Source organism: Borostomias antarcticus (assembly GCF_949987555.1).
Source record: "Borostomias antarcticus genome assembly, chromosome: 5".
NCBI lineage: Eukaryota > Metazoa > Chordata > Actinopteri > Stomiiformes > Stomiidae > Borostomias > Borostomias antarcticus.
The window spans coordinates 23488104-23605314 of NC_140238.1; the positions used below are offsets into that span (position 1 = coordinate 23488104).

Below are 117211 nucleotides of genomic sequence, written 5' to 3' on the forward strand. Positions count from 1 at the left end.
AGGTTTACCTAACGATTCTCTGTTAAAATGTATGTAGCAGGTAGGCCATAATGGTGGTGTACTTTCAGTTTAGGTTATCTTTAGTTAAGACACTTGAATAACAGACGTATTATTCATAGCAGTCAATACTCACATTTTCTAGGCCCAGTTTTGATCCTGAACTCTCCACCATGATCCACACTGTAGGGATAAGCAGAGGAATGACGAAGAAGATGCAATGAGACATCAAAAGTTCTCATCTCATCAACGATCTTATTTGAAACTACAAGTAATGCTTGCCGACCCCAGACCTCCGCCCATTAATGCATTTTGTGGCTCTGTGCGAGCAGGACATGTTTGGTATTGCTGCATTCGCTGTTTATTATTATTATTATTATTATTATTATTATTGATGTATTCCATATTACTGTACCAACATTGTGTGTACATAGGAGTGGGTGAAATGGGCGTTAATACAGCCCCTCTCCAAGATTCCAAACTGCAACACTATCGTCAAAATTAGTAACCGAGTTTAACCAGTTACTAACACCATCACAACACCATTACATTTGAAAACCGGAACTGTTTAGAGGACATTTTGAGCTACAAAGTAAGGTGGTGTCATTTGGTGTCATCACCAAACGTTGTCTGGTTGTCTGGTCGAATGAAAACAAAACTTAGGAGAATGAAGCCAGCTCCCTGTGTGGGAGGGCTAGAGACACGGGGGTTTGGACTGGGGTGTGCGGGGGGAGAGCCCGGAGTGCACCGCATTGCCCCCCACTGGCTGTGACCCAAGGGGGTTGCCACAGAGACGGCTACCTATTCACCTCCAGTCATTTTTACCTTCACCCCAGCGAATCATGGGGCGGGTCCACAAGCCGGCCAAATACAGGCCGGACAGCTATTCACCTCCATTCATTCTTTGGACTAGGATTAGGCAAAAAAACGATCACACTGCTTTTCATGAAACTCGGTGGAAGGGTGTAGCATGTACCAATTTAGACCCCATTCAATTTTGGAGTACACAGAGCCACGAAATGCATTCAGGGACGGAGGTCTGTGCTCTCTGAGCGCCATTTCTAGTTATGATTATATTTAGTGTTGGACTGCAATACATTATTACAGACAGAATTGTATTGTGTTTCTTCCGCCAACTTTTTTGCTGTCTATGAAAGCTGAGACCAATTGGTTCAGAAGGGGGATGGAGAGAGGGGTTACAGTATTAAAAAAGTTAATATTTATAGAGGTTGAATTATAGCCACATGATTTTAAAAACTCTCTCCTTACTTGAGTTTCTCCAATCTACAGTGTGGATCCTTCAGTAAAGCAGCAAGCAGTTCCACTCCTGAGACTCCTGGGTGATTGTAGCTCAGGTCCAGCTCTCTCAGGTGGGAGGGGTTTGACCTTATTGCTGAAGCTAGAGAGACACAGCCTTCCTCTGTGACCATACAGCCTGACAGCCTGTAGAAAGATGATCAATATAGACACACTACTACCTTCTGGTGGTGAACACAGGGAATGGCAGATTTATAATCCATACTTTATTAACCATGTTATCTGGACTGTCACGTCAAATGTCTTTTAAATGTAATTTACCCTGGTGCACTTGAAATGTTACAATATAAAAACATAACTGATTGCATGTTATGTCTCCCCATCCATTTGATTTTAATCAGTGACCATTTTGGTCCCATTTTAGTACTCTCTCCCCTTGTTGAGCTGTTTATAGTCTGAACATTCAGCTGATCATAGGCTGATTATAGGAAAGTCATATCATAAAAAGGAGTGATGTCAGCTGTATTCTCTTCCTCTCTCAGACACCAGGGAGATTTGATCAACCAGATGACAGTCTGCCCTGCAGAGAGTTAATCATAATGTTATAAACAGACTGACTCATTCTGGAGGTAAGAGGGGAGAATGCAGCTGCATTTAGACATTTACTGTAGACCTTTTAAGTTTTTTGCATGCTTTATTCTTCTAATAACAAGTCAATCAGTATCCTTAAAAGGTAGAGATTAACAGATGTAACAAACATGCTCTTGTGTGTTTTGGGAGTGATTTAGGCACAGTACTGCTGCCAAATTATACAAGACTCCTTGTGGGATTCAGGTTGCATCATTCATACCATTTAGTACATACAGCACTCAGATCTCTTTCTGGTGCGCTTCAGCTCTGATGGTTCTTAGTCCACATTTCATTCACATTTGTTCTTTTCTATAACCTACCCTCCACCCGTTGTGATCATTTGAGTGAGAAGCCAAGGCTACACCTCAGCCTAATTCTAAATTGTTTTCATGAATAAAAATCACAAATTAATAACAAATGATGAGATAATTTTTTAGATTTAGTCGTCAAATACAAGGCTCTCTCACTCTGTCCCATGATCAAGGCACACAGACCATCATTCTCAGATGTCTTGAACATGTTTTGTGCCATACTGCACAAAATGATTCTGAAAAGGAGTGCAGTAACCATATCACCTTTACAGACCATAAAACTGACTTCAGATTTGTTTTGGGAGTGCATGTGAGCTGTGCTTAATAAGTCTTGAGGGATAAAAACATAATGGTCACTTGTTGAATAGGAATACAGACCTCAGTGTCTCCAGTTTACAGTGTGGATTCCTCAGTCCAGCAGAGAGCAGCTTCACCCCTGAATCCTGCAGGTCATTGTCACTCAGGTCCAGCTCTCTCAGATCTGAGGAGATGAGAGCTGAGGCCAGGGCTTCACAGCATTGTTGTGAGAGATTACAGTGATTCAGCCTAAATGACACCAGGAGAAAACAAGACATAACCAGCTTCTGGGTTTCATATCACTGCATAATGGAATCTTTAAATTAGGAAAATTGTTTCTACTCTTCTCAAATAGTACAAAAAACAAGTATTTTTTTAATTAGTTGCTTAAGCCAAAATCTATATATAGAAGATGAAATATAGATGCAAAGATATAAGGATGGCCAGTTGACAGAGAACCAGTGCAGTGGTGTTTTGTAAGGGGTATTTATAGCAAACGGCAGAGCAGAGAGACAAAACAAAGGGAATGTCCACACTGAGATTTAGGAATGCAAAAAATATTCCCTTACACTTTTTGGTAGCACGTTTTGTATAGCACTATGGATTAGAATGTAGGATTGAGAATGGAATTTTAGAAATGGCAGAAAGAGTGAATATTTTGTTGGAAATACAAGAGGTACACTTATATCCTGCTACTTACATGGCAGATTTGGAGGCTTTAACCACTGGCAGCAGCCTCACAAGACCTTTCTCTGATCGGGAGTATTTCTTCAGGTCAAACACATCTAAGTCCTCTTCTGAAGTCAGCAACACAACGACCAGAGCTGACAACTGTGCAGGTGAGAGATCTCCTCTGAAATGACTTCCTGGGCTAAGGTAGTGTTGTATCTCCTTCACTAGAGAATGGTCATTCAGTTCATTCAGACAGTGGAACAGATTGACGCATCTCTCTGGAGAGCGGTTTTTCTTGAGGTTCTCCTTGATGTACTGGACTGTTTCCTCATGGCTCTGTGCGTTGCTTCTTGTCTGTTTCAGTAGACCTCGCAATCGAGTCTGGTTGCGCTCCAGTGAGAGGCCCAGGAGGAAGCGGAGGAACAGGTCCAGGTGTCCATTTTCACTCTGTAAGGCTTTGTCCACAGCATTCTTGTAGAATGTGATGGCAGGTTGAGATTTGAAGATGTTTGCAATTTTTCCCATGGTGGAGGGTGGTGTTGCCATGCAATTCTTTCCGTTATTGTTGAATGACAGAAACACATGCAGAGCAGCGAAAAGCTCCTGGACGGTCAGGTGGACAAAGCAGTACACCTTGTCCTCACACACCCCTTCATCCTCTGAGAACATTTCAGTGCACACTCCTGAGTAGTTAACGGCTCTACTGACATCAATGCCACACTTTCTCAGGTCTTCCTCATAGAAAATCAGGTTGCCTTTTACCAGCTGTTGAAAGGCCAGTTTTCCCAGCGATTTAATCATCTTAATGTTCTCTTTATCCCAGGCTGGATCTGTCTCTTGTTTCCCATGATACTTCACATTCTTCTGTTTCAGTTGGACAACCAGGAAGTGGGTGTACATTTGAGTCAGAGTATTGGGCATCTCTTCTTCACTAATCTTCTCAAGAACTGATGCAATGATCCAACAGAATACTGGAACATGACACATGATGAAGAGGCTCCTTGATGCCTTGATGTGAGAGATGATTCTGTTGGCTTGGTTCTCATCGCATCTCTTCCTGAAGTACTGCTCCTTCTGTTCGTCATTGAACCCTTGTACCTCTGTCACCAAATCAAGAAGATCGTCAGGGATCTGATTGGCAGGTACAGGTCTGGAGGTTATCCAGAGCAGGACATTGGGAAACAGGTTCCTGGTGATGAGGTTTGTGAGTAGCACATCTATTGAGGTTGGCTCTGTGACATCCTTACACTTCTTGTACTCCATGTAGTTCAGGGGCATCCGGAACTCATCCAGACCATCCAAGATAAACAAAACTCTCTTGTCAGGTTTTTGCATGCTTGTGAAAAGCTGACTTAGAAATTCTGTTTCAACTTCTTTGCAGCATTCATGAACTACATTGATCAAGTTGTGCTTCTCCTGGTTCACATTCTGTTTCAACAACAAATTCAGTTGTCGAAACGGGAGTGGGAAAATGAAGTCGATGTCTTCATTGCTCCTTCCTTCAGCCCAATCTAGAATGAACTTCCACACAGAGACTGTTTTACCAATCCCGGCTATTCCCTTTGTCAACACAGTTCTGATAGTTATGCCTTCTCCGGGTGCAAGTCTAAAGATGTCATTGCATTTGATTGGTTCCTCTGGTCTTGCTAATCTCCTGGCTGCTTTCTCAATCTGTCTCACCTCATGTTCTATATTGACGTCTCCACTCCCACCCTCTGTGATGTAGAGCTCTGTGTATATGTTGTTCAGGGGGGTTTTCTTGCCATGCTTTGTCATCCCATCAAATATTTTCTGGTACTTTAATTTCAGTCGTGATCGATGTATGCGTTTGTACACTGCATATTCCCCTGATGGACATACAACAATTGATAATTAAATTCATGATTAAACACAGTTGTTTAATCAAGCTCAAGGGAATCATTAGAATCAAATTGTGTCCTTGATATACGTGTATAACCAAGGTAAATTAGAAGTTATCTTAAAGCAATACATCGCAATATTTGGACCTTTACAAACATGTCTGGTGCTAATTCTCCAATTAGATTTACTAAAAGTAAGCTGAATCGTCCAGTCTACTCAGAAAGATAATACATTGACATTTATTACCTTTTAAAACTCGCGCCCCCAGGACGCAGCATTCAGTCGAAGTGCGCATGCGCAACGTTGTTCTTAAACAACACAGTAGTAGTTAACTATTCCGGCGTCTATGGATATCATGCGTTTTTTAGCTCAATGATATCATGGCGGAGGTGAGAAAACCGAAGCGAAACATCACGGAGGAAGCCAGAAAAAGAAAAAGAGAATCTGATAACGTTACGACAGTACGACAGTACGACAGTGCACTTAGTCACAGAGGCTGTGGGGGCACAGTTCCGAGAAAACGCGATGTATTGCTTTAACCTCTTCTATATAATTGTCATACTGTCAAAAAAAAAAGATTTGATTAATTTTTTTTTTTATCTGGTTCAGCCTTTACCTTCCATACAAAGTTAAAACTCTTTTATAGTATTTCTTAACATATAGTACATAAACATAATATATAATAAACATTGTCAGAAGTACAGAGTCACTTTCTAAGTCTCTCCCTCAAATTTCTACACTAGTAGATGTCAGTTAGATTATTTACCATCCTCTGTGGTGTTTCCACCTAGCTGTGGACTGTGTGTCGCTGGTGAGCCTGCTGCTGAGGGTTGGCATGAGGGCGGTTGGCGATCACTAACAGATACTGGACCTGAGCAAAGTGAGACAAAGAAAACCGCCTGTTCAGTGTATCTTTCACATTAGCATTGCAATATAAATATCATGATCATAGTCTTAAACATTTGTGTTGGAGCATGGAATATGATTATTATGTAACTGTTGCATGCCATGTAAGAAAAACATGCAGATACCTGTCTGACACCTTTTCTCCAGCTGTTCAAGATTCTTCAGCTGTTCAGCAAGATCCTTCCGGTTTATCTTCCCCAGGATCTTCAGTGAGATCTTCAGAGCACCATCGGGGCCATAGTTCTGCACCATCTTGTCCACTGTGTCATGTCTGTCAGCATTCTGCAACTCACACCTAGTGATGGGAGTGAAGCCATCCAGAACTTTCTTATTCAGATACCACTGAAAGTCCTTAAGTTCCTTGTCTACTAGATGCCGCAGAGTGGTCAGCAGATGTTCATCAAATGTGTCCATTGTAGATCACTGGAGAAAACAGAAAATGGAGAATCTCAACTCACTGAATCATCAACATGGGTTACTCTGATTTGGTGCATCAGTCTGGAAGAACTCCTATATTGGATGGTTTGGGCAGTCTAGATACTAGTTTTAGGGTTACCTCACACTGATGTGTTTATATTTACATAAAACTGATTAATAATATACAAAACATCTTTATTCATCATACGGTGAACACACAGCATACGGTGTAGGGAGGCAGCGACACCAAACACACACACACACACACGAGTGATAGGAGCATCCTCTGATGAAATTCTTCTCTTGGCACATCTCGACCTTGATGACATAAATTCAACGCACCCTGTTTCAACAGTCAGTTCAGCTACGACTACAGAAACCGCATGCACATATCAACCAAATGAAAGGGATTACTGTAAATAATAATAATAATAAATATACCTGCAAGCAGGAATGTGGGTGGCAGTTTAACTGCAAGCAGAAAAGGAATCAGCTAGACTGACGTGGTGACATGTTTGACAAGGGTCAAAACTCCAACTTTGACACATTGGTGGCGCTAGAGTGCTCAACTTGTCAACATGTGACTTGGTTACAGAGGTCACGGGAGGGTCCCTAACCAGTCTGCTAAATGTGCTTTTGATACATTAAAGCATTTATGCGATATGTCTTAAATTCCTGTTTGGAGGCTTTGTCGCCAAATTCAATTGGCTGTCACAAGCAAACGCATTGGAATATCAACAATTCAAATCAATCCTTTGTAGACATTGGTCTCCAGATTATGTGTATACATTTTTTTGCAGATTGGTGAAAATCTATAGGAGTAGCATTTTAAGTGTTTTTCACTAAATCCAAAATGGCAGACAATCCAATATAGTATGCATGACGTAATAGGGTTCGTTTAACTCGGCTTGAGCCAAGGAATCATATGGCACCTTGATTTTGAAAATTGGACTTACGGGTCAAAATTGGCGTGCATAAATGCATTGCCAACTTTGACATGTTGGTGGCGCTAGAGTGTAGGAGCTGAGGACATGGGTCTTGGTGAGAGGGGTCATGGGACTGTCCCGAATCAGTGTGCCAAATTTCATAACTTTCTACCATACAGTTCTATGGGCTGCCATAGACTCCAATGGCAGAAGAGTATAATAAAGAAAGAAAGAAAAAAAAAGGATAATAAGAAAAGGTAGAAACATAATGGTGCAAGGCTAGACTGACGTGGCGACATGTTTGACAAGGGTCAAGGATAGTTCAGAGAATTTCAAAAGTCAGACATATGGTGGAACGGGATTCGACCTCTGTACCTGCTGCTTGCAAGGCCGACATGCTAACCACTGTGCTACGCCGGATGTTGCGAAGGTAAATCACCCTAGACCACAAGGCATGTTAGCCTTTGCTAACCCTATTAGCTGAATCCCAATCTGAGTCTGAGTCCTGAGCACTCAATTAATGTCAGCTGGAAGGGTCGCTTCCTCTCGGTTGAGTGAGAGGGGGGGTGTCGTCGTTTAAATTGGCACAATTTACCGGATGAGTGTGCTAAATGTGGTTCTGATAGATTAAAACATTACTGAGATATGACCCCAGTTCCTGTTTTGCAGCTTTTCTGCCAATTTTGATTGGCTGTCACGAGCGAACGCAATGGACAATCAGAAATCCCTGTAAGTTTTTTGTGGACATCGGTCTATAGATTGTGCATACTGCGTTTTGTGCAGATTGGTGAAAAAACCTAGGAGGAGATACATTTTAAGTGTTTTACACAAAGTACAAAATGGCGGGAAATCCAATATGGCAGACAATGACGTCATGAGGTGCGTTGAACTCGGCTTGAACCAAGGATTCCAAAGGTACCTCGTTTTTCAAAATCAGACTTACAGGTCAAAAGTTGCATGCATAAAAGCATTGCCAACTTTGACACGTTGGTGGCGCTAGAGGGTTCGAGCTGTGGACATGGGTCTTGGTGAGGAGACTCAGGGGACTGTCCTGAATGAGTGTGCCAATTTTCATAACTTTCTACCATATGCTTCTATGGGCTGCCATAGACTCCAATGGCAGAAGAATAATATGAAAAGGTAGAAACTTAATGGTGGCCTACGCAGCTGCGCTGCTTGGCCCCCAATAATAATAAATATAGCGGCAATGATTGGGGCCCAAGCACTTTGCGAAGAGGTGTCGAAAATATGATTTGGAGAAGGAGCAGAAGACCAGTGAAGCAAAGGTGCAGATGACTTGATTGAAATGAAGGAATTTGTCTAGCCAAAGAACCATCAACATGTTGCTCAATACTTGTGTGTGTGTGTTGAAATAAAGGCCAGGTTTTCTTAGTGTCATAAATTAACAACCTAATGATTGTTCAACTGAAATGAATCATCAACTGAATGAATTATTCGTTCATTTGGAATGGAATCACTTGAACAGGTCACCCTACACTTTGCAATAAAGGCAACTACCTTATCACTCAACAACTGAGCAAATCAGATCACCATTATGTATGTACAAGCATGAAAAATATAGACATGGCTAAAAGGTTTTGACGGGATGAATTATGAATTGAATTAAATTCTGTTTACTTAAGTTGAATATATAGCCTTCTTTTGTATTTATTTTGCACATATTGGATATTTGAGATTTGTCACAGGAGATTGAGAAATTGAGCATGAAAATGAACAAAGTAGCACAGGATATGGCATGTCAACTTTTAAAGCACAATCACAACAGATGGGCAGAAACAGGAGGGTCCATCTACCCAAGGGGCCATAGCAACCTGGGGATTTGAACCATTAACCTCTGAATCTCCAGAGTAGGCAAATTACCACGGCGCCACAGGGAACACAGGCTTTTCACATAGCACAACTTGCGGCAATTATATTGCATGTGCAAAACCTTTAATATACTAATGTAATATTACATGTGCAAAACTGGGTTCTTTCTCTTTTTAAGATTTAAATCATTATAACAGTCAAACTGTTGGATATAAAATTTAGGAAAAAATCACATCATTATCTTGGTTTCGGGTTTGTTGTCAAATATTTTGGTGAAATTTGTTAAAAGATTAGATGAAATAGAAAATGTTGTGCATACAGTAGAAATTACAGCAAGATACTGAACATTGCTGAGTATTCACTGTTTGACCGATCTGAACGCCTTTTTAAATACTTGATATGTAGTATCCAAAGAATGTTTTTGTGGTTCGTGGTAACATATGAATGAAGACTTTTGGAGATACGACGTTGACTGATTTTGCATATTCTGAAAAATGTAGAGTGACAGACTTCTGAATTGATATTGAATTGAATTGACCATAGGTGTGAATCCATGTAGCAGATTCCGAGATATAAACTTTTTGTATTTGTGGGGCCACCTAGTGGTGGAATATCCCAAAACTGCGTACCAAAGCTCGGACCTAGCATCGGAAGACATGCACCAAGTTTGGTTACCATCGCTTTAGCCATTTTTGATTTATGAAAATTTATGTAAAATTGAACTTAACGACACATGTTTAAAGATGCGTCATTTCAAGATGGATCAAATTATCAAAATTTCTTTGGTAACTTTAGATCAGCGAAGTCTGTAGATGAACCAAATTTTTGGGGACAAATTGGCCCAACGGTCTCCGACGAGTTCGTCGAAATAGGTTTTTGAGAAAATTAAAGAAAAGTCCCAAAATGTTACATTTTCAGTGCAGAAGACTTCCTGTAACTACGTAAAATAAGGGATTATATTATTATTATTTTTAGGGGTCCAAGAAGTGGCTGCTTGGACCCCTAAAAATAATAATAATATAATCCCTTATTTTACGTAGTTACAGGAAAAGGTATGTAATTCATTAATAAAGGTGGACATATATTTTGCGCCTTCAGAACTAGATACTACAGAGGGACTTGAAAGTATTAAATCCCCTCCCCACATTGACCTTTTACCATCCAAAAGGGGCTCAAACTATCACAGTTATTTGACTAGAAGTGTTACGTGTTCCATAATATCAAAATGGTTGCATGAGTTTTCTTCCTCTTAGTTATTACAAGGCTTAACTGTTTATGTAGCACATATTTCCTAATGTTAGATTAGCACAGTAGACTCCACAGAATCCAAACGTTACTGTGATTTAGACAACATAAAACAAAACATGTTATCGTATGTAATTTGTACTTACTTTATTTGTTCTTGTTTTTCATTGTGTTCTGTCTTGGTTGTCTCTGTGTGTTTCCTGTACTGAAATGGTGGATCTTTCTACCACGGCTTCCTCATAAGAGAAATCAACATCTATCAGGAAGTGAATCTCTCAGTCTGAAATATTCTTGTTTTTAAGAACAGTACCGTGGACAACATACACTCACACACCACACCACACTCCAGTCTCTGGTCATGTAGAGGCATCAGTATTCAAATGAGACTATTTTATAACCAGTCAAATGAGGCTGTTTTACATTCATAAAATAAGGAGGAGACTGGCAGCAAGGGGACTGACAGCTGGCCTCTTTCTCAAGACACTGCGAATCTGACAGCAATAAAAGATACTATGGCTGTAACTTTCTGAAATATCTGAAATATCCAGCTCATAAAATATCAAGAAGCATTTTATTGACAGGTGAAATGCTTCTAATAGGCTACTGTACTTTATGAGTACAATTGATTTGGTCACAATTATAATTAAACACTACTTTTGTACTCAATGTTAGAGAAGGCCTGTTGCAAGACCTCATTAAGGTTTGTCTGTAGAGCTAAATTGGCACTTCTGCATTTTGCCAGCTCCTTCTAGCTTACTCTTTTGTAGTTCCATTTGTAGAAAACATAGTAAAGCAATATAATAACTGAAATGTACCACTTCACACCATTTAACTCACACCATATCACAAATTAGCATAATATATGGTGGCTATGGAAGTGATGTATCATACAATGTATGTGTTTCAGTAATCCTATACATGTGATTTCATACTTTTGTCATCTTACTTTTTGGGGGAAAGATCCAAATCTTTTCAGAGGGCCTGTCTCTCTTTTTTGTTGTTGCTATATTTTGTCTTTAATTCTTCAAAGACCTTTTCAGGATGGTTGCTCCATCAGTCTCTGAATCATCTTCCTCTCTCCTCTTTTCTGGGTTGATCTGAGAGATCTGGGAGACCAAGCCCCCAACGTTAGTTACCAGCTCCCAACTATCTCACTTGAGAAGACGTGTTAGTATAGGCATCAGATAGCATCCTGTTTTTGATGAAGCACAGCCCTTTGACAGAGCATTATGGCCCCAAGAGTGAGGCTCTGTGAAATGCATGTTGTGGTCTGCTGTGTCGAGTTGAACACTTCCTGTTTGGTGGGTGGTAGTGATTGTCACAATGAGTTGCCTGACAGGAAATGACAGGAAACGGAGGAAGAGAGGGCTGTGCAGAAAGAGAAAGCACCCCCGGCAAGTTATTGAGCGGGGGGGGGGGGTGTCAGCGGCCAATTCCGATTGTCAGGAGACTTGTTGAGCGGGGCTAGCGGACAATTGTAAGTGTCAGGATGGTCCACGCGCCCCTAGTGGCACGCCGCCCTAGGCAATTGCCTTGTATGCCAAGCGCAGTGGATCCAATCACCGCTATATTAGGAAGCTCCCTAGTGATCCAGTGAATAATCACCACTATATTAGGAAGCTCCCTAGTGATCCAGTGAATAATCACCACTATATTAGGAAGCTCCCTAGTGATCCAGTGAATAATCACCACTATATTAGGAAGCTCCCTAGTGATCCAGTGAATAATCACCACTATATTAGGAAGCTCCCTGATGATCCAGTGAATAATCACCACTATATTAGGAAGCTCCCTGATGATCCAGTGAATAATCACCACTATATTAGGAAGCTCCCTGATGATCCAGTGAATAATCACCACTATATTAGGAAGCTCCTTAATGGATCTAGTGTATAATCACCACTATATTAGGAAGCTCCCTAGTGATCCAGTGAATAATCACCACTATATTAGGAAGCTCCCTAGTGATCCAGTGAATAATCACCACTATATTAGGAAGCTCCCTGATGATCCAGTGAATAATCACCACTATATTAGGAAGCTCCCTGATGATCCAGTGAATAATCACCACTATATTAGGAAGCTCCCTGATGATCCAGTGAATAATCACCACTATATTAGGAAGCTCCTTAATGGATCTAGTGTATAATCACCACTATATTAGGAAGCTCCCTAGTGATCCAGTGTATAATCACCACTATATTATGAAGCTCCTTAATGGATCTAGTGTATAATCACCACAATATTATGAAGCTCCTTGATAATCTAGTGAATAATCACCACTATGAGGACGCTCCCTGATGGAGCTCTGAGGAAGCACACTGAAGAACTCTCCAAAAAGGGACGGCTGTCCTTCCCTTTTACTGACTATAGGTCACATATCACATGTTTACACATAGTCTACAAGGTTTCTGATCTTTAACGATTTTGACTTTCGTTGTCTTTTATTATTGTCATTGTTCAGCTCTGCGTTGTGTTTTGATTTCAATAAAAGACCCCCAATCTCTCACAATACCACACAGTCCAGTGTCCCCCCCCCCCCCTTCCCCGATCAGACTGGTCTGGACTGGTCTGGTCTCTCCCGTGGTTTATGGCCTTGTCGAGATAACCGGCCAATGGTTCGGCGCCCAGGTCTCTATCTCTAACCACAACAATTGCTGTTGTTATTATCTTTTTATATAAGAGCCACTGTCGACTCCAGACTTGACCTTTGGAAGGTTCGTTCTAAACTGCCTACGGTCCTAGCACCCATTCTCTCTAGCCCTTTAGCAGCGCTACAGTCATCCGAACAGTGGGAACAAATTGGAACATTACCGTGTAATTCCCCAAGTTTGCTTTCTTCACCCTCGAGTAGGCCCCCATACCTAAATCGTATGGATCTTTAGCTCAAGGGCTCTGCTCGAACAACAGCTGCCACGGCTGTCCCAGATTTTGGGGAGCTAGGCCTGACGCTATCCTACTATGATGTTGTTAGTCTGGAGTCTTTGGCTCTACAAGTTATCCAATCTATGAGGGTACGTTTACTTTGAGACATACTCATCTTAATCTATCAGGTAGCACGACCACCTTGCGTCATGTCGATGACTGAAAACCGCTGGTGTTCAGGTTTCAGGGCACTGAAAATGGTGGACGGGTCTGCCACTAGGGGCGCTATCTTATCCACATACTCATTGGCCACTCTGTAGTTCACACAGAGGCGCCATTCACCTGAAGATTTCAACACAGGCCATGCTGGGCTGTTGGAGGCCCTGTGAGTTCTCTTCAGAAAACCCTTAATCATTTTTGTCTTTTGCCCAGATTGGCAACTCTCCAAGGTCAGGTTTGTTTACCCGACTCAGACTCCATTTGACTTTCCCTTGTTGGAAATGAAGGGATGAATTGATTTGTCAACACATTATCCTACCGGTCCCACCTACACAGAGGTCGTGAAAGACACAAGTCCCAATTCCAGCAGGAATGGGCTGTTTTTTTCTCACCCAAATAGGCCCCCCCCCCCTTTTCCATGCATGCCTTGCTTTCGCTCTCTCACTTTGATGTCTGTTCCCTCTAGACAGCGATGAGGAGTGACTGTAGCCACCCCCCGCTCGCATCAAGGAAGAGCTATGTTTTGGCGTCCGTTCAAGGTGGTTGCTACTTACAGGCCTTCTGGCTTTCTGTAACATGGCGGCCTAGGATGCGGAGCCGTGGCATCTACTGATGATGGGGAGCCGTGTATGAAGTTGGAACAGCTGTTCTCTACTCTTTACAGTTCTTTCTCCAATGGCCTCTGCTCCCACAAAAATGACAACGCTCTCATTTGTCATCCCTAGCTCTGAATGGGATCTGTGAAGCTCTGGCTTTCTCCTCTACTCTCCTGACCTTGGTGGTGATTGCTTTAGTTAGAGTGTCACCGATCAACAGGTGTCTGGCCTGAGCCATGTTCACATCATCTACATCGCGTGGATGTTTTACTAGCCAACCAGCATTCAAGATTGCCAACTGCACCGACAGTAACAACCCCCGATCGTAGGGGGCGCAAGTTCGAAGCAGCTGGTGGCAGTGCTTTACATTTACGATCCCTCCTCTCCCTCCTGAGCTTGTCAGGGGGCGGAGGGGGCGGAAACTCAGGCTCTCAGGGGCATTGTCAGCCCCGCCCCAGGCAGTGGGACAGGCTCTCTTTGGTAAGATGAGACATCTTTGACGGTGTTCTATCTCCTCCTCCGACTCCCCTCCCTAAGCCTACTCTGCTCTCGCTGATAGTCAAGCGACTGGTTTACTGTAGTTTGTCTCTGGTGTGGCTGAGTCGGGAGCTCCAGCACTCTGCTGAAGCAGATAAGGTTTTGGGTCACACACAGTATGGTTTTATCACAGTGACCTAACAATTACGCTTCCCTAGACTGTATATATATGAATGTACATAGGCCTATGCATACATACATACACATCTAGCTTCCATATGCAACAATAAACATAAATCACAAAATAATCCCAACCCCACGGGTCTTGGTTTTCAAAGGCAATTCGGTTCCGTGTCCCACACAGGTTTACCTTAAAAACTAACACAACCATCCACCCTATTTCACGTGGACGGAACCCCCCAGGTCTTTCACAGGCCCTCTTGAAGGAATACTCTGTCCTTCGAGGCTAAACACCCCCCAATCTCTCACAGGCCTTCTTAAGGCCTTCTTAAGGATCCTCTGGTCCCTAGAAGCTAGCACCCCCCGATCTCTCACAGGCCTTCTCAGGGATATTCTGATCCCTAGAAGCTAACCTCCATGTCTCACCTGGGTCTATTCTAGGGAATACTATGGTCCCCAGATTCCAACCTCCTGGTCTCACCCAGGTCTACTCTAGGGAATACTAGATGTCCCTAGATGTCACCCTCCCGGTCTCACCCGGGTCTACTCTAGGGAATACTATGGTCCCCAGATGTCACAAAACATACATATAGAGAAGTGGCCTACTTCAAAAGACAAAATAATGCACGTGCCTTGGCATTACAAACATAAAACATGTAGCTACATACATTTACAGTACATCCAGCACTGGTTCATTTTACGTGTTGAGAGACTATGTGTGGTATACTGAGATTTACTGTTTTATTCATTTTTATGATCGGGATACCGAACCCACTCACCCAGTTGGGTCTGATTGTCTGTCCGGGGTCGTTCAGGTCACAGCTGCACTGCCAGGCGTCTCCCGTGGCTGTAGCTGTTTGCTTTGGCTGACGACCAGTCTTGGACTTGTTAGGGTTCGATGTCCGATCCGGGTCACAGCACCAATTGTTGACTTTTGTTGTCTTTTATTATCTAGTCTAATCTGCGCTACGATCGTTGTTGGTGCCGAGAATATTGTCGTCGTCATTCGTCAGCAACAATCCGATCGTAGCGCAGAGAATGTGAGCCGGAGAATAGCCAGTCTGCGCGCTGGCCTGTGCGCATGCGTGCTGGAGCAAGTGGGGGAGAGGCGTGTAAAGATCATATTACAGAGGCTAAAGACCTCGTATTTGAAAACCAAAACAACAATGGCTCGCGTTGAGGAATCTCAACTGTCGATTCATCCAATCTGATTGATGAAAACAACCGTTTAGCGGCCGAAAATGGATTTTGAGAAACTGCATTCCCGTTGCCCCGTCCGACGCCATTACATGGATATACTGGCTCGCGCTGGATTTTAAATTTCTTCTACAGGCCTCCGAACAACACAAAAGTGATCTCGGTGAGTCAAACTTCTTATAATATGTCGTAAATAAGGTCCAGGTTGTCAAAAACGAGCATTTTCCTTTAATTGGTCACCCAGTTTCTGCAATCAGTTTGACACAGTTAATTCATCTGCAAAACAGACTGTACGTTTCCTTAAAAATAAAAAATAAAATGTTTTGTATCCATGGGATCTCTCCTGTCCGTCTGAAAAAAGGGGGCAGAGAGGAGAGGAAAAAAGGTTGTGGCTAAAGTTAAAAATCAAACATGTTTGTCCTCAACCAGGGATCAAACCCCATATCTCCCACATTGGAGTTGGACACTTGATCCACTACACTTCTGAGAAACTTGAAAGTGTGGGATGTCATAGTGTATATATTTTGGTGTGCTGGGACCACTGCCTCTTGTGGTGGCAACATAGAAATGCAGGTCAACAACAGGACGGTTTACAGCCACGCACAAAAACACATGTGCATGCATAGAGTACGCATACTGTACTGTGCAGTCTCACTCTATTTAGTACAGCCAACCAATAATAATAAACCAACTAATAATAATAAACCAATTACCAGTTATTACAATCTGTTATTGTTGTTTCTTGTGTAGTAACACATTTCAGCTTGTGGTTTTCATTCACCTGGTTCATGGGTCTATTTTAAATCAACACTTTTAGGGTTGTCATCTCCCCACTGTGCCAGACTCCAACCATTCACTGTCGCCAGTAGATGGCGTTCTAGAGATTATGAGCAAAGGAGGGAGGGAGAGAGGAGGAGGGAGGTGAATTTGAGACAGTGGAGGTTAGAGGAGGAGAAAATAGAGAGAGGAAGAATACACAACAAATCAAAAAGGCTCAGTAGGCACTAAAGGACACAAAAGGGCAGCACAACATGGCACAAAAAGGTACAGTATACTGTATACAAGATGTACAAAAGGTTAAAAAAATAATAATAATAATCCGGTTGGACAACAAAAGGGACTAATCACAGTATGTGCACCAAGTATACAAGATATGAAAATTATGCAACAAAGTCAACAATCTCAAGTTGTACCATGTGAGTCAATTCAAGTCAAATCAGGAGTGTGCCATCTTAATGAATAATAAGTCATAACCAATTGAGTGGTACATTTCAAAGTGCATAAGTCCTAGTTGTTTGCCATGTCTCCATCTGTTTCTTGAGTCTTCTGGACTCGGAGTATCTGTTGACACATGGCCAAGAGGTGTTGTCTTTGGCAGGCACTGCACCCTCTGCAAGTTCCTGTAGGTGGTTTAAATATGGATTGTTTGTGGTAGGCGTTCATAGATTCTCAGTGAGAGCCCTGAGCCCTTGTATTATGCAATACCAGGCCAAACCGTACAGACATGTGATGCCTCCTGCAACGGCCTCAAGCATCTGTTCCTCTAGGTCCAATTACAATCGCTGGTTAGGTAGTATCTGTTTGTAGGTGTTCCGTAACCAGGGTGACCAAATATCATGCTGAACTCCTTCTAAAGACATACAGTAGGTGTAACCACACGTAAGGGTGGGCTGCCCTTAATGCCTGTGTATATAGTCAAACGTGTCAGTTGGTGTAAGTATGCTGTTCTCTTAGATTTAGAACCATTTGTTGATAACTTGTTGGCTAAACATGTCAGCAGTCTAGCAAGCTATCAACTAAAACCAAACAAATGTTACCTTAACTAATTGTGTGCGTTGTTCAGAATGTAAACGCCACCAGCAAGATTACCTGGGTTTTATATAGATACTCTATCTCTCATTAAGAGAAGGTGTTCCTTTGCAGCTGGAGATATGTAAATGGATCACTCTGATATAGCATTATTACATCTAGAGAAACTACATAGATGACAATGTAGAACATTATTATGTCTAGAGAAACTATATAGATTATAATGTAGTAGCCTACACTATTATGTCTGTAGAAACTATGAACAGTGGGGACAATCTGAATTATATGAATGGATTTGCATACAGTGTGTGTGTGTGTGTGTGTGTGTGTGTGTGTGTGTGTGTGTTCTTTCTCACGCATGTGTGATCACCATGGAGATAGAATGTATACTTAACCCATTGTGTGCTTTTGCCAGACTAGAAGGAACCAGACAGCAGCTGTACTCTCCAGGGACTGTATATTTGCTGGAGCAGAATGGATACGGATCACTCCAAATCCACTCAGCGAGAAAGCCGGCCCAGAGGAAACACAAGTGTAGCATGCTGCCATGGTTAATAGGACTATGGAAGTGTTTACATTGAAGTCCTATGGGCAGGCAAGATATTGATTGGTTTAGTCTCTCAAATTGATAATTACATTGAAATGAGAGGGACTGGGCTAACGGTACAATGACAGCACTTTGTCACTAGCCAGGGCTTATTGGGGCAGGCTTTTGTGGAGATTAGAGCTATATTGGGAGGGAACATGTGGCCACACATACAGTAGAGGTATATGATTTATGGGTTGGCTATGGAAAAACATGCCAGTCAGTCATTTTGTGTTTATGTACTGTATGATAGACATGGTTTTGCAAATCATTGATAGTCATCGAAGGGTTTGTTAATGAATAGGATGTCAGATCAAAGGATCTTGGTAGTGCTTGGTAATTTTCCCATGCCCCTCCTGTTACCACACACACGTGCGCGCACACATATACACACGCACACAGGCACAAACACACACACACCTGCACACACACACATACACACATCCAATTTGTTCAGGACACACCGACTGAAAAAATATCACTTGTGCCATGAGTCACAATATCCAATCCTTCTTCATGCCTGACTTGGTGTGTGATGTCATACTTGATGATGATGGAATTTTGGAATTCCAACTGTTGGTGGTTTGAGAGTTATTGTCCATTTCAGGGTCATTTCGGGTTGATGAATCATCCTACCGCTTCCCGTGAACAACAACTTCACCACAACATGCCCTGACTGGTCTCTCTTGCTGTGGAGAATGAGATGTCGTAACAAAAAAAGATTGAATTACTGACGTCTGAAAGGTTTGGTGAGATGAGAGGGATTGGTCATACCCAACCCCAAATCAACTTCAGACTTGATAGCATGCTACTGTAGGTGTGAATGAATCAGATAGAAGCGATAAAGGAACAGCTCCACCCATCCCCCAGATGAGCTATTGTAAATGGTAATGGTAAATAGACTGCACTTACATAGTGCTTTCATCTAAAGCGCTTTACAACAGCCTCTCATTCAATCATACATGCACATACCAATGGCGGAAGCTGCCTGCATGGGCTAGCCTGCTCATTGGGAGCAATTTGGGGTTTGGTGCCTTGCCCAAGGACACTTCGACATGTGGACAGGAGGAGCCAGGATTCGAACCGTCAACCCTACAATCACTGGATGACCTGCTCTACCACCTGAGCCACAGCCGGCCCATTGCTCCCTTGACTGGCTATGACACCAATCCAGTCCTCTTAGATCTTCAGGGGCAATCAATGAGTGTCTCCATGTAGAGCTCAGAGGCTGTTCTCAGGTCTGTTCATGTAGAGCTCAGAGGCTGTTCTCAGGTCTGTTCATGTAGAGCTCAGAGGCTGTTCTCAGGTCTGTTCATGTAGAGCTCAGAGGCTGTTCTCAGGTCTGTTCATGTAGAGCTCAGAGGCTGTTCTCAGGTCTGTTCATGTAGAGCTCAGAGGCTGTTCTCAGGTCTGTTCATGTAGAGCTCAGAGGCTGTTCTCAGGTCTGTTCATGTAGAGCTCAGAGGCTGTTCTCAGGTCTGTTCATGTAGAGCTCAGGGGCAGTTCTCAGGTCTGTTCATGTAGAGCTCAGGGGCTGTTGTCTGCATAAAAACTGTTGATCATTCCAAAGCCAGCTCAGCAGCTGTGAATATTGACAGAGAGGGTTGGGCCTTTAAACAAATGGTTCCAAATAACTAGAAAGAGAACAATAAGTAGTGTAAAAACTTGTTATATAAAATAAAGTTTCAAAACACATATGCCTCTTTTATACTTTGTCAACATATTTTCTATCATGGCATCAGGGGGTATTGCTGAGCATGTGCAGGCTTTGAGGCAGAGTAGGGTGGAGAAGCTCTTTCAGAGGGCAGCTCCTGCCTGTGGCTTCTCTGTTTGACTAGGTATGACCTGGGGTCACAAGGCATCTCCCAAAACCAATTTCACCTGCTTTCACAGCAGAGCCCAAGGGGCCCCTGTCGGTGAACCTTCACCAAGACACACCCGATACCGTGATTGATCATATAGGGGTCCTTCTCAGTGTTTACAAAGAAGACAAAAGTTCAAAGAGGCTTTCTTTCTCTAGTTTCATTTGTTTTGTGTGTGCAAGGTGAGACAATATTGCTTACCATTTTTATTATTCTTGGGAGTTAAAATAGCTATTGTAATTTGTATATTGCACTGTATTTTGTTTGCACTGTATTTTGTATTTGCACTGTTTTTGTACTGCATTTGCACTGTCATGTCCTGTCCTGCACCTGTCCTATGTCATCTGCAACAGTACACCTTAACCCTTGTTAAATTCCTAGTATGTGCATACCATATACATATAAAACGGTATTGAATCTTATTGACTTGACAGTTAGACATGCAAAGATAGAATAGGCTATATGACAGTGCACACAGAAGACTGGACAAAGGAAATTGATTCAATCCACTGCTTTTGTTGTTATACTGGCAGCCTTGCCCTAATCCCGCCCCCTCGCGCCTCGCCCCGCCTCCTCTGCTGTGGCCTGCCGTTGCTAGGGGAAGTGACGTCGCCACCTCAGCTCCTTGCCGACCAGCCTCATATGGAGAGAAGCGACGCAACTGGAAACTGGACAGAAAATAGATCAGCAACGTCCTCAAAATCCATCTTCATCCTCGGGCAAACTTTTGGAATTGGCATCGCGAGTAGCAAGAGCAGAAAGTACACACGCTGACCTTCAAAATAAGCCAAGTATTGAGATTTTAAGATATCAGGAGTGATTTAAAACGAGTGGTGAAAGACAGATTGTTGGACTTTAACGTTAAACTGTCTCTGACTGAAGGAACTGGCTGAGAGACACCTCGGGTGACAGAAAGCATCGAAAAAACATTATCTTGAGGGAATTGTATTTAGCTAGCTTATTTCTGTTTGTAGTAACACCCCCTTGGACTTTTTATCAGATATTTTAAGTGCTGGCGAGCTCGCTTGCTAGCCATAAATTTAAGCTACAGTCATGGAATTGAGAGTGGGAAACCGATACAGACTGGGCAGAAAAATTGGAAGTGGCTCATTTGGAGATATTTATCTGGGTAAGTAACCATTGCTAACGTTATCAAAACCATACCTTGTGTTGGGGATATTTTTAACACTAGACCAGGAAGAACCCTGCTTGCTAGCTATCTAGCTAACGTCGCCAGGACTAGATTTGGTGGTTGGCTGCTCACTCAATCGTCAGCTGTTCAGTGTTTGTAGTCTAGCTAAACTGATAGTCTAGATTGTAACGTGAAATTGATAATTTTGTACATTTAGGCTTGATGATATGCAACTTTATGTTAGATATCTAGCTAGCTGCTAGACATTTAATGAACGTTATTTTGGGCGATAGGCAGCTAACGTTAGTCCCCATATAATATCAGGCAGAAGTGGTAGTTTTGGGTCGAGCCATTGTTAAATGACAGTGCAAGCATACGACACATACTCAGCGATACCACGGAGCAGTTAAACATTTTCTGTTTTTATTTACATTTCGTATTGTTGTTGTTATGCTATGTTATAAAATACTCTTGGAATTCCATGCCAGGTGCGAAGTGGCACCTCACAACGTGCTCATCTTAACATTTGGACGAGGACGAGTTCAGAATATTTATTGATGTGCATTGCTCTTGACCACCAAATGACCATTGTGTGTCAGGTAGCCTAAATAGTCTTAAAATGTAATACAAAATACAATTATTAATTTCCATCAACCCTTCCACTAACTTCAGCTAGGTTTGTTATTTTGTGTCCCTGCTCATGTCAAATTGAGGACCCCACAGTAAGCCTGCATGATGAGACATTTTCATTGAGAACATCCAGCTTGTCCTGCTTATTGTGACCTCTGGGAGATGGAGATCGTCAGGGAAATTAGAGGATTGGTCTGATACTTAGGTCTATTTGTCACTAGGCTTACCCATCAAGAGACAGTCAGTCATTGATCACCGTGGAGCAACATCGAAGCAGAGGGAATTTGAATGTTCTTTTGTCCAGTTAATTGATTGATTCTATTCATTCAGCCTCCATTGATTGATTTGGTTCATATTGATGAAAACACAAGGCCGTGTTGGGGACATGTTGTGGCATGAATAAGTTGACATGGACAGGGAATTCAAAGAAGGAACTTTTATTTACTACAAGTGCAGGCACATTGTAATTCTTGGCCCTGCTCCTCTCCACAGATGCTTATCAGTTCATAAGTTCCTGACTAAACAATATAAATGGGAATAATATGAACCTAAACCTAAAAATACAGACAAGTGTAAATGTATAAAAGCCATTGTACAGTGCAAGAGTAAAGTGCTGTGTGCTGGCAGTTGAGGGGAGGGGTGAGATAGTAACGGTAACCTAGCCTGGTACGACCATCCCGTTCTCGCGAGCTCACATTCTGTTTCACTAACGCAGAACGGTCTGGCCTTTGCCTCCTTGAGAGCGATTATCCCAAAATCCAGACCATACCGGGCCAATCAGGGACTGCGTTTTAACTGCTGTTCCGTACCACAGTGGAAAGCAGCCCCTGATTGGTTTGTGTCCCTGCCGCTCGCTAAACAAACATGGCGGTTCCTGAAGCAATGAGTGGTAACGTTAACGTTAGAAGAATAAACGCAACTATAAGTGCAGTTATTGCAGAAATGGACTTAATCACAACACTTAAACAAGGCAAGTACCCCCGCCTGTCTGTCAAGGCAAGTACCCCCGCTCACATAATCGCTCTCTATTGACGTTATTCACACGGCGGCCATTTCGATCTTACGTTACGCTCAAGGTGGGAGAATGCGGAAGTACCATATAGTACAAGTTCGTTATAAAAATAACACTTCAAGATTCGAAATAGTCAAAAATAACATCCAGAATAGACTACTGGAATTACAAACTCATGATTACTGGACTCTGATTGTTTTTCACCGCGGTAGTTTTCACGTTATGAAATACATAGGAGCGCATTAGTCATCAGCTCATTCCCGTCCATATATTTCATAACGTGAAAAACAATGAGTCCGGTAATCATGAGTTTGTAATTACAGTGTGTGTATCTCCTTATCAGCCTACCTCACACTACCTTGCCTTACCATGTGGAAGGACAACAGAGATGGTGAATAGTCCACACCATAAAGACTGAACAGAAATGGTGAGTTGTCTACACTACACCATAAAGGCTGAACAGGGATAGTGAGTAGTCTACACCATAAAGACTGAAGAGATGATAAGTAGTCTACTCTATCATTAACACTGAACATAGATGGTAAGTAGTCAAAACCATAAAGACTGAACACATGGTGAGTCTACATCATCAAGACTGGAAAGAGATGGTGAGTAGTCTACTCTACACCAAGAACAGCTGCGTAGGAGGCAGCAAAGAAAGGAGACGAGGCAAGGATGGAATAGCCTATAATTCAACCTGAATATAATCCAAACTGATGGTAATCTCATCCTATAGCTGAGTGGCTCACTTAGTTTTGGCTTTGTGCAACCCTGGTGGTACATGAGCTAGCTCTTGACACTAGCACAGTGGGTGCACACTGGCTGCCTGGGTCTGAGTGGAGGGCTGAGCTTCAGTCTCCCTCCATATGTTTAGACAGGCACCGTTTGGCTGAAAGCCCAAGCATCTCCAACCAGAAAAATCCAATCTCAGTTCCTTCTGACCTCTTGGTTGGGGGGTTTAGAATGGATTTCCGTTACATAAGCATTTTTCCACCCTATCCCTATCCACCAACATCCCCCTTCGTGCACGCACGCTGCATGTTTCAACAAGACTTACTACACTAAAGACACAGGACATGGATTTGATGTAATATTTACTACTCTGCTATAGACACACACGCACACATAAAGAGTGTGGCCCTTGGGCAAGAGTATTATTATGCAGCTGCTCTCAATTTTCTTTTTCTTCCAAATGGAGTACCTGTCCTGCTGTATTAAATACAAGTTTTGAATGCTGTTATGTTATCACAACCCCTGCCCTGTAGCTTTCCTGCATGTGTGGATGGACTGGTGGATGGATTCACTCCCGGCCCATCCACACTATGTGTCATAGCTGCAGTGATTCGTTATTCGTGTGGCTCGAGGTGGTGACTGTTTTGAGAGCAGCTGGGATCTTTTAAGGTTCTGTGTTCGCTAAGCAATCTGTGTTCTGGGAGGGTGTTTCTTGGTCATTGGTAACAGCCGGTGGTGAGGTCACTGCCTGGCCTGCGTGTCTGTTGGAGTGGGAATCTTCTCGGACAGCTAACAGAAGGCGCAGAGGGAGGAGTGTGCACTGCACGGTGTGAAGAGGTTGTCTGCTTTGGGATGGGCCTAAAGTCTGTTTTTTTGTGATCTGCTGGATAGGTCAATCAAAACCAAGCAGATGTCCCTCTGAGCAAGGTAGAACATGCTAAAGGCTTAATCAGGCTAAATCCACATTGTCCTGAATGTACTGCTGTATAGCAATTGTGTGTGTGTGTGTGTGTGTGTGTGTGTGTGTGTGTGTGTGTGTGTGTGTGTTGGCGTTGCTGCCTCCCTGCACCATGTGTGGTGTGTTTCACTGCGTGATAAATAAAGATGTTTGTTTGTTGTAGCCCTCATATCACTGCACACTTATTATACACTGACCGCACCTCTCTGTTCTTTTCTTTAGCTTATCCTTTTTTTGCACTAGCATTTTGTACTTGCTCTTTGCACTGTCCTGTCTCATCCCTGCACCCTGTCCAGTGTTGTCTCCATGTTATGCACCATGACCGAAAGCAAATTCCTAGTATGTTGAAAAACTACAATGGCAATAAAACTTTATTCTGAATCTGAGTCTTTGATCTGAGACCTGTTGGCTGTAGCCTACTACTATTTTGGTTCTGGCTAAATGCTGTGCTCCATGAATGGTAACCCAAGTTCTCTCCGAGAACCACATCATGCACCAAAGACAGTCCTCTGTTTTAGCGCTGAGAGGACAGTATGCCAGTGTATGATCACAGGAGGATTGTGTGGGTGTAGTGTTTAGTACTAGCCATGGGCTAGTAAAGCTTTCAGAGCTGTGGCTATGAAAATAGTAATGTGACACTGATCAGCTCAGATCTTTCAGAAATTAGTTTCAATCAACGCTAGACAGGCTACTTTGCTTTTCTTATTATCAAGAGCACCAGTGAGAAGTATGTTTTTTTTGTGATTCTGGTTGAGTTTTGTCTTGTTGACTGGTCACATCCCAGCCACGAGTCACCAGTCCAGGCAGGATGTGGAGAGAGTCAGGCCCCATCTGCATACATGTGCTGGGCTCATGTAAAACGAGCTGTAGGGTTGTCCTCAGCACGGGCTGCAGTTTTTACAGTTTGAGTGCAAATGCTCCGTTTGCCTCAGCAGTGCACCTACCTCAAACTCAAACAGTTCTCTCTCCCTCTCGCCAGCTTCCCCATGTCCTCTCTCGCTCCCTCCACCCTGACTCTGATCGCATAACATCGCTAGCAGATCTTTAAAAACATTTCCTGGTGTCGGCCCAACTCCAGTTGAGTTTTCCATGGTGACTAAACAAGAGTTATGCAACAGCCCAGCGTGGTGATTCAGCCCTGTGGGGGTGGGGGGTGGGGGGAAGTGTGGGGCTCATGTTAGGGGCTTATGTTAAGATGTCCAAGCCCGGCCTCCACACCTGGGGAGGCCGTGCCCGCCTGCCATGCACTGATATGTGTTCTGGCCCTGGACCACTCAAGGTGGGCTTTGCACTTAGGTGTGAGACGGTTATTTGTTTACTTGTGCGACGCGTGGCTTCCGCACGCTATTACCCTGCGGCCAGCCGTACCTCCCTACGCCCTGAGCTAACACATGGCCTACCATGTAAGCAACATTTCTTTAACTTTATCTTCTCTACTGATAGTCATATCTCTCCTACGCAGTATTTAGGCCATTTTTATTGCTCTTTAAATGTTCTTATCCAATAGACAAACATTTTCCAGGAGCTTGCTCAATCGTCTTGTTGAGAGAGGTCACAGAATAATTTTTACAGCTCACTTTTTCAGCCCATGGGTGAACTGTTTTTTTTGCTTCCCTCTGGGATATATAGGGTTAGGAGGACCTATGTCCCATCCCCCTATTGCTCTCTGTAAAGCGTACTGTGTTGCTTCTGTGTATGAAATGTGCTGCAGGTCAGGGTTTCCGTTAGAGAAAATCGGTACCGGTCAATGTGTCCGGGAAGATTATACTTTTCCGGACAAACTGGAGAAATTCCGGCCTATTATAAGTGTTTGTCACGGTGATTGGCCGTTGTGTAGTTTATATATGCCATTTATTGTCTCATTTCGCATCTGTATGATTAAATGTGTGATAGGCTGTCATGATTCCATGCGCTAGGCCTATATGTAATTGCACAGCCACAAAAAAAGTCACCTTTGAATTGCGACTGTAGGCTAGAACATTAATGTTTATTTCAATTGCATGAGGATTTGAGGATATAGGCTAATTGGTTTGGGATTCGCGACAGTAATATGTGTTTACTAATTTCTCTTTCCAGTTTTAGCCTACAATTTTTATCAATAAAACAGCGTCATTATAACCACGGACATCGTAGTAGGCTATGAGGATGAGGAGGACATAACTGTTGAGAAACAACTGAAACAACGGGCTGGGCTAAATAAAGAAATGCCACAATGCATGTCTAGATATATAACATTTTTATTTAAAAGTGCAAGAGGTTAGGCAACATGTAGGCGTCTCGTAACATTTTAATTTAAGGCCTACGGCTGCGCTGATTGGAATTCATAGGCTAGGCCTAGACCTGGTCCAGGGCGATATCCTACGTATAACGCCCTGTTACTCTCAATGCAATTTGCCTATTAAAGCGCTTCATCGGCCCGGTCGTCCGACTCTACAGACAAAACCGTTTCGTTACTCACCAAAGTAAACACATCGTTGGAAAGATGAAAGCCTTTTCTCCTAAAGCGCTACAGTTTGTAGTCCCCCACCTTTCAAATAAAGGGCAAATTTGTACACTTAAATGTTTTATATCCACAGCGCATCGACTGTCTTCTTCTACCGGCGAATCGGCGCTCTCCGCTTTGTTTAGTCTACTCACTGCAGCCGCCAATGTCGGGGATGATGCATTACATCTTAAATGGTGTTGTGAGACTCGCGTTGAGGAAGGAGTCTGATTAGCGGGAGAACATTTACGCTGAGTTAACTATGGCAAACGATCTCTTCAGAAAACATTTCGGGAAACATTTATGTAACTGTTGCCTTATAAAATTGACAAGTACAATCATTGGCACGTTGTTAGATGTGGTTGTAGGCCATTGTATTCCCATGCAATTAAAACCAGAGCTGAATTGTATTATTGGCATATGTTTTCTCATTCCCCTGTTAAATGGTTTGATATTCTAAAGTAAGTTGTTTTTTATTTGCTCCTTCCTCAACGCGAGTCTCACAACACCATTTAAGATGTAATGCATCATCCCCGACATGGGCGGCAGCAGTGAGTAGACTAAACAAAGCGGAGAGCGCCGATTCGCCGGTAGAAGAAGACAGTCGATGCGCTGTGGATATAAAACATTTAAGTGTACAAATTTGCCCTTTATTTGAAAGGTGGGGGACTACAAACTGTAGCGCTTTAGGAGAAAAGGCTTTCATCTTTCCAACGATGTGTTTACTTTGGTGAGTAACGAAACGGTTTTGTCTGTAGAGTCGGACGACCGGGCCGATGAAGCGCTTTCATAGGCAAATTGCATTGAGAGTAACAGGGCGTTATACGTAGGATATCACCCTGGACCAGGTCTAGGCTAGGCCTATAGCCTAATTTCGGCCTTTTATCAGATAGGCTAAAATCGAACAAAACTCTTTGAAAATAAATATAGCCTACTTAAATAAAGTGTAAGAATTTACAACGTGCATAGGCTCATTTCCATTCGATATTAATAGGCCTATGCATTTTCGCCATTTTCGACTCAAGCTCCGTACCTAGATCAGGCTCCCTCGCTTGCTATGGTGGCCCACTAGCCTATAGGCTGTTTTTTCATCGCATAGGCCTACTAGCCAATAGCCTACACATAACAGAACAACATAAATAGGCCTATTCGTTTTTCTATATTCAAAAGGAATCATGATATATGGACATTTAATTTTAGCCTATTGTAGGCCTAATACAATTAGGGGGAATTATTTTGTCTGGACATTATGACCGGAGAGATTTTAATATATCGGACTTCAACAGATTTTTCCGGACAAAAAACGGTTATTACCGGCTAACGGAAGCCCTGCTACAGGTATACAAATAAAGTTTGATTTGATCTGATCACATGCTCCGACCCCGGCCTCTTACCCGCACCACAGCTCTGGCTGGTGGGATAGAGGGGACGGCAGATTACTGGTCTGCGTGTCCCCCCACGTAGCCAGCAGGACGATGCTCTGACCATCTGGACACCCAGCCGGGATGCTGTTACTGCTGCTACAACTTTGACATTTATGAATGTAATAATGTAATGCATCTGTTCGTCGGCCCACCAAGTCCTTCCGGACGGTGACGGTGTTGGCGAGGTTTAGGGGGAAGGGTTACCCAGAATCATGCCTCCACTCAGCAATGGAAACGGTAAACGAAACAGACAGAAACCAGCTGTTTAACAAGAAAAATAAAACCAAAAGAGGCCACTCCATACATTGTCTTAACTTATGATCAGGGCTGAAAATTAACACCTGCCCGGCCAAATGCAGGTAAAATTTCCAATTGGCGACTAGATTTCGGAAGGCTATCTGAAAAAAATATATACTTGGCCAGTCGATTTTTTCATCTACAGTCCCCTTGGCAGGTGACTCACTGTGAGCCAAAAAGTTAATTTTGACCCCTGCTTATGATCCTTCCAGTTCTGTTATCAAGTCCACTGTCATGAAATGAATACTGGCATATTCTGTCATCTGACAAAACACTCCACAACAGCTTTCAACACCCCCCTCTGTTTACTTACAAGCCGGTGACCAATTTAAGAGACCGCCCGCTGATTCATACTCAAGACCTAGGACATTCATTTGGTCATTTCCCCTGCAGATCTTGCACCTCATGCAATAATATGGTAAAACAGATAAATTCAATGACACACACAGGCAAGGAATACAAGATTAGATCCCTCATCACTTGTAATACAACCTATGTCATCTAACCGAAGACTTGGTACCCATGAGACTGTTACTGTTAAATGTGAATGCTTTTGGATCAATCAGTTAAAGACCATATTCCTGACTGGTTTGAATGAGGAATTCAATATGACCCCGTTTTTTTAAGTGATCTATCACAATTTCAATTTTTTTTGTCAACTATTCAGCCTGATCTGATTTATGAACGGTGTTAACATGCTTACAGTGACAGCTATAGCTGTTTTGACATGTACTTTTTAATTGTATTTTTTTTAATTATTTTTTTATAATTGTTACTAATTGTGTGATCTTGTACTTCACGACTGTGGACATTGAATGTACTTGAGAGGGCGCTGCTGGCCTCTTCCTGTTATTGTGTGTGCCTGTGCTGTTCCAGCCCGCAGACTGCAATCAGATACACCTGTGAGGAGACCACACCCTATTTCAAGCCTAGGCAATTGTCAATCACTCATATACACTGATGAAGGCCGGATGGCCGGAAACGTTGTGTGGCCTAATAATGTAGTCAAGATCTTCTTTTCTTGGTGTTAGCGCCATTAGCATTCGGGTGGTTTGGCTCAGGCTTAGGGGTGTACTTCATGTTCTAACTTCCTTCAGTGGAGGAGATTTGGTTCTCCTTTCACAGTGTAAACAGCCTTGTGGATCCTCTTTCTGGCCTGTAAATGTCATCATGTTGTAGCTCGAAATGAGAAGTGGTTTTTCAAACTTTAGGAAAGTATACAGTAGGTGGGGTTTTTGCTGGTGTAACTTGCCTGTTGGCTGTTGACTGTATTATTTGGTCAGAGCATTCTTCACATCGAAGTAGCCCAGCCTCAGCTGTCGTTAGGCTTCCTTTCTGCAGTAAGATAATCCGACCTAGTGGGGAAAATTAATTCTAGCTTCTCCATGACATTCGCAGATGGGCAAAAACTTTATTAAAGCACCAAAATCCTGAGAATCTTTGGCATGTTTAATAGGTTAGGCCTAGTCCTATGAGCGTGTGGCATGCTTGCTTGTGGGAATGTGTGGTGGAGTGTTTTTCTAAACCAGGCCTTAGAGTGATCCCACCGCCCTCAGATTGCGTAACCTTCCGTGCTATGGGGCTGCAGAGTTTGTGTTCCCGTGTGCGTGGATGAGATGATTGCAAACAGTCTGTCCTCCAGACAGCCAGGACCCTGAGGCCCAGGGTAGGGAGAGATAAGGGGTGGGCTAGATCCAGCTGCCTGCAGGATGTGTGGAGGAAGAAAGGGTAGATTATTGATCTAGACGACAAAAGCTTGTGTTACCTCTGCACTTTGAATTCCAAAGTGGGGTTGCTGAGCTCATAGTGGCTGGCTGGCAGCCTAGATAACAGACAAGGTTTCTGAGACAGCGAGAGAGTAGTAGCACCTATTACTCCACTCTCACATCAGCAATAATAATATTGACTTTTGTCACGCGGTCTGCACTTCAGTATCTATAGCACACAGATAATATTATTTTGTTACTCACCGAAGTAAAGACAGTTTTCGAACGGTAAAAGCCTTTTTCTCAGGTGGCTTCACTTGCAGACCCCCCCTCACACGCACACACACCTCTTATAAAAAGCACTTTGAGTGGCATGAGTCGATGGTGCGGTGAATGGTTCCTAACAGGGCGGTATACCAGGACTTAGGTTAAGGTAAGCCTGTCTATTTTGGTGGGTTAGGGTTAATCTGTCTATTTGAGTTGGGCGGATATGAAGAGGAGGTGTTGTTGATAGAAAATCAATCCAAATGGAGCATGCTGTCAGCACCCTGGCTGGGCTCCCTGGCCCGGGGCTGTTCTGTGGGTGAGGCAGCCGGGGACTCTGGGTTTTCTTGCCTGCACTGTTGAATCCAGCATTACCCGACTAGGGAGGTATAACACTGAATTGATTGAAGGCCTGTGATTGTGTGTTGGTGTGAATTTGTATATTGGCCAGGGTGTACTGTGGTTCTTTCTTGGTTAGGTTTCTGTGCCGTCTGTCTTCAATGAGGAGGGATGTGCCTGGGCATGACTAGCCAGGCATACAACAGCATGCAGGCTCACACGCAAACACACACTCACTCACATACTCTCTCACGCACACACAGGGAACATTCCCTCTTTGAATGTGTCCAGACAAATCAAATTCCTGTAAGGATACCTGCAGACGCTGTGGTTCACCAAACAGTGTTTTGTTTTTCTTATCTGCTGCATGTTTCATTTTTTATTTATTGGTTTATTTATCAGGGACAACGCACACAAATCAACAGTCAAGCTGCATATGAGCCAGAGTTAGCTTTAAAGCTTGTTTTCATCTGTTGTCCCTAGCCAGGTGTTTAAAAGGCAACCTACAATTAAAAGTAATACATAAATAAAAACCTGTAAGGCTGAATGTGTGTAATGTGTTAAGCTTGTTTGTCTAGAATACCAAAAGGTTCAAGTCAGGTGTGTGTGTGAGTGATGCAGAGGCATGACTGTTTCATGAGCATCATCTCTTCCTCCAGCAGAACAATAGAACAGCTCCCTTTCCATGGAAATTAGCTGGCGTGTGACACCATGACAGACACACCCTCACCCCCTCCCCCGGCGCCCCTCCCCTGACCTCAACAGCAGCCTCCTCTGTCAACCCGTACGAGGGTGTGGAGGGAGGCTGGCTTGGGGAGATTAGAGACTGGTTACGTTCAGTGGGACCCAGTTCTGTCGGCAGGCTTAGCCACTGAGCGGTGCTGGATGTGTGTTAAAGCTCCTTCTAGAATCACCCATCAAGCACATGTGCAACACAGATCCACAGCTCCAGGGTGGCCCTGCTTCTGGCCTGTTTTCTGATAAAGAAGACACAAAGATGCTAATGTCAGGATGCAGTGGGTTAGGGTCAGTATTAGATCAGGCTAGCCTTGGTGGGTCAAGTCTCAGTTGCACTCCCAAACAGACGCGTTTGTGGACAGCTGCAGACACCACGGACGCGTAGGGGTTCTGTTTATACTACGTCTACATTTACTACTACTGTCCGCTTGGAGGACGCGGCGGTTGGTGCTCCGGATAGAGTAGAGGAGGCGCGGTCACAAAAAATGTGATGCACACGGATGTCCGCGGATACAGATAGCTTTATTTAACCCCGAAGGGCAATTCAGTTTCTACAGTCCACCAACTACATTTACACATTCATACTGCACAATCATCATCAGTGACAGAGGAAACACGATAAATGGCATGGTAAAGTTAGGCAGAGAGCAGAAGAAAATATTCAATAAAGTTCATATTAGATCAGGCTATAGTGGGTTAGGGCCAGTGTTGGGCTCGTTACTCAAAAAATGTAATATATTACTTATTACTCATTACCCTTTTTAAAAGTAATATCGTTACTTTACTTATTACTCCCAGCCAAAAGTAACTAGTTACTTATGTAATATATTACTTTCCATATTGACTACCTTTTGCAGCGTGCTCATCACGGTCCGGTTCTCTTTCCACCAACTTCATGTTGCTGTGTTGGCGTAGCAAATGTTTCAGGAGATTTGAGGTGGTGTTTCTGGCACAAGAAAGAGTCTTAGTAGAACTTACACACAGTTTACACTTGACAACATTCTTGTTGTCTTTCAGTTCCAGGAAATCGAAATAGTGTGCCTATTTCCAGCCATGGAATGTTAACGTCGTCATGTTCAAATAGCTCCGCTCGCTCGCTGCTTGCCTGGTTATAATGTGACGGGACGTGATATGAGCGGAACGTTCTTCAATCTGAAATCAAAACTTTATTTCACCCTTTGTAAAACGAAAATAAATAAACAGAGCAGGCCTATGACAAAAGTAATGCAGTAGCGAGCTTTCTGGGGGCAAGTAACTGTAATATTATTACTGAAATGTGATTAGTAACTCGCTACACCCCTCGTTACTGGAAAAAGTAATACTATTACTGTAGCGCGTTACTAGTAACGCGTTACTGCCCAACACTGGTTAGGGCTAGTATTAAATGCTAATGTCAGGTTACACTGGGTTAGGGTTAGCTTCATTGGTGATAATGGGGAGCTGAACTGTGCTGTCGCTAGCATTTGTCTGTGTCTGTCTATACCAGCCTCAGGCAATCGGGCCCTCTGCCTAGATCAGCCACGGATGTGTTGGATTAATTCCTCTTGGGAATGATTTGTCAACTACACACACAGGAATTGATGTTTTCCAGCCAGCTGGAGGGGAGTGATTTAAAGGCGACACATGGGAATCAATGATGTGTAGTTAGTCGTGCTGCCATGAAAGGTTCCTTCGGGCCTTTTAAACACCGCATGTTACTTTCTGGAGGAGGCGTGCGCGACGCGCTAGCCAGGAAAGGCGCTTGCGTAACGTGCTATTGAGTTTCCGTGTTTACGTTACGCCCCTACGAGAGGAACAGAGCCCAGAGCAAAAGCCCAGGAGGGTCCAGCTCAGGGGGCCAATCTCCTGGACGATAGTGCCGTTGTTTTGGAGATGTGGACACGCTCTTGGGTGTGGGGGGGTTAAGGGCTCTCACTACACACAGTTTAGACGAATAGTACATACACACACACAGCTGTCCCTCAAATGGTAGGGGCTGAATTGTGTGCTCATGCATTTATTTCAGTTTTAGACGCTAATTTTTATACGCGGGGGGGGGGGGGGTAGTAGTGGGAGGAGTCGAGTAATTAGTCAGGTGTGTTTATTTGTGGGATGCCTTTGATAGAGAATGTTGGGTTGGAGTGGTACGAGTTCACGAGCCGAGAAAAGTCGTGAGGGGTGTTCCAGTTAAAACTGTGAGTAGTATCACGTGAATCACGACTTCCCGAGCCAAATGGATTGCAGCACGACTCTTCTGGGAGAGAGAGGGGGAGGTGGGGTGAGAGTCCCATTTGGTGTGTGTGATTTAGACGCCTTTCAGAAGTAAGAGAGATGGCTTGATCACACAGGTAGTGTTTCCGTAGGGGGCGGTATTTGATAGTGACACACTGACTGACTCATAATACTCGAGGTTCATGCTTATTCAGATGCTGCAAAGCTGCTCAAATTGAGTGGATTACGTTCAATTTGATGAGGCGTGTGTACACTAGGTATGCAGGCTAATCCTATCCCAATATCTGGTGTACTGTAGGCAATGCACCCACCGCCATGGTGAACTACATGGAAATGTTAGTTGACGAACTCTCCTGTCAAGACTGAATAGATAGATCTTAACCTCTCTCCCTCCCTCCCTCTCTCTCTCTTTCTTCCAGGCACTGATATCTCAGTAGGGGAGGAGGTGGCCATTAAGCTGGAATGTGTGAAGACAAAGCACCCACAGCTCCACATCGAGAGCAAGATCTACAAGATGATGCAGGGAGGAGGTGCGCTACTCAACACCGCTACTCAACACCACTACCACCACTCCTATTCCATTTTCACCATATGTCTGACATCACACACACTTCTAACTCCTTCACAATACATCTGACATCACACGCACTGCTACTTTCTTCATCCACACTGAAGGTCTACACTTGACATCACTTCCCTACAGAGTGTTCTGTACACCCCCTCTCATAGTACTGCACACCACACGCTGCTCACTCTACCACTATACACACAGACACCCTGCTCACCCTACCACACACGCACGCACACACCCTGCTCACCCTACCACACACACACACACCCTGCTCACCCTACCACACACACAGACACCCTGCTCACCCTACCACACACGCACGCACACACCCTGCTCACCCTACCACACACACACACACCCTGCTCACCCTACCACACACACAGACACCCTGCTCACCCTACCACACACACACACACACCCTGCTCACCCTACCACACACACGCACACACACACCCTGCTCACCCTACCACACACACACACACCCTGCTCACCCTACCACACACACGCACACACACACCCTGCTCACCCTACCACACACACACACACACCCTGCTCACCCTACCACACACACACACCCTGCTCACCCTACCACACACACACACACCCTGCTCACCCTACCACACACACACACACCCTGCTCACCCTACCACACACACACACACACACACCCTGCTCACCCTACCCCACACACACACACCCTGCTCACCCTACCACACACACACACCCTGCTCACCCTACCACACACACTGCTCACCCTACCACACACACAGACACCCTGCTCACCCTACCACACACACACACCCTGCTCACCCTACCACACACACACACCCTGCTCACCCTACCACACACACACACACCCTGCTCACCCTACCATTAGGGATGCGCATCGAAAACCAGTTCTGGTTGAGAACCGGTTCCCAGTGAATTGATTCCTTGGAATCGTTGGGCAAAATCCTTAACGATTCCGCTATCGATTCCTGCCGTTGCTGCGCATGCGCGATGACGTCGCACGCACGCTGCATTGTTTTGTTTTATTAGACCGCGGTAGATGGAGGCCAGCAACATGTCGTCTAGTCATAAACGTTCGAAAGTGTGGTTACATTTCACGCGACAAGATAACAACACGGACACTTAAAATGCTTGCAAAAAACGTATATCATCAAAGGGGGAAAATACTACAAATATGCAAAAACATTTGGCCACACAGCATGCGATAACTTTGCAGGAATGTCCCGTTTTTGATGCGCTCCGGAGTGACGACAGCAGCGCAGCTAACGTTAGTGTAGTCGAAAGTAAACTCCTCCAGAGTCCCTGTCTATTGTGTTAGTGCCATTTGTTTAATTGTGTAAACCAGCTTTCACTATATGAATAATCTCCATTTCCATCCATGTAATTTAGATGATGCCATTCAGAGTCAGGCTGGTGGCAGTCAGTCTGGGTCAGAGGCTACTTCTTGTAGAAGTAGTAGAATTGTTAATTCTCCATACAGTTTGATGGTTACAGACCTACTCAGTTACATTTGGACTTCACTTGATTGTATTTGTTGCCGGTTGCCGCTACTAGTTTTATTTTTGTCAGCTCAGCTCATATACCCACACACACGCTACGCTCTGCGACCTCAGGGCGACTGGTTGCCCCGTCACTCCGAGGCTCCTGCGGTCGATCGACACCGTCACGGCTCTTCTCTGTCCTGGTCCCGCAGTGGTGGAATGAACTGCCCACTGATGTCAGGACAGCAGAGTCGCTGCCCATCTTTCGTCGCAGGCTCAAAACTCATCTCTTCAAGAAGCACTACAACAATCCTCCCGCCTAAGCACTTATTGTATGTTATTGTATTATATTATATTGACTGTACTTTAGATTGCTATTCTTGCACTTTGCCTTCAGCACTAGATTATGATCTTAGTCACTTGTTTTAGAGAGAAAATGCACTTGTGAGTTCTGGCAAGTAGTAGTACATTGGCTCTTCCTACGTTAAATGCAATTATTGTTAGTCGCTTTGGATAAAAGCGTCTGCTAAATGACTGTAATGTAAATACCCTTTTTAAATGGAAGGAGCATTGTAATTTCTACTAGTAACATGTTAGACTGTTATTGGATTTAAAATTCAACAGAATGATTCATGTTTAATTTATGTTTTTCTATAGAAAAAAATTATTTATTTTTAATTCAAGGTGAATACACCTTAAAAAAAACACAAAAAAAGCAACAGCTGCCACCACTCTAATCCCAACTGACACTCCTAGACATGGTCCGCTTCAGACAGCTCTATCGCGAATACTATAAATGTTACAGCTTATATATTAACACCATAGGAATCCTGATAACTCTATGTATATGTCTGTGTAGCTTAAACTGTAGCCATGGCGACAAGTTAGAAAAAGGGTAAAAATGCAAAATTAGCAGCTCAAAAGTTAGTGCGGCACCATATGTTTCAATTGGGAGCGCAGTTGCCGAACAAATCGTCATACCTCAAAAATGGTAAGTCACACAGCTTAGATACTTACATTGTACGAATCAGCACAGTTGTGTGAATGTTTTGATGTATAATATGTGTGTGAGCTTTCAAAACTGTAGGAGTGCCAGCAGTTTACAAAATGTGTGAATATTTTCAAAGAAACAGCTGCCACCACTCTAAAAATATGATACTGAACATTCCACCAGCAGTTTCAATGGCACAATAATTACTATTAAAAGTTAAATTACAAAAAAACGATTAAAAATATCAAAAATCTGAATACATCCGGGAAACGGCTAAAGACGATGAACATTTGAAAGTTCTAGCACAAAGTATGAAGTAGTAGTTAAGGGCCAAAAAACTGTGGAGAACAATAAGTAAGAAAGAAAGAAATAGTGGGAATATTACAAGTTGGGCTAGCTTCTACAAGCTAGCCCACCTAATAAACCTGTTTGTACTGTTTTGCCCAATGAGAATCGATAAGAGAATCGATAAGGAATCAGATCGATAAGCAGAATCGGAAATGGAATCGGAATCGCTAAAATCTTATCAATATCCCTACCTACCATACACACACACACACACACCTTGCTCATCCTACCACTATACATGCACACCCTGCTCACCCTACCATACACACACACACACATCTTGCTCACCCTACCACTATACACACACACCCTGCTCACCCTACCACACACACACTGCTCACCCTACCATAAACATACCATCCCCATACAAGGGCTCGAGCTTAAAGTCCCAGTTAACCAAAATCCGAGATTTGCTTGAAAACACATTCTATGTGTTAGTGATGCATTGCTGATAACATGTAAAAATGGGATGAACCATGTGTAGTACTGAATTGTGAAGTTAGACCAGTTTTGTGTTTTTGACCAGTTTTGATTTCTGGATTTTCTGGGCGGGCTTAAAACGGTACCGGATGACGTAGAGCGGTGTTCTTAGCATATCCCTGCCCTAACACTATATAAAGCTAGAACGGATTTGAATCTTCGGTTCTCCTGCTCAATCTTGAGTCTAGAATTAGCTAGTTTTATCCAACAGTCTAGAATTAGCTAGTTTTTCTTAGTTAGCAATGCCTATGCATAAAACTAAACGAAAATGCATCCTTCCTGGATGCCAGCAGGAATGGGATGATAAGGTCTGCTTCTTTCACTCCCGAGTAAAGCTGAAATGAGAAGCAAATGGTTAGCATTTTTGAAGAGCCATGGTGTTACAGAGTCTGTCACCGCTAGCGCCCGCCTCTGCAGCAAACATTTCACTCCCGAAAGCTTCTGCAATTATAATATGAGGCTTTTGGGTTTCACGGACTCACGACTGGTCCTGGTGAATTCGGCGGAGCCAACCATCTCCCTCCACGGCCTCCATTCTCCTCCTGTCGCATCAACCTTTGGTGCCGACACCGCTGCCTTGTGTGCTTATAGCTTATTAACGTTATAACGTTAGCTAGGTAACGTAAGCAATAGGAAAATACACTGCTACGTTAATATAAAAAATATGTCTTGACATGTATGTGGTAATGTCAGCTATGATGAATTATGTAATCTTAGGAGGAATTATAGCTAACATTAGCTATGTAGCTTGTTTCAGATGGGAGTGTGTATATCACCTTAGTCTAGCTAACAGCTAGCAGCACCGACCAGGCGACCACCCACCAAATAACGTTACGGATGATATATTATGACTATAAGCGTTAACTATACAGAAACTGCCTGCCATATTTGTGGCACCTGATGTGCGTATGGGTTCACCGGTAATGGCAACAATATATTTGTCCAGCGGGAGACCGGGAGGCGGGAGCGAGGGGGATGGTTAGGTAGACCAGCTGCAGCTGGAGAAAGACGCACCCTCTCCCAGTGAAGCGGTGCTCGGCGGCTACTGGCTGAACATTCCAGTTCTGTTGGATATGTTGCGGGAAAGTTGAAGCCGAGTGCTCGTCGGGACAGACTCATCCACTCTCGTTGGCAATGTTATGTGTGAGAATAATTATTCTCACACATAACATAACATTGCCAACGAGAGTGGATGAGTCTGTCCCGATTATCAACTCTGGTAGTGTACGCTTCTTCGCGCTATCAGCGCTGTTCAAGCCAGTGACTAAAAGGTACATTTTAAACAACTTTTTCCATTGATCCCAAGGGACGACAGGATCGCCTGGGAGGGATAGGAATGGGTCCGGAGGTGGCAGGGAGAAAATAGGGACAGACTCATACATTCCTCGTTGCCTGTTTTTGTATTTTGCATCTAAGGGCAGTAACACTGGCGCGTTGGTATAGAGTAGCTACAGTTTTACCTGTGTTTGTCAGGAGCTAGGTTAGGAGGAAGCAGCTGTGCGTTTGATTCATTAGACAAGTGTAATTTCAACTCCTCTCTCCTGTTTTCACAAAGCTGTGCCTTCCTACCACAAAAGAGACGGCGTGCCAGTGTGACTATGCAGACCAGAGAACGGTACTATTTGACAGGTTCTTCCCTCCACACCCCCTCCCCGCGCAATTGGGTGTGGCTTCGGTGCCTTCAGCAGACACGCCCCCACGGTCTCAGACCAGAGAATGCTGCTGATTTTTAACCGATTTTGAAGCCTTATTTTATATACTTAGCGACATTTTTAATCACTCAGATTTGGCTGGGTGGTTAATGACATGTTTTCCTGTGGTGTGTGAAGCTCATAACAAAAAATTGAACTGGGTTAACCTGGACTTTAAGGACGTCTCGTCGTCCCTGGGCCAATAAAAATAGGATCGGGGATGATATAAAATAATTTCTGGACGAATTTTGGGACGAGTTGAAAAAAAGTTTTTGCATGTCGGTTAAAAATAGTTGGCTACACAATTCATGATTGATTCTTTGGGTCTTAAGTTGAACTGTGTATTTGAAATGGTTTCGATGCTGCGCTTTCTCACTCCAACTCTCCGACAGCCAGTTGAAACAAACGCGCACTGCAGTGCCCACATAGCTCCTCCTCTCCTCTCTCTCTCAATTCACTCACGTCAGTCGTCTTGTCGCTCCGCTTGTCTCATTCATATACGGAGCAGTGCAGCATTTCATAGAGGTTGCAATTCCAAACTATACATCCATGTTCCAGACTGTTGTACGATAGCTTCTACAAGCAACCAAGCTAACTAACGTACCAGCTTGCTTACTAGTTTATCTCCTAGCCAACCTAGCGTAACTAGCTAGCTTCTGTGATCGCAGCAATGTAACTATAACCCCTCAATAGCCGTGATTTTCAACTCGGCTATTTTTTTTTTGTTTTGTTCCAGTATTTTGTTTTTTTCTTCTGCGCCTCGTATACTGATTTCGCGAGCTCATGCTTCACTCCGTGGCACACGTCAGAGTACTTCTGCACAGCGGCACAGCTAAAGAGAAAATTGAGGATAGATTTCATATCCAACCAAAATACTAGGCTTGTGTATCAAATGAAAAAGACAAACTGAGGACACAATACTGTTTAGTTCTAGTTTTTTTGTAAAGCCTAGTTTTTATTTTTATTTCAGTTAACTAAAATGTTTTTCACACCTAGTTTTAGTTTTTTAGTTAGTTTTCGTTAACTATATAATAACCTTGAGGTCCGGGCAACACTGGTTTAAACTGCATAGGAAATGCCATCCACACCTCCCTTTGTGATAGTTTGCTTTACTCAAGTTCATTCCTCACTATGCTGAAAAGGCAATATGATGCCCCAGTGCCATAGAGCCCTCACACAATAAGTATTATTGTTTACTCAGTCACTTTCTCATCTTTTATTTAGGCTATATCATATGACTATCGTAATGTGAACCCTGTATCGACAAGTACATGGTATCGTGCACTGAGTGTATCATCCCATCCCTAGTTTGATTCTCAAGATCTTGTGGGTGAGGAATAGCCTACTACTGTATGCATGGGATGACCCCCAGACCCCCACTTGGGTGGTACTCCAAGACTTTCTTCAAGGTTCGTAGTTCTGTGATAATGTAGAAAAACAATGATTTTAAATTCGAGACAGTCCACATCCATTTCGGTACAGCTTAGATTGTATTTCAGGACGGTTCTGAGAGGATGGTGAAAAAAGTTAGATAAGAGCCCTACCCACACATCCATTGTTTATTAAGCATGGCTTTGGCTGCTGCCATCTGAAACGTACTGCTGTTTGTGTGTACAAGTCATAGGAGAGTGCTAGGGTCTTAATTAGCTGAGTCGTAGTGCTAGTCTTAATTAGCTGAGTCATATCATAGGAGAGTGCTTGGGTCTTGTTATGTTATGTTATGTTATTTTTATTTATAATGCGCCCCCTGGTCCAGGAGATCTTTGATGTAAGCTGGGGCGAGACCATTGAGGGCTTTGAAGACATACGTGAGGATCTTGAATTTCACTCTGCGCTTCACTAGGAGCCAGTGAAGGGAGGAGAGGACAGGAGAAATGTGTTCCCTCATCTTAGTGCCTGTCACCAGCCTGGCAGCGGCATTTTGGACTAGCTGCATGCTGTGGATGGTCTTGTCGGTGACCCCGGCATAGAGGGCATTACAATAGTCCAGTCTGTAGAAGATGAGCATTAGTACGACACTCCGTAGGTCGCTGGAGGAGAGGAAGGACTTGATTTTGGATACTGCGCAGTTGGAAAAAACAGGATTGCACCACAGATCTCACTTGCTTGTCAAACTTGAGGTCTGTGTCAAATATGACCCCAAGGTTTCTGACGTGGGATTTTTCAAGGGTGGACACACTTCCTAGATTATTTCTGATCTGACTGATCGAGGTGGAGTTGCCGATCAGAAGGATTTCACTCTTGGTGTCATTGAGCTGCAGGAAGTTTTGTGACATCCACTCCTTTATGTCCCGCAAGCAGTCCTTCAGACGGTCCAGCCCAGAGGGATCGTCTGCCCTGAGTGGAAGATAGATTTGAGTATCGTCTGCGTAGCAATGGAAGGAAATCTTATGGCGATGAATGACTTGGCTGAGGGACAGCATGTAGATGGAGAAAAGGATGGGACCCAGTATTGAGCCCTGAGGGACCCCGCAGGTGAGGTTGACACGGCAGGATGAATGGTTGGCTATATTCACTGAAAAGGTCCTGTTGTTGAGGTAGGACTTGAACCAGGACAGGGCTGTGTTGGTGGTGCCAACCCCCTGTTGGAGGCGGTCGAGGAGGATGGTGTGATCTATAGTATCAAAAGCTGCACTGAGGTCCAGGAGAACCAGTGCAGCACATTTCCCTGAGTCAACGATGAGGAGTAGGTCGTTTAACACCTTCAAGAGGGCAGACTCGGTGCTGTGGCCGGCCCTAAATCCGGACTGAAATTTCTCCAGTATGTTGTTGTGTTGGAGATACGGCTGCAGCTGACTGAGGACAGCCTTTTCTAACAGCTTTGACAGAAATGGTAATTTTGAGATGGGTCTGTAGTTGCTGGGGATAGTGGGATCTAGGCTGGCTTTCTTAAGAAGGGGCTGGACCACCGCTTCTTTTAGGCATGATGGAACGATACCTGTGGCCAGGGAGCAGTTGATGATGGACAGGATGTGAGGACCAACTGCCTCAAAAACCTCCTTAAGGAGGGGGGCAGGGACGGGGTCCTGAGGGGACGTGGCTGGTCTCAAAGCGGCGGCCATCCTGGAGAGGGATGAGAGGGAGATGGAGCTGAACACGGAGAAGGTGGATGAGCATCTCAGAGTAACAGCTAGGTCCCGGGTGGAGGGTGGGATGTTTTTTCTGATGTTGTCGACCTTTTCTGAGAAAAAGGACAGAAACTCATCACACTTTGTAGGGGATGCATCCTGGATAGCAGTAGTAGGAGGGCAAACAACAGAATTGATGGTTCTGAATACAATTCTGGTGTTTGGAGCATTTGCAATTAGACTAGCAAAGTACTTGGCTCTCTCTGCTTTAACCACCCTGTGGTAGCTCTTCTGTCTGTCCCTCAGTATTTCAAGAGAGACCTGCAGGCCATCTTTCTTCCACCTCTGCTCAGCCTGTCTCCATGCTCTCCTCTGCTCTGGTGGTCTCATTTAGCCAGGCCACAGTCTTGGGTTTGGGCTTTTTCATCTTGAGAGGGGCAATAGAGTCCAGAACAGAACGGCAGGTGGAGTTGAACACGGACATAAGCTCCTCTGGGTCTGATGACAGCACCTCACCTGCCCTGGTGTTTTGGGCGGCAGCAAAAGCAGAGGAAAACTTAGCAGGTGTCTGGGCGCTGATAAACCGTGAGAGGCGTGCAGGACATTGGATGTTAGTGGAGGGCTGAGACAGAGAGGATTGAAAGACCACAGCATAATGGTCACAGTCAGTATGGGCTGGCATGGTTTCCACATTGCTGACAGGGAGATTGACAGAGAGGACAAGATCTAAGGTGTGACCTTTTTTATGGGTTGAGACGGAAACATGTTGGGTGAGACCAAAAGAGTATCAGGTCCATAAATTCTCCCTCAAAGCTCCTTGTGGGATTATCAACGTGGATGTTGAAGTCTCCCAAGATCAGCACTCTGTCATGGCTGGGAATGATTTCACTGAGGAAGTCTGAGAATTGAGTTGTAAAATTCTTACTCTCTTTGAAAGACTTGCTGTCCGTTGGGCGGAAGTTGGTCAGAACCAGGAGGGGGTCAGACATGCCCACTTTTACCAGAAGAGCTTCAAAACTGGAGTATGTGAGGCAGTTCAACACAGAACAGCTGTATTTGACCTTGTGCATGAAGGCCACGCCCCCTCCAGTCTTTCCGCGTCTTGGGTTGCTGTGGTAACTCCAGCCAGCTGGGCACAGTTCATTGAGAGAAGAATAATCCCCAGGGACTTGCCGTGATTGCGAAGAATTCCAGTTGTTGTTTGGAAATTAACTCAGACAGAACGGATGTTTTCTCCTTAACCGATCTGGCATTGAGAAGCCCGACTTTCACCGTAACTTCACTCGCAGACGAGGTAGGTGTTCTTGCCGGCAAACGCTGGGTTCGGGGCTGGATGGGAACGGGCGGTGACAGATGGATTGTCTTTCGAGAAAGTTTCACCGCTCTACCCGCACGGTGTCCTCGGCGTCTACCTCCACCTCTCCGGTGAATCCGTCGGTCAGTTAAGTTAACGTTACTCCAGGGCCCGAAAGGAATAACAAAGGTAGGCAATAGGTGGTTATTCGCCTGTGTTTGTTGATCCTCGCACCAAACAAGGTTTTCCTCCATTGAGGCACGGATGTCAAAAAGCGCTCTCCGATCATAACTGTAAATGATCAGGTTTGATTGCAAGATACTTTGACACAGTAAAACGAACAGATTAACATGAAACGCCAGGAATTGGAGTGAGTGGCTTGCTGCTGTCGGGCATAGCGCCGCCATCATCATCACAGTCTTAATTAACTGAGTCATATTGCTAGGGTCTTAATTAGCTGAGTCATAGGAGAGTGCTAAGGTTTTAATTAGCCGAGTCAAAGGAGAATGCTAGGGTCTTAATTGGCTGAGTCGCTTGCCCTGCCCTGCTCTCTGCTCATGGGGTCACACACGTACAGACACATTTCACCTCCTCCAGGTCTACACAACTGCGCGTGTGTGCGTGAGAGAGAACACGTGCCCCTCTCCCCCAGGACTCTGGCAGTCTGCCAACAGCTGTTGGCCTGTTTCATGGTCCCCTGTATGTGTGTCTTCTCCTTTGTGTGTATGTATTGTCTGTGTGTTTGTTCTTCTGGTCTCTACACAGCGCCTAGCCCTGTCCTAGACCTGGTCTCTACACAGCGCCTAGCCCTGTCCTAGACCTGGTCTCTACACAGCACCTAGCCCTGTCCTAGACCTGGTCTCTACACAGAGCCTAGCCCTGTCCTAGACCTGGTCTCTACACAGCGCCTAGCCCTGTCCTAGACCTGGGCCGTGTCCGAATTGCATACTACTTGCTATATAGTAGGCGAGATGCAGCATGCTGCATCAAAACTGTGCATACTGTATTTCGCCTACTATATAGTAGGTACTATATAGTAGGCGAAATCGGCGAAAAAATGGGCGTAAATGTAGCATAGTCCAGAGCATACTGTTCCGGAAGTCGAGAGGTGATACGTCACTGGGCTGTGAGAAAAATAAAAAAAGATGGCGAACGAAGAGATCTCCGGGACCGCAGCGGGAGTTTTCAAATGTAAGTATTGACTTAATTTGTCGATGGAAAAAATATTTTTCCGGACATATATCTTAGTTATAACGACACAGAGCTACAAATGCAGTTTTGTGTATATAGGTGGGGTAGAAATGACATTTCGAAAAAGAACGTCATGATAGCTAGCTGCTCTTATTGATCTCTGGTGGACGTTACGTTAGCTCGCTAGCCCAGCCAACGTTAATAGGCTGCTAACGTTACAGGTGTTCAGACGGCTCTTGCTCAAAACTTATTAATGTCATAGCTTAAATGTTATTATAGCTAGAATCAAGACAGAGTAACATTTCCATGTAATATGACCATGATTGCTTAAGAAATGTATAAGAAATGTCGAAATTGTGATGAGTTGTTAAATGGCTAACCTAAGCCACCGAGCCTAACGTTACTTGAAGTTGTTTAAACAATTGTCTGTTCATTCCGTGATTTAAACGAGTTCAACTGTTCATATATCATATATTAGTATTCATTGTCCCATAATACTTCTGGATGTATTACAGGGACCAACGACCACACCAGGGACGATGATCCTCTGGAGGACGGCTGCATGGGTGGCCCCCATCGCCTCTTCCAAGACCCCGTACCACTTCCACGAAGCGGCTGTGGCCTCCCCTCCCTCTGTGCTGACCCCAGTTCTGGGGCTCTTTAGGTCCTATGAGGTTAGATAACAGTTTTCTAGTGTCATACAAACTGTGAGTCCCTATCAATATATTTGCTATCATGTAGCCTGTAGATCAAAATCACCTTGTACATGACTACAAGGTTCTCTGTGTGCTTTATCCAGGCTGTCTCCGTCGTCCCCTGCAGCCCAGCTTCTAAGATGTAGGTCCTACATAAATCAATATTCAAAGTAAACAGACCGCTGGATTGCTTCTGAACAACAATGCATACGTTAGTTAACTTACTCCAAGCCTTTCAGCGTGGTGTTTCTCTTCCCCGTAAACAGGGAAGAGTTGGCCGTCCTCCAGAGGGAGGACCGGCTGATGTTGAACGGGGGAGAGAGAAGGCAGAGATGAAGGCTGAGTGGAGGGAGGAAAGGGGGTTGTTTAAGGAGAGGGAGGACCGGCTGATGTTGCTTCTAGAAGCCTCAGTCAAAAAAAACTGTTTTATCTTGTTCCATTATTGTTTTTGTTATTTTTTATTAAATGTATTTTCTTGAATTAAATTGGTGTTTGTGTGTCATTCCTTGTAATGTATTCCCAGTCAAAGAACAAATGTCACTATACCTAAAACCAGTCATTAGAGTAAAAGAACATTCCTAATGGACATTGTAGTTTGCAATTAGGCATAAAAGACGGAACACACATGTTGGTTCACAATGCTTCATTGGAATTATTCAGAGACGGTTATGAAAGCATCACTGTTTAATGTTGACTAACGACTACTTGATAAGGGAGTTACATGTCCAAAGCGCTCTGCGTGTTGTGTTAAGACCTTCCAAGTTACTGTACATGACCTGTACACATATCAAGACAATGTGTCTGATGTGTAGATATTACACTTTGTTGAAATGTTAATACATCAAGAAGTAACCTTTACATGTATAATGGAAGAAACACAACCATAAACATTTCTTGGATATTTTTATTACACAATGGTCTTCAAATATACTTTTGACTTGTTTATATTTGGTCAGATCATTAGCTTTCCTTGCAAAAGGTACTGACAGAAGAACGCTGATCTGTTGTCTCCCCCTAAAATACTTAAACTGATTACTATGTACAGTGTTACACATACATTTAAATACAAATACATTTAAACAAATGCCTCAAGGCTGCCTATAACCAACTGATCGGTGTTTAAAGCCTCAAGGCTGTCTATAAGGAACAAGGCAAAGCACACTCATGAACTGATAGACTGACTACTTATGGCAGGATGGGGTAGTCGTGCTCACCAAGAGCTGCGATCCAGGCAGCTTGTGCTGGTGCTGATGCTGCCGCTGCGAGACACTTTCTGAGGCCATCTCCAAGGTTGGGATGATCTGCAGCAGCAGGACCATGGCCACCATCAAGGTCTTCAACCTTTAAATGGTTAAATGCAATTAGGCCTACTGTAAGTCGCTTAGCAGACACACAAAAGTGTCTGCTAAATGACTGATGTAATGTTACCTCCAAAGACTAGCACCTGTGTGTGAATGACAAGACCATTGTAAAGGGTGAGTACTGAGAAAAGCTCTAAATGCAATGAATTATTATTGTTATTGCTATTATTAGCACCTCCATGGTCTTGCCCCATCCTCCTGACCATCACCAAGGTTCCTCTGTGTCGATTTTGACAATCTGAAGTCCCTCCTTGTGTCCGCGCCGTCAAAATAGGTCCTCAGCAGGGACGTGGAGGTTGACTTGGTGAGGACCTCTGTCTTCCATGTGAGCCTACAGGGGGAATATTATTAGGGCAAACTTTAACTCATTTGTGCGTATGGCATATACTTGTCTTTACAATATGATAATAGATAGATGTCATTATCTGTAGAGCTAAAATGTAACATTACAAAGCAGGCGTGTAGTGATGAGTAAACCCAGGTAAACTCAGTTTACCCACCTCTTTAAAATGAGTTGAGTTTTATTGTTTTGCTTACCTGCCTCTCAGAATCTATTTACTATAACATCCCTGGTACAAATGTAACAGTATAGCTAGCCCCAGGCCAGCACATGCGGGGCTATCAACTAACCTAGCTAACTAGCAAGCTAACGTTCAATATTTACCTCAACTACAAGCATGTCGAGAAGATCTCATGACGGCTCTTCTCCTTGCAGCGTGAACACGTCTTCTCCTGGCGGCAGCAGCAGCCGCACATCCCATGACAGGAAAAGGCTACATTTTTGTGGATAATACACAAAATGATCACAGAAAACACCGGATAATTGTACCACAGCTTCGCGGGAGTAAACAGTATCGTATCCCGTCACTTCCGCTGGATGACTCGAGTAGCATGCTGTATTTTCTCGCATACTACACGCGTTTTGTGGAACAGTAGGTACTATATAGTATGCAGTATGCATACTATATAGTGCCTACTATATAGCATGTAGCAGGTAGTATGCAATTCGGACACGGCCCTGGTCTCTACACAGCGCCTAGCCCTGTCCTATACCTGGTCTCTACACAGCGCCTAGACCTGGTCAGGTGTTAATTTAACCATCACAGCCTGGGAGCCCTATAGAGACGGCATTGAGCCTTAAATAGCCACGCTGCGGTGCGTCTTCACAAGTGGGGCAGCCTCTACGCATGAGACGACGAGGAGAGGAGCATGACCCAGACACAGCCTGGATATATTTGGGTGTGTGTGTGCCATGGCTGACTGTAGAAGGCCATGCTGGGCGGTAGGTGTGTGTGTGGTAGGTGTGGTCTCTGCTACCGCTGCGGCTGTCACTGCTACTGTAGCAGCTGTCTCTGGCAGTGTGACCCAGCGCTCTGCACTTCCTCTGTGTGGGTGTGTGTGTGTGTGTGTGTTCGCGCGCATCTGTGCATGCTCTTGTCAGGGGCCCATGAAAGAGCCATGTTGGCTGTTTTTGGGCTGACTAAAAAGAGAAGAGGTCTCTCACACTCTCACATTCACAGTCTCACTAGGCATTTTTACACAGAGCTTCTGCAAATTTGCTGCAAATGGGTCCCGCAATGGACCCACAATATCTGCGCTCTTCCGTGGCAGCTCTTTGTTTAGATAGCATTCCGCGCCTCCGCATTTAAAAGAGGCGTGAACAATCAGCAGTTCTTCAGTAGTATTCCATGTTGGCGGAACGCACCATTTATACGAAAAGGGGAGTCGGGCCGTTGTGGGAATATCACTACCTCAAAGGACGGAACTAAAGGGGGGAGAATCTGTTACACCAATCCGTGTCTGTTCAATTTAGACCAACGGCGAAACGTACGATTGGCGCAAGTACTACGTTTAAATCTGTCTGAATGACCCTACTGTTACACACACTCTCTCCCTGTTTTGCACCAGGGCAGGGAGTGTCCTCTGGTGTGGATCTGATTTGGTTATCGGCTCTCCTATGTAAATGCTGAGTATCGATGTGCACACACACACACACACACAGTGGTTCAAGTTTATAGCCCCCTCAAGCTCACACACACATGTGCGTACCTTAGTTCGTTGATTGTTGTGTTGGTTCATTCTCTCACTCGATTCAATTCAATTTCAATTCAAAGTGCTTTTTTGGCATGATGAGATGCATCCTACATTGGCAAAGCATAACAGCATAGTAATTCTCTTACTGGTTATCTCTGAACGCCCGGCTGAGAGAGGTGGGTTCATATGAGCTGACCTCCTCCCAGGTTTTATGGAATCTCTGCCCTTTCTGAATCAAATGGCCTCTCCCCCCTCTCCTCTCCTCCTCCCTCCGTCCTCTGCTGTGTCTGAAGATGGTCATCTTCAGGAGGCTCTCCAGCGGTCGGTCGTCTGTGGGGTCTGGTTCCTGGGTGATCTCTCCTGTGGTCTTCTGTGTGGTCTGGTTCCTGGGTGATCTCTCCTGTGGTCGTCTGTGGGGTCTGGTTCCTGGGTGTGGTTACCGGGGCTGGTTCCATCTTAGCCTCCTCTAACCCCTCTGATGGCGCTCTACACTATCTAAAGTGTCTCAACAATAAATAAAATGCCTCCCTCTCCCTCTCTCTCTCCAGTGGGCATCCCCACCATCAAGTGGTGTGGGGCGGAGGGCGACTACAACGTGATGGTGATGGAGCTGCTGGGGCCCAGCCTGGAGGACCTCTTCAACTTCTGCTCCCGCAAGTTCAGCCTCAAGACCGTCCTGCTCCTGGCTGACCAGATGGTGAGACGCAGAGAGGGAGAAAGAGAGAGAGAGAGAATGAGAGAGAGAGAATGAGAGAGAGAGAATGAGTGTGTGAGATGGACAGAGAGACAGAATGAGAGATAGAGAGAGGAGTGAGTGAGATGGACAGACAGAATGAGAGAGAGGGAGACAGAATGACAGAGAGAAGGAGAGAATGAGTTTGAGAGAGATGGAGAGAGACAAGAGCAAGATGGAGGTAGGGGGGTCACACAAGAAAGACCTGGATCAAACCAGGAAGCCTTTGAACAGATCACTGTACATGGTACCCCTATCTTCTCGTAGATATCACAAATAAAGATGGTTGATATAGTGAGACACAATCAAGAGACAGTGCCAGACAAGGCCTATAGGGGGCAGGATAGCTGGGTCTCATTTGAATGCCTCCCTTGGTTACATAGCTGTTTTATTAGTGTAGACTCATGGAATTCCATTGTTATATGAACACTCAGATTTCTGTGTTGGCAAGCATTGATCTAAACAGGCGCCAGCATTCAAGATATGAAGCTTCACTAGACAACCACGGCTCTTTAAGTCAATCCAACTCTAATCCACCAGAAAGCCTACCAGCTCCAGAGACGTTCTCATTCAGAAAGCCTACCAGCTCCAGAGACGTTCTCATGCAGAAAGCCTACCAGCTCCAGAGACGTTCTCATTCAGAAAGCCTACCAGCTCCAGAGACGTTCTCATTCAGAAAGCCTACCAGCTCCAGAGACGTTCTCATTCAGAAAGCCTACCAGCTCCAGAGACGTTCTCATTCAGAAAGCCTACCAGCTCCAGAGACTTTCTCATTCAGAAAGCCTACCAGCTCCAGAGACGTTCTCATTCAGAAAGCCTACCAGCTCCAGAGACGTTCTCATTCAGAAAGCCTACCAGCTCCAGACGTTCTCACTCAGTCACAACAGCCTTTCAGGAAGTCTACCAGCTAATGACATTATTCATTGAGTAAGTCACAACAGCCCCTCAGAGCGGCCTGGCTGGTTGAGAATAAAGATTAGATAAGAAAAAAACGTATTGTCTGTTAAATTTACATGTGATGGAAATGTGTCTTTGGCACTCTGGCAACGCAGTATAAAAACAGACTGATAAAAACAGACATTACTGTATCCTCTTTGTTGTGACTCCAGTATTATCTGTGTGCTAGTTTGCATGGCTGAGGGCTCACTTCCTCCTCCGCTGGCCCAGGTGCCAGAACAGCCTGTTGAACCAGTACCCTAACCCCCTCACTCTGAACGGATTTATCTACGTGAACCTTGATCCACTGAGCCAGTCCCATCACCCTCTCATGTCTGAATGTATTCATCTACGTTGAGCTTGGTTACAGTTCAAATCAAACTTTATTTGTATAGCGCATTTCATACATTGAGGCAACACAATGTGCTTTACTGAGAGCAATGGCGGGGCATAGGTCCCACCCCTACATATTCCAGAATGAAGCAAAAAAAACAGTTTCACCCAGGGGCCAGAAAGGTGAGCTGTAAAAATTATTCCCTGACCGCTCTCAACGAGACGATAGAGCAAGCTCCTGGGAAATGTTTGTCTATTGGCTAAGAACATTTACAGAGCAATAAACATGGGCTTAATAGGAGAGACATGACTATCAGTCGAGTATACAAACAGTTACAGAGATGTTGCCTACATGGTTGGCCATTATGTGTTAGCTATCCCTGTAGTCTATAATATGATATTTAAGTAAATCATATAACACAATAAGCACTTAGCAGGACAGGCTCATAGATGCCGGTTGTTTTGTTTATCGATTGGTGATGTTCCAACTTCCCAGTGACATAATGATACATTCCAACACTGTTCTGGTTCATATAGAGAGCCTGTCCCTCCCAATATTGGCAGGCGTGTGGTTACTCTGTCCTCCTTATATAATATAACATGTCTATATAATCGTCCCCAGGTGTTGTCCTGTCTGTGATGTGAGTCTGTGTGTATAGATCTCTGTGTGTATACTGTGACATGTTTTTGCGTTTTATGTCTGGATGGTCATTTTTTGTGATAATGTGTAATGTCAGTTGTTTTTTTTTGTCTTTTATTATGTGTATCCTTTTATATTAGCTACTTTTGTAAATTCTGCAATCTTTTTCAGTGTAAACTGCGATTGTGAATTAAATTCAAACTCAAACTTATATTGGCAGGGGTGGGGTTGGTCTGTCCTCCTTATATTGGCAGGTGTGGGGTTTCTCTGTACCCTCGTCTGTAATCAAGGGGAGGTACATTATAGCCAGTCAGCTCCGGTGCCTGTGAGCGGGCGGTCTTCCAATCCCCCGCGCCTGCACTCGGAATATGACACATGTATTTACCGTGAGGTACATGAGGATGTGCAAGGGTGTGTGTCCCCCAGCGAGCTGTATTTTCTGTCTGTCGGTACCCTAGCCAGTCCCAGTGAGCTCTAAGCAGCTGTGAGCAGCTGTAAGCTTGGCGCTGTTCAGTTACATACAGCTCGCCGGTGGACGCGCAGCCTAACACCACAATACATTCCTAACACGCCTCCTATCCGCCCCCCAGATCAGCAGGATTGAGTACATCCACTCCAAGAACTTCATCCACCGCGACGTGAAGCCAGACAACTTCCTGATGGGGCTCGGCAAGAAGGGCAACCTGGTCTACATCATCGACTTCGGCCTGGCCAAGAAGTACCGCGACGCGCGCACACACCAGCACATCCCCTACCGGGAGAACAAGAACCTGACCGGCACCGCCCGCTACGCCTCCATCAACACACACCTGGGGATAGGTAAGACCTCAACACACACACTGCCCACTATGCCTCCATCAACACACACCTGGGGATAGGTAAGACCTCAACACACACACTGCCCACTATGCCTCCATCAACACACACCTGGGGATAGGTAAGACCTCAACACACACACTGCCCGCTACGCCTCCATCAACACACACCTGGGGATAGGTAAGACCTCAACACACACACTGCCCACTATGCCTCCATCAACACACACCTGGGGATAGGTAAGACCTCAACACACACACTGCCCGCTACGCCTCCATCAACACACACCTGGGGATAGGTAAGACCTCAACACACACACTGCCCACTATGCCTCCATCAAAACACACCTAGGGATAGGTAAGACCTCAACACACACACTGCCCACTATGCCTCCATCAACACACACCTGGGGATAGGTAAGACCTCAACACACACACTGCCCGCTACGCCTCCATCAACACACACCTGGGGATAGGTAAGACCTCAACACAAACACTGCCCACTACGCCTCCATCAACACACACCTGGGGATAGGCAAGACCTCAACACACACACTGCCCAATACGCCTCCATCAACACACACCTGGGGATAGGCAAGAGCTCACATACATAGACACACACACACACACAAACACACACACACACCAACCTTTGGGGGTAAAAGTCACAAGTACTGACCATATACCAGCAGAACAGGAATGCCACACACACACACACACTCACACACACCTGAGGTTACCGCACTCCTGCATTGGACAGGACACATCGGCACACACACTCAGCGTTAGCTCCTGTCAGTCCACATCCGTCCTCCTGACCGTCTCTCTCCCTCTGCAGAGCAGTCGAGGCGTGATGACCTGGAGTCTCTGGGCTCCGTCCTCATGTACTTCAAACTGTCTCTCTCTCCCCTACAGAGCAGTCGAGGCGTGATGACCTGGAGTCTCTGGGCTATGTCCTCATGTACTTCAACCTGGGCTCCTTGCCCTGGCAGGGTCTCAAGGCTGCCACCAAGAGGCAGAAGTACGAACGCATCAGCGAGAAGAAGATGTCCACGCCCATCGAAGTGCTCTGCAAGGGCTACCCTTGTAAGTCTGACACGCTGCTCCATGTTCTCTCTGCTCAGAGCTTCAGATAGTCTGTGTGTTTCTGTAAAAATGGTAGTTTGGTGTTGTATTCAAATGTTTTTCCCAGACATCAAATCTCAAAGGTACGGATAGATTTATTCTCGCTACGGCAAGAACTTCTGGGAACAAGTTATGATATTCGTGGACTCCGGCCGCAGAATCCGGTCGGATTTCTCAACCGGATGCTGATTGGCCCACGCAGATAGTGATGGGTTGTGCGGAGAGGCTGATTTGGCCTCTGATTGGTCACTGACTGCAGATTTCCACTTTTCCAAGTATTGCTAACCAGTCCTGCACCCCTAGGGAGCTGTCAGTAGCATATCTGGCACACTAAACTTTCTTCCAACTTAACTAACTTCACTGAGGTTTTTGTTACACAATCGGCAAAGTGTATTACCTAAATGGGTTTCTCATTTAGTCCTGACTATACGCGATGAAGTAAAGTTCAAATGCAGCTGGATTTGAAAGGTAGGCTAACGCGCTGGCTCTGCCCCCTGCTCATGTTTTGTGGCGCGTGACTCCAGACCAGAGTAGATGTGGTGGGAAAAGAAGCACATCTCTTAACTCAGCTCTGACCCCCTAATCTCCTCCCTCCTTCCCTCCCTCCTCACAGCCGAGTTTGCCACGTACCTCAACTTCTGCCGCTCGCTGCGTTTCGACGACAAGCCCGACTACTCGTACCTTCGACAGCTCTTCAGGAACCTGTTCCACCGGCAGGGCTTCTCCTACGACTACGTGTTCGACTGGAACATGCTCAAGTTTGTGAGTCCCTCGCCTCACCTAGCTCCACTTCCTGTGTTTTAACTGAGGATTTACATGGAGAGTTCTGGGATGCGTTACGAATCGCATACTTCTACTTTTTACTACCAGTACGTACTACAGCTGCTCCTAGAAAGTACGTACTTTGCACGCAGTATACATCCAATTGGGACATACTACCTTGTCTTAACACTGCGCCTTGAAATTTGACTGCATTAACTTGCAGGAAAAAAGTTCTTACCAGCTACGGTCTCAAAACTAACTGCATCCTGCTGACTACCTAAGACAAGGACAGAGTTTGGCAAGAAAGCTTTCCAGGTGTCTCTGCCCCTTTGGCCTGGAATTAACTCCAATGTTCTCTGAATCTGCAGGAGCGAGTCCCTTTAAGAGTTTTTAAAGCCAGGGTAAAAATTATGGAGGAAAATGAAATGGTCTGCTAATGTTTTGATCCATAATAGGAAATACTTATATATAACCCTGCTGCTTTAATGTGTAATTGGTTTTCCTTTCTATTAAGTGTAGATATTTTTGTGTTTGTATTATATTTATGTTGAAATGTTGTTTGTAACTTGATGCTGCTTTCTTGGCCAAGTCTCTTGTAAAATAGATTTTCAATCTCAATGAGACTAACCTTGTAAAATAAAGGTCAAATAAAAATAAAAAATTGACCACATCCGTCGTTGTCCATGAAGCGACCTTCGTCCACAGCTGGGACTCATCAAAACGCCTCCAGCTTGACTCGCACATTAACATAATTTCTGCTGCGCACAGGATTGTGGGTCAGAAAAGCCTGCTGGCTTGCATACTGCAAAATACGACCGGATATAGTAGGACATCCTGGTATTTTTGCCATACTGCATGTGGCATACTATGTATTGGGACATACTACATACTGTTTTGGCATACTATATAGTAGGGTAGTATGCGATTCGGAAAGCAGCCCTTGTCTCAGGTACTTTGGCTGCGTTCCGAATCGCATACTACCCTACTGTATAGTATGCCAAAACAGGATGTAGTATGTCCCAATACATAGTATGCCACATGCAGTATGGCAAAAATACCAGGATGTCCTACTACATCCGGTCGTATTTTGCAGTATGCAAGCCAGCAGGCTTTTCTGGCTATTCTGACCCACAATCCTGTGCGCAGCGGAAATGTGCGTCACATGTGCGAGTCGTGACAGCTGTAGACGAATGTCGCGTTATGGACAGCGACGGATGTGGGCAAATTTCAAGGCGCAAAGTTATGACAAGGTAGTATGTCCCAATTGGATGCCTACTGCTTGCAAAGTACGTACTTTCTAAGGGCAGCTGTAGTAGGTACTGGTAGTAAGTAGTAGAAGTATGCGATTCGGAACGCAGCCTCAGTCTTAGTACAGTGATAGTGATGGGATGGTGGTGACGGCAGCCATCTTGTCCATGTGACTGTTTTGATGTCAGTATGGCCCTGTGGGAGGATTGAGGGTTAATGGTAAAGATAGATTTTTCTGTCAAAGAAATGTCCTCATCTCTGATTGACGAATGAGGTGAAGTTGGTGGAGGCCATTTTGAGAGCACAAAGTGCACCGTCATCCACAGCCGTGTGTGTGTGTGTGTGCGTCCGTGCGCGTTAATGCGCGTCTGTGTGTGTACGTGTGTGTGTGTTAATGTATACGTGTGTGTATGCAGGGTGCCAACCGGGCAGCAGAGGACGCTGAGCGCGAGCGGAGAGAGCGCGAGGATCGTCTGCGTCACGGCAGGAACCCCGCCTCCAGGGGCGTGCCCTCCGGCTCCGGGAGACCCCGCCCCACCCAGGACGCAGCCGCGCCCTCGCCCCTCACCCCCACCTCGCACACAGGTGAGCTACACAACCCTCACCCCCACCTAACAACCCGCTAATACACACGAACACCAGTCAGTGGTGTGTGTGTGTCTGTGTGTGTGAGAGAGAGAGAGGAGGGAGAGAAAAAGAGACATAGAGAGAGAGTTAGCAGGGCAGCGGTGTGTGAAATTTCAGTGTAATTCACACTAGAGCTTCAGCTCAGTTTAACCAGTACAGTCTGATCAAAGCCAGTGGTTCGATGTGCGCGTCAGACCCAGGCCTCTCTAAGTCCAGTTAAAGGTCACCAGGGGAGGAGAGGCAGCAGCTATTATCACACCTCCAGAGCTGCTCTGCACCATCCTAGACCCAGACAGACACAAGTACAGCACTCAACCATCATAGATGGCTTTATGATGCGTGGTGGGATTTGTGTCTGTGCTTGTCTGTACATATCTAAGTCTTTCTCTCTCTCCCCTCCCTCTCTCTCTGTCTCCCCCCCTTCCTCCCTCCCTCTCTGTCTCCCTCCCTCCATCCCTCTCTCTCCCTCCCTCCCTCTTGCTCTCTGTCTCCCTCCCACACTCTGTCCCTCCCTCTCTCTCTTCCTCCCTCACTCTCCCTCCCTCTCTCTCTTCCTCTCCCCCCCCCCCCCTCTCTCTCCCCCCCCCCTCTCTCTTTCACCCTCTCTCTCTCCCTCCCTCCCTCTCTCTCTCTCTCCCTCCCTCCCTCTCTCTCTCTCTCTCCCTCCCTCTCTCCTCTCTCTCTCAGGTATGGAGCGGGAGAGGAAGGTGAGCATGCGACTGCACCGCGGAGCGCCAGTCAACGTCTCCTCCTCGGACTTGACAGGACGCCAGGACACATCACGCATGTCCACCTCACAGGTGAGACACACACAGACACACACACAGACACACTCACACAGACACACACACACACGTGTGCCGCGCGCTGGTGTGTGCTCATTTACCTTGTCCACATACTTTATCTTCCTGTTGGTACTAGAATTAGTAGTCAGACGTTAGCGTAGATGACCTATGACTGCATGTTTCTGGACCTGGAGGTCATGACCCGACACAAGCCACACACATCAATCTCGTTTTATTGAACTCACTGACTCTTTAACAGTCACCCAAGGAGACCAGTCACAAGTGAAACATGGCCGAGAACACAAAATCCTCGCAATGGGACACGAGGAGCAGCACCTGTCTTTCTCGGTCCAACACATTTTCTTGCTAGCTAGTTGTTTTGAACAGCTACACTCATTCTTGACCATTGTAATACAATGCCTTTTTTTAGCTCTCTATAGAGATGTTCATAACCAGAGGTCTTCTGATCGCCAACTCACTCTCTTCCTCACAACTGGTTGTGTCTCCTCCTCTTCCTCCTCCTCCCGCCCAACTCAGCATAGCGTTCCCTTCCATCCTCTGGCGCCATAACAGCTTGCCACCTGCTGGTGTGAAGGGCTGCGCCCGGTGAGTGACCAGGCCCAATCCCAAACCTGACTCCCTAACCCCTCTACCCAGCAGTGTGGACCTGAGTGGATAAGGCCCGATCCCAAACCTGACTCCCTAACCCCTCTACCCAGCAGTGTGGACCTGAGGAGATAGGATGGGCGGAAGTGACAGTGAATTAGGCCCCGGCCATCTTCTCAGGCCAATGCGGGTGTCTAGTGGTAAGGGGCGGGGCTAGAGGTTGATTTGGGACTGGGCATCAGTGTGGGTGTGAATCCCCCCTCCCTTCTCTGTCTCACCTGCAACCAATTTTGTCTGTTTAAACCCAACCATAACCAGCCATGACGCCTGGGCCACATCCTAATAGTCTAGAGCGCTCTCCTTTACTGGTCTTCTTTTACTTGACCCATAGTAGTGTGGTAGAACTGAAAGTATATCCCCTAACACTCATCCTGTGTTAACAGACCAGTGCAAAAGGAGAGGGAGCCATTTTAGACTATTGGAGTCAAGCCATCCCAAGGGCTAGCCACTTACTAGACAATGTTTCCTAACAAGCCATCAGTATAATAACACATATCCCATGGCCCTATCAGATGGCTTGGGGACTAAGTATCAAACAGGCACTGCCAGATAGATGCCCGTCCTTGTACAGCAATAATCCACCATCTAAAGTCTCTGCTCTGTTCAAGCGCATAATCCAAGGCCCGCTGTTCAGTTTGATGCTTCCAGAAGTGTCTGCGTACGACGTGCTTAATGCTCTTCACCGTCAAACTCTGAAGACCAGCCTCACCGTGGTGAAAGGCCAAAATAAATGGTTATCTTAAAGAAGGTGATCCAAGGCATTTGCCTGGGTAAAGTCTTTGAGCCAGCTCTATGACTAAAAGGCTCATGTCAGTTTATGGATGTTAAACGGCGTTTGAGGGAGTGTTAAATCAGAATAAGTGAAAGAACATCCCTGTCCCAAGCCCTAGAAATACACCCCTACGGTCAACAGTCATGCATCTGATTATTAGATTGGAATAGTGAATTTTATTAACTATAAGCTGGAATGGTGAATTGTATTAACTATAACCTTATTTCTACACACGTATCCGATTCCGTGGCGGTCATTGTTTCCAGGAAGTGATCTTTCATGATGGTCCTGACTGAGTCACGTTTGGTTCCTTTGTTCCCATCCCTGTGGTGACTCACTGCTCACACACGCCCTCTAGAGGACGCAGGCAGCTTCCTGCTCCTCGTCCCTCATATCCTCTCACCGGCTCACCGGCTCACAATGTTCAGAACACCAGAGAGAACATGTCATTTACTGAGCTACATATATTCCATATTCATTCAAGTGTTTTTCTCCCCCTGCCATATGTTCCTGTCTGAACGTCAGCACACTGCTCCCTCCTGATCAAAGCCTAGCTCATGAATAATCCAGGTCGTGAAAGATTAAATACTCATTTGCATGTTGGTAACCGTGCCAACAGAGACGGCGGACCTTGCCTGCCCTGTGGGTAACCCATGTTGTGGGCGAGCCCCTCCCCCGCCTGGCGCTGTCACATGTGTAGCGGGTTGAGAAGGTCCGGTGTGCGCGTGTGTTGTGTGTGAATTCCTCCTGTGTAACGTGCCCTTAACTTACCAGTCTCCTACTTGTGATCTCTTGAGAATCACTTGTGTGAGGAATTATTCCATGGAAAACTGAATTGTTCCTTGAAAGGAATGCTTCCTGGTCCTTCTTTTGACCACCAGGTGATTCTCAAGATCTCTGGTTCTTCAGACCAAAGAACAGAGTAGATGTGGAATGTGTGTGACTGAATACAAATTGTCCTCCTGCCCTGCCCCCCTCTCTCTCTCTCTCTCTCTCTCTCTCTCTCTCCCTCCCTCCCTCTCTCTCTCTCTCTCTCTCTCTCTCTCTCTCTCTCTCTCTCTCTCTCAAGGCTCTGTCGCGTGTCGCCCCCAGCGGCCTCCAGTCTGCGGCCCCCCGATGAGGCCCTCCACGCCCCCCAGGCGCCCAGGCCCCACCACGGAGGGGCCCCCACCACCCATGGCCGACACCATAACCCCCAGCGCACACACAGGCACAAGTACCGACACAACCAATCGAACGGCCAGGACAGGGACCTCCCAAGGCCAGTTAAGCCAATCACAGAGACCTCAGCTCTCCATCCGCCATCAACGGAGCCCCGCTGGGCATTGTATTCATGCTGTTGAAAAAGGGGGTTGAGCACGCACACACACATTCACAATCAACCACACACACTCACAATCAACCACACACAGCTGGCCTGTATGGCTTCCTGTCGGGGGATGTCTTGGTGTAGATGAGGGAGAGGAGAAAGGAATGGTGCTTCTCTGCCTTAATTACCCTGGCACACTCAGAACAGCCACCCTCACCCTCCTCTGCCCCCACCACACACACACTCACTCACTCACTCACACACAGACACACACACTTGAAACAGCTCTCCCTCCCTGACGCACAGCCAGCCAACTGTGCTGTCGTACTGATTAAGCCATTCATTCGCTTTTCTCTGCGACTTTGTCATCTTGTTTTCATGTTTTTATTTGTTTGTATTTGGCAGATTAAGGCCTGGTTTGTAGCGGCTGCGTTCTCGTGACCACACCGGCTCTCTGTCTCTGTTTCTGAGCGGTGGAGAACGTGAACGTGAATCCTGTCTTGAAAGAATGTGTGGATTCAATGTTTTAAGGACTTTTTATGGAAGGGAGGAGACGGGAATGAATAACATTGAAAGTGCTGAACTCTTAACTGTGTATAACCTCTGTCAGTATCAGGGTGCTGTTTAGACTCCATTATGAGTCTTAGAAAAACTCCAAATCCCACATTTCGATGTGTTTTTTAGGAGATTCCATTCTCCCAGGAGGTAGGGGGCGAGGTTATGGGGAAACGTTTACAGGGAGCAACCCCCTCTGTTGATATTTTAGAAGTGATAAAAAGCAACACATGTATTTACTAATGTGTGTTTGTGAGAAAGCAGGTTTGTTAGTGAAGGGGTCTTCCTTTCGTACTGTACAAGGTTGATGGAGGAGAGTGGCGCGCTCCACCTGGTGACTAAAACAAAATGGTTTCTTCAATTCTCTACCGTCGCCAGGTTCTGGGTCTGAAAGCTGTGAAACTGTTGTGACGTAGCGATGTGTGTTTGTATGTGCTTTTGTTTTCTTACCACTGACCCTTGGTGGTCAGTTTTGGGGTTGTGTGTGAATGTGAGGTTATGGGGTTTGCATCAACATGTAGAGGACCTATAGCAGTCGTTGGTGGAGGTTAAGGCTAAGGTCATTAAAGGGTTCAAGTCGCTCTTTTTCTTATGTCTCGCAATGACCCAGATATGCTTAAACTAGCATTGGCTGAGTGAGATCCAATCCATTCTTACTGTTCAATTTAACCACCTCAGCTGTCTGGCCACCATCAGTCTGTCCTAGCTAGCACCCATTTGAACCTAGAAAAGTGTCAGTCTATCTTAAAAGGTGTGTTTTAATGTTTTTAAGGTAATTGGATATTTAAGAAGTCAAACCCCTTTGAGTGACGGTTGGATCAGGACCGGTGGCGTTGGTAGATGTGCATCTCCAGATGCTCTTGGACAACAATCCGCCCTTCTATGATTGGTATCACCTTGCCTTGAATCCCCTTCATAAGTCTGTCGAAAAGAATTACATACGGTGACATAAGGCAGCCCTCACAGCTTAAAACACTTCTGACACGTTTCTTATGGTGATATAAAAGTGTTAACCGTCATGTCATATTCAGCGTAGTAGTAGTTCTGTAGTCGGGGGAGAAGGGGGATAGTGTAGTCATTCTTCAGTTCTCTCATGTATATAGGATGTGCCTACTGAATGACTAAATACCATGTCTGCATTAGCCACTGCGTGTAGTTCGATGAAGGTAGAGTACGGAGGGGGGGTTCCAATGCTTTGCTCCATTGTAGTTTTGGGTCAGGTAGTTCTGGGTAATGTAGTTTTGATCCCGGAACGGTGGTCTGGGGGAGGGAAACCTCCCAACTTGTGTCTCCCCCAGGTGTGGGTGATATAAACACACGCTTTATGTGGGATAAAGTGTTTCTTCAGAGATGTCGCGTCTGTTCACTCACGGTTTTTATTTCCTGTCGTGTCCTGGTTGTTTGGGATGGGCCCGTGGCTCTGTGGTGGAGACCGCCGCTCGCCTCCCACAGCGCAACGCGCCCCCCGGGGGAGTCATGGAATCTCTTCACCCTGGAAGATGTCCTGCTCCTCATTTGTAATGCCACTGTATTTGTGTATTTTAAAATGCTGTAAATAAATTAATAACTTGTACACTGTCAGTTTTTTTTTTTTCATACAAACATTGATGTCATTGTGACAGGAAACTAGAAGGATAACATCTAAAGGGATAGTTTGCTCATGTCTGTGTTCCACCAATCCACCATGTGTATGATGTACAAATATAATAATTTTGTGGGTATGAGTGATAGATTCAGCTGCTAATGTAACCCCAAAATGTGTGATGTACAGTATAAGCTCATTTGCAAGCATATCACACTTTTTGAGGTTGCAGAGAACGGCTATACCTATCAATTTCTTACCCACCAAATATTAATATTTCTTAATCGTATGTTGTGGGTTGATGGAAAACTTAATTTTGAATACAGTGCTTTGTACCCTCCATGAGTGACCCACCTGCCTGCTCTGTCTACCTGTGCCTGTTTTGATATCAGGGTCTCGTTGACTGGGAGACAGCAGGGGCACATACAAGACAGACTCTTCAATATCTGTCAGGACATGTATTGATTGCAAAATATCAACCATTATCTGTGAGGATATGTGTTGATATCAACCAGACATTTTGAAATGGAAATATGTGAATCTGTGTTCTCAGTTGTACTATTCACCAAATAAGTAGTTGGTGCTGTTGGACAACATAACCCACACGCCAGGACAGTTATACAACTGTCACCATCACCTTACCCTCCAGCATCAACACACGAGAAATAACAATTGAATATTCATCTATGTTTGTTGAGATCAGTGTAGATGCAGACATGCATGAAATTACTCGCGTGAGAGTTATGCAACCACACACTGAGGACCCTGGTTTCAGTAGTACACAGACGCAGACAATATTTCACCACTGGATGGCGCCAGGTCAACAGCTTTCAAGTCTCCAGTCTGATATCTATATCAATGACTGGCTGCTTACTGCATATTTACACTGTAGAGAGGAGCATCTGAGCAGTCTGGTGTGGCTTCCTCTTCCTCCACTACAACTCTGCACTGAGGTGAAACAACTGGTGTGAAAGGATCGAGTCTCCAGTCAGCACAGACACCTCTCTGCCTGGGGATCAGGATAGTCTCCAGTCAGCACAGACACCTCTCTCTGCCTGGGGAACAGGATAGTCTCCAGTCAGCACAGACACCTCTCTGCCTGGGGATCAGGATAGTCTCCAGTCAGCACAGACGCCTCTCTGCCTGGGGAACAGGATAGTCTCCAGTCAGCACAGACACCTCTCTGCCTGGGGATCAGGATAGTCTCCAGTCAGCACAGACGCCTCTCTGCCTGGGGAACAGGATAGTCTCCAGTCAGCACAGACACCTCTCTGCCTGGGGAACAGGATAGTCTCCAGTCAGCACAGACACCTCTCTGCCTGGGGATCAGGATAGTCTCCAGTCAGCACAGACGCTTCTCTCTGCCTGGGGATCCAGGTCAGTGCAGCTGAGACAGCAGGGGGGATCTCAATAGTGTTACAGAGGAGATGAGCAGGGGGGGGTCTCAATAGTCTGACAGAGGAGATGAGCAGGGAGGGTCTCGATAGTCCGACAGAGGAGATGAGCAGGGGGGGTCTCGATAGTCCGACAGAGGAGATGAGCAGGGGGGGTCTCAATAGTCTGACAGAGAAGATGAGCAGGGGGGGGGTCTCAATAGTCTGATAGAGGAGATGAGCAGGGGGGGGGTCTCAATAGTCTAATAGAGGATATGAGCAGGGGGGGTCTCAATAGTCTGATAGAGGAGGAGATGAGCAGGGGGGTGGGTCTCAATAGTCTGATAGAGGAGGAGATGAGCAGGGGGGTGGGTCTCAATAGTCTGACAGGAGATGAGCAGGGGGGGGTCTCAATAGTCTAAGCAGCCGTCCTCCCTTGCCATCAACCCCTCATCTGTACTGATATAGAACTACAGAACAGGCTGATAGTTGTCAGTGATTGGCTGATGTAAGCATCATAGAGGATAGAGGCTCTGTGTGCAAAGAGACAACCAGGTGTACAGATGACAATGTAGTCCAATTTACTCTATAAGCAAGTTATGTGTGTCTGGTTTGTACTACCACAGGAAAGAGACGACAGGCATGTGTGTTTGGGGGGTGGGCTCAGCTAAGGGAGGAGCTGTGTAAAGATAGTACTGATACTGTGTTTCTGTAGCTGACTGTTTACATGCAAAAAGTTCCCTTCTCTAGACAAGTACATAAACACACATTCTCTCACACACATACACACACACACAGCTCTGAGATACACACAGTATACACACACTCTCTCTCACACAGTACGACATACACAGGAAAATGACGTAAGCAAGACTGCTCCCCACAGCTAAAACATGGCTGTTTATTTTCTCCTTCATTCTATAATTGCCTGCCACTCAAACCAAACATCACAGAGCCACACGACTACACAGTATAGAAGCGTGATGATGTGGGGGTCACCAGAAATGGGTTAGTTAGAAATCAAATGTGTTGATTTGATTGTGAATTACACAGTGAAATACACTGACTAAAGAGTTCCTGGACTTGAGTTACAGTTTGTGGCTGTTCCTGAATAAAATCTGTCCAAATGTTAGAATGTCAGCAGACACCGCCACAGGGCAGTCTCATGTCACATTGCATCACGTTCTTAAAATAATGGCATAAGTCATTAGTCTAGTCAAGTGACTTGGGCCATTATTTTAGGAAGGTGACGATTGGGCTCCCAAGACATTGGAAATGGTGACTGCAGCTGAGTGTATGTGAATAAAAACAGCCATTACAGAGCGTAGTTACCGCCCTGTGGATGATCTATGTTTCAGTAGCAGAAATTAGCTGGCTAAACAATTATATTTGTTGTGTTTCAGAATATATATATTTTTAAAGTGAGCTAGTCAAACTAAAAATTGTTATTCCTGAAACCCCTCAAATTCAGAAGCTCATAAAAACTGTACTGATAATAACATAATTTGAATGTCATCAGGTTCCAGCTGCAGTTAGTGGTTGATTATTTGACAAGATTTATGTAATTTAAAGCTGCAGTATGTACGCATTTTAAATACTGCTATATTGCTATGATAAATCTAGAAGGATAAGTGAACTCATCTCATCTTTGTAGACAGCTGCTTGGCTCTGCTACAGCAATTCTCATAAAAATTATTATTATTATTATTATTATTTGGGGTCAGTCGACACCATAGCTTTTTTTTTTTTTTAAAGCTTGAAGCTAAAAAAGCTTTAAAAAAAAAAGCTGAGTCGTGGCCCCACCTGGTTCAAAGCATGTGTGAGCTGAGACCCAATCAGCAATGCGGGGGATCCTCCTATGGCCTTATGGGTACCCAAACCCACAAACCATGAGATTGAAGCAGAGTGAATTTATTCTTGGCAGTTCGAGAGTTCTCTCATTGCTAGTGCGTTGCCTACTGCAGCTTTGACCGAGATAGTTTACACAGTACCAACTTGTGGTTATTTGTTTTGTTCTGTTTAGCTGCCAACAGATGACCAATGGAAACGATGCAACACCACTATGTAACAGCAACTTGATCAAACATATGTAGCAGTAGGCTAGTCTCAATTCAAATGATGATTTTATATTAAAAAATATAAGTTTGCCTTAATGTAAATGTAAAATAAATACAAACTAATACAACTTATCTGAAAAAGTCAGCCCAGCAAAGGGATTTTGACATAAGTATATTACAGTCTATAGACAATAATACATGATTGGAAATCAAGAGTTTTCTCTGAAACACTGCCGTCAGCTAATTCTGCGAAAATCTGATTTGAAATTATGACCTGACATGACCTCTCTGTCCAAAAATACATTTTCAAGGAATATTGCCTATTTCTATTCTCTCTCTCTCTCTCTCTCTCATTCCCTCTCAACGATCTCATAAATTCAAACAACTTTATTTACATACACACATCATTTTTCAAGGAGTAAAACGGTGACAAATCTGCCACAAGATACAATAAGTGCTATTCAATGGTGCTTGGTGACTCAACACTAAAGCATGGAGTATGAAGACTTGAAGTTTCCCCAAAAAGTCAAGTTCCACTAGGGACCCTTTCAATTTAGAAATGTTTCATATTTCACATGGCAGTGCAGACTAATTTATTACTGAACATCTATTTCACTTGACGGTTTGAGTGTCTGGATATGGCACCACACAACACCTCGAATAAATACAGGAGGAGGGTGGAAGAACCTGTCATCCCCTCGACGCTCCTTAGCACACTTAGCACTTCATAGTGCCCTCGGCTGTCTTAAGGTAGAATGTCCGTAACGTTTCCTGGTCCCTCGTCTCCCTACCTCATTCCTTCACAGGCTGGTCTCGGGGCTGGTGACTGCCTCGCCATTTTGTTCTGATTCTTTCAGGAACTTCTCCACCTCCTCCTTGTCCACCACCATACTGTCCGGCCTAGTCTCCTCCTTCTCCTCATCTGTCATCTCCTTCGCCTCCGTCATCTCTGTTTTCTCTCTCTCCTCCTTCTCTCCCTTCTCCTCCTCCTCCTCCTCCTCCTCCTCCCCGTCCACCTCTTCCTCTGGGACCTTCTTGATTTTCTCCATCTCGGCGCCCACCGCTCCGCTCTCCAGCTCGGCGGTCGCCGTCCCGGTCGGCTCCTTCTTGACGAACAGGAAGTTACACGTGGCGAGCACCACGGCGGCGAAGACCACCTCACTTCCTGCCAGCATGAACACGTACATGTAGTTTTTGGTGGCGTCCAGCAGTCGACCTGAGGAAAGGTACAGTGAGGAACAGAGGAAGGAGAGGGGGGGGGGGGAGAGAGAGAGAGGAAGGGACAGAGGGAGGAAGGTGGGACAGGACATGAATGAAGAGATGGACACAGAAAGGAGAGGGGGGAGAAAAACGTCATTAGATCAAAATGTACTATCTTGTGGTACCGGTGCTACTGACCCATAATGCAGTTGTTTTAGTTCACTCACCAGCCCCAGGCGGCCCGACCAGTACGGCAAAGGCCTCCATGAGCAGAACCAATCCTATGGCGCTGGAGAACTTCTCTGTGCCGACGATCGCCATGAGGACCTCGAACTGCAGCGCACCCACCATCCCGTAGGAGACGCCGAAGAAGATGCAGAACACCACCAGAGATTCGTAGTCTTTGGCCTAGAGGGAGAGCAGATTAGATTAGATTTGATTAGGATCTCTTTTAGCCATCGGCTAGTCTTCCAAGAGTCCTTAATTAAAACATACAGTACAATACAATAATGCAGAAGATACTACAATTCATAAATAGAATAATTCAAGAAAAAAAAAAGAAGAAAAGAAAGAAACATGATAGTAAATACAATAATAACAGTAAAATACAATAGTTCAAAACACTACTTTCAAAAGCACACATCACACCTATATCACACAACCTTACATATTATATAACCTGATTAACCTTAAAGTCTTAAAACTTCCAATCCAGCAGAGACCCACAGGAGTAAAAAAAAAGATTCACTCTCACTTCAAGTAGAATTCTAGCGAATTCTACCCTTCAGTTCAAAGTGGCAATCTCAAACTTTTTCATATACATAAATGTCAGTTTCACCACTTTCTATCACCAATTGAGGTAACACAGTAATGATTCCTATTCCCCATTCACAAAAGCCTTTCCATTTGCAGCATTGCCATTTTTTGTGAATTAGGTGTCTGTGGCAACATTCCCACGGTTGACGTGATCGGTGGCTCATGTTTGGTTTCAAAATTAACTCTGAAAAAAAACTTGCCGCAATTACCGCTTATCACCAAAGACAATGAAACTTAAACCCTCGAGATTGACACTTTAACTCGAAGTGTAGCAAGAACAGAATGGAGGCGCCACAGCCCACCTGAGATCCGATGAGGTCCGTGGTGCCGTTGAAGATCATGGCGAAGCTGAAGAGGTAGACGCAGTACGGCCGGACGCACTTGAGGCCGGCGATCAGGCCGCAGGTGGGCCGTGCGAAGATGTCGATGAAGCCCAGGATGGTGAGCAGCAGAGCCGACTTGGTGTCCTCGTTCCCCAGCTCCTTGGCGTAGCTCACCAGGAACAGCGGTGGCACGAACAGCCCTAGCACCATGATGGTGGCCGAGACGGTGTATATAAGGAAGCCGCGGTCCTTGAACACGGAGAAGTCCAGCAGCTTGGCTTTGGGCTTGGGCTTCCTCTTCTCCGCCGCCGCCGCCGCCTCTTCCGCCTTCTCCCCGCCGTCGGACGCCTTGGCCTTGGGGGCCACCAGGGGCCGCATGAGGGCCCCGCAGACGCAGCAGTTGAGCAGCAGCCCCCCCAGGATGAGGAAGCCCCCCCGCCAACCGTACTGGTACTGCAGCCCCTGGCCCAGCGGAGAGAGGCAGCACAGCGCCACAGGGCTGCCCGCCGCCGACAGCCCGTTGGCCAGCGGACGCTTCTGGTCGAAGTAGCGGTTCAGCATGATCAGAGAAGGCTGGAAGTTCAACGCCAGGCCCAGACCTGGATCCAATAGAGATGGATAGAATAGATAAGAGATGAGAGGAGACGAAAGGAGAGGAGACGAGAAGAAAGAATAGAGGAGAAGAGAATAAATGTGAAGAGAGAGAGGAGAAGAAAAGAGAGTAGAAGAGAGAAGAGAATAGATGAGAGGAGGAGAGGAGAGGAGAGAAGAGAGTAGAAGAAAACAGAAGATGATGACAGATGAGAAGAGAGGAGAAGAGAAGATAAATTCTGACAGATGGGTCACAGATGACTAAATCCTCTCTGAATGTCAGTGCCCAGTGAACACAGAAGCTGACCTGTGATGACGCCGGTGCACAGGTAAATGTGGATGATGCTGGTGGAGAAGGAGGCCAGGATCATGCCCAGAGAGGCCAGCAGCCCGCCCACCATCATGACTGGCCGACACCCGAAACGGTTCACCAACACACTGCACACAGGACCTGAAGAGAACACACACACACACACACACAATCTGAGTCTAGTCTACTGACTAGCCTACACAAGTCTAGCCTACAGACTAGCCTACAGGAGTCTAGCATACAGACTAGCCTATACAGGTCTAGTCTACAGACTAGCCTACACTAACTTAGGAACGCATTGTCTGGCTCTTATTTATGATCAGATGGCCATACGTTACCTCTAACATATATCGAGAGGGTTTGTGATCTCACAGCACTGTCTCACGTCTGAAAGCCCGCTGGTCATGTGAGCTTGTCTGTAGATCAGGCGCTCCATTCCACAGATGTAGCCTGATATCTTTTGTCACCATGGTCAGGTATTCCTATCATGTTACACCTACTCAGAGGTAGGCGTACGATTCAAACCCAAACATAGCACTACAACTAGCAGGTATAAGTTCTACGCTGGGCTTAAAGCGCTTTCTAGGTCCGGCCTACTCTTATGTCTAGGGCTGCACCCAGTTGGTGCAACCGGCCCCAGAGCATTAAAAAAAGAAAATAGCTTTGAGTTGTGGCCATTACCGAACGGGCCTACCGATAGAAATTTAGGGTGAGATTCCTTACACGAACATAAAAAAAACATTTAGAACAGTTTATAGGGGCCCACGTCTTTTAAAATAAGAGAGAAGCTTGTGTGGGCTACATATTTTCTATAGCCTACTCGTTAATCTAATGGGTGGGAATGTACAGTAGGCTACCTTTCCATAGATAAATGAGTAGGCTATAAAACTAGTCTATAGAGGGCACTATTAAAGTTTGTGAACTCGAGACAGATCACACAGGTGCAGGTCACAAGGTAAATTGGTTCAATCTGTTTGATCTTGTCAAAGAACCGTACATGGGACCTGGTAGGGTGGGGGAGGCTGTAGGGGGGTGGGGGGGAGCTGGTAGGGTGGGGGAGGCTGTAGGGGGGTGGGGGGGAGCTGGTAGGGAGGGGGAGGCTGTAGGGGGGTGGGGGGAGCTGGTAGGGAGGGGGAGGCTGTAGGGGGGTGGGGGGGAGCTGGTAGGGAGGCGGAGGCTGTAGGGGTGTGGGGGGGAGCTGGTAGGGAGGGGGAGGCTGTAGGGGGGTGGGGGGAGCTAGTAGGGAGGTGGAGGCTGTAGGGGGGTGGGGGGGAGCTGGTAGGGAGGGGGAGGCTGTAGGGGGGGGGGGGGAGCTGGTAGGGAGGGGGAGGCTGTAGGGGGGGGGGGGGGGGCTGGTAGGGAGAGGGGCCCCTCTACACGTCCAGGCCCAGGGGCCCATTTCTTCATGGTCCGTCTCTGCATACCTGTGCCATAGAGCATGGCCAGCAGTATGGAGGAGATCCAGGCCGTGTCGCTGTAGCCCACTCCAAACTCCCTGATCAGCTCCTTGAAGAACACGCTGACTGCCTTAGGGAAGGCGTAAGAGAAGCCTGTGATGACGAAGCAGCCCAGCAGCACAGCCCAACCCCAGCCCCCGTCAGGGGCCTTCACACCCCCGGGGCCCTGGTCCACAGCTACGCCTCCCATGATCCTTTAGGGGTTGGTTCTGAGAGGACATAGAGAAAAAGAGGAATGGATTAACCTGGAGAGAGCCCTTTGACCATTATCAGGGCCACATCCACACATCACAGACTTGTTTAGGACGTCTGTGCCATAAAGTATAGACTATTCTGCTCAGGAGGCCGTCTATGTTCTACATCCACAGAGTTCAGAGCTTGAGGTGTTTAGTAGCTGCTCTTTTGGTGCCTGTTATTAAACCCTATAGAATGCATTGAGCAGATCCACTATGGCGCAGTAACACTTTATGGACAGCAGAGGGAGGGAGAGACCGTGTTTACTCCTGAAAGGAAATAAACTGTGTTGTGGACACATTTTATTTTATTGATCTAATTCATGGCCTTTTTTATTTATTTATTTTAAACATGGTCATTTTCATTACATAGCATATTTTTGTCTTACAAAAAGTTACAATTCCTTGACGTTCTTTTTAAATTGTAGTTTAGCTGAAACATTAGTCAGAGGCAGAAGAGCATTCATACGCAGGGGGACTATCCATGGAAATCAGCCTTCTGGCTGGAATAGAGTGAATTTAAATTTTTTATTAAATGTTCATGAATGTACATTGTCCCTCTTGAGCAAATAAAAATAAAAGTAAAGTATGCTGTTTATTAACAGAAAAGCACACAAAACGGAACCATGTTGCCAGACTTCCACAGTTGTGGGCTACTTTCCTGCTAGCATCTCACTCAAGACCCCAAGAGCTGCTCTGGGCTGAGTTTCCCTGAGGCATCGTAGCGCTACGTTCATCGTAAGCTATGGCGTTCATCATAGCGCTACGATGAACGTAGCGCTACGATGCCTTTGGGAAACTCTGAGCTGTCAAACATTTTGGGCGTAGTGGCCAGGCTTGTTATTGCAGGTCACGTGATATATTTGCGGTCTAAAATATGTTTTCCTATAGAAATCGACATACATGGGGAATGAACCAGCTGGGGAAAGAAACCACAAATCTTCTGGGTATCACTCACAGTTAAAAACAACTGACTCCCTGGCTGGCACACACAGGAAAGTGGAAGTAGGCCTACAACGGCACATGGTCCATTTTATACCCAAGCAGGCCCCGCCCCTCTGCTGAACACCAATCAGAACCCCTGTCTCGCTGGGCACTCCACTATAGTCCGCATCGGACTCCCACCTGGGAGATCGGGGTTCAAGGCCCCAGTGTGGACGATTTTGGTAAACCATACCCACACCCTCTGCTAGCCAGTGGGTTTATTCCTACGTTTACTTTCGGCCTTTCCATCCCTCTCCCTCCCTCCTTTCACTCCCCTTTCCCCTTTTTGTGCGTGGCTGTAAGCCAGCGCACCAATGATAGAAAATGCCCGGTTGTCACTCCCTCCCTCCCTCCCTGGCTTCCTCCGTCCTGTTGTTGACCTGCAGTTCTATGTTGCTACCACAAGTGGCAGTGGTCCCAGAACCTGCAGTTCTATGTTGCTATCACAAGAGGCAGATAGACTGCATTTACCGTTTTTGGCCAAGGGAGGGCAGCAATAGGCTTAGATAGACTGTGTTCCTTGTTGAGTGTAGTACTAGCAGTACTTATAACAAACACCTACTGCTTCTCACTGCTACTGCTTCTCACCTCAACTTCCACACAACACCTCCACAGTTACTGCTCCGCCCGGAGTGGGCTATAGACACACGGTCTCCAATGAGGGGTGCATGGGGATGGCCTGGCAATCACTGACCTGCCCCCCACCGCCTCTGACCCGAGGGGGCGGAGTCTCGCCACCACACCACTATCCACGCCACGATCCCCACATCTCAGCCCCTGAGTTGGCTAAAGACACAGTTTTCACGGTTGGGTGCATGTGGGTGACCTAGAGAGCAGTACACTGTCCTCGAGGGGACAGGGGAAACCTCCCCTGTGGGCTCGAGGAGGCGGAGTCTCGTCACCACGCCAATATCCACGCCAAAGACCCCACAACTAAGCCCCTGAGTTAGCTAGAGACACACGATCTTCACTGGTGGGTGCAGTGATTGCCCGGAGGTCAGTGACGTGTACCCGACCAACTCAGACACGAGGGGGCGGAGCCTCGCCACCACGCCACTATCCACGCCACAGACCCTACAACTAAGCCCCTGAATGAGCTAGAGACACACGGTCTTCACTGGGGGGTGCATAGAGATTGTCCGGAAGTCAATGCAGTGTCGCCGACCAACTCAGGTCCGAGGGGGCTGAGGGGGTTGGAGGTACACGGTCACTGCACTGCTCCTGACCTGCTCTGACCTTAGGGGGTGGAGTCTCACCACCACGCCACTATCCAAGCTACGGACCCCACAACTCAGCCCTTGAGTGAGCTAGAGACACATGGTCTTCACCAGTGGGTGCATGGAGATTGCTCGGAGGTCACTGTACTGTCCCCAACCAGCTCTCTGCCCCTGGTTATCTGGTTTATCCCTTACCTTTGTCCAGAAACAGAAGTTGAACCAATTGCAGCAAAATAGCTAACGTTACAGGAATCATCAGTGTAACTGCTTTAGCCACTGACCACTACCATTAATGTTATGGAAGCTGCTGCTAGTTGTTGTGAGCTCATGAGCTAACTGGCTATCCCGCTCTTATTGTGCTGGATTAGCATTACAAGTATTGGAACTGATGTGTCCAGGCGACAAGACCCATCTCAATTTATCAGACATTATTTCATGTCATTTCAATTCACAGCTATTTCAGTGGCATGACTAGCTTCCGTCCTACCAGTCCTGAACAGAAACAAGCCAGCCACGCACATAAGCCAGGCTGGACCTGGCCTGGTTTTACTTGGAGTAATGGTGCATTCGTTTGTGGTCGGAGGTGGCAAGTCGCAAGTGGCAAAATACCTACCTCCGACCTGTGTGCAATCGAGCTATATACCATTATATCACAGTTACCTAGTTATATCTAGTGCATTCGAGCAACTGGGGGCTGAGAAACATCCGAATTTGCGACAAGGAAGTGCGAGTTCATGCGGTGTTTTATTTAACCATTCCTAGTAGCAAGTCGCAATTTGCCACCTCCCAGTTATAAACGAACGCACCATAACTAGCTCTACTTGACTAGGACATTCCAGATCTTTAATACGCGCTGATTGGTCCATTCCAGACCTCATTCCCAGGCGTCTGGTCCCGCCTATCCATCCATTAGAGGAGAGGAGAGCCCATTGAGCCAATCGCGATGCTTAATATAATAATCTGCTCAATCGGCTGAGCAAACGGTTGTGATGAGGTTGTTGGCCGGGATCACTGACCGTAAAAGAGCAGAGCAGTCCACCGTTTCCTAGTAACGTGTTGATGGGACCGAAAACCCCAGATTACCACCGGTTTATCACACAAGATGCTGATGCCCACACCACGTACCTACGGCAGCCCGACAGTTAACGGCATCACTTTACATAAGACTGCGCAGGTCTGGGTCCTGTTCATTTTCTGAGCACGATTGGTTAAAGCAAGGATGCTAGGTATTAAATTAATGTTTCATAGCCTACTCAGAAATCGTTAGAATGGACTCAAGATGGAAGGCTGAAAACGCGACTATTGGGCATTTTAGAGACACATCACGGCATTTAATAAATAGTCGACAGGGCTACGTTTCGGTCGTGTTTAACACCCGACCAGCCCTGGTGAACTGAAGGACATTCTGGTCCCTTGGCCGTTCATAGGCTACGTCATTGTGGTGATGGGGAAAGTTACGAGTGAGTGAGCATCTGAGCACGGTGTAGCCTATGGCCGAGAAGGCTAGTATCAAAGCAAATATTGTGAAATTGTTCCGTTTTTACATCAGTGGAGGATAAGAAGTGGGTGGGTTATTAACCCATTGTGTGTCTGTGAATAAAGAACTGTAGCCTATAGTAGGCTAGGCTATCCTATCCTACTGCACCTGACTAATTTGAGCCACCGGTGATGTCACAGTGTTCCACGGTGTTCACAGGGTTAGGGCTATAGTATATATATAATCTCCAAGTCGCAGCAGTTGTGAAAGATGATTCTAAAACATGAGCGACACCCACTCGGGAGTGGATATGACCTGTTACATGCAGTAACCCCCGGGATGCGCGGTGATGGTGTCACAAGTCACGACGAGACTAATCTTAGCCTAATAGCCCAGAGGTTATGTCTACCTGTAGAATAATAGGCCTTTCGCTTGTAGCCAGGTAATTCTTTTACGATAGGCTATCCTAAAATAAAGAGAACTTTTGACCAAACTAATTGTATTGATTCTTAGTAGTATTATTGCTTCAATGCTATGATCATGGCATTTGACCACCCTTCATTTCAATATCACTTTTTGAAAATAAAAGAAAAAAACGCAGTTAGTATACCTAAACTTGACCTTCGGCAACCAAATATGTCTGATTATAGGCTATCGGCTAGCATTTCGACACCCAATGAAGATAGACTAGGCCATACATAAAATAATTGAATGTTATTATTAGCTTATGCCATCATTAGACATAATATCACAGCATCATTATATTGACTTGACAAAGCCATTCCATTAGGATGATAAATGTGGTAGGCTACATAGCCTACCTGAGTGATGCTGATCGGCGTGTCTCTCCCGGTCCCTCCCTCCGCCAGCCGAGCGCTCTGAGCTACAACCACGTTTGTTTCCGCACGTATCCAGAGACGTCAATTCGAAAGGAAACCCCCGCTCACCACAACAGAGCTGGCGCACTAGGTCCTAAAGACTGCCTCTTCAAAGACAGGTCCCACTTTCTTGTTACTCAACCATGACTCAAACCATCGCATCCTGCTCGTGCTATTTTTGCAGTTTGCCTTCATTGTGCGTTTAGTGAGTGCTTACCTAAATGATAGACCGCCGTGCAGATGCTGGGCCATTTCAAGATACAGTGGACAACGTTCAAAAATGATGACATTTATAAGAGGGCTGGGCTTCTCCCAATAGAGCATCTATGATCAATTCTTCTAAGCTGGTCTAGAAACGCCTACTTTAATCAAATCATTCAGTCTGGACAACATCCGTTAAGATCTTCATATCCAGGCAGTACCACATAGCTGTCTGACACCAGCAATAAATACAGTTAATCTAGATACTGTACTGTATATCTTTGTATGTCTGAGATGTTCCTCTAATGTCTGAGCCCCACATTCAAATGGCGTGACATCCCCTAATGGTTTTGGGGACAGGGGAAAGACAGCTCTGCTAAAATTTGCCTGTGTCCCTTGTAACAGCAGAGCACGCACTAGAAGGTGGAGGTAAGACTTTCTATATAAAGCCTAATCCCGGATTAGAGGCATCACTGGTGCTAAGAGGCCCGATCACAGTAGGCTATATGACAACAGAACAATGCAGCATATCATCCGCTAAAACAGTATGTGTTCTGTTCTGTACCAACCCCTCAGAATGCCCCCAGGCATGACAGCTATTGATCACAGCTGGTCCACCATCCATAAAGCTCAATTAATCACAGAAAGCTATTTCCATAGCCATTAAGGGTTTAGCTACACGAAAACACAGCATATCTTTATGTGCCGTGTGAAGGTCATAATAAAGGTCTCACGTAGAAGCTGCAGGCCAGGGGCTGCTGTGGTGGGGCTATATGTCAGACCAGGGCCTGTGGTGGGGCTATGTATGAGGTCAGGGGCCACTGTGGTGGGGCTATGTGAGGCCAGGGCCCGCTGTGGTGGGGCTATATATGAGGTCAGGGGCCACTGTGGTGGGGCTATGTGAGGCCAGGGCCCGCTGTGGTGGGGCTATATGTCAGGGGTATCTCCATGGTTTTACTGGCAACTCACACCATCTCTGTGTTACCTTTGAAAAGTGTGTGTGTCTATCTGTGTGCATCTGCGTGCGTATATGCCAGTTGATCATGAATATGGTGAAATTTACAAAACAATGTAACGTGAGCCTATATAAATGCCATATTACCATAATCTTACACAAGCCCCACGTTGAGTTTACTTAATGCAACTTGGTGAAATAGAAATAATAATAAGGAGGAAGGGGAAACAGGTCATGGCAGATGAGTCAGCTTTCTTTTTCACTGACTTGTTCTGTTTGAATTGAAAAGCCAGGGGTGTGTCCTTTCCAACAGCAGAACCATTTCCTGCGTGTGAATGTTTCTGCTTCTAGTAACTACCAAAAATACCTACCTCAGTCAAGTTATTGTTTGTGGGGGAGGGGGCTGTGTGTGTGCGTGTGTGTGTCCATTGCTGTTACATCACTTTTTCAGATAACATAAGAGATACAGTACAGCTATGTCAATCAAAAACTCACTCCTCCCTATTTAAATATCAGAGGTCATAGATAGATAGATAGATAGATAGATAGATAGATAGATAGATAGATAGATAGATAGATAGATAGACAGACAGACAGACAGACAGACCCCCCCCCCCCCCCCCCGCCTTTGGCTCTCTGCATTTTGTTTTCTCTCTTCTGCTTAGCAGCTAAAATACCTACAGTAGTGTATGTGTATGTCCACCCCCCTTTGCTCTCTGTAAAGCACATTGTTGCCTCTGTGTATGACATGTGCTATACAAATAAAGTTTGATTTGAAGATAGATAGATAGATAGATAGATATAGATAGATAGATAGATAGATAGATAGTTTCATGTTTATCTTAATGAGAGGGAGGATCAGTGTATGTGTCCATAGAAATGAAGGCCACATCAATGAGAAATCAAAGAACATGATCCTGCAGTGCTGCCAGGTCTTTCTCCACTATGGACCTTAAGTGAGCAAGAACAAGCCTCTCCAGGGTCTTCATGAGATGTTAAAGCTACACTGGCCTGTAGTCCTTTAGGTCACTGGGCTGTCTCTTCTTCGGTACTGTGACCAGGCATGTTTTCCACAGCTCTGGGACCCTTACCAGTTTCAGACTCAGGTATACATACGTATACTCTATAAGATAGACAAAATTGAACAAAGCTGAAAATAATGTGTACTCAAGCACACTACTTACTTGGCTTCTGTGCTTAGCATAACATAGCAAGACACCACAGTGATTAGGTTTGTGCCAACATTAGATTCCTGCTGGGTAAATGGGGGGCCATCCTTCTGGGTTACAGGGGACCACCATCCTTTCCGCTTGGTTTGGCCAGAAAGGGAGGTGCTCACTTAGATACAATTGGCTTCTGTCTTTTTTTTCTCAGGGGCAGTTTCAGGGTCAGCTATATAATGTGTGTGGGAATCATATACATTAGTCAAGATACACACAAGGTGAAAGGCTGGTTTATTTATGTGTGAACACATGGGTGCGCATTCACACACACACACACACACACACATATACACACACACACACACACACACACAGTTTACAGCATCAGGCCTATAGTCATAGTCATAGTATGAATCTTGGTCTTTCAGTCATGGTGACAGTGCAGTCATTCCAGTCTGTTGTGGTTACTAAGAGATCACCATGGTGAAATACTATTGGATGTAACAATCAGTCTGGCTGTCTGATCTCAAAGTAGTTAGCCTGTTTGTTGTGTGTGTGTGTGTGTGCGTGTGCATGCGTTGTTGTTGTTGTTGTTGTTGCTGCTGCTGCTTACTTTTAAAGATAGGCCTACAGCAATGGGTTGAAAAAATGCTTAAAGTATTAATTAATTAATCAAACAATTGGGGGGAAAGTCTTCAAGCATTGTCTTATCCTTATTTTCGTATATGGCCCATAATGCTGCTGTCTCCTTTGGAATAATCCCAGGTTTGTCATATGAACGATCTCTTCTGTGATCTGTTGACACAATCTCTGTAATTCTGCAAATAGCCTACAATGAAAAATAAATGCCACTTTGTTGACATAGGCTAATGACATAATAACCTATATCTGGTATAAGGTATCTCTGGATCTGTCAATTTACCAATTTCTGAATGGCCATTATTGCTCTTTTACGATGGAATTACGACATGCGCTCCCTCGTAAGAGAACTGTCGCCCCCGTGTCCTTTTTCTTTGCTTCCACAGTTTGCAATGCAATGCGATACATTCAGTTATGTCATCGGTATTTTTGTGATTTGTTTTACTCCTGTCAAATAAGGTAGGCTAACCTATTGGAAAAGAGGCACTTACTTCCTCCAAAGCCACAGTAATTCGTTTAGAAATTATGTGTAATCCTCCCAAACGGGTTATTTTATGGAACCCTTTGAATCAGTCATGTTTCCCCTCGGAAATATTTGAACGTAACACTCGATTGAAAACCTTGCAGAACGTCTGTCGTTTCCGACCTCAGGTATCATGTAGATTATTATTTAGAAAAGTTGTGTTACCGTTTTATTGTGCTTTTACATCAACGTAGATATACTTATATTTATGCATTCAGTTTATTTGTTTAATTATGCCGCAATCTCCCAAACCGGAATAAGCATTTCCAATTAGTCATGTGTAGTGAGCTTGCTGCTAGCTAGCATAAACGTGTAACGTTAGCGTGTGGCATAGCTAGTGAGTTATGCTGACTGAGGCATTGCACTGACTACAGCGCACACACATCTAGACATGCGTTCGATCACTGTTTTGGTGGTGGAGTTAGAACATTCAGTATCTTTACGATTAAATTAATGTTAACAAGCAACGGTCGTACCGAGTTTACAGTTAAACGTCCCATAGTTAGCTAAGGCATTATTACTGCAAAACCCGACCTCTCGTTCAGAGATCTATCTGACTTTGCCTGGATGTTTGCAGTGCAGCAGAGCTTCTCGGGTTTTGGTTAACCGCCCTCCATAGCGGGCTGCCGGCACCATGACCAAGCTGCAGGGCTTCGACACCATGACCAAGCTGCAGGGCTTCGACTTCTGGCGAACGACCCTGAAGGGCGCGCGCTACGTGGTGGCGCCCATGGTGGACCAGAGCGAGCTGGCCTGGCGCCTGCTGAGCCGTCGCCATGGCGCCCAGCTGTGCTACACGCCCATGCTGCACGCGCAGGTGTTCGTGCGCGACGCCAACTACCGGCGGGAAAACCTCTACAACGAGGTGTGCGCGGAGGACCGACCGCTCATCACGCAGGTGAGGACCTCGCACCTGCCTGCTCTACTCTGGATAGAATCATTAGTGTGTGTGTGTGTGTTATAAACCCCCCACACACCTCCTCCTCCTCCTCTCAGTTCTGTGCCAACGACCCGGAGGTGTTTGTTCAGGCGGCTCTGCTGGCCCAGGACTACTGCGACGCCATCGACCTCAACCTGGGCTGCCCCCAGATGATCGCTAAGAGAGGTGAGCTACACCTGCACCCCGCCCCCTGCCCAGAGAAAGACAGGTAGACCTGGGCTGCGTTCTGAATCGCATACTTCTACTTTTTACTACCAGTACGTACTAAAGCTGCCCATAAAAAGTATTTACTCTGTATGCATACAATTGGGACCAGGGGTGCTCCGATTCCAGAACCGATTCTGTCTTCTCATTGGCTGTTGTGCTAATTGAAGCAGGTTAACATGGGTGTATTTTATTGTAATTAAGCACAGTAATTGATTTTCTCTGACTCATAAGTGATCTGGAACAGTCGTTTCTGTAGATCTGTAAGAATGGTGTGTGGTTCACAGGCCGCTATGGAGTCTTCCTTCAAGACGAATGGGACCTGCTTGAAAAGATGAGTAAGTCCACCTTGAGAATAGGAGAGAGTTGTTTAAATGTTTTATCCCGTTTTTGAACCTGTCTGAAAAAACATATTGCCCCCACCTGTTCCTCTCTGCAGTTAAGCTGGCTAACGAGAAGATCTCTGTGCCCATCACGTGTAAGATCCGCGTGTTCAACGAGGTGGAGAAGACGGTGAAGTACGCTCAGATGCTGGAGAAGGCCGGCTGTCAGGTAAGGAAGACCAGGAGTGAAACTTGTAGTGCTAGAGTTTCACATGCACGTATAAACACATAACCGCACACACACACACACGTATGAACACTCACAATCGCCCAGTGAAAGCGAGGCAGGGCGGAATGGCATGTAGCCTGTGATCCAGTGGAGCCCGACGGTGCTGATCTGCTCGCTCTCCTCTGTCAGCTGCTCACGGTCCACGGTCGGACCAAAGACCAGAAGGGAGCCATGACGGGCATCGCCAGTTGGGAGCATATCAAGGCTGTCAGGTCAGATACCAGCCCTCAGATACCAGCCCCCAGATACAGCCCCCCACCCCTCCATCTACATCCTCTGGAAGGGTGTGAAGACTAGTTATTTTAGGCTGACAACTCGCCAGCTGTTTTAACTTGGGAGACCGGGGTTCGAATCCCTCCCCAATCCTAACCTAACCTGTGAGCCTCTCTCCTTCCCTCCTGTCAAAATCAGAATCAGCTTGATTTGCCAGGTAGTTTTTACACACAGTAGGAATGTGTAATTCGAAAAAGGTGTACGTTCGTTCAGTGACGAACATGGGAGGCAGATACCTGGTCAGTCCTCAGCGGTGGTCTGTCCATCACTAGCCCTCCCTACAGCACGCATGCTCTCCGATGACCGGGGCGAACTGAGAGAAATCGCAACGGACAGATACGGAGCAGACACGTTATTATTTAAGCGAAGACCCTAGAACGGATCTTCCATTTGTAACTTCGTACACGCCTACACACGGCGACTAAACGGGTGTATGTCTGGTTGCCGTAGGAACGCCGTTAGCATCCCGGTGTTCGCCAATGGCAACATACAGCACCTGAGCGACGTGGAGCGCTGCCTAGAGGAGACGGGCGTGCAGGGGGTGATGAGCGCAGGTGAGGAGAACGCCGCCGCCGCCATCGTGCATGTGTGCACTTTTCCACCACAGTGTCTCAGTAACCACCGTGTCATTAGTGGCCCATGTGGCCTGTTGGTCTCAGTGTGTGATTGTGTGTGTGTGTGTGTGTCTCAGAGGGGAACCTGCACAACCCAGCACTGTTTGCGGGCCGCAGCCCGCCGGTGTGGGAGATGGCGGAGGAGTACCTGGAGGTGGTCAGGCAGCACCCCCCAGGTACGCTGTCCTACGTACGAGCTCACCTCTTCAAGATGTGGCACCACACGTACGTCACTGTCTGTCACTGTCACACACATACACACGCCCTGGTTAGAGGAAACAGGAATTGTTTTACGCTCACATTTTAGTCGTTAAGCAGGCGGCTGTTTGTGAACTGTGTACGTGTGTGTCTGTGCAGGCTGCAGATCCACCAGGACCTGAGAGAGGACCTGGCCAAGATGAAGACCTTGGAGGCTCTGGCCGAGGTCAGCAGACAGCTCAAGCTGCGCTGTCAGGTACCAACAGATCACCAGACTGCCCTCCTCCTCCTGGCCTTTCCTCCTCCCCTCCTGACCTCCTCCTCACCTCCCCCCCACCACCTCCTCACCACCTCCTCCTCACCACCTTCTCCTCACCTCCTCCTCACCAACTCCTCCTCACCACCTCCTTCTCACCTCCCCCCCACCACCTCCTCACCTCCCCCTCACCTCCCCCCCACCACCTCCTCACCTCCCCCCCACCACCTCCTCACCTCCCCCTCACCTCCCCCCCACCACCTCCTCACCTCCCCCCCACCACCTCCTCCTCACCACCTCCTCCTCACCTCCCCCCCACCACCTCCTCCTCACCTCCCCCCCACCACCTCCTCCTCACCACCTCCTCCTCACCTCCCCCCCACCACCTCCTCACCTCCCCCCCCACCTCCCCCCCACCACCTCCTCACCTCCCCCCCACCACCTCCTCCACACCTCCCCCCCACCACCTCCTCCTCACCACCACCTCCTCCTCACCTCCCCCCCACCACCTCCTCCTCACCACTTTTATACCATCGTTTTATTAAGTCCAATTATCGTTGAACCCATTCGTTTGTTCAGACCTATATGGCTCTCTCTGTAAATATAGAAATGTAAATGGCAGAGCAATACATAAGTAGCCGGCACTATTGTCTTCAAAACAACAAGGAACAGAAGAGTAGACTATTCTCTTACTATCAACACAACAAGTTGCAATGGCCACGTTCGAAAGAGGTATGTCTGACTTTGGAGGATGAGTTTAGTTTATCTGGTAATAGGCTCTGTGCACCAGCTCCACTACTTCCTGAAAGTCACTTGGCATCTTTATTTCCTGTCCTATATGATTGGATTAAGTGATTAATCAGGTGTGAGGCAGACCCAGTGCACACCTGATTAATCACTTAATCCAATCATATTGGACAGGAAATAAAGAAGCCAAGTGGCTTTCAGGAAGTAGTGAAGCTGGTGCACAGAGCCTATCCTTACTTGTTTGGAGTGTTTAAGTGAGTTTTCTTGGAATGCTAGCCAGTTTGGTTTGATTGCACGAGCATTAAGATTCAAGATTCCTTTATTTGTCCCAAGGGAAATTTGTCTCAGACATACAGGCCGCTACATACAGTGCAAAGATGCCATAACAAGGACAAAACAAACATTAGTGCAAACATGTGCAAACAGTTTAAAGTGCATTCATACATGCATGCATGCATGCATACATACATACATACATAAACACTGCTTATGGTCAGAGTTTGAGACTAACTGATAGTGGAATGAAGGAGTTTTTGTATCTGTTGAGGTATCATTTCTTGTTTTTAACTGGAACTGGACTCTGACGGGGATTAGCATGCCATGAATGCCCGAACGACAAATAAGTAGCCTCGAGAACGAATGGTACACCCCCTAGACATGACGCTAGTATGTCGCAGGGACTTAGCCCCAATCCAACCCTTGATGCTGAGTGCCAAGCAGGGAGGCTTTGGGTACCATTTTTTTTTTATGTCTTTGATATCCCAACCTCCCAATCTCAGGGTGGACATTCTAACCACAACCTGAACGAGATTCAGCTGGAAATTATCTCCATCAGTCAACATTATGATTAAGTCAAACATGTGGCCCAATGTCCAAAATTACAAACTATCCCTTTAAAAGCCCATGCTTCGAGCCCTGCTGATGGATACACACGTTCAGGAATGTGCAAGGAAGAGAGGGGCTTGTCCTCTACCATTCTCCATGAGACCCTGTCTAGAAGACAGAACCGAATTAACGACATCACTTCCTCTCCGTGTGGCTGGTTCGTGCAGGAGGAGATGGCCAGAGGAGAGGTGGGACGGGGGGAGGGGCTGCCCTTCCCTCATTGGATCTGCCAGCCGTACGTCAGACCGCCGTGAGTGACCCGACATAGGACTCTAAATACAAACGTTTAGTTTCATTGATCCACGTACCGCTGGGTTGACTTTCATAATCGCCTCAAACGCTCCAGTCCGAAGGAGGCGGTTGCTAACGGCAACAGTGTGGAGGTAGTGAAGAAGGCAGAGAGCCACAAGAGGGCGCTGGAGGACTCTGACGGGCCGACCGACGGGGACGCCCTGTCCAAGAACAAACAGAAGAAGAAGGCTCGCAACCCCCACAAGAACTTCAGTTCCGAGCACAAACGTGAGTCCAGTGGCAGAGGCGTCACATCTCTTTAGTCACAAGTAGTTGTTGTTTTTGGCAGCGTTTCTGATACCATTTTGACCCAGAAGTATTTAACTGGTAACTGATCATTATTTACACGCCTTGGACAAATGTTTCTCCTTTTGTTTCTCTGCAGCAAAGTATATAAAGTGTGATCAGTGTGGCAACCCGAAGGTGAGCAGATTGTTCAAATCAGTCTTTACCAAGTAGTGAAATGTGTACTGCCTCCTTGTTTTAGTTGTTGTGGTGTGTTTTAGTTGTTGTGGTGTGTTGTTTTAGTTGTTGTGGTGTGTGTATTTTATGTTTCTGTGGTAGTGAAAGTGTTTACAATGGCCTGCAGGCCTCTCTGCCCCTCACCTGCCTCTCACCTGCCTCCCTGCCTCTCACCTGCCTCTCACCTGCCTCCCTGCCTCTCACCTGTCTCTCACCTGCTAGGGGCTGAAGTGTGTCTTCAGCTTGTGTCGAGCGTGCTGTAAGAAGAAAGCACATAAGGAGGTGGCAGACTGCCCTAGTGAGTACACTCATTCACTAAAGAATTATACACTTCAACAGTCAAATCCTGACCAAAGAACACTCACTCACTAAATAATTATACACTTCAACAGTCAAATCCTGACCAAAGAACAATCCACACTTTCTTCCTAGGTCACGGGCTGAGATGCAAGACCAAGGCGGAGAAACAGAAGGCAGGCGATCTAATACTGATTGTTGGGAGTGTATAGATTATGCTGGTCAAAAGTACAAACTTGAGTGATCTGGAAAGACTAGTTTATGGTCCTGGATTCTGGAACACCACTCTGTCATGGAAGCAGAGCCCAGGAACAAGGAGAACATGTCAGGTTAGAAAACCCACAGATCAGTCTGTTGAAAGCTTTGGTTGTTAACTTGGTGTTTTCTCTTGACCTATTTGGGAAGGTGTTTGGTTGTAGGTTTTACGTTTCTGAGCTTGCTGGGCCTTGGTTTTCGGGGGGTTGGGTTTACCTGCAGGGCCGTCAGAGGAGCACACAGCTACCCGTCAGATCTGAACCCGTTACAATAAGAAAGACACAGCTGCCTGTCAGATCTGAACTAGTTAGAATAAGAAAGGGGTTTGTGGCTTGACTACACATCGATTTACTCAGTACATCAGTACTGGAAGACTATCAACTATCAGATAGAAAAGCAAGGTATAGATTGGATAATATTCTCAATTGTTTGAGAAACGTCATGCCTGTACATTTCTATCTTGCACAATCTTTGTGGCAGCTTCCTGCACCCCCCCCCCCCTTAATAAAATGGGAGACTGTTCACTAATCCTCATCTCCATGGCATTTGTATGTCGCAAGAGAACCTGAGTATATGTACCTGTGCTGGCTAGTGGCTACCTCCTAATCTACAAAAGCCCAAAGTGAAACCAGACTTCTTTTTTGTATGTCTTTTTTTATTTAAAAATGTATTCTGTGATGAGGTTTTTGTCAATGTGTAACCAAGGATCCGTCAAGATGGAGGAACTGCATCTCTTACAAAGAACAAAACGGACCTGTACAGACCGACCGCTACAGACCCCTTCAGACAGACTGATAACAGCTGTTTAACCAGACTGGTACAGACAGACCGGTACAGCTGTTTAACCAGACTGGTACAGACAGACCAGTACAGCTGTTTAACTAGACTGGTACAGACAGACCGGTACAGCTGTTTAACCAGACTGGTACAGACAGACCAGTACAGCTGTTTAACCAGACTGGTACAGACAGACCAGTACAGCTGTTTAACTAGACTGGTACAGGCAGACCGGTACAGCTGTTTAACCAGACTGGTACAGACAGACCAGTACAGCTGTTTAACCAGACTGGTACAGGCAGACTGGTACATCTGTTTAACCAGACTGGTACAGACAGACCAGTACAGCTGTTTAACCAGACTGGTACAGACAGACCAGTACAGCTGTTTAACTAGACTGGTACAGGCAGACCGGTACAGCTGTTTAACCAGACTGGTACAGGCAGACCAGTACAGCTGTTTAACCAGACTGGTACAGCCGTTTCAGTGCTGCATCTCACTTTCTCTCCTTTTTCCCAAAACATCCTTTCATTTGAGCAAAAAAAGCCCCCCCCCCCCAACGTTAAATAAAGTCTTTAGTGTTATATTTGTCTTTCTTCAGCAAGGAAGTGAGGAGTTTCTTCCCTGCTCTCCTTTGGAGTCCCCCCGTAGTGGCTCCTACCAGAGGACCAGATCTGAGGGGGGGAGGGTGAAGGTCCCCCTCACATGTTGGTGCTCATCCGGGTTTGGCTGTTGGCAGGTGTGAGCTCGCCCTGACTGCCTTCTCTTGGTGGTGACTTGTGGAGAGACAGAGAGGGAGGGAGGGCACAGTCAGTCAGGAATCTCTTACAAATACTGCCCTGAAAAATGGGTCTTGTGACTGTTCTATTACACCAGTGGTTCCCAACCTTTTTGGACTCGAGGCCCACTTGAAAATCTCCAGTGTTCATGGCAAGATGCTTCCACTGCCTTTGCGTTCTCAGTGTCCATACACAACGTTTCAATTACCTTCTTGGCCTGATACTCCTTGAGTTTATCGAAAAATGAAGGTGGGGGGGGGGGGGGGGGTCTACCCTCTGGGGGGTGTGTCTCTCTAGTACCTTGACGTGGATCTGGTTGCGCAGCACAGCTGCGCGGAGGATCATGGCTTTGGCTCGTCTCTGGAACTCCTTCCCCATGTGGAACGACCTATCGAACGTGGAGTTCCTCTGGTCCACATTCCGCGCATACAGGATCTGACGCGGCATGGGAACAGGAAGTGACACTGTAAAGGCACCTGACACTAGGGTCACATTCAGAAGCTGCCCCGCCCGTATGATGAAGCTCAAAGTGTTTTTGTGTCGCAGCATCTGGTCCCCCTGTGAAGGTGACCCAGAGACACTGGGGAGTGAGACAAAGAGTGTGTCTACCTTGTTGTGGGAGTGTGTCTACCTTGTTGTGGGAGTATGTCTACCTTGTGGGAGTGTGTCTACCTTGTGGGAGTGTGTCTACCTTGTTGTGGGAGTGTGTCTACCTTGTGGGAGTGTGTCTACCTTGTTGTGGGAGTGTGTCTACCTTGTGGGAGTGTGTCTACCTTGTTGTGGGAGTGTGTACCTTGTGGGAGTGTGTCTACCTTGTGGGAGTGTGTCTACCTTGTGGGAGTGTCTACCTTGTGGGAGTGTGTCTACCTTGTGGGAGTGTGTCTACCTTGTGGGAGTGTGTCTACCTTGTGGGAGTGTGTCTACCTTGTGGGAGTGTGTCTACCTTGTGGGAGTGTGTCTACCTTGTGGGAGTGTGTCTACCTTGTGGGAGTGTGTCTACCTTGTGGGAGTGTGTCTACCTTGTTGTGGGAGTGTGTCTACCTTGTGGGAGTGTGTCTACCTTGTTGTGGGAGTGTGTCTACCTTGTGGGAGTGTGTCTACCTTGTGGGAGTGTGTCTACCTTGTTGTGGGAGTGTGTCTACCTTGTGGGAGTGTGTCTACCTTGTTGTGGGAGTGTGTCTACCTTGTGGGAGTGTGTCTACCTTGTGGGAGTGTGTCTACCTTGTTGTGGGAGTGTGTCTACCTTGTGGGAGTGTGTCTACCTTGTGGGAGTGTGTCTACCTTGTGGGAGTGTGTCTACCTTGTGGGAGTGTCTACCTTGCTGTGGGAGTCAATGCGTGCGTTGATGAGGCCCTCCAGTATGAGTTGAGTGAGCTCGTCCTCCAGAGATGGCACCGTGGTGTTGAAGGCCTGCGCCATCTTAGTCATGTCTGCCGACGCATACGGGCTGAAGTACTGAACACATACGCACGCGCGCACACACACACACACATTTAACATCTTAGTCAAACTGCATGCAATCAGTCGCTAATCAAATGGTTGAGGTCAAATTCACTGTATTTGAATCCCATCCATCATCTTATCTTCTAAATACAATAGGCTCTGTGCACCAGCTCCACTACTTCCTGAAAGTCACTTGGCATCTTTATTTCCTGTCCAATATGATTGGATTAAGTGATTAATCAGGTGTGCGCTGGGTCTGCCGCACACCTGATTAATCACTTAATCCAATCATATAGGACAGGAAATAAAGATGCCAAGTGACTTTCAGGAAGTAGTGGAGCTGGTGCACAGAGCCTATTCTAGAAACCGAAGGGCCATTTGGGTAGGATCGACTGCCACAACCAGGCCTAGCCACCAGGGGGGGCTGCGGGATATTGAAACAGTCATATCTCGACATGTGAAGGTCACCCAGACACGGAGTCTGGACTGGCAGAAAGCTATGGCTGCATTCCGAATCGCATACTACCCTACTATATAGTATGCCAAAACAGGATGTAGTATGTCCCAATACATAGTATGCCACATGCAGTATGGCAAAAATACCAGGATGTCCTACTACATCCGGTCGTATTTTGCAGTATGCAAGCCAGCAGGCTTTTCTGGCTATTCTGACACAATCCGGTGCGCAGCGGAAATGTGCATCACATGTGCGAGTTGTGACAGCTGTAGACGAATCTAAGGGCAGCTATAGTAGGTACTGGTAGTAAGAAGTAGAAGTATGCGATTCGGAACACAGCCTATCTCAATGTAACGAACACAGCAATAACAAACATGTCCTGCTCAGAGCCAAAACACTGGGGTGTGACCTGAGGGGGGTGCCACAGAGCCACCCGAACACGGCCGCCCATTCACCTAAGGAGCCAAAATGTCAGTTTTAGATCGAGAGATAGTGGAACAACAACACAGCGGGCACTGTTACAAAAGATCACGGTTTTTTATTTGTCACATGTAATATACGCTGTAGTCACAATGAAATGTTGCTGTTACTGTGCACTAGTAAATATAATGTCTATATGACAGACAAGTCGTTTGAGGTAGGTAGGTATAGGCATGTGTGTGTATGTCTGCTACCTCACCTGAATGAGGGCTCTGTTCCTGATTTGTGTGTACAGTGTTCTAACGTGAGGTGCCAGATACATGTCCAGTAGAAGGTTGTCCTGACAGAGAGAGAGAGAGAAGTACAGGTGTCAGGTACAGAAATATAACCATTCCAGAATAACCTCTAGCGTCTGAGAACCACGGTGGTTTTTCTTACCTTCATGTCGTCCAACAGTTTCAGACACGACGCGTACTTTGACTCGTAGAACTTGAAGATGATGTCACGGACCTGAGGCTCCAGCTCCAGAAATAACTTGAAGGAGCTGGAGAGAGAGAAGAGAGAGAGAGGAGAGGGTCAGATGATGGAACAAGTGAGACCAGTTGTCACGTTCCTTATAGTGATGCAAGAGAAACACCTCCTAACTAGCTGGAATCACCTCAACATACAGAATCAAGAACCAACTGTGCATATTATACGCATGACTTAGGGCCGCTTATGACAATGTTAACGCCAGGTACTAGGGTGGTGTTGTGTAGTACTAGTGTAGTGTTGTGTAGTACTAGTGTAGTGTTGTGTGGTACTAGGGTGGTGTTGTGTGGTGTTGTGTAGTACTAGAGTGGTGTTGTGTGGTACTAGTGTAGTGTTGTGTGGTACTAGGGTGGTGTTGTGTAGTACTAGTGTGGTGTTGTGTGGTACTAGGGTGTTGTGTGGTGTTGTGTAGTACTAGAGTGGTGTTGTGTAGTACTAGGGTGGTGTTGTGTAGTACTAGGGTGGTGTTGTGTGGTACTAGTGTGGTGTTGTGTAGTACTAGTGTAGTGTTGTGTAGTACTAGTGTAGTGTAGTACTAGTGTAGTGTTGTGTGGTACTAGGGTGGTGTTGTGCAGTACTAGGGTGGTGTTGTGTGGTACTAGTGTAGTGTTGTGTAGTACTAGGGTGGTGTTGTGCGGTACTAGTGTGGTGTTGTGCGGTACTAGTGTAGTGTTGTGTAGTACTAGTGTAGTGTTGTGTGGTACTAGTGTGGTGTTGTGTGGTACTAGTGTGGTGTTGTGTGGTACTAGTGTAGTGTTGTGTAGTACTAGGGTGGTGTTGTGTGGTACTAGTGTAGTGTTGTGTGGTACTAGTGTGGTGTTGTGTAGTACTAGGGTGGTGTTGTGTAGTACTAGTGTAGTGTTGTGTGGTACTAGTGTGGTGTTGTGTAGTACTAGTGTAGTGTTGTGTAGTACTAGGGTGGTGTTGTGTAGTACTAGGGTGGTGTAGTGCGGTACTAGTGTGGTGTTGTGTAGTACTAGGGTGGTGTTGTGTAGTACTAGGGTGATGTGTGGTACTAGGGTGGTGTGTGGTACTAGTGTGGTGTTGTGTAGTACTGGTGTTGTGTGGTACTAGGGTGGTGTTGTGTGGTACTAGGGTGGTGTTGTGTGGTACTAGGGTGGTGTTGTGTAGTACTAGTGTAGTGTTGTGTAGTACTAGGGTGGTGTTGTGTGGTACTAGGGTGGTGTTGTGTGGTACTAGGGTGGTGTTGTGTGGTACTAGGGTGGTGTTGTGTAGTACTAGGGTGGTGGTGTGGTACTAGGGTGGTGTTGTGTGGTACTAGTGTAGTGTTGTGTAGTACTAGGGTGGTGTGTGGTACTAGGGTGGTGTTGTGTAGTACTAGGGTGGTGTTGTGTGGTACTAGGGTGGTGTTGTGTGGTACTAGGGTGGTGTTGTACTAGTGTGGTGTTGTGTAGTACTAGGGTGATGTTGTGTTGTGTAGTACTAGGGTGATGTTGTGTGGTGTTGTGTGGTGTAGTACTAGTGTGGTGTTGTGTGGTTCAGCACCTGCTGGAGATGATGTTGCGTTGCAGCTCCTGCCTGTCGAAGGTGGCCAATGCACACATGCCCCCGTACACAGCTACATTACTGGACGACAGGAGCTGCAGGAACGAACACACACACACACACACAACATTAGTCCAGGTTACGGTCGGCTGTTGGGAGAAGGGAGGTGGGTCAGGTGAAATTGCAGTGACAGGTTTCCTAACCTCTGGGAAGTCGCAGTGGTCAAAGGAAGCTTGGAGAAAACACTTGGCGGCCGGTTTGTATTTCCTGGAGGCCAGCTCCGCCAGGCCTGGGGGGGGGGCACAGACACGTCAGCTACCCCAGCAACACTACCTCCGTCTCTGGCCAGACCAACTCACTACCCCCCCCTACCCTCCAGGGCCTGCTCTAGGCTCCACTATACACTAGCTATGTATACATGAACCCCACCAGAGTATACCAGAGGGCTTTTAGACAATGCATCATTTAACCTGGAGAGATTCTCATCTTACCTGCTGCACATTTTAGCTTGGTGAGGATGGCCTGGTTCTGACTGTCTCTCTCCCCTCTCTGCTACATTCAAACAGAAGCACATACAGTTATTATCTGTCATTCATTTCACTGGAACTAACCACAAGGGAGGGTGTGTTTGTGTGTGTTGATAACAGTGAGACAGTGCTCACCTCTGCGATCTCTGGAGTGGATTCTGCCTTGCTGACGTAGCTAAGTACATGTGACCAGTTCTGGAGGTAAACACTAACCTACAGGGTAGAAATAGACTGTATGACACACGATGCTCTCTGGGCCCATTCAGTACCGCTTTGATGACACAGAAGCATGTTGATGACACCATTCCGCCTACCTTGATGACATTAAAGGACAATGCTCGTTTTTGACAACCTGGACCTTATTTACGGCATATTATAAGACGTTTCACGCTGTGCGCATGCGTGCTGGAGCAAGTGAGGAAGCTATTTCGTTTCTAAAGACGTTTCTAAAGATCATATCACAGAGGCATGTGAAAAACCACAACAGGCCTACGCTCTATGTAAGCACAACTAGCGATTCATAAAGACAGATTGATGAAAACAACTGTTTCGGTTTCAGAAAATAGATTTTTTAGAAGCTGCATTCTCAGTGCCCCGTCCGCCGCCATTACATGGATATAGTTGGCTCGCGCTGGATTTTAAATTTCTTCTACAGGCCTCCAAATTACACCAAAGTTATCTCTGTGAGTCAAACGTCTTATAATATGCCGTAAATAAGGTCCAGATTGTCAAAAACGAGCCTTCTCCTTTAAGACACATGTTGATGATACCATTCCGCCTACCTTGATGACATTAAGACACATGTTGATGACGTGCTTGGCACTGGTGCAGTAGTCTCTGGCTCGGGAGTAGCACTTGAGGGCGTTGCTGAGGTCACCGCAGTCTAAGTAGTGATCGCCCAGGTCATCGTGCCCTCTCCTGGGTACACAGCGCAGAGGAAGATGACGGAGAGAGGGATGGATGGAGAGAGAGAGTCGGTACACAGCGCAGAGGAGGACGACAGAGGGAAGGATGGAGAGAGTGAAGAGTGGATGGTGGGCGAAGAAGCCATCAGTAAAAGAAGATGTCCTGACTCAGACAGACTCAAACAATAGAGGAGTTTAGTTTAGTAAATGTTTCTGTTAGAAATTATGCAATTTCACCTCCGGGGATCCATTAAGTACTGCTACTACTGCTAGTTCATTAATCAATAAAGTACTGCTACTACTGCTAGTTCATTAATCAATAAAGTATTGCTACTACTGCTAGTTCATTAATCAATAAAGTACTGCTAGTTCATTAATCAATAAAGTACTGCTACTACTGCTAGTTTATTAATCAATAAAGTACTGCTACTACTGCTAGTTCATTAATCAATAAAGTACTGCTGCTAGTTCATTAATCAATAAAGTACTGTTACTACTGCTAGTTCATTAATCAATAAAGTACTGCTACTAGTTCATTAATGTTGCATCCTTTTTGTATCGGAGTTCTGGATTTGGCGCTCGATGCGGCTTCACATCCCAGTTGAATGAGTTCCAGAAACAAAACTCGGAAAAACCCACTTTCGATCCTTCTTTGTTGTTCTAGCCAAGTTAGCTATTGTTAGCCATTGTTAGCTATACCAGTTAATAAGCGCTAAGAAACTGTCTTATTACAGCTTTCACTTATTGTTGATGCGCGGAGTAGCCATCTTGATTAACGTCAGCAGCTGACGTTGATGAAGTCGGGATAGATTTTTTATCCCAAGTAAAATGGTGGAAATCCCGAGTTCAGGTGACGTATTGATGACGACTTTCACGTCGAACCCACCCAGGAATCCTAATGTTTCCGATACAAATGGAACGCAGCATAATCAACAGAGTGGTGTTTGGTACCTGATGCTCTCTTTGATGGAGTTGCCCTTGTAGTTCTTCAGGTCCGTGTCCAGCTTCTCCAGCTTGAGGAGGGCCTTCTTCCTGGTGGCCTCGGCCCAGGCCGTGTCCAGGGGAGGGGGCTCCGCCGCCCCTTCAGGCACTGCGTCCGGGACCCCCTGGACACCCCTGGAGAGGAGGGGGGGGGGGGCAGAGAGGCTGATGTTCACACATAATCAGCACACACACACTTTCAGTCACGCACATGTTTTACATGACCCTACAGAAATCACACCCCATACACAAACCATTGACTGCAAATGCTGCCCCCAGACTGCAATGTAAATACCATTGATTCCAGGGTATTAAATCTTGCGCGCATGCAGATACACACAGATACACACACACACCGTGTGGCCTCAGTGAGCTTGTGGTGGATCTCCTCATACACGTCGACGTTGAAGGTCTTCTGGATGAAGGACAGCGCCATCTTAAGGGCCTCCGCCCGCAGCTGGGGGCAGTGGTCCGCTACGAACAGCAGCCTCTCCATCCGCATCAGACCGCTGTAGCTGGCTGCATACTGCTCCAGGTCCTGAACACACACACATACACACACACTACAGAACTCCATAGCAACTAAGCAGATTTCCATAAGCATATCTCGGCCCTGTTGTCTCTCAGGCAGCAGTGTGAGTGTTAGGGTTAGGCAGCAGGGTTAGGGTTAGGCAGCAGGGTTAGGGTTAGGCAGCAGGGTTAAGGTTAGGCAGCAGGGTTAGGGTTAGGCAGCAGGGTTAGGGTTAGGCAGCAGGGTTAGGGTTAGGCAGCAGGGTTAGGGTTAGGGCTAGGCAGCAGGGTTAGGGCTAGGCATGGGGTTTAGCGTTAGGCAAGGGGTTTAGGGTTAGCCAGCAGGGTTAAGGTGACGTACCAGTGTTGGGTTCTCCACCACATAGTTGTTGTCTGGTGCATTCTGCTGGTCTTCCTGGGGGTCCACATCAATCTGCATGGGCTCCACACACCCCTGGGGGGAGGGGGAGAGAGAGAGGGAGAGAGAGGGAGAGGTGGAGAGCTCAGGAAAAGACTCATACTAAACACATGGATATCTACCGTGCAGAAAAGCCTACTTAATAGACCATGTTTAGAGGAGCATACAGGGGAATACTGGTCCAACTCACACCTGACCCTAAAATGAACAATAACATGCTAATATGAAATACGACTGGGTGCTAAATTATGTAGAATCACTGAGGGTGGGGAAAGCACAAATAATTCAAGAAGCGCCATCAACAGTCTGGAGCAGCGAGACCAAACCCATTCCTCTCCTCAGTCTCCTCCTCTCATGGTACAGAGAAAGCCACCTAGGTAGTCTCAATGCCAGATGAGAGTTCTTTCGCTGATACACTACATAAGCTACACTAACTATGTTACTGCATGCTGCAGATCTCTCTATGGGTCTGGGACACTTCATGCAAAAATCTGGTGTTGAAATCCTGGCAATTCACTGGCAAGCAACACCAATCAGTAACAATATTGGCAATCAGGCGTTCCCACCCATAGATATGCCCGTCCATCTGGGCTAAGCTGGGCTAGCGTCTCTCATTTGCTGCTACGACCTGTCGCTCTTTCAATGTTGACCCGACGATACGCCCTCAGATCACCAGTGTGGGCTTCGAAGTGGCACAGACTCTATTATGTAGAATGCGGAGCGCAGCGATTAAAGTCTGGAGAGAGACTAGCACCAGGGCTTCGTTGAACTGCCCGTTGACCAGGCACTCAGTTCTACCAACAGAGACAGCGTGAGGATTAGAGAAACCAGAATTGAATGTAAACATTGTAGGTCACATGTGCTCTGTATATTAACCTTTTTATTTCTGTGGCATCTGATCTGTGGTTGGTAACTAACTGGCCTTGCTAGGCAGTATATAGTGATGTAGCCTAATTAGAATGTGTTCAATATCAGGAATTCAGTTGAGGGTCTGTTAACTGTTAACTTAAAGAATCGCTGTCTATAACTGCTTTGTCACAGGATAAGCCAGGTGGTAGCATGTTCGACTATTGTGTTCATCTGTTCTGGTCTACTCTGTTCAACCGTTCTGTTTGGGCTGGTGTGGTCAGCCTGTTTGGGCTGGTGGGGTCAGCCTGTTTGGGCTGGTGGGGTCAGCCTGTTTGGGCTGGTGGGGTCAGCCTGTTTGGGCTGGAGTGGTCAGCCTGTTTGGGCTGGCGTGGTCAGCCTGTTTTCGCTGGCGTGGTCAGCCTGTTTGGGCTGGTGTGGTCAGCCTGTTTGGGCTGGCGTGGTCAGCCTGTTTTCGCTGGCGTGGTCAGCCTGTTTGGGCTGGCGTGGTCAGCCTGTTTGGGCTGGCGTGGTCAGCCTGTTTGGGCTGGCGTGGTCAGCCTGTTTGGGCTGGCGTGGTCAGCCTGTTTGGGCTGGCGTGGTCAGCCTAGTTTACCTCTGAGAGCAGGGAGCAGGAGGAGAGGCTGCTGCTCAGCAGGTAGTCGCCCGCTGTGAAGGGCAGGAGGGCGGGCAGGTCTGACCTGCTGGGGCTGCCGCTCTGGGCGGAGCAGAGGAGCAGACCGGCCAAGGGCGGAGACGCCTGGTGGCCACCATCATGTCTGCTTGCTGGGCTGGCCCTGTCGCTGCTGCCTCTCTGCTCTGCCTCTCTGGACACAGCTCTGCCTGCCTGTCGGGAACCGGTTCTGCCTGCCTCCCTGCTCTGATCCTGGGTCTCCATCCCTGCAGCGACCCCAACCCCTGACACTGAACTCTCCTGAAGAGAGGACACCACACACAAGGGATCTATCATCTCCACGACCCTCTAAAATAGTTTGTTTACCTGGACTGTAGGGTGTGTGTACTGGTCTTTTTTTAACCAATGTGGTATCTATACTAACCTTTGGGTAGCTGTATCAAACAGTTGACTAGCTTGGTAACTTACTAACAGCTAACGTTGTAACTTAGAAGCTCAACAACAGGAGCCATCGAACTGTTTACATTACCCTAGTTGGCACTAGTCTATTAGCTACCTCACTTGGTCTAACTAGCAAGCACTGATTCAACGGTAACTTACTGTTAGACTCATAGCCACCTTTGAACTGAGGAAAAACAACCACCGTAGAGTAACCATAAGCTTGCTAATTTTGTTAGCCCTAACGCTAAACTTCGTCAGACTCAGGTAAAAGTGAACCTTGATTATCGTTGGCTAGCTAAGCTAAGCTCCTCGGCCACAAGACATTGACATGTATGCTAGCTAGGTTTGGCATGCAAATTGACACATTCTATTGAAACAAGATTCAGAGTACAACATTTTCCGTCAAATGAGCTCTTGATCTGAGAAATTATGAGAAAACATTTACACAAGGATACGTTTACCTGAAAGTTGAAGACCTGCACGGGTAGAGGCATCTCCTCTCTCTGCAGACACACAGCGACTGCATCCGGGGAGGCGGTGCCTCTTGTATCAAGGTCCCCAACACAACAAACACGCACCACCACACCCACCACACCGACCTAAGCAGTCTAATTAAACTAGAAAGAAATAAAAGAAAGCATGATACATTCATGTGCGTTTCTTTATTGACGTATAACCCTTTAAAATCATTATAGCCAAGACCTACACTGTTTTAGTAAGCAGATTTATTTTGGCAACATTAAAACTCGTAACAGTTCTTTTTTCAGTTAAATGATTATTATTGTTTCTTTCAAGACCTTGTCCTCAGAATTAACAGATTATTACAGAGGCAATAATATAGAATCAAGATGCTGGTTACAGAAGTAATAAACAAAAAACAGCATACGTCTGTCTCACTCACTCGCTCACACGCACATACACACACAGTATACTGAGAGATGGAAAATATAGGTATTCAAAAGACATACTCAAGGCTGGAATCTTTTCAGCAAAATTCTTGCCTGGATTCCGCAAGTTCACAATTTGGCATGCTGCTAGTTCAACAAAGCACACTTCACAATGGCACATCGTCAAACCTTCTCCCCTGGGTGGGCATCAAATATAGCTGATTCTGATTCTTAGTTACTGCAATGCAACAAAATAATTGAATCCTGTTTCAAGTTACTTCCTGGTCCCTGGAAAGAGCAGTTACATCGGTAAGAACGCACGTTTAATAAGAAAAACATTCAACAAATGCCAGGAGAGCTGAGGTGATTTCATTCTAGCCCAGCTATAACACCTGTCTTACAAAGTGTTAGTGGATTCAACACCTGTTCACCTCATACTTGCATTTCCAGAAGCTGGGTTAGATACCTATGCTGTAAATACAAACATACTCCTTTCAGTCAATCCTCCAAATTGGTAAAGAAAAACTGTGTTAAAACGGACATTTCAGCTTGTCTATGAGGTTCAGTCTTCCATTCTACAGTGTTTGGGCTAACAGAAGCTTTTCACATTACATTGTTCACACCTTTAAGATTCACAAATATTAGCAAACTTTTCATGAAATTTAAAGAAGCATACCTGCGACAAAAGCAAGCTATGTTGTCACAATGCCACCAGCACCAGCTTGTAAAAGAGCTCAACACAGAGTAAAGAATGTGCTATTGAGATAGCAGGTATTTGTGTTTTAAGAAAGAGTTTCAGTTGAACAGGATTGTAGAAAAAAACGTAATGTCATCTGTGCAACTAGAAAGGTTCTAGTTGCAGTTCCCTATGTCTGTGCTTCATGATTTAAGACAGGGACCCTTTAAATTCATCCAATTGGTTTAAGGCATAAGTCACACAGAATTTACTCAAAAAAGCCCTGAAGTTGGGCTCCATATTTAAATTGTGCCTTTATGGTTCATAAACTGCCCACTCCTGCGTTAGCTGACCAATGTCTGAGGAACATTGCATATGACGAGGATTAACCCTTTCTGTACAGTAGATCACTGTTTCCAAACAGTCCCCTAACCACAGTAACTGTGTCATGGCCGCCCCTCTCCTTCTGAAAGGCCCTCCTCCTACACCTCAGAAGACTGTGCATTTCTTGCCCCTCTTCTTGACGGGCGGGGGGCAGAGGACGGCGCGGATGGCCTCGTCAAAGACAGTCTTCAGCCCCCTCTGGGTAAGGGCGGAGCACTCCAGGTATTTCACTGCACCTGCGAGGACAGACAAACATGACGGTCGGTTGGTAAGTCAGAGAGGGAGAGAGAGAGAGAGAGAGAGAGAGAGAGAGAGAGAGAGAGAGGTAAAGAAAGATGACACAACTAAACAGTGCAACTGTGTACACGCTTGCTTGCATGCATGCACGCACGCACGCACGCACACACACACACACACACACACACACACACACACACACACACACACACACACCCCTACCTATCTCCCTGGCCATAGCCAGGCCCTGGGGGTAGGTAATGGGAGAGAGCTTCTTGTCCCTCAGCCTTTCGATGGTGTCCTTGTCGTCCCTCAGGTCCAATTTGGTGCCCACCAGGATGATGGGCGTGTTTGGGCAGTGGTGACGCACCTCTGGGTACCACTGTAAACCGCACACACAAGGTCAAAGGTCACCTCTGGGTAACACTGTAAACCGCACACACAAGGTCAAAGGTCACCTCTGGGTACCACTGTAAACATCACACACAGGGTCAAAGGTCACCTCTGGGTACCACTGTAAACATCACACACAGGGTCAAAGGTCACCTCTGGGTACCACTGTAAACATCACACACAGGGTCAAAGGTCATCTCTGGGTACCACTGTAAACATAGAATATCTGCTCTATGTGCAGTAATGCACAGGCACTGACTCACTCAAAGGTTGGGGGAAAAGTCAACTTCTTATCATTACTCAGTGTACTTCTTAAATGAGCACTATGTCATCTAATGCTCTTGTTGAGTGTTCTTGCCAGTTGAATGGAACGTGAACCATGCTTGAACTGTGGTTGAAACACGGTCGAGGCACTAACCTTAGCTCTGACGTTCTCGAAGGAGGCGGGGCTCACCAGGGAGAAACATATCAGGAACACGTCCTGAGAGGAGTCCACAGACACAAACGTGAATACTCTACGGAAACAGCTCAATCCAATTAACTGTAATGTTGTCTGTACATAAAAGCTACAGTGTATTTTATAGCCACATGAGATATTTCATGTTTTCCACATTGAGGAAGCTGTGAGAATATGACTTGTATTAGAGGTAAATGTGAAGGAAGGAGCGCATGTACGTAGTCAAAACAAAAATGGGAGTTTGAAGCATCACAGCACAGCTGACAGCAATCTCTTCATTTCCTGGTTATTCTGTGGCTACGAGAGTTTGGTAGTTATTAATTATGGACGCAATTCTTCCCTGCGTCTTTGTGAAGTACATCACAAAAGACTACCTTAGATGTAAGTCTTTAATTCTGAAAGTCCACGTCTTGCATTTGACTCTTTCTGAAAATGGGGCTTGTGGTTCTAGGGGGGCATTGATATTCAGGACAGGTATTGTCACAATGCAAAACCAGAACCTCGCAACTAGAGCAACTATACCACCTGACGAGAGCTGCCAGTCAGGGCTCAATACAGAGCCAGCTTGGAGCCTTGGTTGCAGGAAAACACTCTTTAAATCCAGAAACTATGCGGGCAATGAAGTATTCTGACACCTGTTATTTCTATCAAGGCTGTGGCCTTCATCCTTGCTTCTAAGACCACTGGTTGGCCGAATTTCCTCCCAAAGGGGATTGTTAAAGTGCATATTTTTGTACCCCAACTGATGAAAGTGAGGGAGGGCTATTAGATTGACTCCTGTATGTTAGTGTGTGTGCTACATGTATGCTTTGCATTCTTGCGTCTGTCACACATGTACCAGAGCTCACCACTGGAGGGCGCTCGCCTCAATTCATTTTTCTCATTTCTATGTACATTTTGCTTTCTACATAAAAAAAACTATGCGTAGTGTCTTAGTTAGAGTAAAGTTTATTCTACGAGTCCGTCTACTTTCTAAATCCACAGAGTTCAGAGCGTGAGGTGTTACGTAGCCCTTTTGGTGCTTGTTATTATGCTGCATTCCATTTGTATCGGAAACGTTGGGATTCCCGGATTCGACGTCAAACTCGTCATCAAATACGTCACTTGGGATTTCTACCATTTTACTCGGGATAAAAAATCTATTCCGACTTCATCAACATCAGCTGCTGACGTCAATCAAGATGGATACTCTGCGCATGAACAATAAGTGAAAGCTTGTTGTTATCAACTGGTATCGCTCACAATGGCTAACAATAGATCACTTTCCTAGAACTACAAATCCCGGGCACCAAATCCTGAGCTCCGACACAAATGGAACGCAGCATAAAACCCTGTAGAATGCATTGAGCAGATCCACTATGGCGCAGTAACACTATACGGACAGCAGAGGGAGGGAGAGACTGTGTTTCAAGAACATACTCATGAAAGGTAACACAATGTTGTGAACATAATTTAAATGAGCCATAGATTATCATACATCATACATCTTATTGCATGGCCTATTTTTCATGTTTCTGTTTATTTATTTATTTTCATTGCAGATCTTTTATCTTACAGAAAGTTAAAATCACTTAAGGTTATTTTTATATAAAACTATTTTAATCACCAATAGTTCAATTCACCACCTACTTTTGAATAAATGCTTACATTTAAGACCAAACAAAAAATATGATGGGCCTATATGCCAGCTCTATAAATAAATCTGAACTAGAAAAGCCCACTCCATCTACACATCCAACAACTGTACATGCTGACAACATGCAGCATGTGTGGGCGATGACGCGTTCGCTGTGCAAGTGTCTTTCCCTTAAGACTGACATGTGCTGCGTTGAAATATCCCCCCTATTAATGGCAGCAGGCAACTGTCCAGCAGGTTTGAAAGGAACTATTACTGTTGGAGCTGCTGGTGGGGGAGATAGACACAGACAGGAAGCTGTGTGAGAAATGAATTAGGCTGCAACACCCCAGATGGAGGGCTGGGACAGGAAGGCGGTGCAGAGATACTACCTCAGGGCAGGAAGGATGAAGGACGAGGGTGAGACATGCAAAATAAAGCATGGTAGAAAGACAGAAAGCAATATGTGGCATGGTTGTGTGTGTGTGTGTTTGTGTGTGGTGTGTGTTTGTGTGTGTGAGTGCATTACTGTGTGTGTGTGTGTGTGTGTGTGTGTGTGTGTGTGTGTGTGTGTGTGTGTGTGTTACCGTCTGTGGGTAGGACAGCGGTCTGAGCCGGTCGTAGTCCTCCTGTCCTGCTGTGTCCCAGAGGCCCAGGTTGACCGGTTTTCCGTCCACCATCACGTTGGCAGAGTAGTTGTCAAACCTGCCAAGACGTGAAGGATGTTCAGAAGGATTCTTTTACTGTACACACACACACACACACACACACACACACACACACACACACTCACACTGTAGGGATGTACTCTCCAGGGAAGGCGTTGGTGGTGTAGCTGATGAGCAGACATGTCTTACCCACCGCTCTGAAGGAGAAATAGACAGAGATGTTGGATAGAGACAGGGAAACATGAAAGATGGCAGATGTTAGTCTGACACTCAGACTGAGTTGCCATTTCGTTTGACTTCATTATTCAGCCTGAACAGGTTCCTATTGCAGCTGTTTTCCGAGATGGTCATTGCTGAAGGAGTCCTCAGCGATTAGGTCATCCCCAAGCAAATCACATCGCACAGTTTCATTTCGTCATCACATTCAAAGGATGCCGATTTGCCTGGTTGCAATTCCAACTGAAAAAGCATTCTGGACGAGAGCACTTCCAGACCCTGAATCCCATTTTGGAAATTAAAGTGGGCGTGAGTTTCTAGGGGCTGGAGCCAGACTAGGTGGATATACAGTATGACATCATAAGCAGTATACATCAGCTTGGACGTTCTAAAAACACTAGCTAGCGTAATTTTTCCAAGTAACGGATATATCAACAGCAACAATGTTACAATTTGGTAAACCACAAACAAGGTCATTCACAGATAACATTATGCATCTAGTGGATCTATTGACTATGAAGGTCATTCAGTATAGTAATGAGCTTTTTGGGGGATCTGCTGTCACTAGAACATGCATAGAGAAGGGTTAAGCTTAGAACATGGTTAGAGAAGGGTTAGGGTTAGAACATGGTTAGAGAAGGGTTAGGGTTAGAACATGGTTAGAGAAGGGTTAAGCTTAGAACATGGTTAGAGAAGGGTTAAGCTTAGAACATGGTTAGAGAAGGGTTAGGGTTAGAACATGGTTAGAGAAGGGTTAGGGTTAGAACATGGTTAGAGAAGGGTTAGGGTTAGAACATGGTTAGAGAAAGGTTAGGATTAGAACATGTTTAGAGAAGGGTTAGAAAGGAAGGATGTAGAGGAATAAAAAGACAGAAGAGGGAAGGGATACAACAACAAAAAGAAGACAGCAAGATGAGTGAAACTGACGGAGCCAGTGTGTGTGTGTGTGTGTGTGTGTGTGTGTGTGTGTGTGCTCCGACTCCACCCTCCAGGAGAAAATGTCATCATCCCTCAAAGAACGCAGAGTGCGAGATCCCGCAGACGGAGGGAACCGAGAAATACCAGGCGTCTTCAGGCAGCACTAACAGCACTATTACTGTAGCTTACAGTAACCCACTGTAACGGGAGGAAGAGCGGCCGGCGGTTCGATCCCAGCCCCCGGCAGTGCCCAAGTGTCCTTATCAAGACATTGAACCAGCCAGGCCAATCAGCATCCTTTGAATGCGATGACGAAATTGTGATTTGCTAAGGGGGTGAACTAATCACTGAGGACTCCTTCAGCAATGACCATCTCGGAAAACTAAATTAACTAAACTACAGCTAAACCCATAGTTTAATATTCATATGTCTTGAACAATGTCAATATTTTTCTATTTTTGAAACATCCGAGTCACCAAACAAGAGTTTGAGCCATAAAACCAAAGTAATCCCCATACTGTACTTGTGTTCACATCTAGTTTACTTTTCAAATGTTCTGACAGAAGAATGGGTAGCTTAGCTTAGGCCTATTTGTAGAGACTGTGTTCCTTTATTGTATTTTGATGGTGTAACTGTCAATTTCTCCCTAGTGATCAATAAACTAGGCTACTACAGCTATTACTACTACTTCTGTTTTTCTCCCTACTGAAATATTCCACATCAGGGGTGTAGTGGTAGACACATGGGTGGGTAAATATGTCGAGGAGAGTAAACTCACAGCCTCATTGTAAAGAGGTGGGTAAATTGTGTTTACTTGGGTTCACCCTCCACTATACCCCTGTCCACCATGATTCTCTAGAGTCTAGCCTATCTGCGCCTCGCCGCACATCTGCACGACAGCCTATCCCCCACCCAGAACCACTCACTCCAACGGACCATTTATGTTTGAGACACTACAAGAATCTCTTCTAAAGCATAGTAGGCCTACCGCAGGTCTGTAGTATTTTTTTCTCGCTGCCTGGAGAGACGGGCCATAGGTACTATAATTATGTAGGTGTGAAATATGACGTCATCTCAGATCAAGTCGAACCTCTCTGGGAGTCGTTCGTTTGACATTCTCCATCACAGACCCAAACTCTTGATGTTTTGGATATTTGGTTTTATTTAGATGAACGCTAAAAAATTACATTGAAAGCTGGAGCACTTTGTAAGCATGCTATATTTGAATTAAATACCTTTAGGCTAGGTAGGGTTCAGATGTTGTAAAAGAAAAAAAACAACTCACTCTTGAACAAATTCAATGTCACGCATACATTATTTGAATGCAGGTATTCATAAACTGTTAGAGAAGGCTATGAGAAAATCAATGGTAAACATGTTCCACATTCATCTCACGCTCATGCACTAGCCTATAGTAGGGAGCTGAATGCCGATCCATTCAACTCGCCAGCCCCTGCCCTACTCGCAACAATTGCTCCCATAGATGCGAATCACACGCTAGAAATGAAAATTTTACGTTTCACACGAACAAAAACTCTTACCCATCACCAACAACTACGCATTTAATGGCCTGCATTTGCTGTGTAGGTCGTGGTATCCAGCAGCGGAGTGTGAAAAGCGTATAAGAACGCCAAATGGCTTGATAATTTCTTGCGTCTGAATAAAGTGGGCTGGTACGGCTGCAGCGAGCGGAGCTTCTACCGAGAGGACCCGAAGCTCCGGAGAATATACCCTCCGGAAAAGAACGAACTGTTTTAAAGGGACAGGTACATACTATGCTCGGTAGCCCAGTTAACCTGGGAGAATTAATCGGATTAGCAGACAATTTGAGACAAAGCAAGCAACTAAAGGGATGTATAGGCTAGTTATTCCTATAACGGGTTAAATTGAATAACCAGTTTTCAAACAACAGAGAACAGAACCTACCCCCCCCCCCACACACACACACATGCAGGCACGCACACGTGATGGTAAATTTAGACCTCATAGCTGATCACCAATAATAATAATAATAATATATTATATTATATAATAACAGCAACAATGCTAATGCCGTATTAACATAATTATATAATGATATAGTAAAAAGTAATAATGATCATTATTGTAACTGACTAAACCATTTTACTGTGTGATTTTTATCGAGGGAAATGTACTATGTATACAGGGATAATTGTTTAAGGTCAACCATTGACTTGTCTACTGTAGGCCTTATGCCCAAGCCATCTTGTCAGTGTTGAGCTTAGGTATGCACCAGCTGGATAGACTGGTATGAATAAATGACTTATCTGCTTGACTCTGCTCATTTGGCCTAGCTTGGAGGACCATATTTGGTCCTTCTTTCCTAGTTTAGGAGCATAGCTAATCAGCACCACCTAGTTATGATAAACATGTACAGTATAATAATGTCTGTATTCTCTGAATGTTTGGGACTTTTGCTGCCATCATTAGGAAGAGCACATTAAGTTACCGCTGGTTTCAACCTTCTATTAAATGTCTTAGTTAAGGACGGACAGTTTGTTGTATGTTCAAACTTTATTGATTAATCTCACTCTTGGGTACCTGATGTCAAAATGTAGATGCGTGCAGTGGTAAATTCCACGACACACAATGAACACGATTTCACTCCTTGTAAGAATTTATCTTTTTATTGCTTGACCTGCGATTAGGACAACCTATACCAAAAAGGATTATAACTTTGAGCACAACCAGTCAAATCAAACCTTGTACAGAAGTAGTAATAAGGATAATAACAACGCTAATAGAAAACTGGTCCTCTGGCTGTGCCACAGCTCTAGGGCGACTGTAGGCTTTCCTTTTACAAATGCTGAGAGCTGGAAGAGTCTCACTCCTAGCCCTGATTACCATATGTAAGGCAAACAAAATGACAGCAGACATTTAGGATGTGAATTGGTACCGAACCAGACTATGACAACCAGTCTGGGTCACTTACACACACTCTCTCTCTCACACACTCTCTCTCTCACACACTCTCTCTCTCACACACACTCTCTCTCACACACACTCTCTCTCACACACACTCTCTCACACACACACTCTCTCACACACACTCTCTCTCACACACACTCTCTCACACACACTCCCTCACACACACTCCCTCACACACACACTCCCTCACACACACACTCTCTCACACACACACTCTCTCACGCACACACACACGCTCTCTCTCACACTCTCGCTCTCGCACACACACGCTCTCTCTCACACACACACACGCTCTCTCTCACACACTCTCGCTCTCGCACACTCTCACGCACACAGACACACACACAGGAAAAGCTATGGCAGTGATTGTAACGTTTGATACGTTTGAAAACACCTCACTGACTAGCTAGTTGAATACTGCTAGAAATGCATTCAATAGGACCATAGATTGACTAGCAAGATAAAACACTGGATGAAAGACAAGCCACTAAATACATGAAACACATGGGTGGTACACTCAATATCTGAACACGATGTATTGGTATGCCCAGAGGAAAAGAACTGGGTGAACGCAGCCAAGCAAAGGGCATTGTTTCACAATATTTCCCAAAATATCTGAATCGTCTCTGTGAAAATGTCGTAGAGTGATAATCTATTAACATCCCTAGAGCCTCCATGATTTGTAAGACGATCCTTCGGTTACATACAGCACATCTCTCCTGATGAGGAGCGCTGCTGCTGGAGCCAATCCGCTTTCCCATCAGCCCATCACCAACAAGACACGCTGCCTGACCACTCCTCTAACAAGGCAACGGATGTTCCCTCCAAATCCAAAACAAGCCGGAAGGTCTCTAGAATCTACAGTTCAGCAATGTGTGGGCAAACCAACTTAACTGCAATTAAAATCCCCCTTTAGAGGACTATTTCACAGAGTGAGAAATCTTCTGCCAAAATCAGTGTTGTAGTATCTCTGTATGAAGAAATGAAATCAAAAATACAGGTACCATTTTAGACACCATAGGTTAAAGAGAATAACTCATTTTTTTCAATGTGAGCCTACTGTACACATATTCATCCATGACAAATGTCCAGGTAGTTAAACCATATGGCTGAAATAAAAAGAAACAGAGGCAAAAAGCAACACACATACCAAATAAATAAGTCTTGGTTCTAATTCTGAGAGAGAGAGTGAAATGGAGGCACTTCTCAAAGCCAGTAACAAGACAAAGTTCACTGCATTCGTACAGCTTATTAAAAGTGGCCGATTGCCTTGAGCTGCAACTTGTTCAGGGTGACCTGCTGTCCATCAGGAATGCCACAGGGGTGCAGTGAGTGACCTACACATGTCCCAGCCATGTGGCAGTGAGTGACCTACACATGTCCCAGCCATGGGGCAGTGAGTGACCTACACATGTCCCAGCCATGGGGCTGTCTTCAACCACGCTGACGTATGTGGAAAAGCAATAGAAGCCAATAAGATAATAGAATATAACAATCAAGCTCAACGGATGGGTATGAAACAAACCACCATCATGTCAGTTCATAAACCAACTAGCCTAGACTGCATGTTGACATTGCTGAATGGCACTAGATGCCTAACGTTGGAGGAATGGGTATTCATTTTCATTTAGTTCTTCAAACAAGGATAGCTTTACTTTTCTCAGAACAGGGGTATGTGGTGCTAAGAGTCATATTAGACAGAATCAACGGTAACATGGTGTGGATGTCTGGCTAAAATACTGGAGGTTATTTAGAAGACTGATCTATCTGACCCTCTGAGGTTCTAGTCAGATATCCTCTCTGTCAGTGAAGAGGCCAAGCTGTTACCGGAAAACTGAACACGAGCACATCAACACTGCTACTGACGTTGAAGGTCTTTCATGCACACACTCTCACTCACACAGAGCGCCCAGGGGGAAGAAAGCCTGGGTCTGTCTGGACACTGTCCGAGGAAGTGACTGTCCACTCTGGGACGTCCAGTTCCTGTTGAGGACCAGCATGTCCATTACAGCCAGGGTCTGGAGAAAGTACACACAAAGGATTCTCTCTCTCTTTCCCTCTCCCTATCCAAGCCTCTCTCTCATCCTATCCAAGCCTTTTACCACAGCTCAGATCACAGCCATCATTGCAAATGTATTACGTTGTAATGCAATTAGTAATACTGCAATTAGTACACAAAGCTTCCCTTCGCAAGCTCTCCTGCACAGAGAAACCAAGACCTGACATCTTTTCGGCACCCCAGGAACCACGGTGAGACCACACCCCTGGACCCACGGTGACACCACACCCCTGGACCCACGGTGACACCACACCCCTGGACCCACGGTGAGACCACACCCCTGGACCCACGGTGAGACCACACCTCTGGACCCACGGTGAGACCACACCCCTGGACCCACGGTGAGACCACACCTCTGGACCCACGGTGAGACCACACCCCTGGACCCACGGTGAGACCACACCCCTGGACCCATGGTGACTTCACACCCCTGGACCCACGGTGAGACCACACCCCTGGATCCACGGTGAGACCACACCTCTGGACCCATGGTGAGACCACACCCCTGGACCCACGGTGAGGCCACACCCCTGAAACCATGGTGAGACCACACCCCTGGACCCACAGTGAGACCACACCTCTGGACCCACGGTGAGACCACACCTCTGGACCCATGGTGAGACCACACCCCTGGACCCACGGTGAGACCACACCTCTGGACCCACGGTGAGACCACACCTCTGGACCCATGGTGAGACCACACCTCTGGACCCACGGTGAGACCACACCCCTGGACCCATGGTGACTTCACACCTCTGGACCCATGGTGAGACCTCACCTCTGGACCCATGGTGAGACCACACCCCTGGACCCATGGTGACTTCACACCTCTGGACCCATGGTGAGACCTCACCTCTGGACCCATGGTGAGACCTCACCTCTGGACCCATGGTGAGACCACACCCCTGGACCCATGGTGAGACCACACCCCTGGACCCACGGTGAGACCACACCCCTGGACCCATGGTGAGACCACACCCCTGGACCCACGGTGAGACCACACCCCTGGACCCACGGTGAAACCTCAAAATTCCACCTCAGGCTCAGTGTCAGTTTGGCACTAGCTTGGTTGTGGCTGGCGTTAACTGTGCACTCCTAAATTTCAGGTCAAAGTTCAGCAGAAAACCATTCTTCAGAAACGAGTCCTCTACGTGACAATGAAATAGAAATGCTGGAATTTGTCCATTATAGACTAGATTAGTAAAAATACAAAGACAGAATCTACAAGCCTGGGGTTAAGGTTTGGGTTACAAAGTCTACAAGCCTAACATGAAAGAAGACACAAAAAAAAGGCAATCTGACTAGCAGGCGCATAGAAACTGTTGTCTTTCTTCAATATATATATTTATATATCACAAACTGTGCAAAAAATATGGTTATGGTCATTTACTCCTAATATATATTTATATATGTATATATATAAGCTGTATATGTGCAACTATAACGAAAGAGAACTTTATGTCACAATGGTGAGAATGGTGTCTCTAACTTCTACTAAGTACCCTTGGAAAAAGAAGAGAAACCCGTTAGACATGTACAGCAAAAACGCACAACATGGACAAGCCTTTGGCGTATTGATTCAAAACATTAAGCGGGTACCCGACAGAGCAAACATTTTTATGCAACATCACTTCCACAGCGTCGTCCATTTTGAGACAGGTCTGTGGCCGCAGCAGCGAATGCCGAGACTTCTGAATCTTACCGAGACGACACTGAAATTTAGCCCGAAATTGAGCGCACCTTTGCCCATGTCCATCTCAGTGTAGGATTGAGACTGTACCGGAGTCGTCAAACTGAGTACTCTTCCTGTAGACTGTACAACCTCGCTCAATATGATCTTTCTTTGTTTAGCCCCACCCATGCAGTGTCCCCCTGGAATTTTAAGAGGAACATATCAAACTGTCCTCCCTTTAACATAAAACAAAACAAAAAATATTCAGCAAAAACAAATCCTGGCTATCGTACAAGTGCCAAAGGATTCACAACAAGAAACAAATCAAGAGGAAAGTAACAGACATCGCAACATATCATATAAGTGATCTTAAGTGGGCACCTGGGTGTGGATAAATGCATTCAAAGTAAAAAATAAAAAAATAAAGCAGATTTGCATTGGTGTGCCCTGCCGGAGGGGGGCAGGGGGAGAGACTCAGACGGAGAGGGACACGAAGCTGTTGTACTGCTGGATGTTTCTCTTCAGGATGTCGGAGCAGGGCCCCAGCACGCGTTCGAAGCGCGGGCGATCCAGCTTGACGCACTTCAGCGGGCCGCGGGAGACCACGGTGGCGGCGCGCGGCCGGTTCATCAGCAGGGCGATCTCACCTGAACAGCCGCCATGACCGTCAAACATTTAACACGAAACATCCCAGGACACCAGGTTTAGGGTACAACTCTAAGTTGAAAGTTTCAACAAAAATGAATTGACTGATTTAGCAGCTACATACAGTACCAGTCAAAAGTTTGGACACACTTTCTCAGTTGAATTAGAAAGTGTCTCCAAACTTTTGACTGATACTGTGTATATTTAATGAATTGACTGATTTAGCAGCTACATATATATTTATTGCCATTGCAGAAAGATCTAAGGGTGAAAACCACCTACCTCCAAAATGGCGTGGAAAAAAAGTTTTCAGATTGTTGAAAAGAACATTCCAATTTCTATGTTTTTTTGTGTGTTTGCTTTTTACATAAAACCTATGATGAGCTGTTTGAATATGTTCAATTGGTCTCAGTGCTGGGAGGTGTTCTGAGGTTGTAAAGGGTAGTCTCAGTTTTCAAGTTAAGTGGTTTTCACCCGACAGCGACAATATCATCAAATAGAAAATATCAGTACTTGGACTGTCCAAGCTCACCAAAGTAGTCGGAGGGCCCGAGTCTGCCCACTTCCACAAACTCCTCGTTCTCTGACCGTCTCTGAAGAACCGCTGCTGAACCCTACACACATACACACAACAGACTCTGTGAGCAACTGAATCCTACACACACACACACACACAAGAACAATAGACTCCATGAACTACAAATCCCAGACATCTTTTGGGGGGGGATAACGATAAACTATGGCCAGAGGGGATGTCAAAATTGTTACTGCTGCCCTTGGACAATTTCATTTGACCTGAACTTTCAGAATTTCATACATTTCAGACAATAATAATCTGTGGTGAGGTGATTATTAATTCTACCTCAAGGATGATGAAGAACTCGTCGCCTGGTTCTCCCTGAACCACGATCTTCTGACCGTCCTCAAACTGCACTGTCTCCAGAGCGTCAGCCACCGTCAGCCTCTCCCACTTGTCCAGGGACTCTGCAGAGGACAGGAGCAGTTACACACCACAGCCAGCAGGGGGCAGGCGCAGTTACACACCACAACCAGCAGGGGGCAAACGCAGTTACACACCACAACCAGCAGGGGGCAAATGCAGTTACACACCACAACCAGCAGGGGGCAAACGCAGTTACACGCCAGCGCCAAACACCGAGCCAAATCTTTGTGTTGCATCCTGCTTTGGTAGACAAACGTCACGAGCAACCCTCCGTCTTCAGGAACAGTTTGATAACTGGGGTTTGTTGAGCTAGTGGCCAAACAAAGCAGAAACTCTCCAGCGACTCCTCCTCACCTAAGATGGACACCTTGCTGAGGAATTCCTCATACATCTTCCTCTTTCTCAGCGTGCTTCCCTGAAAAACACACACGTAAAAGAGAGAGATGAGCCAAGTTAGAAATCAAATAACATCAACATCAGTTTTTCTTTTGGGGGGGGGGGCTCAGACAATGAACAGAGGTGAAGATAGGAACTGAAAAAACTCAAGTGACAATGTCAACACCAGTGGAGTCTCACCATGAGTATTCTCCTGTAGCTGTCTCTGTCGATGCCCCACAGCTTGACGTTGGTCTTGGCCCGGACCGTGGCCGCCCTGGGGGTCCCGTAGATCAGGGCTAGCTCTCCGAAGCTGCCCCCCTCCCCGATGTTGGTCACCCACTCACTGTTCACATACACCTGAGAAGGGGGGGGGGCAGAAGACAGGGGGTAAGCGAGGGGGGGGGGGGGGGCGAGAGAAAAAGAGACAGAGCAAGATCAGAGCCCAAGAAACAAAAGTGATATTCAATGCCAAAACAGGTGCCAGACAACTTACATCCATCTCCCCTTGGTCAATGACGTAGAAGTTGTCACCTTCATCACCTGGAGGAGGCAGGGAGAAAAACAAACCATCATAAGTTGTATTAAAACACTGTGAGGTCCACATAAGAGAAACAACCACAGATGAGATGCATAGAGGAAAGGGGCAGACCTTGCTGGATGACGGTCTCTCCGGCCATGTAAGTGACAGAGAACATGGCGTCGAATATGTCGCTGGAGAGGAGGACAACGGCTATTAGTTCAATGAAAACACTGAGTAAGTATGATTAACTAGCGGCCGTACAGAGCTGAATAAGTATGATTAACCAGCTACCGTACGGAGCTGAATAAGTATGATTAACCAGCTACCGTACGGAGCTGTTGTTACCTCCTCTCGTTGTCGTCCAGGTGAGCAAAAAGAACATTCTTCTCAATGGCCTTGGCCAAAGCTGCCATGGTTTTATAGTCCTTAGGAATGACCTGAGGAGAGAGCTGGGCAGTTAGACAATGACCTGCTAGGTGGCCTTCATATGCATTATAATACTCTATATTTGACCAGCTTCATGGCCTTCATATGCATTATAATACTCTCTATTTGACCAGCTTCATGCCTTCATATGCATTATAATACTCTATATTTGACCAGCTCCATGATCTTCATATGCATTATAATACTCTATATTTGACCTGCTCCATGATCTTCATATGCATTATACTATTCGATATCTAACCTGCTCCATGATCTTCATATGCATTATACTATTCGATATCTAACCTGCTCCATGATCTTCATATGCATTATAATATTCTATATTTGACCTGCTCCATGGTCTCCATATGCATTATAATATTCTATAGGGGTGTGATGATACACTCAGCTCACGATACGATGCACAATATTGGGTTAATGATATTGATACGATATTATAACTATTGTTTTTACAAAACTTGAATGATGAATATATGACTGTAAAAATTGTCTTTTATTCGAAAGACAAAATGCAAAGCAATGCTGTTGTTTGCCCTATAGTTCAATTTTGTAATGTTTTATAACTTGTGATATCAAGACATAATTGATCAAATACAAGCACTGATCTGCATTCTCTTGTCTTTTTCAGTGCTTTGTTTGAACGGACAAGGTGCGAGTTAGTAGGTGATAGTGGCTCATTTGCAGCCAGTCCTGTAATAATAATAATACATCAAATTCATATAGCACTTTTCTGGAAACACAAAGTTCCTTTACAAAGTTCCTGTCTTTTTAATATCGTGAGACAGTTTTTATAATATATTGTCACACCCCTAATATACTATTACAAAATTGCTTTGATTGACAAGATCATCACATAGAAGGATACAAAGTTAGTTCCTGTGACTGAAATCAGTTTCTGAGGCTATTCTTTATGTTATGCTAATGATATGCCATGTTATAATGAATAATATGAAAATAAAACAACTAATTGGTGTGTAGCTGGTGGCATGCAACATTAAAACAGAAAAAGGACATATCAGTACAAATCATTCATGAACTCTTCTACCAACATCAATTCAAAAGCAATACGCCTATATCATTATAGCAGTTCAAATTCACAGTACAGTAGGACCCCACTCATCCGAACTTCAGAGATCCGAACCTCCTGGTCTACCGGACAGGCTTAAAAAACGTTTTTTTGAGCCTGCTATCCGGTTACTGGTGGGATTTTCATTACAGTACTGTAGGCCTACTTACATTTAAATCTGTCATAATAAACACGTACTGTATCCTATTGTGAATAAAAACAGAACTGTATGTAGACCTACATGTTGCTTGTAGGCTGTAGCCTACTGTCACGTTTAATTTATTTGTTACTTTAATGTTGAGCGCAAAACGCAAACGAGTCTGCTGCGCGAGAGCTGCATTCCTTGGTAGCCAGAAAGCGCGTCAGCAACCTGAAGCAGAGGAGTATCGAGTCATTTTTCGTTCCCAGTTAATGGACTTCAGGAACACAGACGTGTTGTAAGCATGTAGATTAGCCTACTAGACCTACTGTATTTGTTAAATAATAGCCTACAGCCTAGGCCACATTAGCCTACATCGGTTGTTTAGGCTGCAATAGCCTAAGCCTAAGCCTAAGTCACGACAAACTTGTCTGTCATTTCATTTATTTATTTATTATCGTTTGCTCTAATTGTTCTAATGTTGGGTTGTTTTTAGGCTATACCATTTTGTTCTGCGAATACAGTAGCCTATTGATGCAGCGTAAGCCTCATTTGAGAATAAAGTACTGTATTTCATCAAAGCATGCACTCAAGTGGAAAATCGTTTATTTTATTCTAGGCTACTGTAGGTCTATTATAGGCTAGGCTGTATGAGTTTAGTTGGCTATTTGATTGCAATTCTGATGCATTTTCACAAGTAATTAAGGGTATTTATCAGTCTATTATGAGTCTAAATGAAACAAGTATACCACTTATGGAATTTGGTGCATTTTAACATATGTTTCAGTCACCCGGACATTTCAGAGATACGAACGACCTTCGGTCCCATTGGGTTCGGATAAGTGGGGTCCTACTGTATAACAGTCATTAGTCCATTATTCTAGTCATCCTCAACTAAAAAGACCAAGTAAAGGAAGTAACATTTATATGGGGCACCTGTAGCGTGGTGTGATTGGCTGAGGGCTGACCCCTGACCTTTCTGACATAGGAGGCGGCGTCCTCCTCGGTGTACACCTCAGCACTGATGGCGCCACGGCGCCGGCGCCCCTTCACCACAGGGTTCATGGGGGGCGACACCTCGTCCTCCCGCGAGTCCGAGCGAGAGCCCGACTTCTGCTGGATCAGCATCTGCTTGGCCTCCTCCTGGTGGGGGGGGCGGGAAAAAGATCAAGAATATCTGAATGGAGTAAAATGCTATGTGTTAACTGAGCCATCGCCAGATATCCATGACTGAAGAACACCTTTTCACCTTTTGTCCTCATACTCGTATCTCAGGGCCTCCACAGCCAGAACGTACATACGGATCCTTCTTTAGTGGAAATGAACACTGTCGACTTCAAGAAACACCTGATTTCGGGTAGTATAGGCCAGAGAGAGTGTGTGTAGGCCAGACCAGAAGCACCCACCTTCTCCAGCCTCTCAAAGTGCTCCCGGAGGAAGGCCATAGGCCGCTCAGGCCTGGAGGTGCACAGCTGGACGATGCAGTCCTTGAGCAGCTGCTGGATGTTGTGTTTCTGCACGTACAGCTCACACTCCCTCAGGCTGCGCTCCTCCTCACTACTACTGCTGCCCGACGCCATCCTGACCTGGAGACCTGGGGAGACCAGGAGGCATGAGAGAGAGTGTGTGTGTGAGTGAGAGAGTGTGTGTGTATGTGAGAGATAAATAGAGAGAGAGAGTCAAAGGCAAAGCAGTATGATACAGCAACAGAGTGAGACTTTGAGGAAGAAAAGTTACGTCAAGTTTATTTGTCACATACTACACCATACAGGTATGAGTAATGAAATGTTCTTCTGTTAGCTCCTAGATTATGCACACACTAAGCAATATAGAGGTTTAAAATATATAGAAAAGAAATCATGTGTTGTATATCTAAATACAAGATACAAAGTTATATACGAAAAATGTGTTAAATGGACTTATATAGTGCTTTTATCCAAAGCGCTTTACAGTGGCCCCTCATCCACTAGCCTGCTCCTTGGGAGCAATTTGGGGTTCAGTGTTTTGCCCAAAGACTTCGATCGGCAAGTGAACATGCAAGGTAGGAGCTGGGATTCGAACCATCGACCCCTATGATCATTGGACGACCCGCTACCTCCTGAGCCAAAGCCGCCCCATATAAAAAAAAAGAGTAGACAATAGGTAATACATTAAAGTGTATCCAGTGTATCCCTGGCCGGGGGGCAAGTTGTTCAGCTAACTTAGACATGGCTAGCTAGATAACGTTAGCTTAGATAGCATGTCTGTCTAGTCTCTCCGTTCAGTGACACGAACCTGCCAAACATCCGCAAAGGAGCAGTGAGAGGTGTTGTTTTGATGATTCATTACCGCCAACAAATCAACTTAATTCAAGGAGCTCGAAAATAACTCGATGTGTGCATTGCACCACCCGTAAATTCCGCAGAGGTCTTCGGAAACAGCCATCTTGAAAACTAGCTTAGCCCAGTTACACTGCTACGTTAGCTTAGCTAGCCAACTAGCATTATCATAACAAACGGCTAGACCGTGAGATTCTGCTGCTAATGTGGCCTCCCTCTCCACCATGCAGTTCCATAAAATCACATGCAACTGTTAAGACGGATAAGAAGATAAAATATTTACCTGTACCGATGGATAAACTCTTATTTCAGGGCAGGTTCTTTCTGACTGACAGCTCTTCTTCTTCGTCCCTGATTTTTTTCTCCTTGGATGCTTGGACGGCTGCGGGCTGCCCTATCGGAAGCAAGTTTGGACCAATCACAAGCTGCCATCGACATCAGCTGGCCACGTTCTGGCCATACGTCACCATAACTACCTTAAAGGGGCAGGCTTTGTTTTTGTGGCGCTGTGAAGTTCTCTGTGAAGTAGGCTGCAACAGAGATGTATTGTTTTCTGCACCCATATGTTATTCCATCCAAATGTAGCTTAAATGTATCCTCTTCTATTGTATGGCTGCATTTGGCACTCCCATCAAAACGTGAAGAATAGAGGATATTGTTTCAATCTGGTATTGTTTGTTTGTTTGTTGGTTATCTCTTTTCTTCCAAGAGTCCACAAAATATTTAACAAATGACAGACATGAACTGGGCAGCGTCTAGTGTCTCAAACTCTCAGCTGTAGACCTAGGCTAGTATACTGTTCTGATTTCTTGAATTTAAATGTGTGAAGTGCTTAGCTTTTTGTAATTAAATGTCTTTGTCTTTGATATGAATTATCATATTGTTTTCAAACTAGCATGCAAGTATTTGAACATTAATTTGTTTCATAGTTATTCTAAATCAGGTGCATCGGAGTAACCAGTCATCCCAAAGAATGCAAGCTTGCTCAGGTGCTTGCTCAATGGCTGTGCACACAGACACACCCACCCTCCAACCCCCCCCCTCCCCTCTCTCTCTCCTCCCCTCCCTATAATTCAGTTTCTTCAACAGTCCTCCAACGCACTGCTTCATTCGTGTCGACTGCCCAGAGTCCACGAATACAGCCCTGCAACAACCAGCAAGCTCCCACCAGGCAGCAACCCAACACCCGACAGACCAGGTAAGCGACACCAGCACTCCCATGCTCCTACAGAGGTTGTACATCATATTATGCCAGTCAGCCAGAGGAAAACAGATTAGGTTTTGCATTGGGTTTCTTGTGCTGGCATGCCACTCCAGATAATGGAGTGTGTTCTTTCCTTGTCCCAGAGCTCTGGTCTTTCGACATTGTTAAGGAGCTTGTTCCCTGCATAGTTCCTGTCTCTGTTCCATGGGCACAAAAGATATTGGGATCCATTTCAGAAATACCATGCCCCAAGGGCATTGAGATTTAAGGTGTGTCATAGGCAAAGCTGTGGAACTGAGGTGTCTGAAATCTATGGAATGCATTGGGTCAGTCGGAACATTAGTTAAAATCGAGAAAGAAACCCTCCTGCATTGCGTCCCGAGGAGCAGGCTATTGAAGGTCTGCTATAACTTCCTGGTCATTCCCAGAGGAAAGCTATAGGCCTTTGTACTTTAAACCACATTCCAAAAACGTTTTAAGAAAATGTTGTCTCTCGGTTAGAACTGTGTCGACATTAAAAACAAGCTAAAATAACCTTGTAAGATTGACACGTAGCAATTAAACATGTTTACACAGCAATCACCAAGACTGATAAAGAGCCATTGTTTTTTCCAGCTCATTGCTTGACTCACAGACCTACGCAATGAC

At 45.7% G+C, this 117211-nt stretch overlaps 7 protein-coding genes across 13 annotated transcripts in view; 2 read left to right on the forward strand and 5 right to left on the reverse strand.

The window, feature by feature from the left end:
* Positions 1-4940, reverse strand: part of LOC311309683 (protein NLRC3-like) — a gene marked incomplete at both ends in the record, with an annotated part of 5740 nt that extends 800 nt beyond the window's left edge. Inside the window, 4 exons of the mRNA XM_084439011.1 lie at positions 134-180; positions 1267-1440; positions 2574-2741; positions 3193-4940. Coding sequence (XP_084295137.1) covers positions 134-180; positions 1267-1440; positions 2574-2741; positions 3193-4940 — 2137 coding nt within the window. The remainder of the gene's footprint in view (positions 1-133; positions 181-1266; positions 1441-2573; positions 2742-3192) is intronic.
* A 15982-nt stretch (positions 4941-20922) lies between these two features.
* LOC311308835 (casein kinase I) lies at positions 20923-62139 on the forward strand. 2 transcript variants are annotated; one of them, XM_084437900.1, is made up of 10 exons: positions 20923-21268; positions 34484-34594; positions 49827-49975; positions 52511-52739; positions 53651-53821; positions 54474-54622; positions 56287-56455; positions 57185-57297; positions 57820-57888; positions 59790-62139. In XM_084437900.1, exons 1-9 carry the CDS (start codon positions 21193-21195, stop codon positions 57850-57852), a joined length of 1200 nt encoding a protein of 399 aa, XP_084294026.1. In that variant the 5' UTR covers positions 20923-21192; the 3' UTR covers positions 57853-57888; positions 59790-62139. The 2 variants fall into 2 exon arrangements, with proteins under 2 accessions (XP_084294026.1, XP_084294025.1); XM_084437899.1 differs by lacking the exon at positions 57820-57888.
* A 1405-nt stretch (positions 62140-63544) lies between these two features.
* Positions 63545-70483, reverse strand: LOC311309684 (monocarboxylate transporter 4-like; the record flags this gene model as incomplete). The annotated part of the gene is made up of 6 exons (XM_084439012.1): positions 63545-63553; positions 66613-66812; positions 67024-67204; positions 67915-68534; positions 68834-68977; positions 70261-70483. 6 exons carry the CDS (start codon positions 70481-70483, stop codon positions 63545-63547), a joined length of 1377 nt encoding a protein of 458 aa, XP_084295138.1.
* Positions 70484-78662: 8179 nt separating this feature from the next.
* dus1l (dihydrouridine synthase 1-like) lies at positions 78663-85111 on the forward strand. The gene is made up of 14 exons (XM_084437738.1): positions 78663-78691; positions 79141-79461; positions 79560-79668; positions 79995-80045; positions 80147-80259; positions 80449-80531; positions 81043-81146; positions 81284-81431; positions 81564-81660; positions 83460-83542; positions 83639-83811; positions 83969-84006; positions 84268-84343; positions 84478-85111. Exons 2-14 carry the CDS (start codon positions 79198-79200, stop codon positions 84552-84554), a joined length of 1416 nt encoding a protein of 471 aa, XP_084293864.1. The 5' UTR covers positions 78663-78691; positions 79141-79197; the 3' UTR covers positions 84555-85111.
* A 208-nt stretch (positions 85112-85319) lies between these two features.
* On the reverse strand, positions 85320-96281 carry gps1 (G protein pathway suppressor 1). Of its 4 annotated transcripts, none has more exons than XM_084437551.1 (14): positions 96234-96281; positions 93795-93887; positions 93280-93461; positions 92894-93058; positions 91820-91955; positions 91173-91250; positions 91002-91059; positions 90714-90799; positions 90511-90605; positions 88912-89017; positions 88733-88813; positions 87471-87608; positions 86454-86588; positions 85320-86150 (listed from the first exon to the last, which is right to left on the reverse strand). In XM_084437551.1, exons 1-14 carry the CDS (start codon positions 96264-96266, stop codon positions 86076-86078), a joined length of 1461 nt encoding a protein of 486 aa, XP_084293677.1. In that variant the 5' UTR covers positions 96267-96281; the 3' UTR covers positions 85320-86075. The 4 variants fall into 4 exon arrangements, with proteins under 4 accessions (XP_084293677.1, XP_084293676.1, XP_084293679.1 ...); XM_084437550.1 differs by having other exon boundaries at positions 91002-91062; XM_084437553.1 differs by having other exon boundaries at positions 87471-87680; positions 91002-91062.
* Positions 96282-97824: 1543 nt separating this feature from the next.
* rac3a (Rac family small GTPase 3a) lies at positions 97825-103799 on the reverse strand (the record flags this gene model as incomplete). Of its 2 annotated transcripts, none has more annotated exons than XM_084437794.1 (6): positions 97825-97955; positions 98179-98338; positions 98768-98830; positions 101009-101126; positions 101215-101286; positions 103765-103799. In XM_084437794.1, 6 exons carry the CDS (start codon positions 103797-103799, stop codon positions 97825-97827), a joined length of 579 nt encoding a protein of 192 aa, XP_084293920.1. The 2 variants fall into 2 exon arrangements, with proteins under 2 accessions (XP_084293920.1, XP_084293919.1); XM_084437793.1 differs by having other exon boundaries at positions 100958-101126.
* A 1089-nt stretch (positions 103800-104888) lies between these two features.
* Positions 104889-115721, reverse strand: prkar1aa (protein kinase, cAMP-dependent, regulatory, type I, alpha (tissue specific extinguisher 1) a). 2 transcript variants are annotated; one of them, XM_084438195.1, is made up of 11 exons: positions 115643-115721; positions 114448-114635; positions 114017-114184; positions 111735-111826; positions 111519-111580; positions 111363-111409; positions 111068-111226; positions 110846-110906; positions 110411-110532; positions 110081-110162; positions 104889-109550 (listed from the first exon to the last, which is right to left on the reverse strand). In XM_084438195.1, exons 2-11 carry the CDS (start codon positions 114619-114621, stop codon positions 109378-109380), a joined length of 1140 nt encoding a protein of 379 aa, XP_084294321.1. In that variant the 5' UTR covers positions 114622-114635; positions 115643-115721; the 3' UTR covers positions 104889-109377. The 2 variants fall into 2 exon arrangements, with proteins under 2 accessions (XP_084294321.1, XP_084294320.1); XM_084438194.1 differs by having other exon boundaries at positions 113978-114184.
* Positions 115722-117211: the final 1490 nt, after the last annotated feature.

Bases quoted from the DNA above. Each gene is read 5' to 3' on its own strand.
- LOC311308835 (XM_084437899.1), top strand. From the start codon at position 21,193: ATGGAATTGAGAGTGGGAAACCGATACAGACTGGGCAGAAAAATTGGA. The intron at 52,740-53,650 runs GTAAGACCTCAA...TCTCCCCTACAG, and splicing joins CAACACACACCTGGGGATAG to AGCAGTCGAGGCGTGATGAC. The intron at 56,456-57,184 runs GTGAGCTACACA...TCTCTCTCTCAG, and splicing joins CACCCCCACCTCGCACACAG to GTATGGAGCGGGAGAGGAAG.
- dus1l (XM_084437738.1), top strand. From the start codon at position 79,198: ATGACCAAGCTGCAGGGCTTCGACACCATGACCAAGCTGCAGGGCTTC. The intron at 79,669-79,994 runs GTGAGCTACACC...TGTGGTTCACAG, and splicing joins CCAGATGATCGCTAAGAGAG to GCCGCTATGGAGTCTTCCTT. The intron at 80,260-80,448 runs GTAAGGAAGACC...CTCCTCTGTCAG, and splicing joins TGGAGAAGGCCGGCTGTCAG to CTGCTCACGGTCCACGGTCG.
- gps1 (XM_084437553.1), bottom strand. From the start codon at position 96,266: ATGCCTCTACCCGTGCAGGTCTTCAACTTTCAG. The intron at 93,462-93,794 runs GTACGTCACCTT...GTGTGTGTTCAG, and splicing joins TGGTGGAGAACCCAACACTG to GACCTGGAGCAGTATGCAGC. The intron at 90,800-91,001 runs GTAAGATGAGAA...CCCCCCCCCCAG, and splicing joins CAAGCTAAAATGTGCAGCAG to GCCTGGCGGAGCTGGCCTCC.
- prkar1aa (XM_084438194.1), bottom strand. From the start codon at position 114,621: ATGGCGTCGGGCAGCAGTAGTAGTGAGGAGGAGCGCAGCCTGAGGGAG. The intron at 111,581-111,734 runs GTAACAACAGCT...CCTCCTCTCCAG, and splicing joins CTGGACGACAACGAGAGGAG to CGACATATTCGACGCCATGT. The intron at 111,227-111,362 runs GTAAGTTGTCTG...CCCCCTTCTCAG, and splicing joins TTGACCAAGGGGAGATGGAT to GTGTATGTGAACAGTGAGTG.